The sequence below is a fragment of the Camponotus floridanus genome, unplaced genomic scaffold (genome assembly GCF_003227725.1).
Source record: "Camponotus floridanus strain SB8 unplaced genomic scaffold, Cflo_v7.5 scaffold16, whole genome shotgun sequence".
Lineage (NCBI taxonomy): Eukaryota > Metazoa > Arthropoda > Insecta > Hymenoptera > Formicidae > Camponotus > Camponotus floridanus.
Window position 1 is genome coordinate 3,346,894 of NW_020229281.1, and position 129,105 is coordinate 3,475,998.

The following is a 129,105-nucleotide window of genomic DNA, read 5'->3' on the forward strand; positions in this document are numbered from 1 at the left end:
AACGTTCTCATTAGATTGGAGAGTTAGTTAGCGAACGACTATATATTGCACAGCTTCATATTACACATTAATTGCGCGATATTAACCAATTTCGAGGATTTGTGGAAATTGAAGACAACATATGCGCGCTTTATCGAACACTCGATATAAACAGACGCGGAATATACTTTGCCTCGATTACCAGTATCGATCTATTGACATTACCGTGATAAAGCTATCATAGTACGCGCCGTATCTAATATAAGTATATTAAGAACGGAGATTTTAATAGAAAAATAAAGTAGGATCATAAAGTTAATTATGTAAAGGAAAGATTTTTTTTAATAGTCAATCAAAATCAAAATTTATCGAGTAAAATACATATGTTTATCTATAAATTTTGAAAAAAGTATTTTTTAAAAAAATTAATACACGAAACATCAATATTGATCGAACAATGGATGAGTTTTGACGTTTCTTAATGATTTTTTCGTGCAAGTATCTTCATTATATGCGACTTAATATAATCTTTATGCGAAAAAAATATCAAAACAGTAATGGCATTAAACTCTCTTTGAAGACAAAATTAAATGGTATAATTATATGATTGAAATAAATCACAAGATTGCGAAATGTTCTGTCGAAAAAAATCACTTAATTGCATTGTGTGTTTCAAATTTTTGAAATATTGATATCTTGTGGTGATTTCAATAATTAATGACCCGTCTATAGCAATATACTAATTGAATTATAATTGATTATTATCGCGATGCAACTTAATTATAGATTTCTCTTTGATTTATCATCGCTTGCCTTCAAAGGCGTTGCTGCGATATATACATAAAATTAATACGTATTCATCGCGGATGTATATCGAACGAGGCTATTTTACGTGAATTTTTCAGGAAACGCAATATCCTTCGACGTTTACGAGAAATTCGAAGCGTTCGATCGCGTAATTCGCACGTGCCAATTACGGTGCCGCGATAATCAGAGAGAACCATCGTTGCGATTCGATAAGTTTGGGGCGTATAGAAACTTGCGGACGCGGTAATTCTAACGTGATTAAAAAGGGGAGAGGGGGAGGGGTGATTTGATACTTCGTTACAGTTATATTGGTGTTCAGTTACAGTTTATCGTCACTCTTCCGTATGTTCTCGCTCGCGTGCTACGCGGGGGAGGGGGCCCGGGGGATGGATTCAGTTTTAGCAAAGCCGACTATAATATTACACTCAGCACACAAGCGCTACTATATACTTAAATAGGGTGGCGGCGTTACTTGCGTAGACAATACGGGGAAATAGCACAAATAGCGGTCCTCTGTACGACATACGATATACTTAACATCGTACACACGGTCCTTGTATTTATACGAAACCCTTGTAAGTAAGAGTGTTTAGTATAGGAGGACTGGGGGATGTTAGTTGCTTCTAACGACATATAATCGCGAGGTACACCGCGTTTGATCGGGATCGATAGGGACGACATTAAGATCGATATAAGTGTAACGGCGATGGCGTATATATATATATGTATGTATATAAATATATGTATACATAGTGGTATAATAGTATAGTAAAACTGTCGTATTAATAATAATGTCGTAGCGATCGTGCCATTGATCGTAATAGTACAAATAGTACCAGTCGTACGATAACCGTTCGCATCAGAAGACTAGAATTTTGCTTTCCTCTTCATCTTCCTTAAGATGTTAATAACGCTTGCTCTAAGCCTCATAAACCTCGTTTATGCTACTCACAGAGATTGTCGCTCTCTTTTACAATATCGCTTAAAATATCCTACATTTGATTCGTGAATTATATTAAGTACACGATTTATTTTTTTTTTTATCTCAAAAATGATTTTTGCCCCTTCTTAGTCGAATTGGAATTAAAGACAATTTTTTAAAACAACTCTCGCTTGTGCAAGTTTTCCTCGATTTAATGACAACGTTAGCGAATCCAAGTGTTCTTAGAGAAAAGTCCTATGACAGAAGAAAGAGTAGCACAGCGTCGAATGTTTACAAAGTTATCGCTAAGAACGCGCCCGGAAACCGTGCAACCTCCCACTTTATCCTACACAAAAATCGAGCGAATGCGATAACACGTGAAAATTCCCCCCGCAACATGAGCAAAACGCAGTCAATCGATATAATTAAAAATTACGTACAAACACGCTATAACATATCCGATAAATTGTTAATATCGTACAGTTCGATAAATATAAATAGTCGTAGTGTCTCCTACTAATAGCTATATACGCGCGTATATATTATGCGTCATGTGCGCGTACATCGTTAATCGATATATTCTTTTTTTGGCTCCCTATATAATGCGTAATGTATAATATATAAATATGATAAATGCGCCGCGTCGCGCGCTACACCTTGACAAAATAATGCTCTAAAAAATCTTTCTCCTCTCTCCTGCCCTCCCGTCTTTCTCATTCCCTTCTCTCGTTCTCCATTTAAAGTCTTTTGCCTTTTTCCTTCAACAATTTAAATTCGATCCTGACGAGTAACATCCTTGACGAAGACCCCGTTCGTTTGAGCGAGCGAGACATCCCCTCTATGAATCTGCTTAAAGCCTATTTCCACATGCAGCCTATTTCAACAAATATCGAACAAAGATATTTAATACAGAGAATCAATAAAGCTGTGATAATCGCGACGCGTGAAAATGTATCTCAAGTTCATTCGATATTAATATCGTAGGCCAGATCCAAATCACGCCTAGTCGAGCGAGAAAATCAAAGCGAAAAATCAAGTGACTTGGTTTTTAAAAATACTTGAATTGTACGGAATTGTTGTATGATCAAATTTTATCGTGACATCTTGCGGGAAAATTTGCGCACACGTTATGGCGGAGAGAAATCGGTTGAAATCTGTCAACGATCGTATCATCGTTTGACTTGTAAAATTGTCAAATTCGTGAGGAGCAATAATTCGGATAGAGAGTAGAAATGTCATTCTCGTTTTCCTTTTTCACCCTAAAATAGAAAATGTTTACTCGTTAGATCCGGAGATATCGGTCCGCGAATTTCTTCTCGGATTCGATGGCTCGCTGTGGAAATTGTCACGAATTTACGTAAAAAAGTCGCGTAAGACTGTTTCTAAACGCGGAACGCGAAAGAGAGAGTATCACGAGCAAGCAGAGTCTCGATCTAAATTTAATAATAATTCGATGTAATAATAGTAGGATTATATCGTACATCCCGCGTACTAAAGATTAGTCTATTATTTTTATCAAATGTGCACGAGTCGAGGGAGATTACATCTCGGTATACGAGTGTCGATATTTTGTAGTCTCTTACCACGGTATAATAGTTAGAAACAAGATTGTCCATATATAAATAATTATATAATCACCGTTCGATCTATCAATGTAAAGCGCTTTTACGATCAAAAACATAATCACACGTGTTGTTCGAGGCTATATTCGGTAACAATAAGCACATCCATCCTCGCGTGAACTAGCGAAACTGCGTGTCTCGTTCTATAATCCTTGCGCGCGCGTTTTGCGTTTTCTACAACAATTCAACCATCCTGGTCTCTCTACATTATTACAAGTTAAAAGTATCCTAATTCTAACGAATCTACGTACGATTATATCGAAATGGAATTAGTCGATAAAGTATTGTGCTCCCCGACAACGTAAAAATGATTGTAAACTTTGTTCGTTCAACTTTCAATCAAAACACCTAACAATCAGACTTGTTGATTGAATTCCGTCCCGCATCTTGTCCGATCACGGTTGAAAAGTTGGATCGACACAAATTTTCGAAACGAACATTCGATGCTTTCGCGATCGTAAAAACTTTTAAACCTTTCGAGATCACAGAGAGATATTGTGTAAAAATATATGTGAAAAAATTGCGATTGAATTTCATACAAAATTTTCACGAAAAAATATATATTGCGAGGGCATTTTTTACAAAAAAATAAATTTCAACACATTTCAAAAGATCGATATGTCGCAAATTTTTCATTTTTTTTCTCCATTTAACTCATCATTAAACAACATCGATGTTCAATGAAAGAGGGAATAACTTTATACTTATCAATGAAAGATATGCTAGCGTTAATTTTAAGTAGAAAAGTGCCTCGAAAGGATTAAATCGTGTATAAAAATTCGCACCTGTTTGTGAAAGACTAATTGTTTTGCTCCCACGCGCCCTTTCTACTCATCTCTCGCTTCTGCTTGTTTTTTTTATCCGTCGATCAGTTTGGAAGGAATGTTTATTTTTTCATATTAGGAGTTATATTAATATGCGTGATAGGTATCTTATCAGACGTCGTTCTTCTCTCTCGGCAGTCGCTATATTTTATCTTATGTCAGTTTTCGCCTTGCAAAAATAAAATTTCCAAAGAATAACTCTGAGAGATCAACGATCGTCGGCATTTGTCAGCTGAGCGCGATTAACGATCGTTCACCGATCAAATCAGCGAGGATTCGACACTTGGAGAAGTCGGCGCGCGCTTTTATTCCTTCTTTCCATTTTTTTTTTAATTCAAAGTGTAAAAATTGTAACGGTACTTTCAAAACAAACTTCGATCCGAGAAAGAATCGGGCGTCTCGTCCAAAACCTGTTCGAGTTTCCCTATTCCTCTCTTTCTCTCTCTTTTTTGGTCTCTCTCTCTCTTTTGGTTTGGGGTGAATCGCGGATTCTGAACTGCGAGCTTCGCTTTTCACGCGATCAATGTGGTTCCCTTTTCGCATATTTCTTTTCCTCCGGCGTCGAAATTGAACGGTGTACCGAGAAGAAGTGCGGAAGCGGTGGACGAATCGGCCGATATAACCGGATGCGCGAGTATTAAGAGTACATACGCGCGTTTTAGGATGCTAGAAAAAAGATTCTCGCGGGATAAAAGGTTCCACTGGTGGTTCGCAAAGGTTACGTTTCACCCTTGGCTTTGATGTTCCCTAGAGTAATTGACATGTGAAGATATACTTATAGTTTATGCCTCTCTTCCACTGTAAACGGCCTGACTCGATTCCCTTTATCCTTCTCTCTCTCTCATCCATTACAGTTTTCTCAACGCGCTTCGCGCTCAGCGATGGAAATTCATCTTGGAAAGCAATGTTTACGAATCATTTTATAAAATGACATTTTGCACTTTTTACGTGAGATTTTCAAAATTCCCGATCTCTTAAAATCTCGAAAAACTATTCTTAAAGTGTCTGAGAAATATATGTATATTGCACGTTTCTTTCGAGCTTTTCGTATTGAAAAATACAGATTATTTTCATAAAAGCTGAAGTGAAAGAAAGAGGAAATTGGAAGCAATATTCTTTCTAGACAATACGACTTCCATCGCCGAATGCTGTTTCTCTCGATTCGCCTTGTCGACTGACTCGCGTGCAGAGGAGAGTAGATAGAGCGAAGGTGATTAATTTTAAATAAATTAGAAAAATTCTTTGTTCTCGCTTTAACAAACGCGATTCGAGAGCCCTTCTCTTCTATCAACTCTCCCTTAATTTATCGCGGAAATAAATTCCGCATGGAAGCAGAGACAACAGCGCGATCGCGCGTTAAAGAAACTCGTCAATTTGCGTCTCCGAATGTTTCGTCCTTTCGATCGATACGTACATCGTGTGCGCTGTCTCTTAATTATTGTACTACCAGAATATTCGAGAGAGATGACTCGAGAGTGGAAGCTGATCCAATTAGAGAAAAGTTTATCGACTTTTTTTTTTTTAATATTATCATAGCTAAGAGATCGCGAGATACGAAGAGAAATTCTCATTCATAAATTCGTGTGTTATAGATAAGATATTTTGATTTAAAAAGTATATATATGTATATATCGCGCGATATCGTGTGCTATATCCACCTGATTCTCTGAGAGTACAAGGATTAAGCGCTCGACACGCGCCAAGCGTCGCGGATCTGTTATGCAAATTATTAAGCTGCTATTGTCGCGTTTTATCGCGCTGAGCCTTTTTTTTTTTTTTATTCGCATCCTCTCTTGTTGCTCGCCGGAAGTGTTACGTGCTATCGATTACCGTAATCCGGGAGTGTTGCGAGAGAAAATCAAAGCGCACGCAGCTGTCTCTGGACGAGCCGCTGTAGACATTACGTAGGAATGTTATTCGATAGTAATCGCAGACATTCAACTGTATTGATAACGAGCGATAATCGTAACGTGCTATCGTCTAACCAAAAGTATGCGAGAAACATTTAGCTCTCCCTCTCCTTCTTTCTCCTTCCCTTTTCCTTTTAAATCTCAGCTTACTTTCCCCCCGCGCGTCGTTCGCGTACCTTTATCTCCATCATATTCTCCTCGTCGCTTTGTCGTGTTATCAACGCGAGTGGTATCACCGTGACGTCATCGGTTCGCACACGGCTCTCTAAATAGTTGTTAATTAATAACCTACAAGTATAGTACTGTTCCCAGTTTTTATTTATTCATCGCGCCTCCCTCTTAAACTCACGCACACACAATTTTTTTTTATGTGTTCTTTGTTAATTTCAAAATTTAAAAAAATACATATATACTCTCAACCGGACACGCGCGTCGCGACGGGCGCGGTCTAACTATTTTTTACTTTTTTCTTTATTCTTCTTTTTTTTTGGTTCAACTTGTCAAATAACGCTTATCTCGCTCTCTGCGCTCTCTCTCTCTCTCTCTCCCTGCCTCTCCCTTCCTCTCTTACTCATATTAACTCCCTTAATAAAATCCTACCACAATCTATGTAATAATAATTTATATGCATGTATATTTATAATGTAATGTATTATATATGCATATATTATGTGTCTGTATTATATGCTCGATTAGCGAATATAGATATGAATAGGATTTATGTGGAATATAATGACGTGTACGTTAGATTAGATAATAATTTATCGATGATAATGACAATAATAATAATAGTAATAATAATAATAATAATAGTCATAATAGTAAAACTAATAATATTAGCAATAATATAGTAATATGTATGGTAAAATATAGATGTAATAATAAATAAATAAATATAATAATAATTGCAATAATAAAATCACATCGCGGGGATCAATGATTGACGACTAGAGTTGTACCGCGATGCTTTTTTTTTGCGCAAAGATAATGATAAAAATTGACGATTACAAATAAATGCGATAAATTTGACAAATCACAAAAAAAAAATCAATCGAGACGAAAGACAATAATAAACGGCGTATATATGCTGTAATGATCCGATAATATATAAATAGCACACGATTTCTCGCGCTTTTGGCAACAGAGTCTCTCGATAGCGGGGATAATATTAATCGTAATTGTCGTATGTCAATAATAATTAATGATAATAATGATGTGCGACTGACATCACGACGACGCACAAAATAGCAAGAACCTTATCAAATCCCCTTCCTCTAATAATAATGATAATAATAGGGCAATAATAATAGAGTAATAATATAATAATAATAATAATAATAATAATAATAATATTAATATTAATAGTAATAATAGTGTTAATAATAGTAATTATCCCTGTGCTTCGCGCACGTGCCCTCCCGCGTGTACGTGTGTCATGCGCGTGTCGTATGTATATTTATACGTATGTGTGTACGTGTGTCCTCTTATCGTCTAATAGTGTTAATTATTACATACGCTGAGTGTTTAACTTGTTTTACACGCGATGCGAAGTAGCAAAGATATCGAGAGGCCATGACTAGACATTCAATCGTATAAGTTTCTTGCCATACGACTTATACAATATTAATAACAAGATGGCGGGCGGCACCGGAAAATTTGCCGACGAATAAAACACTCGACTTATAATTATGTATTAATCATACACGTAATGTACACATAGGTTCTCCTCTCCTTCTCTCTCTCTCTCTCTCTCTGTTTCTTTCCACTCTTCCCTCTTTCCCTCTCACCAAAATACACTACTCCCCATCTTACTTTCAGTATTAACTTCCTTAAACAATTAAAGGAAATGCTCGGCGCCCCCTTCTCCCTCCTTCTCTCGCTCGAAAATTAAAAATAGGGTGAACGATTACGATACAGACATCCTGGAATACTGGAGGCTTCTTATCTATACACCACATAGCAAAATCTTATTCTCTTGTTTATGCATGTACATTCTTTCTCTCCTTTCTCCCTCCTTCTCTTTCTTGTTTGTTCGCTAGAGTTAAATCTTAAAAACGCACGAGATCTCTAAGCCTAGAAAAACGTATCTTAAATTACAACACATACCGTATACCACGTGCTGTGGCCAATCAACGGCCTTCAGCGAGACAATTGATTTACAATTCGATCTTGTATTCTCATTCTTTGCTTGTATTCTCATTCGATTGCTCCTTTCTCTTTTTCCGTGTTTCTTCATTCGTAAGAAAAAAGCGACGGTTCATCAGGAAAAGGAAATTGTGTGCTCGTCCACGCTCTTCTTCCGATAATTTCCCCCCTTAATGGAATGTATGTTAATCGCAAACTGGTCCACGCGAAATGTGTTATATAACACCTTTACGATTACGATTAGTTTTCGATTATATCCTTATCGAAAAGATGTTAAAATATGTTGAAATTATCAAATATCTTTTTTTTTTCTTTGGTCAAAAGCGGAGTTTGCTCGATCGATTTTATGTACACCGATATTTTTTTACCGGACATGCAACTCTAGAAATATCATAAAGCTTGATTATGAAAGATTTGATTTGGAATGAAACTGTTGGTTCATGTAATTTTTAATTTTAGAGAAAAAGCGAAAATAATGGCGAATCGGAAAAATCGACGGCGATTCTTCGACAAAGAGGGGAAAAACGCGAAGGAACATGTTCTCTAGTGGAAATCGGCAGGCCGATCGCATCGTTTCGTCTTCAACACACGGACGATTCATTTAAAAACTTTTCCCCGAGGTAAGTAAGAAGCAAGGGCGGTTCAACGATCAACGATAACTGGCCATTCAACATCGAGTAACGTCTTAAGATCTACTTAAATTCTGGGGTGGAACGACGCGACCGGTGCCTGAAATAATTTGCTCGAAATCGATCGGGCTGCGAGAATAAAAAAAACCTTTCATCATCTTTGTACTTTGAATATGCTCTCTTCTTTTCTTCCCTTCGAATCTTCCCCCTCTTCGTATAATACCTGTCATTTTTCACGCACGCATGTTTCGCTTCCGAACCATTTTTCCAAAGACTCTTTTCAGTGACTTTCCTTTATCGAGAAATGTGGGAATCTACATTAATATATGTCTACCATATTTTTTTATCAAAGATAAAGATACTTTCGTCTCGATTCTTGTCGTCCATTCGTCCTTTCCAGAGTTGCATGTTTGAGCAACAAAATCACATCGTGATAGCATCTCGAGCTAAATTTATCGATAATATTAACGATAATATTAATCTTGTATCCCTACAGTTCCTCGATCGATACTAATCTTGGAGAACTCCAAAGTCGTTAATAATTTGTCTCCGTTCATGGACCATCACTCCTTGCCATCCGAACCGTCGATTGGCGCACCTCGCGCGCGGATACGTATACACCACGTTTAATCATGCTAGTGATATATGCGTACGATAATTAATTCGCGTATATCGCTTACTGACTAAGGAAATCGCGATCGCGCGCGTCGCCGATCTCTGCCGAACTCCGGTTAGCGCGCCGATTCGGCTCTACCTCTTCGCTAAATTATATAATCCAATAATGTAACCCGGGAAAAGACGAGAAGAACGCGTGATATCGCAACCGGAGCCGAGCCGACGTCGCGACGCGCCGATCTTTCGCGTTTTCGTTTACAGCGTCGTATAATATCCATCATGTGGTGTCAGAGAGACTGCAGCTCGGCAGCAAGTACAATGTGTATATAACTAGGCATGCAACAATACTTGGAGTGGTATTTTTCACGAGTTAAAAATAGCGATTAACCATTCGATCTCCCTCCCTTTCTCTCCCCCAATATCTTTCTCTCTCTCTCACACTCTCATCGTTTCACTTTCACAGTTGCTCTTTTTGGTTTTACTCATTAAGTAACATTACTTGGGCCCGGGAAGAATGTAATTTTTCTTCTTTTTTTTTTCTCTCTCTCTCTTTCTCGCAAAAGTTACACAGAGTCGCCGCGCGCCGCTAATGTCTTTTGTGTCTCGCATGTATGTGGCGTTGTGTGCGTGGATAAAAAAAAATGTCCCCTCTTTTCTCGAGATGCACGTATACCTTTTGCATGATTAGGCTCGATCTCCTCTCCGACTCTCCTGCTCTCCCATATGAAGGGTATCCTCTGATCCTCGACCGAGACTCGGTAACGAATGCAGCTGCGATTTTATTCCGCCATAAAAGTTGCCAAGAGAGTCGAGCGAGATTTAGAGGATAACATCAAAACTTCGAGTTTTTCTTTTCGATTTTTAAAGTTGTTTCGTCGGCGGCGCTCGGCGCGATCGGCATACAATTAACGCGCGCTGCGAACGTACAAAAATATATATGTGACATTTATAATCCGCTATAGGTTTCTAAAAACTCGTCTCTTTTTTTTCTCTCTCTCGTTATTATTAATTCACCGGCGATCGACGTCGCCGAGCGTCGCTTGTTAGGGAGCCCGCGATCACTCGCGAAGACTTCCGGTTTGGATTTCCGTGGAGCTCGTTTCGTTCCTCTCTTCCGTTTCTCTGTCTTACCGAACGTCCGTCGCGTGAAAAGAAAATTACATCGGGAAAAGTAAGACCAACGTTCACGAAATGACGGAGGCACGCAACTGGTGTTTCAAATATTAGGAGAGAAAAATAAGCAAAATTCAACGAGTCAGGAATAAAAGCAATTCGATTTGGTCATCCATCGGCTTAATCGTATCCGATTGATAAAACGATTATTGTACCTGATATCTTCTTTGAGATTATTTCTATTCATTTATAATTCAATTTATTATTTTGAGTTCTTTTTTGTATTTATTACGTATGCAAACTTCTATCTTTATTAAAGCAAACAATTTTCCAATTCAAATATCAATATAATATTTAATTGAATACTTTCTGCTTTCGTAGAAATTAAATCGGAGAGATACTGGAAATCACTATAAAATACGAACAATTTAACTGTACGTAGTAATAAGTTAATATATTTAACAATTATGTCATCAAATAATTATATAAAAAAATAAAATTTTAATAAAGGCAAAAAGTATAAAAATTTAGTTATTTTCTTATGGCGTTTCTCCTTGCACGGAATGATTTTAAATAGCTACGAGAAACAATTGCGCTACGCAATGAAGATATCGCGTGTGTCGATGGACAACAAACTAGCTACGTTAAAATATCTATAGATTATAATGCATCGTCTATAATCAAACAGAAACATATTGCTATGTAACGTCACACACATTATAGTGGAATGTAACTGATCACCATCGGCGAGAAAGCTTCGTCGGGGAAACATCGTAGGTGGAGATATCGATTATTATCGGATGAGAAGATATCGATGGATCAGATCGGGAAATGTCAGTTGATACGGCATTACATGATGATACGATTCTGAAAAATGGAAAAGTCATCATCCGAGAATTATTGGATTAATGAATAAGTAATCAATTTAAAAAAAAAAAGTCATGCCGTCAGATCGAAAAAAAACATTTAATCTACATGTAAAACTGCAAATTTCTGTAAAGCTGCAAATTTCCATATCAATAATTGGATCACTGTCTCCCGCTTCGACAGTGGACTTTTCTTAAGAGTTGGATTTCTGTGATTCGATGTGCTTCAAAATGGACTTTCCTCAAAAGAGGTGATATTGATTTTCCGCAAGGGGGGGGGGGGGCCGTCGACGTTGTCGGAAACAGCAGGCGTAGAGAAGAGACGTAGAGAATGAAGAAAAAAAAAGTAAGACCAATGCTCGTGCGTAATGTGAACTGAAAATATTATTAAAAAGCATGTACAACAAAAAATAACTAAAAAACAAACAAAAATACGATTTACAATTAAATTAAGAACAATCGAGATGTATCTCCTAAAAATAATAATAATACAATATTATAATAATATTAATAATAATAACATAACAAACCAGTACAAAAAAAAAGGAAAGAAGAGAGGCTGACAGTTTGAGAAAATGACAATATGTCGAAACGGTACTCGTTCTCATCTTCGCGCGCGTCTCTCATCCCTTGATAACGCGAGCGCGCAAATTTATAAAACACACACGTAGGCACGTATAACATATATACATCATACATACATACACACTCACATATATACACGCACGCATGTACGTACATCTCTCGATTCTTATTTAGGTGTAATGCGTAGGAATGGAATTTAATCTCTCTTGTCTTGTGCGCGCGCCTCACGCAGTCGGATTATTATTGAATGCGACAAACTATTGGTAGTGATGGCTAGCTGGCAAGGTGGCGCATCGTTTCTCTCCTCGTTTTATTCGCGTTTTATATAATAACGTAATAACGATACAATAACTGAATTAATAAGAATAATATTATAATAATGTAATCATAATATAATAATAACTAAATATACATTCAGATAATAATAATACAGTAACTAATTAATAATAAGTATAATGATAATGAGACAGTAATGTAACTATGCATCAACACATGCTTATGCGATGTAAATATTAATGGACAGATGTCTTTGTGATGCTCGGTGCAAGCTTTCCTTTTCCCCTCTCGCACCGCGAAATATTATTTTCTCCAATCTCTTACTCAAAAGAAAGATACCCGAATGTCCCGCTTCCATGCCGTCCTCTCTTGGTGTTCCGTCTTTGTCAAGTTATTTAAAAAAAAAAAAAGAAAAACATGAAAAAGAAACGCGGAAACGCGCAATTGACACAGCTTGACGAATCAAAGAATTGAAAAGAGAGCTTGACGGTAGCTTTGCTCGAGACGGCGCGAAAATGGGGCCGATCGAAAAATTAAGACAGAGATATATCGAAACAAATCGTTATGTAAAAAAAAGAAAATCGAGAATAATCAAAATAATTTTCGATGACTCCTGCTCTCTTCGGTTCTGTTCTTTTCTTTTCTTTTTCCCCTTTCTCTGTTTCTATCGTTCTTGTTTGTCCTTAGAGCTTGATCCTCGTGCTAAATCGCGCGAGGACAATCGGAAAATGTCCAGAATTTGCGATCAAGAATAATATAACATCGATTTTTTCAAATGAAACGAACGTAAGAAACTAATCATCAATATCATCTTTATCGTTCGTGATTCAACGGAAGAAAATCGATAAAAATATTCACGGAATGTTCACGGAATTTATCTGGAGGGCAAACAAGAACGAAGATCTGCGACGATCACCTGGTTCGGTAGTCTTTTATTCAATCGCAATTCGCATCGAAATTGAAGAATCTCTTTCTCTATTTCAATACATCTACCTTGGTGTACCTGTATCTGTCAATTATAAATTTGTTAATCGCATGATGCAAAATGTTTATCGTAACTCGCGTCTCTAGATTTCACAATTCGTGCAAACATCATTTTAATGAGATTTATACAAACGTTAATGTAAACGTCGAAGAAGCTTGCACATACATTTGTTCTTCATTATATATATCATCATATGTTCTTTTTTTTTCTTTTTCTTCTTTTTTCTCAAAAAGCTATATTTTTATAAAAACATTGACAATTTATTTTGTTATTTTTATAACAGGTACAAAACACTTGGATCACAATTTATGTCTCTTTGATCGAGCATTATAAATGCTTAGCTGATTGAAAATTTTCGAATCTTCAGATCAAAATCTTTAATCGAAGCCAACAAAAATCTTCAATTTAATCTCACAAATATTTACCTTATTTATTCAAATCTCGACTACCAAATCAAGTAATCACGAAACGGCAATAATCATGGATTATCCCAAGATTTTCGATTACGATCAATCTTCGAAAAATTGAATTCAAAGACGAAGAAGCGTTTGCGCATACTTTAATTATTGTTCCTTTAATCAAATCGGATAGTCAACTGATAAACAAATCATTTATTTAATATTTTTTTATTTTTATTTCTGTTTATTAATTAAAAATCTGTTATTTTAAGTAGAAACAATACCCGAAACTTGATCGAAAGCTAAAATGCTGCACAATCGAGTTATGGGAGATCAATCTTTAAAAAAAGTTTGATTAAATTAATCACTCATTACATAAAAAAAATCTATCGTATCTTCCGATTGATATAACTTTTTCCATGAATGATGATTAAGCGCGTGAGGTCCGAAAGGTTTGGATCGACTTGAGAGGACTTTCCGAAACTTTCGGAATTGCGCCGAATGTTTACGTAAACGACGATAATTCAGTAATCGAAGATCTATAATCCATGAGGCCTCGTAGTCGAGTAATAGGGTTAAAATTAGACTTTATGTGCCAGCTAGCCTTTTTCCCTTCACAGTATCAGGGGAAGGGAGCGTTCAATAACGTATCGATTGAAAGTGTCACATCGAAAGTCGCAACACACAAGCATTATTAATAGTAATAATATAATAATAAAAAAAATACAATAATATTAATAAAAATATAATATAATAATAGAGCAAACGTGTACGTGCGTGGAGTCGCGCGGCGGAGAATTATGGGAATTCCCGCGTGTGTGTATGATTTACTTAATTTTTTGTTTTATCTCTATCCAACAAAATATATTAATACTATAAGTTTCAGAATAAACGATGATACCGACGCGAACCTAAAACGGCTGCGCGGTAGTCGGGTCGGGAAAAGGGAATCGGAGGGTGTCAGTTTTAATCTCATTGGCGTTTTTCTTTTTAATCGAAATCCAAGAACGTAAAGCAGCAACGATAATCAAGCGAAAATCAGAGAAGAACAGACGTGTGTTTCACAATAGCTGTGATAACTTATCGAGAGAGTGAAAAAAAGGAAAGTCTTACACGCTTACTAAAACAACTAATAGCTACTATACGCGCTACTATACTACTAGAGTAATAATAATAATAATGATAATAATAATAAAAAAATAATAATAAAATAAAATCAAATAAAAAAAGAAAAGAAGAGAAAGGAGGAGATTTCGCCCAAGGATGGGGAGTTGGAGAAAGCAAGTGATTCGCCTTTTGCTTTCGTTCGTTGACAAGGATAATTCTATAAACGATAAACATGCGGTGATTGCGTCATTTTTTTTGCTACGAGAGTCGAGAATAAATTTCGACGAACTAACGTCGTCGACTGTACGTAGCGGATACGCTCAAAATGCCATTCCAAAGTGTGCATTCTACTTCTTTTCTTAAAACATCCCTTGTAATAATACTACGCCATTCTAGTTTCTACGAGTACCAACGATTTCTACGTGTCTCTCCGTGAATATTAAACAATCTTTATTCTCCGTCAATTATCTGCGCCGTCGATATCTGAGCGAGTTACTTAGCAAGCAACAGGACCTGTACCTCGTACTTTGCCAAGGTGAATTATTTATGTATCTTTTACACTTATAACAATTTAAACACATAACGTTGCTTTACCGATAAAAGTGAGCGGTTGCTAAATTTATCAACGCGAATTTTAGTGATAAAACTAACTAGAAAAACTGTTCGATCAAATATTTAATATAGATCGGCTCAAACTCGACGTCGCGATAAAGTAACAGAAACGAAGAGATGCACGAAAGAGAGATAAATATAGAAATTAACTAAATAAAAAAAAAACTAATCGATAACAGTAAATTGAATTGGAAAAGTGAACGTGCGCGATGACCGTTTGACGACATCGTCGTTGTCGCTGTCATAATTGAATACGAAATGCACCTCAGGATGAATTTCCGTAGGAATTGTCGACAATCATTATATAAAAAAAGGGGGAAAAAATTCAGATGCGAAAACAATCGTGAAGGGGGAATTCAAATGGCGGGGATACCGTTCGATCTATCGATTCATAAACGTATAAACGTCCTGTTTATTGGGAATCTACCAGTCTCGCGACGATTCAATCATGGTCTCGGATGATCAACAAAGTTTTATTATTAAACACGCATCTGTGCACGATTCAACGATCCTGTCACCCAAATCTACGACGCTATACTGAAATGTTATATTGAAATTTCATCTTCCTAAATAATTTCTCAAACTATTTGGCGCAATCGTATCAATGTCGCATGGATCAATTGGATGTTTTACCTCAGTAAGATCAGCCAATTATCCATTCATATAGCGCGCGAACAATTTGGGAAACCGATTCGTCTAAAGATCGCTGCTCGAGACGTATGTGTATGTTAATAACTCGGAGCCTAAGTCTAAGATCATGCAAGCCGTTCAACAGAGGATCCAGTTTCGTTCGTCTCGTCGTATAACCAGAGAAGCGAAACTATTAAGATCCGCGCAAACGGTTGCAATTGCATCTTACGAACCTTAGTGGATCTCTCGGGAGAATACGATGAAACAATAATAGTATCTCGCGCGACAACAACACGTTCCTCGCGAGCTTTTGCACGGGGACGCTTCGAACCGCGGTGACCGGAAGCGACACACTGGTCGACCACCACGTCGGAGAGAGCAACGAAAACGTGTAAAATGCGTTTCTCGGTGTATGATTATCAGACGAGGTCTCAGAGAGAAGATCGTGGTTAGTGCGGGATAGCGGAAGGGGTAGGAGGGAATGTTGGTAACGGGTGCGAAGGGAGGAGGGAGGAGGACGGGGGCAGAGTGGAAGGCGAGGGGGGGAAGTGACTAGCGGCGGCGAGCTCTACAACTAAACAACAACAACAGTATTTTCAGTATTATAACAACATTAACAAGTAAGTTATCGCGCACGCGCACGCGTATATACGGCGCGTACGCGCGAAGAAAGGAGCGCGCGCGAATTTGTCGGGGCAGCAAGGTTGATTACGTTCTCTCTCTTTCTCTCTCTTGTTGCGGATCCTCGACATTCGACGAGTCGCGAGGGTTAGAGACGCGTAGAGCGTCGCGCGTCGCGCGTCCTCGCCTCCTTTTCGTCGGCGCGAAACGGACCGCCGTTCGCGAAGACGCGGAGGGAGAGTATCAGGGGGAACGCGCGGGCGCTATGCCTTCTCGCATACCGTCGGTCGATGATGTCCGATGATGTCGTACGGCGGAGTCCACAGGAGGAACGCTTCGGGAACTCCATTCTTGCCGCGTGAACGACACTCGCTCGAGGGAGTCGATCCCTCGCGTATACGGAGCGTGTGGTGCGCCCCTTCTCTAATGGTCGGCGGTTCGTGAAACGTCTCGTAGATGGGGGCGGGCGAAGAAGGTGATGGCAACAGTGGTGAATTGAGCGCGCGAGCGTGGGTGGTAGAATGATGGATGTAGAAGAAGACAGGCGAGCGTAGGTGAAAGGAAAGATCGAGATCGCGGTGATCCCGCGCGGCCGTCCAATCATGTGGAACGGCAACGATGATAACGAGGATGATGATGACGATACGATGACAAACATTGACACTGGCGCACGACGATCATCGTCGTCGTCGTGACGCGTCGCTGCTCTACATGCCGATCGGCGGTACCTGCACATAACGGTATATGTACAGGCGATAGTCCTTGCTGGCGAGTACCACCGAGCCGTCGTCCATTAACGCTACATCGAAACACTGCGCGTGCTTGACTTTGCTCTCGAGGGCCGAGACCAGTTGGCCGTCTTGCGTGAAGATGGTCAGATTGAAGTTGTTATGATTGTCCGCTATCAGAATCTCGCCGTGAGTGTTGATGCCCACGCCGATAGGGTAGTTGGTGATGCCTTCGCCGCCAATCTGTCGTAGGTAAGCACCCTCGTAATTGAAAACCTTGACGCAGTGGGCGCGATTGTCGCTGATGAAGATCTCCTGTTTGTCGTTCACTACCACGCCATTCGGGAATTCAAGATGCTTCGAGCAGCCAAACTTTTGCAGGACGTTGCCGGTCTGATCAAAAATGATGACGCGCATTACCTTGCACTCCACTACGACGATACGTCCCTTCGAGTCAACGGTGACGCCGCGTGGATGTTGGAGGATGTTGGCGCCAAATTTGCGCACGAACTGACCGTACTGATTGTAGATTTGTATCTGATGGGTCGGCGAACGTTCCGTGACGATGATGTCGCCGGACGTTTTTACGACGGCGACCCGATTCGGATAGAGCAGTTGGCCGTCGCGTTTACCGCACTCGCCAAATTGAAACTTGAACCTGCCCTCCTTGTCAAAGATCTGGATGCGGTGATTGTTCGTGTCGGCGACAATAATATCGTTTTGCGCGTTCACCGCAACACCCGACGGTTCCGTAAACTGACCCTCCATTACGCCAAATTCGCCGAACTTGCAGTGATAGATCATCTTCTGCCGCTTGATCTGCGACTTGGGCGGGAATATTGCGGTAGCGGACATCAACTTCGATGTCAGGTCGAGGACGGAATCGCCGGGCGCGGTATTCGCTGCCACGGCTACCGCCGATGGCATTGCAAAGTGATCGTTCGTCGTTACGACGGGATAAGCGTCGCTACCGCCGTTGCTCCATTTCTCGTATGGATTGGCGTTCATGCCGTTCAGATTAACATCGCTGATCGTCGTGGAGAACGGGCCCAGACTGTTGGCCGAGCTGAAGCGTTTGGAAATCACGGTGCTGATGGTGTCGATGGAGGAGGGTGACGACGACGAGCCGCAGTTCATGCTGGAGGAGATCAGGCCGTTACTGTAAGTACGATCTAGGAGAAGACCGCCTAAAGAACCCGCTCCGTTTCCTGGTCCGTTGCTGATGTTGCTGCCGCTGCTACCGATGCCGTTGCTCGACAAGGCGGTAGGTCGTGCGATCGGTGGCTGTTTGCCGATCGAGCCGGCGCTGTTCTCGCTGCTACTGTTACTCCGCACGTAACCGAAAGTGTTTCTCACGCCTACTTGTATCGCCTGGTAATTGCTGACGAACTCGAGATCCGCGGTCTGATTAGCTATGTCCGTGTTCGGCGTGTAATTGAGCAGCGTCTGGAGCTTGGACTCGAAGACCTTCTTGACTATGAGGAAATCAGTAATGGTGGTAACCTTGGTGACGCGCTCGACGAAGTCGCAGGCTTGCATAATCTTGTCCGCCATCTCGTTGGCGCGTTGCCCGAGCACGTTGAGAGAGATCTGCTTCGCCGAGAACACCGAGTCGAGCTCCTTCAACAGCTCCTGCTTCCGCTCGTCCAGCATCGATCGATAAAACTGAAACGTATCGTTGATCTCGTTCTGCGCCTTGTGATACTGCACCTGTAATATCGTCGCGCTGTGATCCGCCGCTTTGACAGCCGCACGGGCGTCCGCCGCCTTCGCGCGGCACTCCTGGACGGTCCGCGCCAACGCCTCGATCTGCTGCGCGCCCACGTCCGAGATGTGAGCGCAGTCGTGCAGCGGCGCCGCGTGCTCCGTCAACGTGCACTCCTTGCATATCGGCACGTTGCAGCTTCGGCAGAAATACTTGATTATCTCCTGCTTGTGTCGCGTGCAAAAGTGTACCTTCTCGCTGTTGTTGCCGTTACCGCTGCCGCCGTTGATCACTAAGCTGTTCCCGCCGCCCCCGCCGCCGCTACTGCCGTTGCAGGTGCTCTTGGGCAATTCCGTTGTCGCGGTAATCGTGCCGCCGCCTCCGCCACCTCCACCGCCGCCACCGCCGCCGCTGCCGTTGCCGCCGCCGCCGACGGTCTCCAACTTGGAGTCGGCCAGGTTCAGCACTCGGTGGCCCTCGAAGCAGAGCATAAACTGATGCGCCATCACGCAATTCGGACAGAGAAACTGGTCGCAGTTGTAGCAACGCGCTACAGCGTCGGCCGCAGTGGACTTGCAGCCGGTGCAGCGAGTGCGACCGGTGCCGCCGGTGCTACCCAGCCGGCAGCGTGGGCACGGATCCTCGCCCGACTTCGGCGCGTCCAGGCACAAATCGCAGCTGTCGACGTCGCAGATCGCCGAGTCGCTAGCAGGCGGCGAGCTGCCGCTCACTGTTACCGGGGACAGCGAGACCGGGGACCCGAGGGAATTCGCGCGCGATTCCAGCGAGGGTGTCGGCGAGGCCATCTTCAGTCAACCGGCATCCCTGCAAGCAGAAGGGCGAATTAGTTTACAGCGCTCACACATTCGTGGATTCTGTAGAACGCGCGTTGTTCTTTAGACTTTATCGATTCAACGAAACTGATCTACTGCTGGATTTTTTTAAATGTTATTTGTAAAAGATGTTAGCGATCATTAATATGATCTCGTTTTTTATTCTTCATTAATTGGTGATTAACTTTTTATTGAAAGGTCGTTAATTATTGATGCGGACTTTCAGTTGATATACAAGCCTCTCAAAAACTAAGCCGATTAACTCTATTTTCTGCAAATTTCTTGATTTTAATATCAAAATGATAGATGATTAGAGTATATTAGTAGGTAATAAAATTAAAAAATTCACAAAAAGTAGAGCTGATCGATAAGATGAAGTTTTAATAGCAGGTTAAAAATATTTTTATCTCCCATCGCCCAGGAAGAATATCGCGTCGCGGCAATGATATCTATAATGGTATCCACTATAATATCATAATAATACCATAATAACGTTGTAATAATCTTTAACTATCGCTCGTGGCTGTTTCTCGAATGAGAGTCGCCGAGTCGTTGGCGCGTAATCGTTATTACGGCGTTTCCTATCTCAAAGTTCTCTTTTATCGCGATTCCCACGCGTCTGCTCCCTCCCCCTTTTCTCGCTTTGCAACCCCGATGCGGTAGCAGTTACTCGCGCGGTTCGCGACAAGCAGAGGACTCGTCCCTCTAATTAAATCGCTCGAGCCGGACGGCCATGTTTCACCTGGCAGCGAGAAGAGGAGCGAGATCGGAGTCTAAGGGGGCCGGAGGGGAAAGGGAACGATGCGCGGCGGCCGCGAAGGAAAAGGAAGAACGAGGGAGGACTGGTATAGACCGCGAGTCCAAGGTCACGAATGCGAAGGTTATCGTACTTCTCTCCCACCAAACGCAGAGCGAATTTATCGGGTACCGTGCGACGACGCGCTCGCTTTTCCACGCTCGGCAGAAGCAGGGGGGAGGCGAAGCAGGAGAGGAGGATAAAACACCGAGGAGGAAGAAAAGAGAATGTCGGAGAGAAAAAGTGAGAGAGAGGGAGGAAGAGATGTAAAGCATTTTTCAGCGATCTCGATGTGCGAAATCCATTTAAATGAAAATATCTTGTTTCTCAGAAGCTTCGAGTAGCAAGCTATGCTCGTCACTGACAAAAATAAAACCTAAATAAAGAAAAAAAGAAAGAGAAAGAGAAAGAAGTATGACATTAAAATCATCTTTATTCATTTTTCTTTTGTATTCAAGGTAAGCGGTCAAGAAACCAACCGATACACGTGAGCGAGATGGGGAAACCAAGCGGAGAAAGACAGAGAGGAGAGGATGAAGGCGAGCTAGGAGAACAAAGAGCATCTGCTTCAGGAAATACTTTTCAAAGCGTTACAACACCAGCGCGAGTCCTCTCGCGCGCGCGCCGTCTTCGTGCAAGAATTTCGATTAACTCCCCGAGATAAAAGGTGAACGCTCCTGAGGGAAGCGTCCGTGGAGTCGAGGTCGCCGGAAAGCTGCGTTTAACATACCGAGACCGACAAAGTCACGGGGAGCGTAACGCGTGGCGGCTGCGATAAATTCACCGAAAGCGAATTCATGCCATTATGAAGTGTAAAAATATGCACGTTAAAGTAGTGTTAAAAAGTGTAAAAATATGCGCGTTAAAATAGCGTACATGTAAAATATCTTCATTCTATCTTACGAATAGAATATTTATATTTAGAGAGCATACTTCAAATAAATAATTTAACGATGCATATTTTCATTTCGTTAACTTCCCGTAGAGGAACGTCAGGTCACTCATGTGTAACGCATATTTTAAAAATGTTTCGATGTGCGCGATAATCAAAACAAATATTTCATATATGTACAGAAATATTATTATAAATTTTTTTTTCTTTTTAATTGTGGCACCAATGTGGTTTTTTTTAAACAATTAAATATTTAAGATACAAAGTACACATACAATTAAAATCCATTATCAGATTTCATTCTGCGATATAGTATAAAAGAAGTTTTGCTACGTCAAAATTGATCCAGCAAATTCGTCCATAAAGTCCATGAAAAGGATTAATATATATCCTTTTTGAATCTTTTTAATGAAGTAAATAATTTGAAACATCTAAAAAGAGGGAAGGATTTTTTTATGCGCGATTATGAAAATCGCGAAATATCATTTTATTAATGAAAATGTATAAAAAAATTAATACGAAATATATGATGTGATAAAAAAGACAAATTGCAAGTCATTTAAATATCTATTATTGAAGTTAAATTCATCCATATAAATATCCTATGTGAATAAAACACAATTTAAACAAGTTATATATAAAAAGCCACGACCATACCATTTCCATTTATTCATTCATTTTTATTTATATACTGAATATACTTTTGCTAACTTTATCCATTGCAGATATTCCCATTGTGTTTTTTTTTTCATTTTATCTTAACATCTGTCTGTGCACGTCGCGATTGTCGAAAGATCGTCGAGGAAAGAATAGAGGAATATTTCCAATGACCGCGTGTGGCGCAAGTATGACAAATCAAGCGGCACACGACGGGATATAACGTGTTAATTCTTCCTCTCTCGCGGCGCGAGATGGGGATGAAGCGTTGAATAAAAAATGCGACGTGGTTCGCGCGCGCGGGGAGAGAAACGGGCGCGGAGAAACGTGTCCTTGGCTAGAGGATAATTCCCGTTACCGAGGTACCGTTGCATTTTCGAACGCGGATCGCAAGCCCCGCGGTTGAATGCACCGTGGGAAGGGGTGGCGGACGGCGCGTCTGGTTACCATGGTGACGCTGCATCGACCGCCCCAACCCTTCGAACCGGGGTTGTTCCGACGAGGGTCGAGTCCGTTGCCACTCGCTGGCGCGAGTGGTGGTGGTGGTGGTGATGGTGGTGGAGCGGAGGGGGGTATCAAGGGGGGGGGATTGGCAACCGCCGCCCTTCGGGAACGGTAACCGTTGGTGCATCGCCCTTCCACGCAACCCGGCAGGCAGTGCGTGCTTTTCTACGGGGTGAGCGAAAAGAATCTTTTCGATGGCGAAAGAATATAAAAGCGAAACAAACCCTCGAAAAATCCAAGACATTGCGGGCTTGTAAGCACCGTAATTACGAGCTTAAACGACATTCGAAATGTCACGTGTGATTACGATATCTTTTATAAAAATGCCTAAGATTTGGATAATTCATTTTTGAATAATTTTTTCCCTAAACTGTAACAATTTAAGTATAATGTTTTTCATTTCGCGTGACACATTTTCAACTCGATTCTAACTTTGCAAGCTCGATTTTACAAACTTTTTATAACTTCACTGACATATCCTGAAAAAAGCTCGCGATATTTCGAGAAAAAGATTGCAAATTTGGAAGCGTCCAAAGCGAGTGAAAAATCATATCAATTTTTGATCATTGAGGAATTAAATATGAAGAATGTTTACAACGATCGTATCACACATCGTGTATGTATAAGTCGGGAGCGTACACTACTCCGATCGGTAATTTCAATGTCACTGCCGAATCATTCTTCAGCGAGCCCCCAAACGAAGGGAGCGGTCGCACCATCTGCCCCTCCCTCCTTCACCCCTTGATTAACGTTATTTCACTCGTCGGGCGAGCATCGACCGCGATCGATACGCGGCGCGGTGGTGGCGGGATATAGTCACGTTGCCGGGCCGAGGAACAAGGAACGAGATGAGGAGACGAAGCGGGCGAAAAGGCCATCGGCCTGCGCCGCAGACGGATTGGTAACGGCCGCGGCGCTGGCGGTTATGGGAAAGGTGGGCGAGGGAATGTGCGAGACCGGGATGGACAGGGAGAAATTTATTGGCCAAGGCTCCAAGATGCCTTGTATATTTTCGCAACGACCCGCGATATACGAGAGCAATACGGCTAATTAAAGCGACGAGATTTCGCCAAAGATCAGTGACTTTCGATAAAGATACATTTTGATCCTCCCCGTCTTATTGATGGTAAATTATCATAGAAAAATCAGCCATTATCATTAACTTCCTCGGACTCTTCTCTCGATGAGATTTTACTGTTTATCCAACTATATATATATAAAACTGTTTATCTTTCACTGTTTATCAATGACGGTACACTGATTCCGTTTAGAGAATGAATATATCGTTCCAAATATCCGTGTCCAAATGTTGATGTATCATCGCTCATGTAACGTTTCAGAATATTTGGAAGGGATAAAAAAAAATTCAAACGAGAAAGAAGTGGTTATTAATTATTTCGGATTAAACTGAGTCAAAATAGAAACGACAAACTAATATATCAGATATTTATAAAGTATAATATATAATAAATATATAGAAAAATAAACTATGTACAGTAAAATAAAAACGACGCAATAAAAAAATTAAATTTTATTTTCTGTTTTTTCGAAAGGGAAAGAAATTTTATTCCTAAAAGCAGAGAATATTCTAAGCTAGAAGGAAGGATAAAATGAGACGGAAGCCTACCAGACGCCAGATCGATCGTGTCTGCGTGCTAGCGTCGACAACGGAAACGGAAGTGGTTGTAACGAGATCGTTTAAGTCCCAACGCACACCGAAGGATTTCTAGCGAGTGGAAAATTTTCATTCCAATTGAGGAAAATAAATTCTCGTGGCAATATTGATTTTAATCTTCATCATATGAAGAAACTATCTCTGATTAAATATATATATGTATGCACAGATGTTTAATAAAGTTTAACAGTCCAAGAATTCTTATCCTCATCAATTAATGACAAATTTGAGCGAAATGTAAAATTTTAATCCACTAATTAATGTTTAAAATATTATTAATGTTTGGAAATTTTCTATTTTATATAAGTTTGATCCTTTTTCCCCCTTAATTAACATTATGAAAGTATTTCTTTTTATATAAGTGATTTCTTTTTTATATAGATAATCCTATTAATCAATACATGATACATATATATAGAGAAAAAATACATGGTATTAATAATTTATATAATATTGAGGGAGAGAGAAAGAGGATTATCAATTATTTATTAGTTATTGTATGAATTGTTAGCGGCTTATATAATGATATAAAGTGCATTCGAGTACTTCAAGCAGCATTTCTTTTAACGCTAAATCGAGTGAGTGCTTTTCGCACAAAAGTGGAATCCCTTTTTCTATTCGAGATTTAACCCGCTGATGCATTTTGACCCTCTAAAGTGTGCATCAAGGATTATGCTTCTCGAAAGTGCCGTTCGTTTCGCCGCCGGAGGTTTACGAGCGCGAAGTTATGACGTTACGCGGGCGTTTCGTTCCGCATGCGGAATGCACTAAGAGGTCACTGCACTGCGAACTTGTCTCGTCATTGATAGAAGACCGCGCGAATCAATCGTGGAAAATCAATTTTATACATAAACTGGATATCCTGCGACGAGATTTTGATATTCGCGAAATACTTAAATCTTCAAATAACAAGAGCGCGTTTGTAAACAATGCAATTATGCTACAAGATGGAATGTCGATTTAAACGATAAAATTTTAACGAATAAAATATAACAGCACGTCAGTATTTCGAAGATGAATCGAGTTTAATTCTAAAACAGTCGAAAATATATTTAATTAAATATGTTCATTTTATTTTATAAATTTGTTGATGCACCTTTTTATTATTCAAACAATTTTGCGACGTGAAAAGAATATTTGTACGTATTTCTTCTTAATTATATTTCTCTGTTTCATAATAAACAATTGCAAAAATGTTTTACGTTACGAGAAAGCCATTTACTTTATTGAAATGTTGTCAATAGTTGTACGCATACTAAAGAATCATTTAAATGATGAAACGTACAAACATATGCAATTGCGACTTTTATTACGTATAAAAAATATGTAAATAAAAAGGAGAAATATATTTTTAATTATTTTTCAATTCTTTATCAGCAATAAATATATATTTAGCGGCTTAATCTATCACGAATATGCCTGAAAATAAAATGAAGAAGGAACGAAAGATGCTTGTGATTACCAAACGTGGAGCAAGGAAGTTACTACGATTATTTCCCGCCAGCAGTATCGTTCTTGGAGTTGTTAGTTGGCGAGATCAAGACTCGAGAGAGGCGTACTAGAGGAGACCAGAGAATGGAGTGACGTGTGTATTATCAAAGGCGACGAGAGAAAGAGAGAAAGAGAGAGGAAGAGAGAGAGCAAGAACGGAAGGGAGGATGAGTGGAGGAGAGGTTCAAGCACCATTTGACCGGTCTCTGAATCATCGTTAAGCGACCGTTACACGACGGCTCGTTAAATCGCACGGCTAAATGTGGGTGGGTCGGATAAATCGCACGTCTACAGGGCGCTACATTGGCAGAATTGTTTTCGCGCGCGCAGCGAAACACCAATTGGAATTGGCCGCGATTTCTCTTATCACGATCGTGCCCTTGCCTTTGAAACCTTCAGCTCGACAATACGTAATCGGCTTCAAAAGTTTTCGAACTCAATCTAAGGACGCGTTTCATCTCATTAATTAATAAATAATAAATAACGCATAATTTTTTCATTCTAAGTTATTTAAAATATCTTATCAAGTGCAACAAGATTTTTGTTATAAAGATGTTAAAAAATGTATAACTTACATAAATGTTTTACGTATTTTAAAATAAATTTATGTAACATTTTTTTTTTAAACGTTTAAAAAATTAGGATGCACATGATAGTTTGTAATATTATCTATTAACTCAACTTGTGTGTGTTTAATGAATAGTGATCGTTTGAAAATAAGCAATCGTGCTGTATCGATCATCATAATGTTAGGGTGACGTGTGAACATATGACGTGGGAGAACCGGAAGTCACCAATTTCAGAAACAAGCTCGAAGCACTCTCCTTAAGTAAGATTCCAATTAAGACTATCAAATAATTAACATTACTTCAAAAGTCTCGACCCTCTTTAACGGTTGGCTCTCGTCGTTTTTTGTTTAAATATTTTCCTTAAATATATTTCTATTATATTTTAAGCTCGCAAATAACATTCTAGAAAAATGCAATTTATAGAGATACGCAGAATTTAATTTATAAATTACTTTAACGTCTCTCTCGCAATTTTTGTTCAGCTATTTATAATATAAATAATCAAGAATGTCGCATTTCACGTTGCAGTTCTCTGAAACGTGAAATTGATTAAATACAAAAATATCAATTTAAATTGCATGTATGTGGGCGTGTATGTGTGCTACAGTGTGTTTTAAAATTATTGAACAAAATTATCTCTATTTTATATCAAATGATAAACTCCTCTCTATTAAAGAGAGGTGCTTGCTTTCTGTTCTAATTATGTATATTCGAATAGGGATTAGTTCCAACATCAGTGCACGTAATGAATAGGAACGTTATACTTGTTATGCAGACAACTGGTTCTGTTTGTTAGATAGGTTAATTCTTGCAACGATCGTAATTACAAGCTCGGATGCCCTCCAAAAAAAATGTGCCATTGAGACAGTAATTTGGTAATCATTAACGATTCTTACGGTTAATGCGGAACTATGTATATATCGCAATATCCTCTTGTATAATTAAAGACAAAATGGTTGGTTCGTGACTATGCTCGTTTAACACTAAAGATAGAGAGAATAAAGATGAGAATATATACCCGCTTTATACGACACTTTCTCAAGAAGTGTGTAAATAAGACGATATTTATACAACCTACGATCAATATAAATGTACATTCAAGATAGATTCGAAGAAACTATTACTGCAAAAGATACAATATTCGGAACATGTTATTAAAGAGAAACTAACAACTTTTTATATATTAGACATCTCCGAATAAGAGTGTTGAAAATATTGTTGTAATTACGTGCATGTCATTATCGTTATACAAATTGCAATGTTTTACCTAGATAAGAGAAAATGGGAAATTTATAAAAGGCTGAAGCAATCGCGGTAAGTGAATTCCTTATTTTGAGAGTATTTATAATAAATAGAAATTTTTTGTAAAGAATATAATAAATATATATTATTGCTAAATTTTTTACTAATGCTCAAGTAATGTTCACTAATGTCCAAGAAACGCCAGTAATTCCCAAATCATGCCCAATAAATCTGGCAATACCTCAAATCTGTACACCGCAATGCCCTCAGAGGTTTACCCCTCGGATTGTAAGAATGTGTACACAAATATCAAATTAAAAAAATATAATAAAATAATATATAAATATAATAAATATATAATACATTATTTTTAAAACTTTCCTTGAAAAAAAAAATATATAATAATTACTTATAAATATTGCGCGATATTGATTATTTTGATACTAAGATTTTGTAATAAGCGAGTTTGAAATAGAAATACAAAAACCAGTGGAAAGACACGTATAAAAATGCAACAGACTTGTGTAATGTGACTTGTGTTCACATGTGAATTTATGACGAAGTGGCACTTTAGGTTGTTGTATTTTAAGCAGAAGAACATGAAAAGCTTCACGGGAGGATAGTCATTTTAAATTCATCCGGTGAGGAAGGAGAAACAAGGAAAAACAAGAAACTTTTACAAGAGGTATCGACAAAAAAGCACACACCTGTGGAACGCTAATGATTATGAGAAGCGACAAAGAATGTAGCTCGAAGTCTTAAACGAAGACAGTTTCCCTTCTATCTAGAATAAGTGCAATCTATGGATAGCACGAAGAAAGAGATGCACGATAATTTTAACTTCAAGTTTTCTAAATTTCCAATTTCCAAGAAGACTGAAATAAAAGTTAAGATATGCAAACTATGTAGCAGGCATGACCTGGTTAACTCAAATCAATTTAATTGACATTTCTCTCAGAAAATAAAATTATATTTTAAATTATATTGTCAGCATTATATACTTTTATATTTTTATGCCAAGAAAATATAAAATAAAATATAAAATAAAATTATTATGTAAATGATTTATGCTGCTTGTTCTTTTTATTGCTTTTTATATTATTGTTCAACATTAAAGTGGAAAATGAAATATCCTATGTATAATATAACTATGGCTTAAGATTTTTTAAGACTTAATAAAATTTTAATTATTCTTAATTTAATATATTTTCTTAATGCTATAAAAATGTCCGTGAGACCAAGTTTAAGCTCCATTCTTCATGAAATATGAGAAGGAAAGAGAATACCCGACTCTCTTAATAGCGGCAGAAATAATTACGCCTAACGGAAATCGGGGGCAACATTATAACGTCGCCCGCATGCGTCATCTTCTTGTATTTGTACCATGATTGAGTGCCTTAAGAATCTTATACAATGCGACCCGTAGGACATGAATCGCGGATGCGAGCGCAAAATAAAAAAAGAAAAAGAAAAAAACGATACGCTTTTACGTACGATATGAATAAGCTAATCACAATATATACCTACAATGTATGTGTTCATAAAGATAATTTTAAGATTATAGTTTTTAATTTTGACTTAGAAAACATATTCTTATAAGAGATATGTATATTTCTGTTTCATTGCTTAAAAATTGTAAATTTACGGAAAATTATTATTTTAAATACATATAATTGTTTTATATATTTATTCTCCATAATTATATTATCAATTTTCTAAATAGTGTATATTTTTTTAGATATAAAATAATCAAAATAAAAACAATAAATAATTATAAAATGTATTATTCTAACATAAATAAAATTTATTCTAATTAAGATTTTTTAATTTTTATAATTTTGGCGCATTCAGGATTAAGAAAAATATGCAAAGACAAGATAATAATAACAATAATAATAATAATAATAATAATAATAATAATAATAATAATAATAATGATGATGATAATAATAATAATAATAATAATATAAAGCGCGTTTCTGTAGTTAATATAATCAAATTGCAGAGTATTTCGGATAATTCGCTGGCTCAAACCTCCGGCCAAAGTTAACAATAACAAATTTTATTATTTTTCCGAGGCGCGAAATGCGATTAAGGTTCAGAGCGGTCGTGCGCGTATCACGGTTATTATTATAATTAACATACGGCCGCCGCAATGTTAATTGCTAATTGTAATGCGGTTCGTTGCGCGAACAATTTCTCACGGTGAAGTAATAAAGAGCGACCGTACACTTTGTGCTAACTTAGCCTTTAGGATTACCTGCATTATACTGTAGCCAGTTTCACTCGCTCCTCGTTCTAAGAAGAGCCTAAGGGCGAATTTATGCAAATTATTCGCAAATTACCATAGAGCGGAATAAAGTGGCTAAATTTTGATAACAAAGCCATTGACACGAATTTGTCGATTATTTCCCGATAATGAAACTTTGCAAGCAAATATTCAGATATATCTTTGTTTTCTATTTAAATCTACTTTTGTTTATACTTTGAATCAAGTTTATTTTAATAAGATTTCAGTTTGATTTTTATATCAATTTTATATTTATATTTTATTTATTTCCAGATATAATGCAATAAAAAAACGTAGATAAATGATTGCAAGTTTTAGTGACTGACAACAAGATAAATGAGAAAAGCAAGAAACAATTGAAGAGTAGAAATAAAAACAAGATTGGATATGTCACAAGAATAATTTTAAAATAAAGAATATTTTTCGCACAAAACGTATTCTTTCATCATTAATCACGTTCTATATTTCTTAAAGCTCTTATGATGTATTTTTATTTCAAGTTTTCAAATCGTTTCGTTTTTCTTCCGCTTATTCCAATCTATTAACACTAGCGAATACATTTATTAGCATTTTTTAATTACATTTATCAATCGTTATTATTTCACGAAGAATTCCGGTTTTTTTCCGGTTTCGCGCCTCGAAATATATTTTGCAAAAGCAATGAAGGATTTATGGTTGCGGCAGGTTGTGAGGAAGGAAAATACTATGTCGAAGCTACACCTCTCGGCCTTGTGATTAATCTTTCAACGATAGCCAGCGGCCTCTGAAATTTACTTTCATGTTACGTTATACACCATCGACTACAATGTAGAACGGAACGCAACGGCTACGATAACATAAACACAGGATACAATTTTAATGTGGAAGAAATGTGCCGCGCGAGTGCCAAAGGTTTATTAATTTATGGAAGCTGATTTCGCTTCATTTATTGGAGACGCGACATAAAAAGCCCGGGAGCGATGTTTCAAAGCGCGGAGAAAATCTTCCGCCTGTTACAAGAAAACTTTCTTAATTACCCTGTCCGTGACAGGAGCTCTCGTAGGGTGCTTATTTATGCATTAACGACGTAATTTTTATGCACGTAATGGTACTCGAGTCAAGGATGTCTATCATAAGATGATTCTTGCTAAATATGTATAATGAAGCGTCCATTTTTAACATGACACTATTTTATATAGTTAGATGCAATTAAATCTTTTTAAGTAATCAATTTAAAAATTCTGAAAATTTTAATTGTAGGAAAACTATCTCGCACTGCGAGATATGCGTTTTTTTTAAGTATATATTATAATATTGTCATAATTGAACTCGTTCATTTTATTGTTTAATTTAATGCCCTAAAATAAATTTTACCTCACATTATTTAATTTACACTTTTTTGCGCAGAAAATTGAATTAAGATAAAAATCTCTAGCACTTTGCGCGATCAATCATAAGCAATTCAGGCAATACTAGTAATACACATTAGTGAGCAACACGCCAATGTGCTATTTATGTGATATTCAGCTTTCTAAAGCGTCGTGAAAAGAGCGGAAATTATTTCTGACTCGTTTCACTGCGGTGAGGTTGTTTACAACGACGCACGTTGTGTCAGAGACATCGATCGATATACATATCGGGTACATATAGCCGATATTTATAATGTTAAACGGGAGTCCGGCTCTCTCGCTTATTTGCGGCATAACGCAACGTCCCATATTGTTCGCCGAGACGGTTTTCACAGCGAAAATGACGTTACTGCAACAGACACGTCTTTTACACAGGCGCCTATTAAATGCTATCAATCCGCTGCAGAAATACATGTAATATTGTTAAAATCCCAGCGATGGTAAAATATTTACGCTTTGCATTGCTTTATGTTTCGAATAAACTACGATAAATATGACGTTTGCAAAAAAATTAAATAGTGCGATTACCATTATTTTTTTTTTCTTCAAATAAAGGTTCGCCTTTTTTCGTCATCCATGTGCATATACAATGTCGAAATTTTTGAAATTGCCGAAAGTTAGCATTGTTACAAGGTTTCATCGTTCGAAGTGTTGTAACCTTTGAATCTATTGAAGCTCCAAGCTTCTATAAGGTTTCAAAGTCTCCGCGGTACCAAGTTGCCGTCAATTCGCGTCAAAGTTTCAAGGTCCCAAGATTCCGAGACTTTAACTTTGATGTTATCATGATCTTTAAGATCTAATATATTTTAAGACATCAAACTCGCGCGCAAGGTATTTATAATGCGATAAATGATTCTTGATCTTCTGCGATGTACACAATTTATTCGTCAAAATTATTAAACGCAGCATCAACTATCGCGGACGAAAGGCCAGCCCGAATTCTACCAGGTGGGAATCGATAGAGGCTAAAATTAGCGTGGCGCACTGATTGGCGAGAAAGCCGAACAGCCGGAAACGAGATCAGCGTCCGTTAACGACGCGAGATTCCAACGATCGAAAATTGGATAAGAGCAGTTGCAGTACTTTTATCAAGTTTTGATCGTATGTAAAAAAAATGAGAAAAAAAGTATTTATTAAAAATTGAGGTGTAAGTTTTTTTTTTCTAAAATTCTCTAAAAAATTTCATACATATATATTTCGTTACTCAAAATATGTTAAAAATAATACATTTATATATATATAAAAGACGAGTTGTGTGATATAAGCTGATAAAATGCTTATAAAATTTCAATAAGTGAAGCTATCAAAGCTGCTTTTGATTTAAAACGGTCGATGCTTGCTATATTTTTTTTTTTTTTTATTAAAGCTGCACGCATCTTTTTCCTCTTATCGGAAACGTAATTACGTCGAGGAGAAAATTTCCTCTCGGCCTATCGACCTTTAGAGAACGCAGCCATGTGGTCGGGGGAAATTTTATTTTTTCCTCATATGTCTAGGCCGCGGTAGAAAATAATTAAACAGCGCGACGCAGCGCGACGCGACGCGCCTTTCCATTCCCATTTCTTTCTTCAGCGTCGAAGAGGAAAGCGTCGCGGCGCCCGACGCCCGGCGCCGCACGCGCTGACAGACGGGGACAAGAGAATCGTGCACGCACGCGACCTTCCGCACGATCAATATCGTTGTCCGACTCGAAAGATGGTCGCGACTTTTCGCGGTTCTTCGCCCCCTCGGTCGTTAGCTTTTTTTTTTCATTCGCTATGCGCAGACGTAAATTGCAGAAAAAAGCGCCGGGTTTCGTAATTAAAATCAAGGAAAGGGGTGAAATAAATTTAATTGCGCGTTTAATAAAAACGGAAAAAGGTTAAATAATACGTAAACGTGCGGTAAACTCGCGACGACGAGACGTCTAACGCGTACACGCGATCCTATCGTTTATATTTTCTTTTTTTAAATCCGCGTCAAATGCGTCTCGCGACGATATTCGCGAACGCGAGATTTCGTTCGAGCTTTTCTGCGCGCAACTCGCACTGTGACCTTCCTCTCCGCCGTAGCTCTAAACCCGCCCGTATAGCACTTAGCCGTGTAACGTCCTCTCACACGGGTACACACATCCCTCTTCTCGCTAAAATAAGCCCGTATTTTTAGAATGTCGGCACGTATCGCGTAGGTGCCGCTTTTCCCTGTATACAGCGCCAACCGTCCGGGGATATATTCGTCTCCCTCTACGCGACCTTCGATTTTCTTTATTAACGAACGCCCACAAATCCTTTGATCGCAACAACCCTAATGCGAAAATTTACCCCATACAGCGAGACCCGTGCGCGAATTTTTTTATTCCACCTATTCATCTTCTTAATTCGATAATGACTGATTAAAAATATTATTATGTAATTTTAACTTCTCCTAATTTATATTCAAGTAATAAGAAACGTCGAAAAGGAATTAAGAAAAATATACATAATAATTTTAAAACAACATAAGTCTCATTTTCCAACATGCTATAAATTCCATGGAAATGTAGATATGAATTGATCTATCAATTTTAATGTAAAATACATTTGTGGAAGAAAATCACCAAGATCGTCATAAGAGGAAGCAAACATTCTTCGATACGCCAGAGAGCATTATTTAGGAGGAAAGGAAGGAGCTTGGAATTTTTCGTTTTCAGGGCGTATCAACTCTTCCGTTCGCCTTTTTGCGCTATCGTATAATTTGCATGAGGAGCAGCCGCCGGCCGCGGTATCCTAAGCACGTATTAAGCGACGAGCGCGAGATTAATCCGGAAATACTGCAGGCAGCGCGCAACGATTTACGTATTTATGTGCCCCCGAGAGAGGAGGATCCGGCGGGAGGTACGTACACCTTGCAACTCGCACAACGCGATGAATTATCGCCGGCCTGCAGATCGCGCCGAGGGATCGCGTGAGTCACTCGAGTCGAGTGTAACACGAATCTCGAACAATAAATTATGATACACACGACGGTACATCGCGCGAATCTTAGAGAAATACTACGCGCGATGGATTTCTAGGGAATCGGTCAGTGAATTATTTAGATTTCGGAAATTCCGCGAGAGAGAAAACGACGGCTTGATTCTAACCAGCGCGAGGCCGCAGTCTGTTTAGAGTGGAAGGATCGCGGCTTGCCTCGTCTATGACTTCTTTGATAAATTCAGCGTCGATTTGACTCCCGAGTATGATTCGTTATCGCTCCAAGATTATGGAAATATTTGAACGTATACCGAGCGATCGTAAAATCTTCGATCCGATGCGCATCGAATTGACGACTTTGCTCTACATCAATCGTCATGTACCCGTCTATTCGTAGAACTCGTAACAAGTTCCTCGATAAATTATCCAAGATTCATCGTGCGCGGAATTACAGTACTTCGCCAACGATTCATTACATATTCCTGCAGGTGCCACATCACCGAAGACGCTTGTTAGACATCTAACGGCGTTACCTTCTTAAAGAATAACCTCTCGGATAACCCTTGCGGTGAATAACATTCGATATTAATTGCGAGATTAATTGCCCCTTACTACGATGCGTAGGGATATGACCGCAGGGGGAGAAATAGGATTGGGAATTTACATAGATAGCCTGTCGCGATAAAATCTCCAAGTACAGGAACTCGAAGATATTCTCATCATATATTTGTAATAAGAATATGTAATAAAAGAAAATATGTCTTTCTTTCATTAAATCTACCTTCTATTTTTAATCATTATCGGAAAAATTTTCTTTGATATTAGAAATTATATCACCTTTTTTCTCATTTTTCTACAACCTTAAAACCTAAATTTTCTTTTAAAAATATAAATTTTATTTTATTTCCAACTTTAAGAAAACTTTTTTATTTAATTAAAATTTTAATAAAATTTTTAATTTTATATAACCATTTTTTAATATAAATGCATTTATATTAAAAGGAAAATATATATATAAATATATATATAAATATAAATATATATATGTATTTCCCTTCCCTTCCTCCTATTTTCCTTCTTTTATTCTTTCATAATCCGTTTCTCTCTTTATAATTTCTTTTGAAATCAATTTAAATCTCTAAATTTAATATTATATTTATTAGTAGTTCCCTTAATTTTACTTTATTTTACTTTCTTCTCAAATAATTAAATAACAAAAGTTTAAATACTTTAAGTATAAAACTTTTTCTTCTCTTTATTTTTTCAATCTTATTTTCAATATATTTATTTATTTTTATATGTCATCTTTTTAATCTAATAATTTCTATTTTTTATATTTGAATAAAACATTTGAAAAAGTAATTTTGAATAAAATTTAATTAATGTTTTCATGAATTTTGGAAAATTGAATTTATTTTTCGTTAAAAATACATTCTAAAGACATATCAATGTTCCCTTACCTTTAATCGTTATATATGTAGAATGCTTTTCGTATCAGAAATTAAACTTTATCGATTATATCGAAAATTCTGAAAATAGAATGCTAACTTCGTAGAGAGATGAGTGATCTAGCTTGGTATTATGGAATTCTTCGAACCTCGATCGACATTCGCCGATCAGGCGCCCCTTTTATAAAGAAAATATGCAAAAACTCTCGCCTCGGTATGCGGAACAATGCGTCATTGTGCACCGACGCAAATTGCGCGAGTTTACTCATATTAGAAGCGGAATGCGCGTCAGCGTAAAACGATAAAAGTTGACAGCAGTAATTAGTTTTTATTTACGGACGCACGCTTTGTAATCCTGTGACGACAATGGACAACTAAACAAACGCGACTATTCTCATATCAACTGCGATAATCGTTTCGACACGTCATCTCCTTTTCCTCTTCCGCCTTCTTTCTCAGTCTCTCTCTCTCTTTTTCTAGAATATATTTTTCTTTCCCCCTTATTAAAACATTTCTCACGATTGCAGTCTATTTCCAGCGTAAAGTAAAATAAGATATTGACTTGCAAGAGATATTATTGGAATAACTGTCTTCAATATAAGAGATGTCTCGCGATATAAACATTATTATAAAACAGAAATGTTTATAGAACAGAAGTGTTTATAGACCTTTCCTAGCTTGCTCTGCGAAATTGTATTCTTTGAGATTATGATGCAAAGTCGTAAAGAGCGAGCTCTCACTGACAAGTAGCGTAAAAGCCTATACGTTACCCTGAAGATATAATGCTCGTAATCTCGTGGCGCGGGTACTTGCAAAATTTACGACTTCTTCACGGTACTCTGCCGGAACGCCACAATACTCACCTGAAAGAAAAAAGAAAATTTCGTTTAGTATAAGTGTATGCGCATGCCAAAGCATGGATGACAAACATCCAATTAATCTTCTGTAATATAAATCAATCTTCCATATCTATATAATATAAAATAATCACAGCAGCATTATTTATTACAATATTTATTATACAAAGACTATGTATTTTGTGCTTTTACTAATGTCATTATCTTGAGAAAATAGAATAATAAATATGATGTCATTAATTTATTATTCTTTTTCTCTCTTGTTTATTATATATATTAAAACAAAGTTTAATATCAAGCAATATATGCTTCGAGAGAGAATAGATATAAAATATTTATATTGGTGATACAAAAAAATTCTCTACTATATTTAAAATATGTATAATTAGATAATTAGGAAAATATTGCTTGACTTAAGGATAAAAGCCAACAAGTCATCTGCAGCAGTTTTCTATCGGAAAAAGATTATATTTTCTAACTAGTGCATGCCAAAAATACACAATATTTATTTCAGAGTACTGCAAAGACAAAAGATGAAAGGTGTTCAATAATCGATATTCATGACATGTTCGATATTACAACGGCTATATCAATGACGTCTGAAAAAAATGGATTTGCGTCCGAAATTTTCCCATTTTAAATATGTTATTTTTTGACTAGCAAAATGAGAAATGAATCGGTAGCATTGAAGATTTTTCTGCAAAAAATTAGTTCTCGCTTGGGAGAGGTCATAACAAATGAAATCTGATGCAAAACCGTAAATTAATTCGCTCACAAAAGGGAGAAAGGTTATCATATATATCATATATATGATATATATGATCGAAAAAATTAACAATTCCCTCGTAATGTGTATCTCTTTAACGTTAAAAATAGTATGAAAAAATTAGGAAAAAAAAATTTCCTAATTATAAAAGAAAACAGTATTCTTAATTAATTAATAAGCAATAGTTAAATATGTACTTTGCATGTGTTTTGTTGAATATTGAGGAATAAATTTGAAAAGAAAAACAAAGTATAATGGTATGTGTGAAAAGTCAAGCTGATAATTATCTCAAAGTTTTAATCAAAATGAGGATTGGAGTAAAGCGCAGAGTTGTAATAAAGTCGTAAAACTGATAAAAATGTAATATAAGATTACATTCTGTAAATAAAATGTAATGTAGGGTAAAAAGTAAAATAATTAGACATAATAATATATGTATAAGATATTACATATAATTACTATAATTATGTATATTATATAATTATATTACATTAAAACATAATCAAATTTATCGATTACTCCGCGCAATATTATATCCAAGAGAATGTAATTAAAAAATGTTATTTTAAATATTTTAAAACGATCGCACGGGCAATCGCGATCTTTACATCGTGATTAATTTCATCGGTGATAATGAAACGTCTAATCTAAACACATGCACGTGGAGCGAAGGAAGAAAGGGGAGACAAAGGCGGGAGGGAAAAACCGAATGTTTTGCATCGCGCAATACCATTGTCCGATCTCAACAGATAGCCGGAAACACGCAACGAAGCGAAACTTCCGGCGAAACCGACACCCGTGCGGCATACGCGGTCGCGCAAACAAAACCGCACGAGAACTCACCGCGGTCGATACGCGTTCGCGACGCGGATATTAAGCGGCGAAGTCGCACGACGCAGAAATACGACACGGTCGTGTAAAATTGCCCCTCCCCTCTCCTCTCTACCCCCTTTCTTCTCATCTCATTGATGTTATAACGTGCATTTTTTATGCAAACAATCGGCGAGTACGAGACAATTTATCGGGAGCCTTAATGCACGAGAGCGTGTCCCTCTTGTTATGTCCGTTCTTTTGACAGCTTTTAGTAATAATTCTGTATTTTTTGCCGCGCGACCTGTATTTTTTTCTCCCATTCCCGTCAATATCGATGAAGATGTAAAAACAGCGCAAACTTTTCGCGACGTGTAAATAAGATAAACGCACGCAACAGAATAAACTTATGAATACATTTGCATCGTTAAATTTCTTCGCTTGTTTCGTTCTTTGACGCGCCTAAGAGCGCTTATTATCTTTTTCCGAACGTGAAGTGGGACGTTCGACGATTCTGCGTCTGTCGTAATAACGATGGAAAGTGTAACGACGGAGTCGGAACTTTGGAAGGGCGCGGAAACGAGGGGACGCGTTGCGTAAGTTAATCGCCGTCAATTTAGCCAACGCACCTGGCGTGAGAGAGGGACGTTGCAGCCGCGGTAAAACAACGAATCGCGCATCGCAATCATTCGATGGGGAATTCAGTAACGACGGTCTGGAAGTGAGCCAAGGACGCGCCACCGTGAAATCCGCAGGTGTGCAAACGACGAGAATAGAAACGAAATTGTCGAAATCTTGCTAAAAATATTTGAATAAAAATCAACGCGACGGAATATAAATAAATGGATTAAAATAATTGATTTACATGCAATTCAATTACTTATTTAAAAATCGGAGAAAAATAACAATTATTAAATTTAAATTTTTCATTTAATTATTTAATTAAATTTGTCTTTCTTAAAAATGTATTTATGCTATTTCAAGCTGTACATGCGTGAATGTTTCTTGATATAAAATTAAAAAGTTATGAAAACTTAAGATGTAATACGGATATATACGGTTGAATTTCTCGCGAAATTAATCGCTGATATAAATCAGATAAGTCTCTTAATCGCGTGATGACTCAGCAAGTGGTTGTTTCTTCTCGAGAGATTCGCGCTTATCTTAATTCGGCGTAGGTCGTAAACGTGAAATTTATGGACACGTACTTCCTCATTGAAACGACGACTTGACAAGCCTGGGAACGCTGATTACGCAAATATCATGCTACATATTTCGCTGACAGTCTGTTCATTTCAAAATTTACATCATCCACGCAATATCCTCGAAAAGCATTTCTCCTCCCTCCTCCCTTCCCAAAATTAATATTTCCATGTTACGAGAGTTCATAATTAACGCGACTACATCGAACATATCATAGCCCTCTCTTTTTCCTCCGCCTCCTCGATTCAATTAGAGCCTCGCATCAACGTGTAATACGCGGATTACGCCTTCGGACGAAAAATAGATCGCGTTCAATACTGCAACACTCGCGACAGCAGCCGTGCATTAAGCATGAACGAGCGATATTAACGGACGATCAGCCATTGTTATTACGAGCTAATTAAAAGTTGTATCGATCAGGCAGGATCTGATTTTCTCGTTTCGCATCGTCGACCCGACGCCGTATGGATATTCCACGGGTCATTGCAAATTGTTTGGCAAACCTAGCGCAGTGTGTCTGCGTGAATGTGCGCGCGTGCGTGTGCGCCCATTGGTTTTACACCGTTCAAAAATCGAGCGACAAAATGCCGCGACCTAATCGATCGCGTTAGCGAGTGTTACACGCGAGTTAATGCGCAAATAAAATTGTGTTCGCTGAATAATACACGGCGAACGCGAGCGGGGGAGGGGGGGGTTTGCTTTTTGCCGCGCGATGACTAAAGCGCACCGTCGACCTTCGCGTGATCATTTTCGCCATTTCGTTATTAATGCGGCGAGTGTATCATCATGGTTCGATTTAATAAACCCGCCCGGATCCATCGAGTGCTCCTGTTTGCGCGATTCGATAGTAATACCGCGATAACTGTACGTGTCAATATTTTCTCGTGTCGAGAGACACACTCAACGTTCGCTTCAATATTCGCGAATTACGCGGTAAAAAATGCATCTGTACGTAAAATATCATTTTCCGCAAACATCAGAATCATCTCCGATCGATCTGATCGGATACAATCGAGTAGCAATTGAGAAGAACTACCTACACTTGGTCGATTTAATAAAATAGACTTTGCTCTAAGAATGTTATATACTCGGAAAACGTGCATATATATATTTAATTACAACTTTTGATTAATGATTGACTCGATAAGCGTCATATTCGCAGCTGTATAAATTGTGATTCAGGCAAAGTGGATAAAAAGACACGTCTATGATGGAATTATATGTATAATATCCAGCACATTAGAGATATCGAACGAGATGTCACACGTCCTCGATCGTGTTCTTTGAGAGGCGGTCTCAATTCGCACTGCGTCCCGCTCGCGCGAAAATTCTCACGAAGCCAGTGACCTCTTGACCTACCTCAACGACGGTGAGCGCCCTTTCACCCTCTTTCTCTCTATCTCCATTCTCTTTGCCTCCCTCCCGCCCCTTCTTTCCGTCATCGGTTTCGCGGTGCTCTTATCGCGCCGGAGACTTTTCTTCGATAGGACAGCTGCCGAACGATAACCACCACACCAAGGAATATTGTTCGTGCACGAGAAACGCGTGTGTATGCTTCGTATATTGGTGTAAATCGACAGTCTCTGATTTCCCGCGCGTGCGATACCACGCGTTATTCAGATGGCCCGGTACGGCTCAATTCGAAATCGTGTCACCGCTTGAATAAGTCGAGATAAAAGGGCAGAGAGGCAAAGAGAGGAGACAATCGCAATCTTTATGAATGGAACATTACGGAGATGGAATAATGTAAAAATGCGACGAAAAAGAATACCGTGTAACTTTCAATACAGAACGGAATCGTGCTCCCAATTAGATAAAGGAGATATATTCGATAATAAAGCTCGCTGAAAGATTGAACTTTCCAGTGCCATTTGATATCAGCTTTTTTCATGCAGAGAGCAATTCAAAATTATCGCATTTTTTCCCATTTTTGCTAGTCCGATGGAGAGAATGGATTTTTATCCAGAAAAGATATATCAACATAATTATCTCTCATTCTCGAGTGGAACTTTTTACAGACTTTTCCTGCATTAGCAAGAAAGAAATTTACAATTGATATCGGTGAAGCGGAAGTGGCTTCGAAAGTACCGTTACTTTTTTTTCTCAGGATCTGAAGAGAAAAAAAAGAAAGATATGGGGACAATAACTGGCAGGTGTTGCTGTCACTTTCGAGCAAAGCGATTCTTTATCGACACAAATGTGTATACGACTACAAATTTAAAATCATTGAAAGAGTCGACCATGTGTCACGATCTTTATTTTCCGGTTGGTTCTCACGATCTCCACAGGCAATGAATTCACATTCAATCGATCGAACTGGATGTAAACTGAATGTAAACTTGGCAAAGAAAATAAATATACGTACGAGAAATTTAGTAACTCGATTTAAAAATAATTTAAAACTTTGCACAAATATGGACGAGCTGATTTCAGCTGGTAACTTTTATTCGTACAATGTTTCAAATCAATTTAAAATCGACAAATAAAAGATAATCGAACATGTTATTAATAAGAATTTCACTCGCAGAAAATTAGGTAATATGAAAATCACGCCAAAATAAAAAATACCGAATAAACTTGTATATTTATTTTTAACCTCATGTTTAACTCGCATTAATCAATTTAATGCGGGTATGTTTCCGGTGAGATTAAAAATATCGAAAGTTAACTCGCGCTGAGAAAAAAAGATCTGAAAGTTTAGTATTAAATATTATTAAGTATTAAGAAAGGCATATTATATAAATTTAAATAAGAAAACAAAAAATCTGAAAGTTTAGTATTAAATATTAAGTATTAAGGAAGGCATATTATATAAATTTAAATAAGAAAACAAAATATATGACTAGAGAATTTTAACCACAACTATATGTATAGTATATATAAGACCTGTGTCTTATCGCATAAAATATCGGATTGAAATCATATTAGTTGTAAAGTCACAGAAGCGGTTCAGGCATACGATATAATTTTATGTCGCTCTCCCATTTTGTCCAAATTTCTTTCGGCATTTTCTCCGTGATAACTAGACTATTTGGGATTATCGGACCGAGAGTTAGGTGCTCCAAGCAGACGTTTACGAGCGACCGGATATACATATTCGCATGTATATACATAACGATGTGAAGTGGCCTAACTCTGACTATATTCGAGCACGAATATATCCTGACGGATGCTCGAGCGAGCGTTTACGCGTTGCCGCGCAAACCCCATCAGGGAGATTACGGGCTGCGAGCATCAGCGTCGGTCGAGATTCGATTAAGGACGGCAGCTCGAGCAGCGTAAACCAGGGGCAAACTGTAGAGATTGGATCGTCGAGTGGTTACCGAGGATTTGGCAGGGCGAGTTCATCGAAATCCGCGTCGAACTGCACCGCGAATTGATTGAGTCTTATTACTTCAAGGTCGAAAGGATCGACAAGGTATCTAGATATATAGAGGAGGCTCGATAGCCTCTATATATCTAGATACCTTGTCTTGGCGTTGTCGCCGAGTATGCTTGTAATCGTAGGATTGGCGTGTTCACTTTAACGTAATTAACCGATACACGTAACAGTTCCACTTTCAATCTTCAACGTTGAATTCTTGGATAATCAAGCGTTAAATTAAATTCCTATTAAAATGTAATTTTCATAGCGCTATGGTTGAATTTTTAAGCATATTGTTTTGTCGATTGATAGTAAAATAATTAATTGTAGAAATAATTAGTGACACATGTATAAAAGTAATTACAAAATAGAAATGTGAGGAAAATATTTTTTTATTTAAAGTAATTCTCTGAGCGTTTCATAATGTCCTTTTCAGGCTAACATAAAGTACATTTAACGTTAAATGTACCATGCACATATTGTTCCTCAGAACACGTAAACGTAAAACTTTAATCGTAATCGCGTTCGCGGAAGTTGAAATTGCAATTGTACAAAGTTGGAGGAGTTGCCGATGACGCGACCGCCGCGTGTGCTTTCAATCGCGCGATGCTTTTGAATGGCAAGACGGAGACGGAGAGAAGAAAGAGCCGCCCATTCGAGGAAGGCATTTGATGGTCGTCGCTTTTGGTTAACCGGAAACGCGAGAACATCCTCCGAATGTTAAAACGAGAGATATCCACTTGTCTACGACCTTCCGCATTAATGAGTCGGCACACATTCGCGGCTCCACGACACGAAATCTCTCGTCGAGGCGCTCGTTCGGCGATTTAAATTCCGATCTCATGACGCTCGTGTCATAAGGATACATCCCGACGTCTCGTGAGACTCGTAATTTTTTTGCAAGAAATCTTTTTCTCGAGATAGATTTCTTCCTAAGAAATCCACCGACATTTTATAATATCGTTGGGACTATTAATCTCGTGCTAACTTGAATCATAAATTTCTTAAATCCTCGTAACTTGTAGCCTGACTGAAAATATAATCAACCGTCATAATTAAATTTTTGCAATAAAAAAATCGTGTACAGATATATTATTCTGTCATTATTACTCGATTCTTGACGCATTTGATTCCATCGATCTTGGATTTAAAGCAAAAAATATAATACAAGCGTGTATTAATTAATTACACTAATTTATATCTACGTTAATACATTTATCGCGACAAAATTAAACTTTATTAATTTCTATAATATTACTTTATTCACACCGTTTAATTTTCCAATATGATTATTGTTAAAGAATAAAAATGTAATGCTCTAGAGTAACGTTGCGTGTGGAACAATAGGCGCGTTTCTCTCCAACGTGCGTGGCCCAAATGATAAAAGCCTAACCAAGGACTTGGGAAATGTGGAGGCCATTTCCGGCGATAAATTCGCGTCCGACTGCGCGCGTAGAATTGCGCGTGTCGGTTTATTACTTTTAACGATTGTCGTTTGTTACGACGAAAAAGAAACTCACTAAGGGATAAATCTCGGACGTATCGAGCGCGCTTATCTGCCGAGGTGGTACTAGATAAAGAATAACGATGGGAATTAAATCGACACTTCTGTCGATATATCGGCCATCTGGCGTCGCGTCGCGTCGCGTAACGTCGGATGAACGCGATTCGCCGTTTTCTATTTGGAATCGAGAGAGAGAGAGACGAGATGTGTTATTATATTTCTATCCACACATGTCACTTGAACATATTTTAACCCTCCTAATAGCGCAATTTCTTTTTTACCAGGCTATTCTCCGCCAAGAAAATCACAGAGCAATATGAAGAAGAAAAAAATAAATAGAAAAATAAATAAAAGAAAAACATTTCTAAATGGACTGTATCTCGACAGAATTTTACAACTTGATATATAATTATTCAGAGATATTTAACGGTGGGAATTAAAAAATTTCCACATAATTGGAATTTTAATCAATTTTTAATTAAAAAATGTAATTAATAATTTATAAAGAATCAGATTTGCGTGTGGGGAGAATATGTAATCGATTGAGAAAGAAAGAAAAAGAGTGAAAGGCGCTTGGAGCACCCTGTATATTGCACGTTGTATAGTAAGAGGTTGACCCGTTCACTGTTAGTATTACGCGATGACGTGTTCGCCGACTTTTCGCGTGTGTGTTAGTAAAACGAGAATTCCACATGTAATTGTCTGTAACCTCCAGTTACAGCCGCGGGTTAGCTTAAATTTTCGTTCGCAGTGAATCGAGTGTTTCTGACACTTGGTGGACATTTTTCGAATCGCATTTTCTTTTTGTATTTTCCACGCAGCAATTTTTCACGCATGAAACAGGCCGATGTCAATTCTTACTCGCGCCATAATCACTCTCGCGTTATTGAAACGCGTTGCGTTACGCGATAATCGATACAAAAGATAGCAGTGATAAAATATGTACCGCGTATTTGGTAAATACTTGTAGCGAGAGAGTAATCGTTTACACAGTAAACATCGGCGATTGCAGTCCGAGAGCGGGCTTTGCATCTCTGTCGCGTGTTTAATTCCATGAATAAATTCTACTGATTACGAGACACTGTTTTATCTTAAACGACTGCGTTGAAATTACTGCACTTGCGAAAGAAAACAAAATTATTCCACACAAGGACGAAATAAAAAATTAAATGTCATCCTTTTTTAAATAAACGTTTCTCGTCAAAAAAGTTTCATTTTCTACATTTATATGAAACATGTAATGTACATCTCCATCATGTAATTTCTACAAAGAAAATATTAACGTTATACCTTGATCGGGCAGAGCATCCAAATGGATTCGCGTTTGCTTTGAGAATTAACTCTTATTTTAATAAAATTGATGAGTTTCAATGTTACATTAAACATTATAATCTCTCAATAATAATAATTGTATTATGCTTTGCACTGTTTATTTATGTAAATTAAATAAAATCATAGCAGAATTTGTACATAATAATTATGATATTACAACACTGAATAATATTTATTGGAATTTATAGGAATTAATTAACGTTTAATATTTAACGAAATTGCAATAATTGTTTAAAATAAATTAAACTAAAAAATATACTAAAATTTTATATTTATAGTAAAAATATATAAAATATATATAATATATATAAAATTTAATAAATATTATTTATCATATCAACAATTATCTCTCTCTATAATAATTATATTTCAATGTAAAGCGTAAAATTAGGATTTCTCGATGTTTATATTTATATGAAACAAATATTAAGTCGAAAAAGCACAGTATATATATAAACAACGACAAATATTGCGAGAGAGGACTGAGCTCTTATGACTGTGAAAATTTTAAAATAATATTCGCATCGCAAATTGCAATAATTTCAAATTGCTCGACGCTGCTGTTTTCCACCTCAAAAGCCGGCGGTAGCGATTTATCGTAGACAACGACGCAAACATCAACGAGAAAAAATCACATAAATAAATTCTTCGGTCGTAATTCATATATAACGTTACAGCAAAAAAAAGAGGAAAATGAAGACCAATTCGAGTAGAATGCGGCGAAAGTGCGAGACCGAAATCTATCTATTTTTTATATCCATATTCAGTTTGCATATTTTTTGTTTTCCTTTTTGTTGCTTCTTGAAGCATCGAATTTTATTCACCTTCATAAAAAAAATAATAAAAATCATAAATTCAGATCATGTGCATTATAGTTAAAATACAAAACTGCATAATCATAAATTTTCAATAAAATACACGATGGAATGTTAGAGTTGAAATTTCACGATAAAAAGTGCGAAAGGGCAGATACTGTAAGAGAAAGAGAAAGCGTGTCAAGGCCGCATATTGAAGCGTGAAGGTCTAGCAAAAGTATTCTGACGAACGATCTATCGATCCGAGACAGCCGCGACCGATCAGCTGTCATAAATCTGTCGTCTACCGGAATCTAAAGTGGAATATTTCGCAAAATTTTCTCACAAGACAATCAGTTTCCGTATATACATTCTTAACGAGGGAAAGAAAAATATCAACCCAGAGAAATAAAGAAGCAAAGTTTTAATGTACAAAGCAAAATGGAGCGAGGATACAGCGCTGCGAGCACTTTAATCTCCGTTTCCTTGGCTCTCGAGTCCTTTCAGAAACGTTCTACATTAAGATGTTAACACAAAGCACATTCTCCTCTTTCTCAACACAGTAAGAATCAGATACGCATTCTCTTGGCATGCGTTTACCTGAACAAAGAAAACGGCTGCGAAGAGAAACAAGATATTTTATTCTTTTAATAATACTTGACGTTTCTCGAATGCTGACACATAGTAAAAGAAGAGAAAATGTTTTCTTATACAACTTCAAATGTGCGATGAAATGTTATGATTTAAACTGCTTGTAGTTTTACAAATATTGATTTAAAAAAGGAATAATACAATTTCTGCATAAAATATCGTTCATTTCATCAGTATTGCAGTATTGCTAAATCTCTCTTTGCAAAAGTAACCTTAATTAAAGTCTGATTAAGATATTATTAATTTCATAATAATGTTGCTCTTCATATTTGAACTCTCGACTTCCTGAGTTAAGAAAATTGCAAAAAATATTTATAATAAATTTAAAAAAATGCAATTTATTTTTTAAAAATTATTTAAAATAACAAAATTTACAAAATAATCAACAAGAGCAATTCAATGTATATAATACAACTAAAAATTTATTGTAATTTAATATTTTCAATCTGAAAAAAATTATTTATTATAGAAATCTTAATCAGCTAATATTTAAAATTACCACCTAAATTCACTCAGCATTGATAGCACTATATTACTGCAAAAAAAAATCACATTTTTATAGCAGGAAGACTAACTGTAGTATCGATCTCTCTGAGTTTCTTATTTTAGATGTCGAGATACCATTTTTCTTCCACACCCGTAAAGTCCGACGACTGGCGGGGAATTTAAATTGCTCCAGACGCTAACTGTTAAAAATGATGGGCCGTGTGCCTCGGCTGTGGTGTGATAGTCCTTCGCTCGGAATAGTCGGCTCTATCCGGTTCTCCCGCGGTACATCCGTGGGATGCGCGAATCTTACACGCGCGAGCGCCTTTTATCCGCCGCGGCCTCGCCAGCCGATTGAAAAGGACCGGTTCGCGATTAATCGCTCGACTTAACTGCGACTCGACGCGACGCGTTTTTAACCCAGTTCTAGTGCGATGTGTAACACTACAATATATCGTCTTTCTTGAAACTCTCTTGTCGCTCGAAATTTCCAAAAGCAATATTTTGATTCGTATTTAAAGATGATATAATATCGATGTGTTGGAAATTGTAATTACGGTGCCTCGATTCTTCGTGTATATTTCTATATCGAAACATGAGAAAATTATTATCTCTATTTTTGTACTATTTTATAAAGTCCGATTTTACGGTTGTCTGGTTCTGTAAAGACGATATGATATTGATTGATTGAGTGATATATATAATATTTCAATATAAGTATGATATGGAGATTTGAAAATTGTCGCACACACGTAACAAATACAATTAAAATTTAGTGTACAGTAAAAATACAATTATTACACAGCTCTGGAAGAAAGGTCTGCTATATAAACTCGGCCACGGAAATTCAAGAGAAGGGAAGATGGAGGAGGCTGCGGTGCTTTTTATACTTTCACTTTTGATGTTTGCCGCTAGCACGGGAATTGTCTAACCTCGAAGTTACGCGAGGAGGAAATGAAAGTTAACATGCGCGGGCGTCATGTAATTGTACGTGGAAACTTTGGAATAAATATACTTTGAAGTGTAATGTATATGCGTCTTTATATGGACCATTTATTATACACAAAGTACATTTAAAGACGAAAAGCTACTCTTGTAAACTTTTTTTAAAATAATTTTGTAAATATTTATCGAGAAAAATGTTTATTATTCTTTTCTTATTATAAAAGAAGAAAAGAGTTATTTTATCGTTATTACAAAATGAAATTCTCGAGGATACAGTAATCCTAATGCTAAATATCTCGAGAGAGAAATATCCTATTGTTATCGTCCTCAAACGTACTAAAGTATTAGATATTGTTCTTAACTTTATGCTCACCCGAGAATTTGCGCTATCAGGAATAATACTTAGGCGGAAGAATTCTCAAGCGTACATCCATTCAAAGTCATTCTTATTTCTATATAACTTCCAACTTTTATCCTCTCATCCTCAAGTCTATATTCATTGGAGAGTCTTCTCTCTGTCGTCGAGGATTACTCTCAAGAGTTTGTGAAAATGTCAAACGTATGACAACTCAACGCATAACATTAACCACATTTACATATTGTGCGATACTAGTGCATCAATGTATACTTTTATCGACCGTAATTTTATTTTCTTGCAAGAACCACATTGTACTTGTACATTTATACGAAGTGAAGAAATACATCTATTTATGGCGTATGAAATTATAGCATATAAAAATAATTATTTAAAAAATAAAGAATTATTTAAAAAATAAAGAATTATTTAAAAAATAAAGAATGTTCAATATAAGAAGGCTAACATAAAAGTTTCCATCATTGTTCTTGCGTGCAAATCAAACCCTTTGATTCAACTTATTACTAACCCGGATATCTCATGACAGATAGCGTTGCAAATGTGTCGTACATTAATAATGTTCCTTTCGATCTTATCATTCTACACATTCCTAATAAATCATTCATCTGCGATATCATATGTGCCGCGAATAAGTCTGTGAAACGTTAATTGTGTCATGCTCAATGTGTGTCACAATTAGACTTTGAAAGCACAAGTAGATATAAATAATATACATTATAAATATATATTATAATATATATTTATTATATTTTGACATCAGAGATTTAATTAAAATATCTTCTAAAGTTTCTTTAATATATTACATATTTTTATTAATATTATATTTCTATTTCAATTAATTTCACACTATGCTAATTAATGTTGCTCATTATTAGTCTAAATAAAATTAAACGAAGATTCCTCCGTTTTTGTGGTAATGCAAGCTTCGAGAGGAAAACGTTCCGAGAAATTCGCGCAAAATCTTACTCTCGCGACGAAAGTATGTTTCTCGATTTTATTAACTCTTTACAACGGCTAAAGCGATTCGTGCCGCTAAGGGTTAAAGACCGTCATGCAAACGCGAGCCGTGCGTGATATCGATCTCGCGTTGGACGAATCGGCTGTGCACACGTCACGTGGCCGATGTGGAACACGCGTGGAACACAGAGAGCGTGCCCTCGGCGGCTCTAAACGCGAGACCCCTTTTCACGCCAACGCGCACGCGATATTACGAACGCTCTCGGACGAGTTGAGGGACGATCATCAGCCAGGCCGATCAACGAACTGCTAGTTCCTCGGGCGCAATCGACATTCAACATTTATGGCGCAATTGAGCTGCGTAATGCATCGTGGAATTTATACGTGATGACGTCAGCCTCGGAGCAATTTTTCCAAACCCTTTCAGATCATTCGAAGAGATTTGCAAAATTTGTTTTCCCCATCACGAATCGAGGAAAATTATTTGTTGAAATTTGAGATAATTTAATGAGACTCTGCAAGAATTTCTTTAATAAGACGTGTAACGATTCTTTTGTTGAGACCAACTTGAAAAACCATTTATCTTCATCTTGTTGCATAATACTACCGCGCACGAGGGAGAAAGTGAAAGAAAGAATCGAGTAGAGTAGTGTTATTACATTATTTTCATATTTTCTCTCTGTAAAGTGTCTCACTGCTTGTTGTTAACGCGAGTTATTTAGATTTAACGTTCCTTGTAAATATCCGCGTATCTACACGAGTCGAGATATTTATAGCGCGCATTTTATCTCTTTATAGCGCGTTCTAGTCTTTTTTCATTCTTTCGAGAGTTTATATAATTAATCGCGAGTTATAATTAATCGCAAGTGATAAATAAAAAAAAGAGAGCATTAGCATTTCGATGGGCGGATACACGATGTATAACGCAGCTTAACGACTTCCTCTCGAATCCCAGTTACAACCGGCGCGACGAGTTGTGAGGTAACAGCACGCACGGGAAGACATACCCTTTCACTTTGGCATTTCACTCTCGCGAGATCGAGAGGCTGTCGAGATGACACGAGGCGACGATAACGGGCGAAAGTGCAAAAAAAAAAAGGCAAAAAAAGAAATGACCGTAGAAAATTAGCCAAAGGTATACACGATTACGTTAAAAATGATGCAAAAAAAGTCACATTCATTATAAAACTTTCTCTATTTTGATCAATCTTTCTCTATTGTTGTTTTCTTATATAAAGAGTTATGTAAGTATAATTTATATTTCATAATGCGTCACGTAAACACATTATAATTTAATCAAGATATGAAAATCAATTTTCATTCGAGGCGGTTTCGCTTAATTATTCCGTAGAAAATTATTTCTCTTTGTGCGAACCAAACGAGCGAGCTTATGAAAGCAAATGAATAAAATTAATTAAATTAAATTAATCAAAGGTATTATATTTATAATTATGCACGTATATGCGTGCGAATTGCGTATTCCTCGTAGATTTAACATTATAGCGCGTGCAGCATCTTTCTTGTCGATTTGCAAGGGGACTTCAAAAAATATTGATTTAAAAATATTCATCTGTTGCAACAAATACATAAGTGTAATATTCGCGTCAAATCGCGCTCGTACATCGTGACGCGGAGAGAGAAATAAGACTGTCTTACGAAACGACGACTATTAGAAAGGCAGCTTGAAGTATCGAAATGCAGAGAACACGAGACGCGGATAAGCCGCGCGATTTTCATAACGATCATGACGTCATTTGCCTAAATCCGGGATCTCGCTCTCCAAGCAAAATATCATTCGCGTATTAATTAGAGAAGTCTCTGGGCAGATTTGCATATTTATTGTCAGTGAATAGCCAATTCTCAACAATTAATAAATTATAAATGATTTTTATGTCACTTTTGTTATTTTATATATATACAGGATGTCCCAGTTATTTTCCGTCATCTTTCAAAGACAGATTCCTGGAATCATTTGAAGACGATTTTTTCTCAGCGAAAATATCAATAAAGGCCATCATTTTTTGCATGTTCCCGATTTTTGTCATCATATATCTTTGCAATTAAGTCTTAAATTAAAACTTAACTAAAGTAAACTCTATTTAAAATTAATCGAAGAATGTGGTTTTGTTAATATTTTATTTCTACAAAGCTTAGGTTACGAAAAATCTCTTATTTCCAATCACTTATAATTCGAAAATTATTAGTGCCTCGACATTTTCGTTGAGGAAAAATCGTCTTCAGATGATTCTAGGAATCTGTCTTTGAAAGATGACGGAAGATAACTGGAACACCCTGTATATATATATATATATATATATATATATATATATATATATATATATATACTTGAAAGATAATCTTATATATAAGATATAATTGTAAGAGAGATTAATATTATCTTTCAAGTTGTTAATGTTGATTGTGAGCGATGATTCGGGACAGACGATTGATGACAACGATATTCACGAGAAGTAGTATTGCTTGGAATGGGAAGGATTAATCATCGTTAGAAGGATAGTGATACAGTTATACTTGACAAACTTGTTGAAGCGAATGTAATCATCGTGTGAATCCCTATCTATATATTTGTACAGATCGTATCTAACTGTCATATATATCATATTGAGTTATAACGTACACAAAGAAAAGCGATTTAGTTAAAAACCAACATTGTTGTCTCATTCGCTCTAAAATTATTAGTATATAAAATAAATCAGCTTCTAATGTTCTCGACGCATAGTCGATAATGACGTGCAATAAATGAATACCAAGAAGTTTACGCTCCACAGTTATGCAATATAACGATAAAAAAGCTGAAACTAACAATGATTAAAATGTGTTTATGTGTTATATATACTAGGTAGTCGTTATTTATCACGTATATTCTTTCGAGAATCATCGTTATTAGTATAATGGAATCTTTTAATTAATACACTAGACTATTAAATTACTATATAAATAGACTAGAAAGAGTGTGTGTGTGTGTGTGTTGATAAAATTTAGAAGCGAGCCAATCTTAAAAGTAATTATCTTTTTTTTTCATTTCTTCGTGAACGAATTGATAGTACTGAAGTATTGAAATAAATCAATTGAGATAAGTGACAAGTAATTTCCCGTTTTTGCCGGAGGCTATGCGAATTCAATAAATTATGAATTTTGTGATTACTCGAATTCCAGAGAGATAATATCGCGCATTATCGAATATCCGGTGCAATTCTCACGAATATTTCCCACTTTTATTTGCATTTCGATTTTTCAAGCAGCTAACGACATTGCTCGATAAGTACATAATACAATTGCATATCTCATTTTTTATGCATTTGCCGCTGAAAATAATAGATAATAATAATAACGAATTTATAATCGCTGTATACCCAATCTTTTCACCTGTAAAATTTGTTCAATATCACATCCGGAAATTCTCTACGAATAATGCACATTTATCTTATCGAACCGGAATTGAGTGCTAAAGCAGAGCAGTTTCGAGTTATTGCGTCAAATATGAATATAAATAGCATATACGACAAAACATAATTAGATAGATCGGTTTAATGCTAAATGTGATAAGAATACTGCTAATTGACTAGTTAATTATTTAATAATCGGAAACTTGTGAGATACTTATAATTGTCGCCAGATAACAAACTACGAACATACTATATATAGTTTTATTTCAAGAAAAATGAGCTTTTCAAAATATATAATTTTTCTATAAAATCACACGACTTGTTTCTTTCAAATAAAAATTTGTGCAACAATGTATTTTAATAATTTGTGGAATAATGTTATTAATAGTTATTCTATAAAAAAAATTGCATAAAAAGCAAAGTTTTTATTCTTATCGCAAAATCTGAATGTATTAAGAAGTTAAGCGATTTCAAAAACACTTTTCATACAATAAACGATGTACAGTAGATTTATGCCATTATGCGTTCCGCTTCCAAGATTAGTTTCCTACTTTATAATTATGTATGTAACGTGCGATAAACACATCGTCTGTTCTTGCATATGCGAGAGATATACTTTCGTCGATAGAACTCGTGGGTGCGTGAGCAGTTTACTTTCGCTGCTTAAGGCACGTTCATACAACACGTTTCTAAATAAGGTACGCCGCCGCTTGAAATACGGCATCGCGCAAGGTATAATCTTCTTAATTAGATGTATCATGGTTTCATTTTGCGAAACACGCCGCAAACTTTTCGATTTTACACGATGGAACATTGTTGTAATACAGTAAATCAAAGGAACTCGACCGAGGATTTTATACGCTTCTGTAAAGCTAGATTTTTCACGTTGCAAAAGGATTTAAAATAAAAAATATACGACGAAAAATGGTTTTATGAAAAAGAATTATTATATTAATTTTTCTTCGTAAAATCTAAATTTAGATATAAAGTTAGCATTCGTTTGGCAATATATTTCGACGATATTGATGAGAGCAGACAATTATCGAACAATTAAAATTTAACTTTATTTCAACGAAAAGTGTTAATTAATATCAAGGAAAAAAGAGGTATTGCCAAACCAACACCAGACGGCATATATACATTGTGGCTGATTTAAACAGCTGTCCCCGCGAGATAAAGCCAATCGATGAGCAATTAGGTGACTCGGGTTTGTGCCAAATGAAAAACTAATTATCACAACTATTCACTTTCGAACCGATCATTACAAATGTAAACTGATGATCAATGTGCGAAACACCGAGGAGACATAAACAAGCTACGGATTTGTATATTTGCCACGTTTTACCTTCGATATTTGATAGATTAATTGAAAACATTCCTACACGCGAGCGCGATGTATTATTTAGGCTAATATAATTTATGCGACACGCGACGCTACGAAAATATAACCTTATATTTAAACAATTTCGATTTCAATGCCGCAAATGATATAATCCCTGATCGTTAAGTCATCGACCACATAATTTGCATGTAAGAAGCGTTATGTCCATAGAGTACGGTAAGCAGAACCTTAAGTAATCTTCTCTGAGTTTGTTTTCATTGCTTTCGCAACCTCTTCTTTATTCAATCGTTCTTGTTTATTCTTTGTTACGGAATTTTGGAACGTCAGCTCGCGCAATCCGAGTAAATTTTCAGATATCTTCCTTTCGCGCCTCTTTCTCGAACCTAACCGAGTTTTTATGGAAAAAAAAAAATGCGACCCGATTCTACATTTTCCGCTACGGCGACGTTTCCATAGGGGTCACGTGGAATTTCCTCATTCGACGTGCTTCGCTGAAACTTTAATGTAACGGAAAACGATTACGCGCGGTTTCGCTCGTACACCGGCGATGACGCATTAATCGCAATGACACTTTAATACCGAGGAGGACGTGGATATTTATGCGTCGGCTTTATCGCGGTGCAAATATTAACGCCTGCGTGAACCCGCTGCGACCTAAACACGGTCGCGTTCGAGAGTCAGGTTCAGAAAAAGAGGCCTCCCGCAGGAGAGAGAAATAAATAAAAAGCTCGAGGACCTTCGTTGAATTTGATCGTTCAAAATACTAGACTCGAAATTAAGTAATTGTACTAACACTCATCGTTTCTCGTTCTTATCGGCCTTGATTACAATTTTATAAAGTAAAATATATAGACAAATTATATATATAAATGCAAATATAAAAACAAACTATTGTGCAATTTAAAATTCATGCAATTTCGCTCGATTTTATTGTCTTATATAATTTAAATGTAGTCTACTACATAGCTTTAAGCCACATTTAACAAATATATATAACAGTATGAAACATAACAGTTGAAACGTCTGTAGAGAAAATGATAAAGTTATCATTTGAACCTAACAGAAGAGATAATTTTCACATTCTCTAAGAAAATATTTCAAACACAAAAATATTTATTATATTATCCTCATGTTTCTCCTTTGTATCAAGCAATTTTGTTTTTGTTAAAAATAGTAAAAACTTTAAATATGAAGGTTAAATGTATACGATCTATCTTGTCTATAATTTAAATCAAACTACTAATATTACATCGTAGGATACTATTGATATTTATTGGACGTGTGAATCTAAAAAGTCACACAAAGAAACAAATAACTTCTATTATAATAACTTCTATATAAATAACTTCTATATAAATAACTTCTATATAAATAACTTCTATTAAATAACTTCTATTATGCTTAAAAGTTAAAAGAGAAATAATGATTTTGAATCACTCTCTATAACGTTTTATAGAAAGTGATGTCATGATTGGTAGAAATGAAATGCCTGTGTTTGATGACGACGAAATATTTCTAGATAAGAACAAGCATGAATCGTTTGAATCATCTTGTTAGCATGCAAAGAATTCTGTTAGCAATAAGTTTAAAAAATCATCATCAAAATATCATTAACTATCGTTTATTTTCGTTTACATAGACCATTAGTTTCTATTTTGTCGTACATATGGAAAATCGTTAATCCAAACGTTCAGAGAAAATAAAATTTTACGATAAAAACTTTCTATTTTATGCGTCACAAGTTTTACACAATAGCACGAAATTGTGTTTTATAGCACGTTAATCGGCATAGTATAATAGCGTAAATAAATTGTTGTATGTTTTAGGGATTTTATTTTTGGATATTTGGCTAGATTGTCAATTTTTCTCCATGCGAGCGCTGCAGGGAATTCACGTAAATTCTTTGTGTACTCGACAAAAAGTGTCAATGATAATAAAACTCGATTCATAATTGAAAATTGGATTTTCAACTATTTTAAGTTAAAAAGAATATTAATTATTGTAACAAACAATAAATTTATCGTATTACTAATATTGTCAAAATAATGTACATTTGCAATTTTATTAAATTTTTGTACCTTAATATATTGTATAAATTGTATTATCAATAAACGCGATAGCCCCGCATTTCCTATGTAAAATAAAATAGCTTTTGCACTTTATAACTTACTAAAATTTTCGAACTTTCAATATTTCCAATATCGGATTTTCTTGTGAAAACTAGAACATTACAAACTAAAATATTTATTTGAAAAGTACATTTTTAGATGTAATTAGTTTTAATTAAAGGTGGGTCAAAAACTCCGAATTAAAATAATGTAATTTTAATTGTCAAAATAAATCATCAATGTGCGTTACGATCGTATTCGTCTCCTGTTTTTCGATATTGAAGTTTCCTCGCGTTATCTCTAAACCGGAAACCAGCAGAAAATGAAAATGAAAACACAGCATATCACGCAACTTTTAAACGGCGGATAGATTTGATTTCCGATGCCGACGTGCGAGACAGAATTTTAATTACTCGCTTATCCTACAGAAAATTGATGTTCCTCCACATATCTCCGTCTCTTTTTCTTTTTTTTTCTTTCCGGCGTTCTGTGCATTGTGTCCTCCCTTTTTCCACCAACATCGATGGAAATCAATGTTTCCTCCTTCTCCTATTTTTCGTCGTTCTCCTATTTTTCCACGTTTTATTATTTTGCCTTGTCAACAGCCGACTAGGAGAATTTTGAAAAAATTTTTTACAATATATACATACATCTGCCTCTATTTTTACAGCGGAAAAAAAAACAAAAAAAAATGTAGTTTATTTCTATGAGAATTCTCAAAAATATATTTCAAATATCTTTTTACATTTTATTTCCTTTCCACACACATACACGTATACGCTTGACGGATTACGTAAAGGAAAATGGCTTCGCTGCTTTCTTCGGCAGCATCTTGCGTAATATCTTTTCACCGTCATTGACAGATGACAGAACAAACTGCCGGAAAGAGCAATTTCAAAACATTGTGTAGCATGACCTGTGCTTTTGAATAATTAATTGCTGTCAACGAAGAGACGATGCACGGAAGACATAACTTTCGAACGGCTGTCTAATTAACCTTTCTATAGTGCTCTCTGTGAACGCGTCCGCCGACAAACGCGGTTAACTTCGTCGTGACGCAATGCGGCGATTCGCAAAGACCCCAAACCCTCATCGTATATTTAGGGTTAAATGTAACCGTCCTATTCCGGAGTTAATTCCATTAGTCCAAAAAGCGTACGACAACCTTAATATTTATATTATACCGAATGATATGTCTCTATCAACCAAATATTCTCTATATTATTTTTTTATAATATTCTTTATATTATATCTTGCTAATAAAACATTCAAAAAATAATTGAAGATAATTATAAAATAATTTCGAACGTGTGACGATGTTGTTATCGATATTAACTCTATTTTAATCCATTTGAATCCTAGCGCGAAATGTTCATCGAAACGACTTTCGAGCATCTGTTGCCGGGGGTCGCTCACGAGGGAAACAATTTCCCGAATCGCTGATTTACGATCGCGAATACCGGCGACGTTACGTTCGTCGAGGAAACGACGATCTCACGCCACCGATCGCGTAAACGTTCCTGTTTACTACCGAAAGAACAATAAATCGGAGCACGATATACAAACGTCACCGAAAACCTTGCTCGTCGAACACTAAACACGAACAACGTTATTCTGAAGCTTCGTGGAATGCCTTTCAGGGCCACGCTCCGCATGGAAAAACGTGATTACGGTCCTAAGGGACGAAGGGAGAAGAGAAGGATTCGAGCGTGTCATTGTTCCCGGGAATTCTCTAACGATCAAAAGCGACGCCGCCGTGGAATTTCGTCATTGAAAAGTCGCCCGGAGTGAGAAAGCGAGATTCAATCAAACACGCCGAGATGTTAATGCGTGGGAGGAAATAGAACTTGACGCGATGCGAGATTGATTTAAGCGAATGCTGGTGTAGATGACACACACACAGCGTGACGTATAATTGTAATTCTATCATTTCAATACGGAGATTGTGTTTATAAAATTGCGCAAGTCGTATATCTCTACGGATTGTTTCGATATCAATTATCTCGCCGACTATGCCTCTCGAATAAAATTTTCATTAAACTGTCCAGATTTTAAGTTGGAAATAGTAGAAATTTTTCTCATATATATATATATACGATAAATCGCGAGGACAATAATTGTAGAGAGAGTGCAATCTTTCATAATTAACATCGAAATATATATTAAATGTTTCGACCACGTCTTCAGGAAAAAACACAAAGCCATGAAAATGTGACCGAAATATTCAATATAAATATTTTATCATCAATAATATTTTGCGTTACCTCTGTCTGTTATCGATCTACAGTTTTTTTTCGACTGAGAAAATTAAAAAAAATTTAATCATACAGTTTAGCCCTCCCTTTGCGATCCCAAAACATTCCTCGCAACCATTTTTTTTTTCTTTATTATGTACGAAGAAAGAAATTTATCGTCGAGAAAAGGACGACTAAGAGGATTTGTAAAGAAAGCTATCGACCGTTTCCGGTCAACAATGGGACGCACCGTGGAGTGCACATTCTGAAACGCATTCCGGGAATGTTCTCTCCCCCGAAACCGGAAGTCGTTCCCAGCGCACGTCTGGAGGGGGGAAGAGGGCAGGGAAAGAAGAGAGAGAGCCCGCGGTTTTATCGCGACTGGAAGAAAAAAAAAAAAGACTCACCGTAAATACGAGGATAATCCGTGTGCTGCCGAATAAGGTATTGCGCTTCCGGAGTCCTCTCTTTCAGACGTCGTACACTCTGTGGCACATGTCACACATGAAAACCAACGACGTCGTTAAACAGACGGCGGAGAGAATCCGAAGGAAGGCCGGTTATCTTTTCACTTTCGGTCTCTTTTCGCCTCCTCCTCCTCGCCTTCCCTCTCTTCCTTTAGCACACAACGAGATTCCTTCAATTCTTCTCGCGCGCACTTGGTTCGACCGTCGTTGCCGTTAAGGTTAGGTCGCCGGTTCGTTACGCAGGTAGGCAAGCAGGTACAGACACATATACCTCCAGAAAATTCGGGTTCCAGCTCTCCTTCTCCCTCTTTCACTCACAAATCACGTTCTTTGATACGGAGAATGTCCGACAGGTACGTTACCGCTTCTTCCTTTCTTCCTCTCTATTAATCTTGGCTCGTCGCACTGGGAGAAAAATCGTCCGGATAGAAAAGTATAAAAAAAAAGCAAAACACAATGCACAATTCGACGAACTCGAAGAGACGCGTCGCAAGTCCCTCTCACACACTCTCTCTCTCTCTCTCTCTGCCACAAAACTCGTGGGGAGGGCGCGTCTTCTCTCTTTCTTTCAAAATATACCGGTGTGCGACTCGCGTTGTTTCGGAGCGAAGAGTCTCGGTCCCGACGATCCTGATCCTAGCGATCGTGCTTCCAGCGCTTTGCGAATATCAACAATATTGTCGTGCGCGATCGTAAAGCGTTGCTCCCTCGCCGTCTTCCCGTCTCTCTCTCGCGCAGATCCTGCCGCCGTCCTTTGTTCCTCACGCCTCGGCCGCTGCTACGTGACTGACCGCTTCGTGTGCGCTCGAGGCGCACGAACCGCACCGAAGACACCCGAGGAAGGATCCCGACGGTTCGTCGATCGGAAACGACCCTCGACGCGGCGAGCCGAGGGAGAAGAATCTTCCTTTGTTCAGGCGAGACCGAGCGGCACGACGACGACGACTTGTAACATAGTTCACTCTTCTCCTCTCCCTGTTTCTCTCTCTCTCTTCCTCCCTCTTTCCCTCGTATTATTTTAATCCTTCTTTTTCGCTCCCTTCGCGCGTATGCACTCTCGAGCACTCCTTTCTCTCTCTCTCTCTCTCTCTCTCTCTCACTCTCTCACTCTCCTTTCATTCGTTCGTTCGTTCGTTCTTTCTCTCTCCCCTCTCGCTTCGCGTCGGCGATGCGAGCGATCGCGCGGTCTGTTGGTAACTGAGATCAGACTCGGGAGACCGAAACGCGGCGTCGAGACGCTACGCGAGTGGTGGGGGTAGCTCTCGAGCGTCCACCACCCCACCAACCATTATCGTTAGCCGACGCCGACGCCGACGCCGATGCCGATGCCGCCACCACCGCCATCGCCGGCGGTGTTCCCCCTCCCTCTCCCGGTCGCCCTCCCGGACGGCGCGCAACACCCTCTCGTCGCGCGGCATCAACCCGACGCGACGCGACGCGGCGCCCGTTGGCGTCATAACGGGTGGCCGGATCGAAAGAAGTTTGTGTCTAAAGGGACGATCGATCGGGCACGGGACGACTACGCGAGACGGCTCCGGACGATAACCTTGATCTTCATCTGCGAATTTCGGGTAACGGCCTATCGGAAACTGACGATGGAATAAAATTGCGTGTACCGACCTCGACGAAAGAATTAGAAGAATGTATGCATATTTTTGTTCGATTGTCGTGGAAAATTATTACGTGTATGTGACGTGTAAATGTGGGAGGGAGATTCTCGGTAAGAGAATAATTTTTGATTGTCTCTTGACATAGAGGGGCTGGCTAATAAGTGGGGTAGAATCAACATTTACATTTTATCGAGGGATATGTATTACGAGTGCATTTTGCGCGAAGTTTCGCGATAAATAATGCAAAACTGACGCCGCACAGTTGGACAATCGAACATAAAACTGTAACCAACCAATTACAAGCGAACACAGGTTTCACATCCGTCCCACAACCTATGATACACTATAGTTTGCGACGAATCAATAAAACCCCCTATCTATTACGATAATAAAACGTGATGCGTATCATACTATTCCACAGAGCTATTAAATTTCCTCCCTTTGAGTTGAGTCGATCATTCCACGCAATCAAATTCATACAATATCTTATTTTTCAAATAGAAACCTTTAGTCTCTCTAGCTATTCAATTATTTCTTTATAGACTTTTTTTACAAAATATTATTCAAAAATTTATTACAATATTGATTAACTTGTTAATGGCTGAAAACTGAAATAATCTTACATAATCGTAATTATTTTTTTATCTTACGCCTAATTTTTGAAGATATGAATTTTTCCACTCGTATTCTAAGCACATTCGTATAGTACGGAAATTTTTAATCATTATCCTAAATAGTATCGCGGTCATTGAATTTATATCAAGTAAAAATTAAATTATACATTAAAATATTCATAACGCCCAAGTTTTCTCGTAATAAGACCGATGCTTCATTCATATCGCGCATATGTATATTTATTTTTCAGCACATATGTATAGAATAAAAAACGAAAAAAGCATGGGAAACCTGAGGGTATGGACGCCAGGTGAGGATGAGAGATAATGAGGAAAAGTATGCCGGTCATTGCGAGAGAGGGAATGTTTTACATCCGTGGGAAAATTTTCTGCATGCCGCGGTTTTTCCGTCTGTGTGGAGATCGCGGTTTTGCTTGCCTTTCATTGGACATAATATCCGTAACGACGTTTATGTGCTTGTATGTAATACGTCTATACACACATCGCATGTAATTCAACCTACCTTACGTATATCTCGAGGCTATATATCTTTTGCGTCACTTTTCTTATCGTGCTAATCGTAAAAATGTCATTATTTGCGGGAGAAAAAAATATAATAAATATATAATAAAAAAGTACAATTAAAAGGTAATGAAGTTTAAGTACCATTATGTGAAATCGGGAAATACGTAAAATACTACAGAGTCATCTTGTGTCACATCAAGAATGAGCTGAGAGAAATATTTTGCAATAATTTCTTACATAAATATTACCATGTGTAGAAAGTTTTTGCTAGAAATTACATGCATTCTCTCTCGTAGAAAAGTATTGCGATGTTAAAACTTGTCCTGCGCAATGTATCCACATTTACTCGAAAAAAAAAAAAAAAACTACCCTACCGTAATATATCACAATATGCGAAATCCATTACGTCACACGCAGCAAATTTTTATTAGAAATAAAAAGTTTTTCGCACGATTTTTTTTCAACTCTCGTACATTTATACGACTTTTAGCATTATGTCACGTAGTAAGAAAATATCAAAGGTAGGTAGATTACCATGCAGAAGGGAGAATATTTCACGATGTTGACATCCATGAGAAAACAACCCTGCGGAAGTCGGGAAGGAAGAAGGGGGAGGAGAGATAAATAGTCGAGCTTCTTTTTTCTACTGATTTGACACATGGCTTATCTCGTAGCAATTGCGAAAAGTATCATATGAAATGAGACAAATCAATTATACGGTGATGAAAATCCGTATAACACAGTCCTAAACAAATCGGCAGCGAAAATATCCGGTAAAAGTCAGACGGCAAAAAGGCAAGGACGAATGACATCTTTTTATTCGACAGAGGCATTAAAAGATTCGTGCGGTTTTTGTATAGATACGTTTATTAGACATTAATCTAATAAGACGCGTATATTATTTAATTTATTCACTTTATACATTACTTTATTATTTTATTGAGATTTATAGAAAATATACGTTAAAAAAAGAAAAAAAAAATTTTAACCTTGAAAAATAAGATATAAGCGTTTTAAGCATTTGATTATTTTGGGTTTATTTCGGTTATTATGTTACAAGAAACTTTTCGCTTTCGAAAGTCCTATGTGCCTTAAAAAATCCAAATTTGCGTGACAGGTAGACAAGCTGTCATTAACTTTCGTCACGCGCTCGACTTTCCAATCATTCCCCCAACTAATGTCAGGAATCTTGAAGACAGATGAAAACATTCTAACCGTTAAACACGTTTGCGAGTGCAGACGCAGACCTTTTCATTTCGTTGCGAGCATTGCACGTGTAATTACGAGTCTCTTTCATTGGCATGCATGGAAGACGGTATTAACTGTGTCATAGAGATGCGACCGTAGTTATTACTCAAGACTCAATGTTCTCGACAACCGTATCACGATGACATACCTTTTCGCGTTGCACGTGCTTGGAACATGTGTACATATCGTTATAATATTTAAACAAATTATTTTTCGGACAATTGTTCTCGGAAATGTTAATATATTTTACAATACACATAATATGTTTTACAATTGTATCACACAATATCACACAGTTCCTTCATGCATTATTTTAAATAATATAAATTATAAAAAAATAAGAAAAAAATTTAAGAAAAATGAATGTAAAATGGATATGTCTAACTATAATCTTTGAAGGTCAATCCAATCAAAATAAATAAAAGAAGACGAAGGAACAGACAAAGACCACTTAAGCATTTTTTGAGCAAATCAATCTTCCTTCTGTTTTCTTGTACCTGTTACCTGTTCGTTTATTCATTTAAAGAAAAAGATACAATGAATAACAGAAGCTTTCGAAAGAAAACTTTAAAAATCCCTAAAGAAAATTTTCTAAAGACTTTTCTATGAATCTATGGATTCGTGAAAGTAAAAAGAATTGTCTGGAATTTTTGATGTTTTAGTTATTCGGAAAGAATTTTTTTTTTAACTGACAAGATATTTGTGTGTTTAGGATCCTCTGCAAAAGCCGATCACTCTCTAAAAGATAATTCACGCACGTAAAGTCTACTTCTCAGTCTCTACTTTGTGGAAGTTCGAACTTTCCTCGTAAATTGGCGGATATTTTGAAAGTCGCCACATAAATTCTATCGATATCGCAATTGCATTCGGCGACGAATCTCAATATTCGCTAGTATCCGTATTAAGAACGTCGGTGAATTTAGTGGAGTTCTTATTCCGTGTACTTTCTCCGAACGAAAAGAGATTTCTACTTTATGATTTTTTTTCTTTCATAAACCTGTTAACTAAAATTTGGAATTTTACAATTTATTCACAATTTTTATCAATAAGTTTTAAAATCCCGCATAAATCTGACTGTGTTAAGAAGGCTAGAATAAAATTAGAATGGATAATTTCAAATTTTATAATAATAAATTTTATATAAAAATGAACGATGTTTTAAATGTGACTATTTATTTTTTAATATCTTTTCTACAAATTAGATAAATTCTAAATAAACAGGTTTGATGATAAAAGAAAAACTAAAAATATATCTTATTGTTAGAAATATATATATGAAATATATATAAGAAATTTTTGTCAAAAATTAATTATACATCAATTAAAATTTTTCGTTCTTCAAGAGAGAGAGAAGGAAGAGAAATGTTATTTCTGATTAAAGATGTTTTTTTCTAAGAAGATATTCGACTATATGATGTCCTAGGATAAACATGATTATAGTTGTAAAAAAAGGAAAAATGTCAAAAAAAATTATCCACGATTTCCCGAGCGTTAAATTATGATACGCATAATGACTTTTTGCCACCATTGGAAGAATGGCTTACGGCCCTGAGTCCCGGTCGTGCAGCGAGGGGCACCTGCTCCGGATCCAAGAGACGTTACACGCAACGGACATACCCTACGTATTTTCTCTGGTCGGTTACATTCCGTTTCGTTCCGGGCAAACGGGTATAAAGGGCAGCGGTTCTCAATCGACCGTCAAATTATCGAAGAAAATTCCGTAAAAAGTAACGGGAAATAAACTGTGAAAAATCACGGATAGATATTATTTTTCAAATATGAAAATTGTCTATCAATTTTGCGTCACATGTATCTATTAGCTTCTTCTGAAAGAGCATACTTTTCTCATCATTGCTCAAAGTGTCAGTTTCGATGACTAATTTATCTCTTTTTTTTTTATTTTGTACTTTTATTTCTTTCTAGCGAAAACGAGGAATGGATTTATTTTTTACGAATGAAAATTGTCGTGAAATGTTGATTAATTTGTTTTATGCAAGATGACTTGGCGACATATTTTTGAAATCGATGGCAGACTTTATCTAGGCTCACTCAATATTTTCGCTATCGTACTGTAATCAGCATGTGCTACGAACCGATACGAATGTCAGGAAACAGCTGACTTTTCGGGAAAGCAGCTGCTTTCTAGATATATTTACTCGTTCGCGCGAGTCCCTTGAAACCTTTCCCTTTAGAAGCTCTCTTTTCTACATTTTACGATCGTGCTACAACCAGTTATTAGCGTGCCAGAAATTATATACTTTGACGCGTGTGACATTAGAAAGTCACGTGTTCGCTTGGGAACTTTTATTTCGGAAAATAAATGATGAATGGAACAGAGGCTCTCGAAAACGTCAAAAGTCCACCGTATCGCGTTCGTCTCAAAAAAACTGATCTCGCTTTTGAAGAATTGGCCTTGTAAAATGAAAGGCAGACTCGGCGTTTCGCATCTTTCTCCTTTCGTCTCGTCTTTCCGTTCGCGGATCCATCGGGAACTGGCGCGAGCCACGCCGGAAAACAGCTGACTTGTACTTTTTCGTTCGAAGAGCAGCTGGTCGGCCAGTCTGTCTCTGCATGGGCCAAGAGCCGTCTGCGTTCCTTATACTGGGTGTGCCTCGTATCGATCCACAAGCAAGCACGCTGGTTTATTTTAGTGTAATTGTACGCGCAAAATAATCAAAAATTTCCTCCGTTTTTCGTAAGAAAAAAAAAAAAGAAAAAAAGAAGGTAATACCTGCAGTAAGTTGCAATATATAAGAAAATCTTGCCTCTTGATATACGTAAAGCAATATTGCGTTTGCAATTGGGTTGAATGTTACTTCATATCTTCTCGTATTTCTGTATTAAGAGATATAAAAGAAATTTTCTCAGATATCTTAATATCACGATTGTGCTGTAAAGGAGCCAATTTTATCTCCAATAAATATACAGTCTTAATAGCTTGTGTATTAAAAAATATGTTAATATAAAATATTAATTAACGTCAAGTATATTGCAATGAAATTACGGCAATCAAAAGTTAATTTATTGCTCAACCCGATTTATATAATGTGTTTAGCCAAGCCTCAATATTATCTTTATAAGCGTATAAAAATCGTACATGTGTGCGACGGGAATAAAAAACTTTTAATGCGTTTAGAGATGCGCGCAACAAGTAACGAAAATTACAAGAATTTTCCACTTTCGATCGTTATTTCCGCATGATGTCTCTAACCATGGGTTATTTTCCTGTTTAACTGCAAAAGAAGAAGGCGGAATTTACCGTCGGTCCATTACCTCCTACGGTATTATGGATAATGGAAAGTAGACGACAGACGGCGGTAAAGATCATAAAAAACTTGTACGTGTTTGTTGCCACCGTATATATTATATATATATATATATATATATATATATATATATAATCTTTCCAATGGCGAGAAGCCTGCCTTCGGTGACTATCGCCTTTATCAATGGCAGGCGAGTAACGTGAGGTGCATCGTGGCCCCGACACGATAACCGACTCATCGCAAAACATTCTGTGCCCCGCTACTAAATAACGCGCGATCGCAGGCTTATCATTGATTAATGAAAGTAAAATTGCGAGTTGAAATTTTCGAAGCAGCGAACAGAGATAAAAAAATCATTCAGCGAATCGTTAATCTCTCGAAATATATAGAGTATGACAATTCTTCCCGAAATAGCCGATTACTGTTAATAAATAATTTTACTCATCCATAATTAACACACACACACACACAGATACAGCGATACATTTTCATTTTAACATAAAATTTCCCGCACGTTAGGCTCGTTATAAACAGCTCGATGATCAAAGAGATCGGAGAGAGTCGATGCGACGAGTCGAGTTCACGTTGTTTGATCCAATCGCGCAATTAAAATGAGACTCGAGAATTCCAAGAATATGCTCAAGCAAGAAAATGAGAGCGATTAATCTGACCCGCGTTTCGTCCCCTCGAATGTCTCATCGTGCCGACGCCTGCCGTTAAGAAGAACCACGAGATTTATTTACGCATAAGTTCCTGAATGAATGGAGCAGAATGAACGTATCGAAGAAATAGGACGCTGACGAATAGGCTGAAAATTACGCGACTGAATGGTTGGAAAATTCTACATATTTTACAATATATCGCCCGAAAATAGTCGTTTAAATTAATTATCTTAATTTATGTATACCAAAATGTGATAAATTAATTCAAGTGAAATTCAACAAGAGCACTTTCACTTTTTATAATTATATTAGAATTACATCTTTAAATATGTAAATAAGTAAATTTATATCAAGTATACATTGTTTTAAATTTCTAATTTTTTATAATTTATAAAATGTTAATATTTATGTTAATATTAATATTTATATCAAGTAAATCAATATCGAGAACACTACAATACTGTTCATTAAATATTTATGAAAGTATAATCTACAAATTTTTCTCGAAAGATTTATCACGAACATGTGGTGCAGTAGTTTAAAATAAATTTCGTTCAGAGAGATACATTTTTTTTTATAATTATGTTCAAATTACTTCTTAAATATATAAATAAATAAATAAATGTATGCGTATATTTATAAGTATAAATATTTTATATAAAATTTTTGTATCAATTTATATCAAGTATATTAACATCAAAAAAGTTATCGTCCAGTAAAAAATATTTATGTAAGTTTGACCTGCAAATTTTTCTCAAAGGATTTATCCTGTAGCGCAGTAGTTTAAAATAAATATTGTCAAATAAATCAACGCGATAATAACGAACGATATAAACGAATAAAATGCCATTTTGAAGAGTTATTAATTTATGCTCGATTTTCGCAGAGTCTAATTCCATTCCGGTCATGAGCTACAACCTTTTGCCGAGCTTTTAATTTCAATTCCGATAAAAACATGAATGTTTTCGGTAGGCGTTTCACATCGGTCTTCCATCTTCGTTCGACGAGCTTTTCTCAAATTTAAATGTAAACGGCAAATTTTAATCGTCCTGACAACTCGATCGAAAGCTTTCCAATTTGCAACTGCGCGGAAAGTGAGACGACGATGCAACCCACAAAAAGAAAGTATCGATTATCATTTCTTCGAATTGATTTAACAGAGTATTTTTTAATCATTTAAATATATAATTTCAAACTTATTTATACCACGGTTAAATACAACTTATACAAATAATATAAATTATTGCGACATATATCGAAATCTGCGATATTGATTTATGACCTTAATGCAGTTAAGTCGGAAAAATCACGTAAATTAAAGATTTTATCCTTCGTGAAATATTTATATTCAATTAGTTTTTCGAAAATTTATTACTCAAGTACGATATAATTAGCAAATTTTTGAAATATTAACAAAGCATGTATTGATGATGTGCATGAGGGCTTAATGAATAAAACAAATTGATTTCAATAATTCGTACGGCAAACCGGTTAACGCGGAAATTGATTTCAATAAATTGAATGGCAAACCGGTTAACGAAAATTTGATTTCAGATTCATTTGTACGTTTAATTTCGAAGGTTATAACGCCAAGACAAATAGAGATTTCAAATTAAACTGTCTGCTAAAAAAGTTCGTGTAAGGAATTCGTATTTATTTAGAAATGCCGACGACAGAATCGCGCTAATAATATACGATTATCTGACGAAAATTTTGGAAACATATTTTATATATCTTATACGATCGCAAAATTGACTCGTTAAATTCTCAATTAAATGCGGTTTCTCGATATGATTGCCAATAAAAAGAGATATACACTTTGTATTCTCCATCAACTTAACGGTGCTAAGATCAAAAGATAATTTATGTAATTTGATTATACAAATAAGTGTACATAAAAAAACTTAATATTTTTTTATAAATAATATGTATATCTTGATTTATACAATTAACGTATTCAGAAAATAGAGAAATTTTTGTATATAACTATATAAAACATAAAATAGAATTTAAAAAATTTTTTAAAGACACGAAGTGCTTTAATATATTTAATATAAATCTAATAATCAAGATTTTTTATGTACAATATATATACATAATAAAGACATATGTTCAAATAATAATTATGTAAGACACAGAGCAACATTAATATTTATTAGTAAAAGGGAAATATTGTGGCAATTGTTTTATTCGTTCACTTAACGATTCATTAGCGCTGTGATTGTTAAATATTTGCGCATAATACAAAGAAAAGAAGAAAAGCAAACAGCTGTGCTCGATTCGAGAGTAATCCTCCCTCAAGGTTATGGCGAAAAGAATTCCACGGAAGAAAAAGAAGTAAAAGGGAAATCAAGACGTATCGTGCGACGGTGAGAGCGAAAGCGGCCGTGCTGCTTTGACGATTTTTCTCGACGCGGAAACGTACCAAGGTTACGTGGACGCTTTGTTGCGTCTCACGCCTCAGGGCCACCGATTTCTCGCGCAATCCGTTACATCGAATCGCAAACCACGAAACGGCCGCCTTTACATAATAATATGTACGACCGACGAAAATCTGATGGGCGTAAATCCGCCATCATTTATCATTCTCGTCGTTATCTTTTTTTTTTTTTTTCGAGAAACTTATTTAAATGATAATATTTGTGACTGTTTCCGCTCCTTTAACTTGTTTAAGGCAAACTTTGAAAGGAGAGACTCACAAATTATCTTAAATTAGATAAAATTAAACGACCGTCCTTTTGTCACGCATATATAAATAATAAATAAAGATAAAAATGGAGAATAAATTCAGGATAAAATTGTGCTGAGAAGATAATTTCTCGAAAGAAAAGTCAAAGATACATAGAATAAAAGTTTTTGATGTAGTGCCGTTTTTCTTTTTCGAGAAAAAAAGTTTCACGTTGAAAGTAGTATCCGCTATTTTTTTTATGTATCGGAATTTATATGTGTCTATCGACTATCAAAATAGTCTTACAAATCCAACTTTAGAATCTGTCTACATGATAATACGCATCTATCATACTGATTTCATTTCGTCAGTTCACTGACCTTTCAAAATAACAAGATACAGTAATCGCGAATGTATTGAAACTTTTTTTTTAGACCAATAGTTCGTCCAGTAATTCTAAAAAAATGTGATTTGAAGAAAATTATCGCGAAACCTTTAATACATCACATATAAATAAATATATAAATATACATAAATATAAATAAACATGTGAATATATAAAAATATATAAAAAAATATAAATAAACATATAAGTAAATATATAATATTAATAAATATATAAATAAATATTCGAAAAACTAATGCAACCGACAAAATTTGGGGTATTGTTTACTTTTTTCTTCACAAAGAATCACGGCTTTGTAATTACTGGACACAGTATATATGAGGAGATTTATCGTAGGCGTGACAGGAAACCTTTTCCCCGGTATCTTTAGTTATAATTCCCAGGGCTTTTCGTCCTTCCCTCGCGTACATCTCGGCCCGTAATCTCCTCGCGAACGGTAGCAGCCGATTTTACGCCGAACCTCCTGCTAAGATCGTAAAAGCGCGCGTCGGAGACGGAGTCCGAGCGTAACCGAGACAATTTTTTTTTCTTCATATACACACTACTTGCGTGACACGTATGTACGCACGAGTGTATTACACATACGCACGCCAAGCGACGACGACGATGCCGTCTACAGGAGGGAGAGACGTTTATCGCCCACGATCCGTCACCTCTGCCGCACATGCTGAAGAAATTAAAATTTTTTTGTCCGGTTTCCCCGAACGAGCCGTTTATCGTCGTTTCGGAATCGTCGTTCCCAAGACAGAAAAGAGACGGAAAAAATCGTGAACATCGAGAGACAGCTCAGTCGCGTCATTATAACATATATCTCCATCTATCCATGGGATTTGCGACCGATGGAAAAGGTTTCGCTTTTCTATAGATTTCTATAAATTTCATATAGATTTACTCACCAGCGCGGCTCTCGCTGGCGACCTTTAGCACCGCTGCTACCGATTTCCGGGCTCTTTGATCGGACAGGAACTGCGACACTATGCACCTATAAATAGAAAAAAATATAAATAATATGAATCTTTAAAATCAATATAAAATCAATATCAAGTATATGTAAATATTGCATTCCTTTGATATATATCGAATATCGATATATATGTATAATTTTTATACACATTGACATGTGCATGAAAAATCCAATCGCAAAATTTTGTAAGATTACTAAAATCCAATCGGAAAATTTTGTAAGATTAAGGTCCATTCTTCAATGAGTCATTAGTCGTTAGTCGTAAGCAAATTGACCAATCGCAGTCGATTATTTTCAGTTTGCTTACTAACTAACGACTAATGACTCATTGCAGAATGGCCCTAAGGGATATACGGTTTCAAAGATTCGAGAAAACGATTCATATGAATCTAAAAATCGGATGGAAAAAACGAGGTCTAAATATTTTCACCGTGCCAAATATTTTCCCCCGTCTGTATATTCGACAAAATAAACTGCGCGCACAAAAAAAAGGCTCTCGCGATCCCGAAAAACCGCGCGTGACATGTAAATAACACAGACGCGACATTGAACGCGTCATCGTCGAGAAAAACACGCGATGTAAAAAAATCCCTACGCGCCCGATACGTCGTCACAGCCTAACAACGAAATTTCTCTCTCTCTCGAGATTACATTTCCGCGAACCGGAAGCTTTTCCGCATCGTGTCGAATGCTCACCTCGTGCTCGAAGCTCGACGTCCGCTCTCGTTCGTCGTTAACCTCGCCTCTTGTGAAGGTTAGGTTTTCGCCGGCTCACTCGAGACAGCCGGCACGTGCCGGATGTCCAGCTATTCCGTCAAACGTCGAACGTTCGCGCGAATGATGCGTCTCGCGATGTCGCCGATCGTGCGCGAATCCGCGCAAACACGAGCACCCGCGTCTCCCGGACGCGATAAATTCACGTACGCGACAAATTTGACTTTTCGAACAACCGACCGTGCTCTCTCTCCTACCGGCGCGCGTTCCGTACACACCCGACGCCGCTCGCGCGCGTCTTTCCGTCCGCGCTTCGGCCGCGCTCGGCCAACTTCGGCGGCGCTCGGCTCGAGCGCCGCCGGCGGCGACGCGTGACGTCACGATGTTGCGTAGGCGGCCTCGTAGTCTCGACGCAGTTGATTTATTCGAACGGAAGAACGCCTTTTGTCTCGTCGTTTAGGTAAGCCAAAATATGAAAATTCTTCGTGTCAATAAACCTATCTTAATTTGGATACCTCAGACGTCATATGTTGTTCGCAGCTCGAGGAAAGGAGAGTGATAAATTACGGAATTTTGCGACTCGTAACAACTCTGACGACGCTAATGGACGCGTCCATAAAGAGTGAATTTCGTATATTCCCTTGCACAATAATATTCCTCGATCTTCGAAGATTCGCTATTCTTCGAAGAATAGCGAAAGATAATACTCCGGATGTGAGCTTGTGATCTGTGTAAAATTCGGAGTTTGCGATTCTTGATTTCCGAATTCACGACTGGGCATTATGCATCTCGTTCGAGCGTACTTTGAATCGTTTTGTTCGTGAGATTTGCGCGCGCAAATCTTTCTCATTCGAACCGCTTCTTCGAGGCTACATAGATTCCCGCTATTTCGCATCTGGAGTCCCCTAAATTCCTGAGATAATAATCGTTTTTAATATCTCGTGAACGACAGCATTCTTGTGGATCTCTTCAAGATTTTTCTATCCATTCTTCTATCCTTTATTTGTATCTAAATGTGAGTACTAAACCAAATTAATTGATAGTTATTAATTTCATATATTTAGAATATTATTTGCGTAGGTTAGGGATCAGGCTAGTGTTAATAAGATCGAAAAAGCTAAATTTATGATTATAATTTTATGATTGAATTTTGTTTAACCATAATCTCGTCTAGGATATTTTTATTTTTTACAGATTTCTAATTTATAAAAAAAACATTGTTATATAATTTATTGAGACCGAAATATTGAGATTCAATATGTATTAAAGTGAAATCCATTGCAAATTCTTAAAAAAAAATGTTTTTGTTTCTCGTATTTAGATAATTATTTTTATTAAGTTTAAATTCTAGAAAAATAGAAAAAATTCTTAATTAACTCAGTAATAAACTTTCGAGTACAGATAAAATTACAATATAAAATAATTTTTAAAGATTTTTACACAATAAATATTTATTATATATTACTATGTATATATAAATTATGTATATTAATATACATATATGTGCATAAAACGTAACAGCGATAAATATAAAATTTTTTTAAATTTCTTTTATTTATGCTCGTTGGGGAAAATAAAAAATTTCGCGAGCGAATACCCAGAAATGTTTATGAAAGTCAATACGCTATTTAGATTGACATTTAATTCATTGTTGTGACATTTACTTTCAGGAATTTACAAGGAAGTTGCGCTGCCGTACCGCTGGTCGAATTAAAATCTCTAGATTTCTTTCACGGCTTGAATATTATGTATCTGCAGGCATACCAAGTAAGTGTATAAAAAATAGTATTATAGTATTATAAAAATAATTTTTAAAAATTTTCGCACAATAAATAGTTATTACTATTATATATTACGACTATGTATATATAAATTACATATATGTGCGTAAAACGTGTAGCGTTTTTTTATTTATGTGATTTTGTTGGTGAAAATAAAAAATTTTGCGAGCGAATTTTAGAAATGTTTAGAATTTTAGAAAGTCAATACTCTATTTCGGTTGACATTTAATTCATTGTTGCGACATTTACTTCCAGGAATTTACAACGAAGTTGCGCTGCCGCATCGCTGGTCGAATGAATCGTTGGACTTCTTTCACGGCTTGAATATTATGCATCTACAGGCATACCAAGTAAGTGCATTAACAATAGATTATAATCTATTGCGTGCCGAAAAATATTTTGCTCTCCCTTTCGGTTCGCGTACGTGCTTGTGTACATGGATCTGGAATTCCTTTTACGCGCCGCAAATCGGCGTAGATCGATGGAAATGCACACCAGAATCATACAACACAGTAATCTAATGCATTATATATTCTGGTATTTCATAAATCCCGCAAAACACGTGCAGAACGTTTACAATCGTGAAATATTACTATACTGACTTATGTTCTTTGTCTTTTATTATGTTATATTTTGAATTTTTCAAATTTTTATTAAATTATTGAAAATTTGTTGTTAAAATTGTTGTCAAGATTAAAAAATTTTGGATGTCATATAATTTAAAATAAATAATAAATTTTTCTTGTATTATGAAAAGCTAATCTGTTTAAAATCTATTTAAAAAATAGAAGATAAAATAAAAAATTCAATAAGATGATAGTTTAAAGTTGTGGGATAAGTTGTGGGATAAGTTTCAAGTTGCACAAGCAGATTGAAAATATATTCTTCTTTTTCTGACAAACTTTCAGAAAAATTAGAATATATATTCTAAGAATACTCTTACACACGAGTGCGTTCTGTGCGATGGTTTTATTGTAAAAGCTTGGTGGTCGCGTTGGGAATTTAACATGACCTGACCTGTTTTGAGTAAAGGGGCTCAGCTTTACGTTAATTTTTTATAGCGCACTCTCACTGATGCGTACTCTTTTTTTTGCAAAACTTATTTAAAGCATTTTACGTTTCTCTTTTTTCTTTTTATTTCGCGTTTAATCCCGACAAAAACAAAGAGTCAATACTACTAACAACCCTTCACTTAATTAACTCTGCTTAGCGATTCCCTTCTAGATAACGAGATAAAATTCATTCAAGCATATTTGAACCAAGAATATGTAATCGTGTAGGGATTATGCGAAAGTATATCAATTATTTTATTATTTAATTATCTAAAAAATATACTTTTTAATTAAGTACTATATTAAAAATTAAAAGTTATATTTTCATATTATAAAAATTTGCACAATAAATTTACAGAAATAAAGATAAATAAAATTGTATTAACGTGCATAAAAAATTGTAAACAATCGAGTACGGACTTTTCAATGGAAAATGTGAATAATTAAATAATTAAAATTTTCGTAGTTTTTTTCTTGTATTATATTATTAGATTTATTTTTGATCAATGATAATATATAATTATAACAATATCCAGACGTTGCAAAGAAAGGATATCGTGCAACTTTAAAAAGAAGCTTTTTGCCTCATAACAAGTTACAATTGGCGCAAGGTTGCGAGATAGTAAAAAATATGAGAGTGCGTGGTCACATTTGCGTTGCAATAACATAACAATATCCGATAAAAATAATCACATGCAAATATTGCGCATTTGCGAAAGGAGTTGCAATAATAATACGAAAGAAAGCTTAAAATGCATTTTCTTCCGCTCTCCCTGTTGTTACACATAAGAAACGAGTCCCCGTTTGGTGACGAGAGTGAGAGTAATCCTGCAACTTTCGTTTATTCCCGCCTCGGCCTCGTGATGTCATAAATATAACCGTGTATCGTAATCCGAATTGGCATTCTCGCGGTGAAAGGTACGGCACGATGAGGTAAAGAAGTCAGTACTGGGAACGGAAATATGCGGAAATTATTTTTTGAGAAAATTCATTTAATTGTGAAATTTTGCTTTTATTTCATAATTTCTTTTTTTCAAAAAAGCCAAAAATATCCCATGTTACGTTTAAATATGTAAAACTTTTTTTTATAGTGAAGTAGCAATTTCTTTTGTAGCGAAGTAGTAATTATGAGAGAGAAAGGAAACGAAATATTCAATTTTAAACTAAGAATTATATAATGTTCGACAGATTGCAAAAGTTCGTCCTCTAACGGAAATAACGATTTCTCTCGTCCTACTTTAATAAGTTTATATTTCATTTAATTACAGCGGATTTAACTTCTTCCACGTTATTCGTTTTAACACTGATCGATCGATTGCGTGAGTAACGCGAGTGCTCTGTCGGTTTCCGAGAAGATTAAAATTTAATTTACAAATCGTTGTCGTAAAAATAGCGCAAACGAACTGATCTTCGGAGATAGACGAGGATTATGTCGGTCAATCTAATCTTGCTTTAAATACTTCCCATTCAGAATCAATTGTTGCCAATTTTCCAAGAAAATATATATCATGATCCTTGATAGATAAATATAGTTGAATATAATCTGATATCGTATTCAAAATTAAGTGGTTTAATTAAGAAAAAGGAGGATAATTGCACGATGAGATAATCGATTTAAATAATATAACATTTAATAGCATATAGCATACAAAAGTTTAAAATAAGAATGTGTGTGAGCGTCAATTATGACATTATTCTCGAACTTTGATTGAAGGGAGAAAAGATTTGCTTCTGCGAACCATTATGATGCTGTTACGCTAATGAATAACGGAGTTGAGTATACGCGCGTAATTAATGGTGCGCGTGTCGTCGTGCGATTTGCACAGCTAATAGTTTCCCGTAAAACCGGTATCCGATCGAAGTCCTCTCCTCCTCTGGCTCTTTTTCCGCGCGCGGATATTTTAGCACGCTGTGCATCAGGTTGCATCCTGTCGACGCGCAATTTCTGTACGCGACTCGGTTCCGGTTTAACGATCCCCCTCAAGCCGGAAACGGCGACTACGTAAGATACCGGATGTCGGTTTCGTACGTAAAATTCTTAGTGCCGGAAATCTCTGTGCGGGTGAAACGAGCGAAACGTAGCTTTGATCGACCGATCCGATCGTGAAAGCAATCGCGAGCGTGCCGACGAATATTATTATCGCGTAACGAATCGTTCGGATATTCCGGTTAGTCGCTGAGAATTCTTCCTCTAAGGCACGAGAGAGAGAATTATCTCTGTTCTATCTCGCAAGTGATTTCCGACAAGCAACCGGTGGTTGCGCCAACGAGGTCACGCCGCGACACCTCGCCCGTTTTCAACCCTTTGAGACACTGATGAAAGGTGCGAGATGAGGAGAGAATCGCAATGAAGTCGGCGCAATTTTTCATCCGGAACATTTATACATAATAGAGTGGATATTAATAAATTGTTCGCGCTGTTTTTCTTTGATCCGCGAAAATTAACGAGATATTTGTTTTTCAGTGGCAGCTTGACAAATTGCGAGGGCGAAAGTGTAGGTAGATAAGTAGGTAGATAAAATTAAACGCTAATATAATATATCCTATAGATGTAATATATCCGCATGACATAAATGATGAGAAATGAAAGAAATGTAACTTTATATACAAAGTAATATCTACAAAGTAATTATTATTCATTTTTATTTATTAAAGTGCAGGGATTTTCAGCGATTAAATAATTGCAATAGTTCGAATTTCGTGATTAAATGTTTGAGATTTGAAAAAAATAAAATTTATTTGTTTGTTTCGGTAAAGTGGCAAAATAAAATAAATTGACAATATATTGCTCGATATTTTTTGATGATTCTAATTTGAAAGTTCAAATCTGAAATTGTTTACATATTTCGATTCTGAAAATATATTTTAAATTTAAATTTTAGACAAAATCGTGCAAAGTTGGATGACCTGAGAAAAAAAATATATGTTTATTTTACTTGTAACAAATAAATCTTATATATATTTTCACTTCATATTTTCTTGGTATTTGAAAATTATCAACAATCGAGAATCTTCGAACATTACAATTAAATAGTTCGACTGTTCGTTGTGTTATAAAATATTCAAATTTGAAATTCTCGAATGTTTTAAAATTTTGCGATCCATTTGTGTTCGAGCCTCAGCATACAACGTTATAGTTAAGTAATAACTAAGATATTTGCGTCGATGTCTAAGTGGAAAATTTATTCGTGCAATAAGGTAATTTGTATGTCGTGAGGATGAATTCTCCTTAAAAGGCCGCGCGTCTAGATCGGAGAACGACATATTTATATTGGCATGGATATCTAGGCCAAGTAAAACTGGTTATGGAAAAGCCTTGTCTGACGTTGCTGCTTTTCTTTCGGAAGATGACCAAACTGGTTTTGACCTCGGCGAAGACGGCCTTCTATGCAGCTACGTTTGCGTTTGAACGTTAAGATCGCGGCTCATTCTTCGTTTCGTAAACGCGAATGCGAGTTACGTTTCCATCGTCGAAAAAACGAGAAAATATTGAAATAATATACGAAAAAAAACAAACAGTGAAAATAAGGCTTTATGAATAAGCAAAAAAAAGCATTTATGAATTGGTTCGGTATCAGGATCAAAATATTAATCGTCGTTTTCATGAAAATTTATAACAAAGCGGTTGTGTTTTTACTGAAACAATAACTTTATAGTTACATACTATGAATATTGCTGCAAATTATCTTTCATTGCACTTTATATAATGATATTATAAATTAAATTCGTTGCAATTAAAGAGTTACGCTAATAGTCTTGAAACAGCTTGAATAATGAATGATAATAAATATTAATCTGTACAATAAATATTACAGTGGATATGAAATATTCAAAAATGAGTTTTAGTAATTGTTTTTAAAGTGAACAGATTTTATCGTGTGAAAAATTGTATATCTTTTCAATTTTTTCCGCAGAAAAATAACGAAACAATAATTAATCGTTTATCTTAACAATTATATGAAAAAAAATTAATTCAATTTATGATGAAAAATTGTATTAGTAATCGCGCATATGAAAACAACTTATATTTTATATTTACTTATATTTTTACACATAAAATAAAATAAATAAAGCGTAAATAAAGCGATACATTACATATATATATATATAAAATATATGATAATATATTATATATTTATATATAAAATTGCAATTCAATTGAATTCAATAATTTTCGGAGTTAATAAAACAAATGGTTAGTACTGGGCTGATACAAAAGTACTATCTTTATTCTTCCGAAATGTGAATGGCCTCGAATCCGTGTTTTCGATTGAATTTAGCCAAGGACACGTGTACTGGAAGACGAATCCTGGCTGGGATCCGAGTTTGGACTCCCGGCAAGATTGAGCGACTCGCGTTGTGATATATGACGCACTGCCGTATAAGGCGTATAATAATACGAAGTTAGATCGTAATGCTTGTGCCAATCCTCTCTCTCTCTCTCTCGCTCCTTCTTCCTCTCTTGTTCTCTCTCTTTCTTTTTCTTTCTCTCTATCTATCCTCTCCCTCGTCAGGGCCATGCCAAGCGGAGCGGAGCGGAGGATCTTGTGAAGACGAAGACTGTAAGACCGCATGGTCCCTCTTCGTGGAAGTCACGCAGAGACGCGGGAGAGCCAACGAGCCGTCCTTTTTTCTTCCTCTTCCTTCCCCGCCTTTCCCTCCTTCACCTTCCATTGCCATACGTCGACCTCCTCTTATCCCACACTGAGCGTTTGCGCTTCCACTTATCCTTTTCGTCCTTTCCGCTGGAACGGAGGAGGCGGTTGGGCCGTCCCGGTCTGCGTCCCTTTCGGATCATGCGGTCGCCTTTCCTTTTCTCTTTCAATGTCCTTCTCGTCCTCTCCATTTTGCCCTTTTTGCTTTTCTTCTCTCCTTCCTGTAGCCGCGACTCTTTCTACAAGGTTGCTTCTTCCGCTTTTAATTACGAGTCTGCTACATCTTGTCCATGTCGTCGTTCGTGTCGAGTTTCTACCTTTTCTTGTATACTTTATTTCATCTTATCTCGCGATCGCTCGATAAGTTTTAAATTGGATAAGCACTTCGTTTTGCTATGAATTGCCCAGTGTATTTTTAAACTTCTTCTTTGGACTTTTAATTTATTTTTTTTTTTCAAGTTCTATCTTTTTCACGTGTATATCTACTGTACTCTTTTTTGAATTTCTTTTGTCAGTCTACAATTCCATTCATAAAATTTTCTCTTTATTTTCACTCGTTACAATTCTCGACTTCACGTAGAATTCTCGCGGAATTCCTTATATCAGCCATTTTATACCCTTCATTTCCCTTTCATCTCACGCTGCACCTCTCGCTGTACCTCCCCAGCTTCTCGTTTCGCCTTCTCTCATCGTTTCCATCCGTTTTCTTTCCTGGTCGGGGCACAACCATTATATCCCTGGCGATACGTCTCGCTGCCCGTAGCGGCCGTGCAACGTTGCATTCCGTCGACTGCATTCCGTTCCAGACTGCCTCGGACGAATGCATCTTTTGATAGCTGCGATTCGACGAAGGAACTTCCCCAGTCTCAGAAAATCTACCCCCTCGGCGTTACTCGTCGGTAATATTTTATAATCGCGGTTCCTAACCGATCGCACGTATCGATGTGCGTTAATAATTTTAGATTCTTCACCGCATGCTATCGGACTGTCACAATCGACGTGCAACTTGCTCGTAAATTTGTCCGGAGGGGAACACATGTTCGTAGACAGCCTATTTTTGTAACCAGGGACCTTCGATCCCCTCTGAAAAAGTGAAATCACGAGTCTGCCTCAGAGACAGACCGATCTCAACAAAGGAAGCTATTACTTAGGTTTTCCGTAATCACGACTTTCCACGATTGAACGAGGGAACTCGTAGTCACTCAGTCACGATCGTGAGATCATGTTCCCCTCTCTTTGCGATCATAAAAAATAGTAATCTTATGAATTTTGTCGTCTATGATGATGAAAAATGACTTGTAGCGAAACGTCATTTTTCAAAGACGAAAACGTCGAAAAAAAAATTCCACACTTTTATTTTACTGTCTTTCACCAATACGTCTTAAAAATATTTAAATGCTTAATATATTAATTTCGATAATCTTGTATAATTCTCTTCAATTTATATTTCATAGTAATAATCTGCAAGTAAGAATATTTCGAAATAAAAATTAAGATTAAAGATATTAAAAAGAAAAAGATATAATTATTTTTTTCTCGCCGTTCTAAATTATAAAATATATCTGTTTCATCTCGTTACGGCATTACTCAAAGTGATTTTTACATCTCGTATCGTGAATGGTGCGAGTGAGCGAGGAGAAGAAGAGGGAAGAAAGAGGGTGCTCTTGGGGCGCTCAGATCGCGATTCGGGGCCTTCAGGCCCCAAGCCCCGAAGCGGACAATAGACAGACCGTTAGACGCGGTGCAGGGCAAGGTACACCGGACTGAATCTCGGCCTGGGAATTGTTGAACGAAGGGCACCTCGAGGGACCTCGACCCGAGCCGAGGGTCCCGCCGGGGCTCGGAGAAACTGGTTTACCTGCCACCTCCTTCGTCGTCCTCTCTTTTCTCCGGACGTGGCGGTTCCGTGGCGATGAAACAGCGAAGAATGCAAAGACGCAGCAACAGCAGCACGCCTCTCTTTCCAGAAGAGACAATTATCAGCTAGATATCTCTTCGTGTTAGTTTTCCACCGACTATCGAAATTCCACGAACGCAACGAGAATGATAATCGGAGAGAATTTAGATCAAAAAAAGACGGAGCTGTATACTTTTTGATTGTTATATCTGGATTGTATGCACATTGATATGAACATCTTACAATTGTGATATTTTAAAGTTTTTCTCGAAAAAATTTAGTTATCTCTGGAAATGGTTTTTCAAATATGTTGATAAGCTCCAAACATGGTTCGATATGTAGACGGTACATGCGTATAATATATTCCGTTTCGCTCTTGCGCTCTTCGTAGAATCTAGAATTTTTGTATGGAATTTTCACGGAAGCTACATAGTAACTGAGAACGCGTATTTAAATTGCAGCTTAAGATAGGAAGATTGTAGTATGGATTTCTTTCGATGCGATGGCTTGGCTGTAATCCTAAATGGGAATACGTACAGACGAAAGTACGTAAATATGATGTTATCTAAAGACGTTTGTGCGCCAGAATTCTTGATATCAGATCCAACATCGTATATTTTATCGCTTAATTCCTAATTTCAGATAATCTTAAATATCTGCAAGCGGTTTTGAAATAGTTTTTCAAAGAATTTTGAAATAGTTTTTCATAGAATCATTTAGAATAGACGATAAATATGTCGTTCCGGAAATTAGGTTTTTAGCAGTAGATTTTCTTCTCAGAATATTTCGATAAATATGATAAAGAGGAGATAAAAAGTACGATGGAATTATTTATTTAACAATATTTTAAGTTTTAAAACGATATCTTTTTATCAATGTTTATACATATAATTTGTACTCTTGTTTATATTTATATTTATATAAATTTTTTTTATTAAATAATATACAAGAAAAAAACTAGTTTTAAATATCAATATATTTTCATAAAAATTTTCAGGAAAATTTTTATGTATCAAAAGCTTGAAATTTGGGGCGTTCTTGGTAATAGATTACTATAGGCTTATTCAGCATATGTGGGGGAGTACTTTCTATATCATATTCATAATAGATTGCATCAGCGAACTCTTTTTCACAAATTTGATAAGATTTATCAGCGATAGGATATCAGCTATAAGCCGTATTCAATGATGCGTCTACGCACACAAATTTGTTTTTTATTTCATTGCGCTTTTTTCGACGAAATCAGGCTGTAAGTTTTGAATATCAAATTTTCTCGTAAAATATGAGCGCAGCATTGTATCGCAATATGCTATCGATTTTTGTTATCGATACAATTATGAGTATGAGATATAATTTTTTCAAGTTTTCTAATTAAATGTCTTCTCTGCTATCTCTCTTAAAAATCATTATTTATACATATAATTTAATGTAAATTGTAATTATTATAAAAAAGAAAGGAGATATAGTAATTAATTCTTATATATTATTAATATTAATATATTTCTTAGTTAATGTAATAAATAAGATATATATTATATTTAAATCATAATTTCCAAGATAATATATAAAGTATGTATAAATAATAATTATTATTACAATTTTGTTAATATCTATTCAATTCATAAATTTTATGTGTAATTAAGTTTAGGTAATACACAAATTACACATGTAAATATAATTATAGGTCGGTTCAATTAATCCGAATCGATCCGATTCCAAATCTATACTACTCCAGATAGAGAATGTCGTGCATTGCTAATGAGAATTAGTCCAGTAATCCAGTAATTAAAATTGAAAACGAGCCATTACATCTTCTATTATATTTATTAATATTGTAAATATGAATAATGAATTTTCATATCTGATAGATTCTACGAATTTGTAACGAGACTAAAGGCAATGTTAATTTAATCGCTACTTATACATTCAGATTATTAAATCTCGCCAAAGAATTGAGAGATTTAATCATTTGACGGAATCGGAAACAGGAATTGGAAACTTTGTTTTTCGAGGAATAAAGAGATTTCGCGAGCAAGATTTTTTCTTCTTTCGAAGACAATTTTTTATCGTTTCGGATTATCTTATCCAAGATAGAAGATAGATGTCTGTCGTTCATCTACGCGTAAAAATTCTTCAACGGATCTCGAAATTGAACCTTATTATATCCGCGATTATAAAACGGCCTATCCACATGACTTGCACGTAGTTAATTATACGGGTGCGGTTCATTGCTCGCGAACAAGATCTTCACGCATCGTTCAATTACGCTATCGTAATCTATAGGAGATAGGATTAATTGCAGCGTGATGAAAGTGCGAAAATTCAATATTTGAAGAATATCGCTAATCGTCGATGTAATTATACTTAATTTACTTTTTACATAGCGAGATTGACATACGCATTGCTATTCGTGACCGAAAGAAATTAATTTTTTATCGTACATTTTACAGAATAAAGTTAGGCTATTTAAAATATTCTTTAAAACATATTTAAAATGTATTTAAATTAAAAAAAAATATTTATTATTATAAATATTAAATATCATGTTATGCATAATACTTTAAAATTCTTTAACTCCCATATTCTTCTAACGTTTAGAGAAATTTTACGCAAAATTTTCGTTACTAACATATCTGTTGATTATAATTTCAACAAAGAATCCGCGGTTGAAAGGCCATGAGATGGAGTTCACGGGAGACTTTGCAAGTGCGTAAATGCATGCATGGTCGAGTATGTATAAAGAGAATGAATTAAAGTCAGTAATATATGCGGTCCTGGAATTTCCGCAATGCGGCGCTCACGTTGTTTAGGCTTGCGTGTACATCACCGCGCGTGATACATACACACGTGTTATAGTCGCCACACGCCACGCACGTAACACCTATCTACGCGCGGCGAAACGTGCGTGTTTTGAAAGGTACGCGAATCCAAAGCATATCTATTTCCGTGACTAGAGTAACCTACCGAGGCGATTCAGTGACGATTTATCCGCCATTTATCCGGCAAATCTTGCGAATAACATGTTCATAAATAATGCTAAAATTCGCAAAAATCTTTGGTAAGATTTGTTTCTTTAATTAGACAATGTGCAGAAATGAACAACAGGTGAAGTGGATAAATTTTTCCTGAAATCCACTTATAAAATGATTATTATATCGAGTTTTTAATGATACAACGAGATAAAAATAAGCTTCATTACTTGGTGTATACTTATGCAACAAGCGGGCTTAAACACAGTCCGATTTAATGACAGATCTGTGACGCCTACCGGATAAGATCGCCGATGTAATACCAAGCATAACGAGCGTGAGCTTTAAGGGGTCATTGACGGTGGGACAAAGGCCGTAATCGCGTGAAATTTTGGCACGGTATCCGGTCGAGTGTTACGAGCCACATAGACGCTTGCCAGGATTCTACAAGTGGTTGACCCTGGCCGCGAGGCGACGCGACGCGACGCGACACGCCGGCGTCGATACGTGCGCGCGAGCGCAATGTCAGAAGTATATTGACCATTCTATGAACGCTCATCAAACACATTCTCCGTGAGATATTTCATATTTTATTTATATCCTCGTATATATTTTCGACGCGCATAAATGCTTTATTATTATCGCGATTAGACGGTTGGACAATTGAATTGATCGATGCTCGTACGCGATGGTCCGACCTTGTTGGATCGATCACTCTCGAGGAACATGAAACGGAACATTCCCCTTCCCGGAAACGTGTGGTTGATCGGTTTAGATCGGAATCCCAATAGGTTTCGGATGGACCACGGCATTCCACTGGGCTGCTATCACGTCACTTCGGATGTGCGTCCGGAGTGCTCGGCGATGAATTTCGTGTCATGGACGCGATGGGTGTAGCCGCAGAATGGATCAACCGGCTGCGCGCGCTTTTGTACTTATGGAGCGAACGAAAAAAAGTGAAAAAAGAAAAAAATTTATACGTTCCCGTCTATACGTATGCTTGGATGTGTCCGTCTGGCGGATTCGTCACGTTCGTAAATCGTAGTGAATTTTTGACGGCGTCGATGATGTACGACCTCGAAGAACATACACGAGATTTGTCGGGCCTATTTCTGTAGCGAAGTAGTATAAATCGTAATTCCGTTCACGTATTCGATATCGTCCGTATATTGTTCCCAGTACGTTTTTCAGCTCGTTTTTTTTCTACGGATTTGCAACCTTCGCTTTCTAACTTGCGATATGTAAAACGAACGATGCGTCGATCCATCATGTGGATAACGATGCAAAATACACAATACATACGATGTTCTAAATATGTCTATTTTGAAACTTTTACTCTAGAGTTTTATTTTCGAAACAGCTTCTGCATCGTATTGACTTTAATGATTAATTCGGAATGCGCTTTTCCCTTGGCATTTGTCATCGTGCATTAAATTAACTGCGATATAGCAAGTTTATTATAAAAAATTAAATTTCTCATATAAAAATTCGTTTCGAGAGAATGTCCAATGTAAATCAGAAGTTAAGTCTTTCAATATGATTAAATTATGATCTCCGGAACTCGTGGTAAACTTATGCAAGAATGAAGAGGCTATTATCGTAAATAATTTCCTTTAATTAGCTCCGAGTGTGAATTGAAAATGCACGATGCACTTCAGGCGAGATGAACAGTGAACGCAATTTTCGAGTCGATGATAAATGATCACTCGCGAATTGACGCCGACTCACGAGTCTGTTCGACGTGCACGTTGCTATTGTTGCAAAAAAGTTTAACATGGAAAGAATAAGCACTAGTAATGACATCATCTTCAGAGACACACGTGCATCGCCCACCTGTGCTTTACCGATGATGTGTTTACGACGCGAACGAGATTCACGCGCTCGCACTCTGCGTCTCAGTCTTGCGCTGAGGCGAATTTACACATCATTCCAGATAAGATATCCGACATTTGCGTGTAACCGCGAATAGCGAGAAAAAACGAAGTGCGAGTGACACATTTCCCGACCGATAACTCGTGACACATTTTACGACGCAAAATTCACAAAATGTTAATAAATTAAAAGAAAACTTGTACGTCATCATATTAATATCAAAAATAAAGAATGTCAAATATTCCACATTCAACGACAATTAAAATAAATATGTTTTCTCTAACTGATTAAGTAAACCTGATCGAAAAAATCGGATTGAAGCCCATTTTGAAAGTGAGCTCTTTCATTTAGGACAATCATCAAGAATAAATTGTGTAAATTCGCACATAATCCGAGCAATTGCGTATTTATTATCGCTTATTTATCACTGGCACTGGTATTTGTATCTGGATGGATGCGAAACGCATACATTGTGTACATAGTGTTTACAGTATGCACCTTGTTGGTGCAATATTTGCACGGTATGGCTATACATAAGCTGTAGCACGTTAATAAAATAAGAAAACAGCATCCGCGTTAGTCTCGAAATATGTTTGTTGACACAATAGAGATGCTAAAGATAAATAATTTTTCACAAATCAATCTTCTCTCTTACTCGATTATTATATTATGCCAGATTCTGTATATACAACATTATGCTCGTATATCACGATATGTTTATTATTTCACTTATCTTTATGCAATAACAATATCTGATATTTTATTTTCCTTATGTTCAACAATAATAAATTATAATGCATACTGTATAACATATATAAAAGTTTTATATTTATATTTAATGTATTATATGATTGAGTGCAGCGAGCTTCGAGGTACGGCAAACAAAAACTATATAGCGTATATATAAATAATTTTATTTTCATGTTAAATTAACTTATACATATTTTAACAGATTTAATACATTTATGTTTATTTATATGATACACTATATTTCCTGTTTTTTGAATGAAAAGCGAGAGATTTTATCTAATATAATTGAGAGCATTAACGTGGAAAATTTATTAAATTATTTGCATTTTTAATCGCGTAATGTTTTATTCTTTGCTTGATTTTGATTTCAGTGTTACAATGGAAATAATTGGTCGATAATGCGACGTAGACGCGGCGCATGTAATTGGATATTAAATTGGTAACGTCACTGTCTTTCTGCGGAGCGATTCTCTTTCGCCCTCGAGGGACCGAAAGTTGGATACGGTTTCCCGGACAACATAATGCAATTTTGTCCGCAGCTTTCTCACAAATACACATCGCAAATACATCCGGGATACTGCGCATCGCGACGCGACAACAGCGGTTTTGTACTCGCACGGTGAGTTCGATGCAAATAGACTGGTGAGTAAATTGAATCATTACATTTAGACAAAAGGTCTATAGATGCCTGTACATAATTAATTTTAGCGGATATTGTTACGTAATAACAATCATCTTTTTTAAACGAAACAATCATTCTATCAATCATCCGCATTCTTCTAATCTCAGAGATACTCCAACGTAATGGGTATAAATGGAGTAAGATTTATAAATTGTTGCTGCGATGGGGATTTTTATATAAATGATTTTGTCGGGTTATCGCGTTTATCTGTATCATAAATAATAGTTTTCGCGCGGACAGATTCGATAAACATCATTAACGTTTATACGAAACAACGTTCTCAACAAAAGAAGGTTCTATGTTCCACGTGGCCTGAGAGAAGCTTTTCTCGTAGCTTTCTCGTGGAAGGCTCTTTGAAAAATCGTCTTGCTATTTTCTCCCTTTGACCTCGCCGCGAGTTCCCATGTCTTTCATTCTCACAAGTTTGCTTTCCGTTTCGCAGTTGCTTTTCTTTAATTGTGTTTCTCATTTCACAATAACATATAGGTTTCTGAAAGAGCTCCATATTGATGTGTACTGCTCTTTTATTTTGTTAAAACTACGATATCTCATATATTTTCTACCGAAATCTTTTGAACAGACCAAATTTGTTTCGCACATTTTCTGCTTTAAAATATTTCTAAAACTGATATAAAGAGATAAATAAAGCTGATATATGTATTTGTTTTTTGCTTGATATAAAGAGGGAAAAATAAAAAGTGATCTAAAAAAGTGACTATCTAACTTAGATTGAAAATAGTTGAATGTTAGTGTGTATTAGATCATAGTGTACACTTAACGATAATGTTAAGAAGTATGAATTCCCAAGGGTAAAAATTTGCGCATCTAGAGAGAGAGTCAGTCTATTTGCTATTTTCTTTCCCTTCGCAGTTCGTTTACGCGCAGCCATCAATCGTCAGGCAATGTACCCAATAAGTAAGGTCTCGAATACGATTTGCTTTTACAAGCTTCTTCGATTACCCGCGAAGATTAAATGCCATAGTTCGCGAGAGTAATCACAGTGGAGTGCAAGAATACTGCGCCTCGCTGAGTTTCATCCTTGGAAACTTACCATTTTTAGAAACTTTAGCCGTGAGCGATGCAAGTTTTTCTTAGATGAAAAACATGAAATTTCAATGTTTTAATTCTTTACTTCACTTTATATCAATTCATATAATAGATATTTAGTACAGTAATATAAATTGTTATTGAAACCTTTTTTTTCCTCTTTACGATAATTAATTGTGTCATCCGAACAGAAATATCAAAATTTTAGCTCGCGAAATTTTAGATAGATAGGATTTAAGGACATCGTTACACCTTTCGTGGCAAAATGAAGGAAATCTCGGGTGCGACCTTTATGGAATTAATTAATCAAAGCTTCGCGTTAAATGTCGCTGTCCTTTACAGGACGACGACAGTTTGTTCGGTCGGTGCTCCGCAAAGTTAATTGGCTTCTATCGTGACGTAAGTAGTCATTTCCGTTATCATTAAATCGCAAATTTATCATGGTCACTGTATCATGTTATCCACCTCGCAAGTGGACCGCTGTTTTATTGTCGCGCCAGAAACCTCCACCATGTCAGTCCGAGATTTTGATGAAACCCCTATGAGAGAGTAATTCGATTTTAGATGGTCACGAAATTAGGGGAACTTTTTGAACACCTTCTTAAATAGACAGGAATATATAGTTACTACATTTTTAGACATCTCTTTAAATATATAAAATTGTGTGGCTACCGCACCGCAATATATTTAATTCTCAACTCGTAAAATATAATTAGTTTTAGTTTAATAATAAATTAATCATAAAATTTATACTTTCTGAATATATATTTACGAAAGAATCTAAAAATAAAGATTAAATATTTATATATATTTAAGAAAAATAAATATTAATATTATACAAATTAAATATTCTCTTGAATATTAAAATCATAATAAAAAGTATATTTTTTAGCCATTCAATAATAATAAGACAAGTCTTTGTACGTTGACTTAAATTACTTAATTAGGAGATTGGTGTATTTGCAATTAAAATTATTTTCTTATGTTTTAAAAAAGAAATAAATAATTTTAAGCTATATAAAATAATTTTTAGATATATTATATATACATGTTTGAATGCCTAAACATATGTTAAACATATAAAAAGTCACATAAAAATCTTTGGAACGTTTTCTTAAAATGATATTTTTAAATACTTTTATATATTTTTCTCGAAAACTGCTAATTTAATTATTGTTTTAATTTGTTCAAAAATATATTATGGTTCTGTTCAATTAAAAAAAATTGTAATTTAATAAAAACTTAGACATAATTAAAGCTGCTAAAAAATTGATTTTATTGAAATTATAATTAAAATTTAGAAGTATCTTATTCAGAAAAAAGCTGAATGGATTCATAAATTATAATTTATCTTAATGAATTTTTATAATTTAATCTTTGCGTATATGAGGCAAACATGCTCAAAAATTATTATTAATTCTTTCATATATTTCGCTCGTAAAATATAATGACAAATTCAATAATTTCATCTCAATAGTGCTGTTCTCGACATTACGATTGGCGAGTTTCTACTGTTACATTGACGCTGCGTAATGTATACACATCAACGATGGCGAGGCGGTTAGTTAAGTTTGCCAAGCATTAATCATGCACTCGGTTAGAAAGCTCCTTTGCGTAGATTTAACCTCCGAGCTTTCTCTCATGCTTCTCCGAGTTTTCGCTCTCGCTGATCTTTCGCAAGAAACGAGCAACGGAAAGAAAATGACGAACTGGATGAAATGAATTGCTCTCCATTTATCCATTGTTGGGTATCTTATGGCGCGCTAACAGATTCTTTCTTTAAGTTGAAACTCGCTGAAAAAAAGAATTTACGCGGAAGCGAACTTTAAATTACAACAACGTGAACCCAGGGCATATAAAAGCAAGTTTTTCCTTCCTGCGTTTCTGGCCGCTTTCGAGTATACACTCACTCGAGGCACTTGGCTGAACACTCGGTTGGATACTTGAGGTTCTAAAGAGAGCGAATGGTTTAAACTTCGGCTACTCGTATACAAGTAGTCTACCGCTCCACCAACGGTAGTCTACCACACCAACGGTTGTAATCGAGTGTATTAAGTTCGTCGTATTTCAACTATAAGGTGGATCGAAAAAGTCGCAAACGATTCGATTAAACGAGAATCTTTTATGACAAGTTCACGGAATCAATCATCATTACTTCATAAGTATTCATAAGTATTCGAGTTTTATTTTTCGGTCAATAGAAATAATATACAAATAATATATAATTTGAATAATTATGCTAATGAAATAATATAGAGTATATTGTTTATGACATTATTTATAATTTAAATTTGTATTTTTCGAATATTGCTTAAACCTTTTTTATAAACCATTATCTTTTTCTAATAAGATATAAACGAGATATCTCTAGAAAAAAATTAATTTGATTAAAACATAAAATAGCGCATCTTCAAGATTACTATAGAGAAATTCTTTTTATAATTTTGTCGTTTATTTTCGACGAAGCTCTTGCAAATACGATTCGTTTCACAGAAAAAAAAACGCAATAATTATTTGCGTATTCGCGCAATGTCTTATATCCTTTTTCCTCAGGTCGATAACCGCACTATCGATTTAAATTGAGCCGTCGAACGATCGAGTTAATGGAGAACGGAGATTGGGCCAAAATGGGCATATCGGTACGACACGGAAGAAGCGTAATTGAACGCAACCAAAGTGGCTTACTTGCAAGACGATCTATAAATACATGAGCGGCCACTGGTTCTCTGCTTCTCTCTTTCTCTCATGTTTAAGCTTTGCTTTATTAATTCAAGTTTCTTCATGCTTTTGCGCCTCGCGTTTCGTGCCGCTTCACCGTGACCAACTATCGCAATTCCAGAGATCCGTAGTCAATTGTAAGTGAACTTTGTGTCATGCGAATCGAATCATTTAATTCAAAAAAATGTAGAAATATTAATTTAATATAAATGTCTGGAAGATTTAAATCATCGTGTTTGAAAAAAATCTAAGTTGGATAAATAAGATTTGTGTTTTCTATTATAATTAAATCCTACTTATTATTTGTAAAAATACCGAATGACCAAAAGAAAACGCAATGAATATATATTTATAAAATTAGAAATTTATTTGTAATACGTATAGTAAATTGATAATTTTGATTGCAATCCATGTGTTCTTTAAATAACAACATTTCTTCGAATAATTATTTAATAATAAGAAAACATTTTGTCGATGATTTTCTACGAGTTAGCATAATTTTAACACGTTTTCCATGTGTTCTATCATCGAGATAGAATGTTGGCTCATAAATGAAATAACATACTGTCAGTGCACTAAATTTCCCCGAATGTACCCATGTTATCCGAATGACAGAGACGAATAAGCGTCTGGCAAAATTATGTGAAAAGCATCTACAGCGATTCTAGCAAAAATTGTCTGAGAAGGTAAAGAGCAAAGACATTACCGCTGAACGAATTTTTTCTCGTCTCTCCATCTTCATGTCTTGAGAGATTTTCAAACTTTTTTTGGTAAATCTTCTTCAAGCATTAAACGGTAAACTTGATTAGAAAATCGCTTCAAATTACTGTTAATGATATTTTTGTGATTGTTCGATTTAAAATTAAATACGTTAAAAATAACAAACATAATCTTTTAAAAATAAAAAAAAATTTGTTTGAAGCTTGTATGGCTACCACGATATTTCAAGATGTCTCTTAGGTGCAGAAACCGATATAGGTGTGCGGCCGATATATGGTCGCCTAAGCGATAACCTAGATTCGTCGACGCATAAAATAGAATGCGATCGAAAGTTGAAAGAGGAGAAGATACATACAGGAGAGAAGCAAAGAAGAGGCGGGAGAGGAGGAGGAGATCTCACCTTCCGTGGAACGCATCGACACCTATTACACGTACGTAGATATCGACGAGGTGTCGCGTTTCGTCGAGATAGCACTTTTACGTCGTCGTCGGCACCTTATCACGTATCTTTCTCAACAAAAGAGATGCTTCCCGAATAAACCATAACGTATAACAGTCAAGCTTTTAGTCTGCTCTTATAAAACAAAAGGTAGCCACGCCAAAGCATTGGATCTGTCAAATCGCAAAAGTCAATGATCTCGAAAATTGATGATTATCGTCAAGATATATCTGGCCTTTTTGTTCTGAGAATTCGAAGAAGAAGCTCTGTCGGGTTCTCAGAGACGGATTTACGGAAAATACTTATCGTGAGAGATTCTCGTAAAAGAGTGAAAGTATGTGGATCTTGAAGAGGATCTCTTCGTAGAAACCATACAATCGGTCTAACAATAAGTGTATATACACCATCATTGATGGTAAAAATATCTATTAATATCTCAATCAATTTATACAAGCAGTATGTTTGCTAAGCTCGATAATTTTGAAACACAAGCGGAGATAAATTGGATTTACGACGATATTACAAAGTATATTTCTAAGCGGAATGAAAACAAAGTTTGCGTCGCATTCTGCTCAAGATCAATATGTGCAACTTAACGCGCTTTCGAAATCGTCGATTCAATTCTAATTAAATATCTCGTCATCTCCGATCGCGATAAGCTCGCTTGTTGAAACAATTTCAGCCGTGAGGTCGACAGCGGATTAGCGACTCATCGAGAGCGCAATTACGGAGCGAGCGGTCTCCTTTCTCGGGGGATTCTCTCGAGTTTGCGGTGCGAGCGGGCGAGAAACACACGGCGAAATCTTATTACGCCGTTCCGTAATCGGGAGGCTAGGAGCGTAACCTCGAGGAGAAAAGACGAGGAATTGCGCCGCCGACGACCGCGGTCATATGATTCATCCGACTTTCATGAGAAAATGCAATTTTTACCTGCGGCGCTACTTCTTATAGCGCTACGTTAGTCTTGGCCACCTTTCTTGTCCCGGTAGACGAGACTGAGACAAAGGCAACCGGCTCGCTCCCGGGCATATTAGCAAATTAAATTGCGTATTGAAATTAGTTTCACAGGTATTTAACATATTCGTGGGAAGTAAATATGTAATGCGCGAGCATCATACTTCAAAATGGAAAATTCGTTCTTGGATTAATTTCACGTGAACTTTAAAAGACAGTGATGATTTTCGTTAGGAAAAAAATCGACTGCGAATTTATCAAAAATATCTGCATTTCGATGAAAAACGCGCGATATCCTGCGCGCGTAAAACATTTCTCTCGGAATTCATCCTCGGAAAAATTTATGACTATAAATCGTAAATCAAGATTCTTTCGACGCGACAATTCCGAAACGCTTTTATTGCTTTTACAAAGGTGTTCAAAGTGAATAATACGATGGAGATATTACGAGATATAAATTCTGGCAAGGGACGCGATAAACTCGATATTAACAAATCGAGAAGATGTATATTTAATAATCGCGTTGAGATGCGTTTTAAAATTTTATTATCTCGTCAAATTTTTTTCATTTAAAATAATGATATTACATTCTTAATTTAACAATTTTATAATACGTGTATGCATTATGTAAAACTATTCTTAGATCGCGGAATACGATATGCTGCAAAATTTACTCCTTACAATCTTCCGTTTCTTCCTTTGCGCGGCTATATATTAACAAGCTATCCGACTCGAGTTAAAGACTTCTTTACGAGAGGATCGTTACGGCCGCGAGAATATCTGACGGTAAAAAGGCAGGTCTGGCTGTGTACTTTCGTGGGAAAAGCGCAACCGTCTCCTTGCAACCGCGTCATCCATATCGAGATCGGTACAGCACGATTACACGAAGACAAAGCGAGCTTTGTCTTTGAATCAAAAGCGTCTTGTCGGCGTTCTCGTTTTAATAAATACGCGTCTTCCCTCTTTCTATTAGCATTTTTCAGGAAACGTTCATCGATGTGCTCGCTCTGAGAAAGTTTTGATTAATCACCGTGACGCTCGCGGGCATTTTGAATTAATCGGTATTATTGCGTCATTAATTATTATTTTCGTGTGCATTTCGATCACGCGATACTACGATAGAATTTCTGTTCGTAATTCGTTAATTAATTTAAAAGAAACATTTTAATTTTATACGCTTTTACTTTTATTATACAATTTCAGTTTTATACAATTTTATATGCGGATTGAAAAATATCCGAGTTAAGTTCCGTCCTCTCTCTCTCTCTCTTTTTTTATCAGCTGTAAAGATATTTACATGCACTGCGATATAAATATCAACTTTTTAAAGTAGAATATCGAAAGTTGTCTCACCCCGCTATGTTTTTCGCGGGATGATAAAAAAAATTAACATAACAAGATAGTTTTTCGACGCGATTTCCGTAAAGTATTTCTGTTCGAGACTGGAGTACATAAATGAGCCTGTTATTTTAACAATCGAAACTTCCAGTTCCACGAGGAAAATCAACAAAGCGTTCGTCAAAGTACGAATCGCGTATTTTCAGAGCACTCGACGGTAGAGATAAGCGGGCGGGATAATGCAGTCGGCGCACGAGCGTTTTATCTGTCGAAAGTGTGCGATGGAAATCTGCGCTTTGTGTAACGCTTGGCGATCATGGTTACAGAACCAGCGTTCTGCGCTCTCGCACAAACAGAACTTCATAGTCTTCGTAAGGCTGACTTTCTCCTCCGTTGTACATTACGCAACCACTTACTCGGCATCTTTGGGTCCCGTGCGCAGAGAGAACACAAGCAGGAAAGCAGCATTGAGATTGATGGCCAGTTTCATCGTCCTCACAAAAACGACACATGAGATATATCGTTTAATTTATTTTTTATTTTCTTTAAATCGTGAGTTTAAAATGAAAATTTCATATTAAATTATTTCTTTCTATTTATTAAAACTGAGATAAAAAATAAACATGTGGTATTGAATCCATAATTCTCACGAATTTTCGGAGTAGCTCCGAAAATTCTCACTCGCTAGTGGATTTAAAAATTTATATGTCCTTTGTATCTTTATACATTTATATTTTTAATGAAAAAATTGATGTCAATTTTTTGTAAGTACCCATTATTTCTCGTGGTTAATCATTTTATCATTAATTACAAATTGCATACCCTTCTTCATGCTCGAAAAAAATCGTAACAGATAGCAACGATTTGTGAAGCTGTCTTAGCTATTATATGATGAAATATCTTCTTTTCTTAAAGTAGGATTTTTCTTCGTACATTTTTAGCTCTTTAGCCATACGTTGATTGGTGTGCTTCTATTCGCGACTTCGTAACTCCGGTTTGTCGACAGCGCGAGCGCGATTTAATTAATTCAGGGAAATTACGACGGGCAGTCGTTCACTTGGTTAAACGTGACTTTCCAACGTGTCGTATGCAGAAGCGAATCCACCGTACTTCCGCTTCTCGCACGGGGCAAGCTCAAGCTTGTAAACACACCGCAGACCGAAATAGGGTTCTCATATTAATAGCTCGGCCGAAGTGCATCTGGTTACACGACGAGATACCCGCAAAGATGAGGGGTCAGGCAGAGAAGTATATCGGAGATAGATGGCTGGATACGTGGGTAAGAAAACGATACGGAGGAATGTAATATTTACTAAAAGTTTCGAATGAATCAGCTTCCAAAAATTTTTCTTCCCTTTTGAAAGAGAGATCGGAACTTTTTATATTAAATTATTTACTTCGAAAACCGATCTTTTATAATATTTCGTGATCTTTTAACGATTTTCTTATATATTTGGACGCTTATAAAGGAATCTAATTTTTATGAGTTGATGTTAAGATTTAATTAATTATATGTACAATAATAACATATTATATATAAATATATATGTGATGCATGTTGCAACAATTTATGTAATTTAAACTTAAGTAAATTAGAGAGAAATAAATTTATAAATTTGAGTATTTATATTTATATTTATATTACATATAAACTTTTTTTTAGAAATTTTCGCTAGAAAGAAATTAACTTGAAACTGATTAAGAAATCTGATGTTCTAAAGGTTTTGATATAATTGGAAACTTTAATACACATATAATATACATTGTAATATATTGCTACATTTTAAAATATCAATATTTTAAAAAATACCGATTAATTATTCTTTCGCAAAGATACAGTCGGTGAAAATTGACAAAAATTTTATCAGATATAAAAATAAATTTAAAATTATCAAAAATATACAACAATATAACATATAAATCTTGAACAAATATAAATACCTTGGATCAGCCATGCGACGACGCGTTTCCGTCACATTCGCCACGTGACACAAGACTGTAAATCACCGTGACTGGATCGGAAATCTCTTTCGCTCGTCAAAGTATCGCTTCAGATCTCCGATAACGCTTATCGCTACAAAGTGGAAAACACTCGTTAACAATAATAGAACAATAACACTAAACTGACCGATATATACCGAGCTCCCTCGCACTTCCGGTTTCTATCGAACGAAGCGCGCGCGATTACGCGAGGATATCGCGGATGTGGCGCGCTCGTGCAACTTCGCTCTTCGGAGTCGGGGTCTCAGTCACCGGGACTTGGGTCGACGAGGATACCGCGACGACGACGACGACGCCGACGACGTTGACGGCGCTGACGCCAGTCGACGAAGCAGTCGACGAGGCGATGGATACGAGGCGGGGATGCAGAACCCCGTAGGGAGGGGGGTAGCAATGGCGGTGCAGAGGTGAGGGTGAGATAAAGTGAGGCGAACCTGGGCGCAGGTTCGTACGTCCTCGCGATATTTACCGCTCGTACGAACCGGGATTTCGCTTCGGGGATTTCTTCGATCCATTCTGCGTGAAATCATTATTAAACAAGCGCGGCTGGTCGAATTCATTTTTGATTACCGCGAATCCCGCAGCTTTCTTAATCCGTACCCGTCTCAATTTCCCAAGGGACATTGTCGCGATTGTTGAGAATGACAGAAATTTTTATACTTGTTCACGATTTACACGGTTTTTTTTCTTCAAATATGATTGTCTTCGTGGAAATCGGTGAAATTTATCATAAGATTCATTATATTGAGAAATTAAAACTGAAGATGTATTTGTCCTGTTTACAGCTGAAACTAATATTTTTTAATTGTAAAAGGTACTATAACTCCTGAAAGATACTAGAGGTAGGTTGAGTTTAAAATTTTTCGAAGGTAAAACGTGAGCGCGTAAAATAACCAATAATTCTCGATTTGTAACGTTTCGGAACATTTTTGTCTCGAGTGAAAAATGAACTGTTCCTTCGCTTACGCACTATGGAGTCTCGAAGCTTAGAAAATATCAGGCTTGCCATTTATTTCACTCGCTTTGCTTCGAGTCACTCGTTTTGAAAGCACTATACAACAATAGCCTAGTCGGAATCAGCTGGTTGCACTTCCGAGAAAGAATTTCTGCCGACACTGGTTCGCGCCGATTCATTTTCCTGACGCTAATTCTGTTTGAATGTAAATAATTGTTCTTCCCCGACGGGTTAGTAAATAGAGTATGTGGAGTTCCTTAATATAAATGGCTTTCTTAATTTATTGTCTATCGTATATATACACACAATATTTATGGGCAGCGAAAATAATTTTAATTAATAACCAGCACGCGACAGTATTCTTGGCGTGTTGCCGGAAAAATTACAGAATTTTATTGCACTGCAAAATGAGAAATAGTTGCGTTAAATCGCCAAGAAATGAGAGATAGATGCACTACTAAATTGCCAAGTAACTTTTTTGCGAAATGAAAATTTTTCAAATTCGTTTCATTGTATGTTATCTGCATGAATTACTGCAATTTTCATTTATTCGGTCATTTAAGTTTTTTCAATTTATGCGTAAAAATGACTTATTATCTTACTGATAAGAAGAAAACAAAATCAATTTTAGTACATGCATTTTAATTTACTATTTTAAGAATAGCGTATTTCAAATGCAATAATCAATTTGTCGCAAAAAATTGCGATATCGCGTGATGCGCATATAACATGTATAACATCTATTATATGCAAGTAAGATGTGGAAAAAGAAACTTTGTTAATAATTTAATCTTTTATAGACTTTTTCAGATTCCTAAGAATCATTTTAATGATTGTTTTCGAAAATTGTTTTAACACAATTAATTGAAGAATTCACTCGAAACAATCACGAAGATAGCGACACGATATTAAATCAATGAAATGGATAGGACCTCGTTATTTTTTTAAAAATAATTTCTCGTTCCCAACATATAACATCACACGTAACATTATGTTCTATTGCTTTCTCTCTCTCTCTTTCTCTCTTTCTCTCTCTCTCTCTCTCTCTCTCTCTCTCTCTCTCTATCTATCTATCTATCTATCTATCTATCTCTCTATTTCGCATTTATTATAATGTTTATTTAAAGCGCACATGGAGTACCCTTAAGTTCCATCTACTTCGTGAATTATGAACTGAGTTTTAATCGAACTCGCAGCCAAACTCGCCAAAGTTCGATACTAATGCATACAAATGCTGCATTTGGTCTTGTAATTTGATTACAGACAGCGCTTCCTCTATATTCGATTATATGCTCCGCTTATTGACTTTTGTATTATCGCGCTTGACGCGTCTATGTGTTAGACGCGTGTTAATACGAATCATTGTGGATTTAAAGCGAAAATTAACGCACTATTATTCTCCCTGTTTATTCCACAGTGATTGTTTTTTTTTTGGAAAATTACAAACTAGTTTACATTTCCATATTCGATTTACATTTCGCAATCATTCATTGAGAAATTACAGAGGATTATAAATTACCCAGCAATATGATGACGGCTAAACATGTCTTAATAATATTTTAATGACATATAATACGTCATTAATTCAAAGCATTTTATTAATATTAATTCAAATCATATTTAGTATTAATTTTTAAGTAATATTAATTTTGATCGCAATGAAAATGTCAAATTTTCGGTTTCTCGAATATGTTTGCTGGGTAAATTATCTCCAGTAAAAGTAAACGTTAAAATTATTTAGTAATTTATAGGCAGACTCTTCATTGTTTACATAGATATAATGAATATATATAATTTTATGTAGAAATATCTTCTCTTTTTTCTTTTTGCTTTATTGTTAGTAGCGTATCGAATTTTATTGATTTCCATAGATCTTCACCAGTTTATGCAAACAAGTTACAAACCACCGGTATTTCGTCATTAAAATATCAATTTTTCACCCTCGATCTAATAAAACTATTATATATATCCATTGTATAATATAATGTTGTGAAATAAGGCAGATATACAGATTTTTCTGATAACAAGATTCTGTCTCTCTCACATCTCGTCGCTTGTAAATGATGATCCTTAAATGAGACTATCGGCCTTTATCGAGTACATGACATTCGTACGAGTGTATCTGAGCGCTTTGTTCTCCGACAATTTAGCTCCATGCAGTCTGGTCTTTCTAGAGCGCTTGCGCCCCTCTGGTCTCGCGGATGGCGGCGATGGTGGGGCTGGTTTTCGGAGGGTGGATAGCGAATATTGACGTGTCGCAGGCGAGCCAGGGGTTAGCAGGTGGCAGGAGCTTTAGCGAGGCCAAGGGCTCCTGGGGGCAAACGAGGGGTGGAAACAAACTCGAGAGGATGCAGCGTTTACTATCGCGTTGTAGGGGTGGATCCCTCTTTCATGAGACGGCAGTTGTCGAGAAATATCTTGGATCGATCTTGTTTTGCGCATTACACTAATTTCTAATTCGCGATTTGTTCAGAAAAAGAAAGAGGTAAATTATATCAACTTTCTCACAACTTTATCAGCTTTGCTTGCAGCTCTTTCTTTTTTTAATTACATTATAAATGTTTCATTATATTATACGTGTAAAATATATACATTTGAGATAAAATATATACATTGATATTGTATCAATCAACATAATGAATTGTTAATTTCTATATAAAAAATTTGAAATGTTTTTTTATACTGGAATACGTTGCTGTTGCATTATAATTTTTCTTCTTAGGAGAGTTATTTCTTTGTCGAATATGATCGTTGCGTAGCGAATTTCTGTTTGTAATCGATATGTTTATTGTTTGCGAATCAAGTTTCGCTTGCAAAAACTCGTGCAGCATGTATTTATCGGTGAATTTAAATTAATGAATAGAAACTGTTCGTCAAAATATCCCTCAAAATTATAATAGAAGAAAAACAAACGTAAATGAATTATTTAAAATTTTAAATAAAATTTACGTTACACTTGAAAGAATTCATGATATTACTGACGTGAATCATTTTTTAGATATCACTAATTGAGTGAAGAAAACTTTTTTTATTTGTGCAACGAAACTATATTATGTGAAATATCAAATTACAAATAGCACATGAATCGTTTGAAAATATCTCGTTAGCAAACAGTCTATATTGAATTTCCAATTACGAACGTTTGTTTTGCATGCACGATACATGTTTGCTTATATCGTTGCATTTAATTATATTATTTTGCCGATTCTTACAAGAATATACAAATGAATTAGACTTATATGCTATGACAGATGCTATCATAATATCAATTTACGAGATAGCATATCGCTATCATTATAATTTCATTATAATTTTATTATAATTTATAATTTCAGAAATAATATTGCTTTTCAGAGATTTTATCTGTGAATAATATATATACAATATTTTATAGTGTTCACTATGCGTGAATGTATTTTGATACTCCAGAGTAATTATATATATATATATATATATATATATATATATATATATATAAATTTCATATAGTAGATATTTCTTGAATATCTTATAATTACTACAATTATCTTATTTTAAGAATTATCATGAAAATTGAAAACTTTCCAAGTTTACAATTCCTATTCCAAGCTTCCATGCATTCTTTTTGATAGACACCTCAACATTTATACGCATTTCAATCCGTCACGATGTTTCATGTTTTTACGCCGCTTTTGTTCAGAATATCTCCCGGATCGTTAGTAATCATCTTGTGCGCAGAAATCTGCTTTTTCTAAAAAAAAATGTTTCTATGATAAAAAAAGATGTGTTTTCTTAGGACTAACTTGTACTGACTATGGCGATCCTTGTACATGAAAGTGATCTTTTAGGTGGTTAGCATGAACCCAACGCTCATGTTTCCCCGAAAATTCTCATAACAAGCTGTCATTTGCAGGCCTCTGTGTAGAGAGAACATAGAAGGAAATGTGCAATACGCGTACAATTCCACAGAGCCGAACAGCCGTGACAAATGCAACTCCCCTCTCGAGTCCTTGAAGCACCCTAATCGTGCCCGCTTCTGTGTCGATTCTCTCGATTGCTATATTCCCGCCATTCGTTGTCGCAGATCGATCATTTTCTTGTCGGATAATTGATTCTTGTGTAGCAAAGTTCGTAAAATACAGTAGTTAGTTATGGAATATTGCTATTAATAATATCACATAAGTGTTACGATATCAAAATGCTAGAATATTTGACGATGATGCAATTTTTACAATATAGACAAAGTAAAGTAATTTAGTGATATTTCTTATTCTTTACAGATTTAAGGAATTAGGATATTTTATTTTATATATTATTAAAAAAATAAAAATATTATATATTATCGAATAAAAATAAATTTCATATATATGTATATAATACATGTGTATATGTATATACACACATATATAAAACAATAAATGTATTATTCTTGTTTATGAAAAATTAAGTTTAGCTTGTACAATTTTTCTGTCTACTGTCTACTATTTTCACAGTCTACTGTGGAAATAAAAAATTTTTTTTAAATAAAATTTTTTAAAATAAAAAGATCATTTGATGAACAAAAATAATAAATAAGATTTATAAATATATAGTTATGTTTCTTTTTTAAATAAATATTACAAATTTTAAAATGACCATTTTTTATAAGAATATTTTGCAATTATTAAATTAAAACTACAGAATACACATAATATCATATACATTTACAATATGCAATTTATACATACGTAAATAATATCAAAAGACATATAGAAAATATATTTGAAATTATATCTAAATAACACGAGAGGTACAGCGTGGAAACGCACAAGTTGTTGCCGAAGTTAGTTCTGGAATCTTACTAACAGGCCAACCGTTTCAGCGAAGAGGAACTGTTGTACATCGTACGCTCTCTTGTAGCAACTTCGTGAAACTTAGTAGAAATTTGGATTGGTTAGAGAACCATTGAGATATTATTATTAAATTTATTATAACAGTAAGGAATGTCTTATTTTAATCTATTCGATATCGTAGCTAAATGTCTGATGGAAAATGTAAGAAAGATCTCGTTTTCCTGAAAAATTACGGCATTATAAAAAACTGACTTTAAATTCCGATAGTTTTTTGTGATGCCTTGTACTTGTATTAGTAAAGTTCGTTGCTCTCTCACTCGTTTTCCTGACCTACGATATACTACGATCCCTTATGCTACGACCTGTAATTAACGTCGATCTTGCGGGGGCAATTCCGCCTATCATTTGTGTAGTAAAGCAATTAATTGAAGGAGCGAAGAAAGTAAGGACTTTTTTATCTAACGATATTCTATCCTTAAACTGTTAATGTATTAGATAGCATGACGCATAGGGAGGAAAGATCTGTTCTTCAAATTCTTCAAAATCATGATAAAAAAATAATTCAAAGAAACGTACACAGATTTCAATACTTTAATTTGCCAGGCTCTTTTTGTCCTGTTATTCGATGAATCTTGTCTCGGATTTTTCTTCCTTTTCTGCATCGGCTTTTCCATCGTACCCATATCTCGTTTATCTCGCGGAAAAAGAGAAGACGAATGTCTAATGGATTTAGCTCCCTACGGAGACCGATGGAGTTGGTTTGAAAGGAAAGGTAGATTCTCTTTAGTGCTCGCATCGCTCGTGCCTGGTAAGATTCGATGTGTGAAAGGGGAGTATAAGGAAAATCGTGGGAAATGCATCACGTCTGGAAGTTATTCGCGCGACATGATGATAGAACGTTCTACAGAATTTGGTAACAGCTATTCTTTCCGACTTGTTGCTCACATGATACGTGAAATCGAGAATTCTGATATGTACAAATTAGAGGTGTGTAAGAATAATAATTTCTTATAAATTGATGGTTATTTGTAAAATTAAAATCTCTTGCTCACACATATACATATATGTATGCGTGCAATATTTTTTTCTTGAGATATATGTTAGATTATAAATATCATATGTGTTCTTTATAAATAAATTTGACGTTGAAAAATATATCTGCAGTCTTGTTTAATAAAAAAAAACGCATCTATCTCTATCTATATTTCTAAAGAGAAATGCACACAAAATTCTATAAGGAAAATAGCAAAGAGAAATCCTCTTTCATATATAATAATTTTTATTTTTTGAATATATTTGATTGGTTGATTTAGTTAGATTAGAATAATTTTTATACGATTTCTTCTTCCATCTCTTTCTCTCTTTGAAAATTTATTCATTTGAAATCTGCTTTGACGTATTTATACCATCATGTATTTTACAACTGTGCTTACATACTTATGCAGAGGATTTCGTAAAGAGGAAATGTGCTTCGAAAATATAGAATATCATGAAAATGTAGAATTTATCGCGCATTTTCGCTTTAAAATATAGCGCAATTTCAATATTGCACGATGGCGGATTGCTATGTGCAAATACTAGATATTTAAATTGGTACGTATGCACTAATGATATACTAAAAGCCCGAAGAAGTTTCGTTGACATCCATTAACGTCACATATATTACAAAATGTATGAAATTGTTTAATTTATATACGTGAAACTATATTATTTCGTATATTATTTCGAAAAGTTTTACTAATTTGTTAAAAGTACCAAAAAAATTGATAAACGACGTCCCTTCAAAGTTTGTAAAATGAAATTTCGCTCCGAGATTACTTCTGAAGCGCGGATCATGTTTAATCCTTCGGATGATATAATACAACGTTATTAAAAGATACAACGCATTAAAAAAGTTGTCTTTGGAAGAATCTTAATCCAGAAGTAATAAGAATGTTGTCGGAGCCGGTCGGAATGAAACATCGAATTTGCCGTCTTTCTTTGGCTCTTTGGTGAAACCGGCGGCGCGTCTCGGCGATTTATCACAGACAGAAATGCAATTTTCTGCAATGAGTTCACCATGCAGTAAGTGATCCAAGCTGTCGAGAGAATTCGTAATGTCGTACTGTTCATGGCAGTAATGGAATCCTTTAACTCTTTATTAAGAATTATGCATGCGTTTTCTTGCATAAACGTTCGAGCTGCTTTCTCTACATAGAAAATTAATTTTATATTAAAATTTTAATACATTATGTAACACAGATTATATGAATTTATACAGTGTTCATAAAACAGATTGTCAAACTTTGGGAATATATTGAGGAAATAGAATAATTTAAAAAAGCTCCTTTAATCTCTTTTTAATCAATCATTTTATGTCTGAAAATTATTGATTAAAAAGATATAAGAGAAATATAAGTTATAAGAGAATTATATATTATGATTTTACGTTAAAAAAAAGATTTGTGAAAAAAAGTGCTAAAACATTTTCTTTAGACAGAAAGAGAGAGAGTGCTAAAAATATTTTGTTTTATTACATTTTACTCTGGAAATAACATTTATATATTTTATTAAAAAAGATGTCTCTTTACTTTTTAATATTTTTAATAAAAACGCCCACACGAACTGTTAATAATGTAAAATTAATAAATTACGAAAATACGATAGAGAGAGAGATAAAATTAAAACGTATCGCAGATAATGTGGAATGACAAAATATAAAGGTCTTTTTTGATCAAAGAATTGTATAAAAAAATTGCTTGAATTAATAGGTAATATAGGTAGAATACTTTCGGTTTCGAAAGTAAATTAAAGAAAATCTATAAAAAAAGGAGATACAAGCTAAACCATGTACAAAGTCTTTGTACGCTTGTGGCAAAATGTATGATTTTTTGCATGGATATTTTAATAACCGAATTTTGCTTGTCAGTCAGAATTAGGAACACATGAATGCATACTTACAAAAGCACCGTCTATTAAATATATCAAAGAACAGATAATTTCTAGAACGTACTATAGCATTTTTAGATGCGTTTCGATCAAAGTATAATCTTTTTTTGCAACGCTTTTTATTCAACGATTTTATTCATAAGATATTTTTGCCAACATTATAAACAGATAAAATATTATCGTATAAATATTATATCGATAAAATACTATCGGAAAAGACATTCATATTAAGCAGTATTTCAAGATGTGTCTATTTGGTTATTTATTTTATTTTATACATATTTACAGGAACGACTATGCAAATAATCCTTTCTCGTAAATTATATAATACGGGAGGATAAATTCACATTCACAGCTTGTTGGCAATTGGAATACCGGTACTATAGTAGAGTCGGGTTTAAAGTGTTAAGTTACTCGTGAAGAAAATGTTAGTTGCTCCCCTGAATCGTTCTAACCCCCGGGGCTAAATTGGTGCGGTTCGGTTTCGAAATAGCGGCTCGAAATTGTGGCGGTTACGAGTGTCGAACGTACTGCAGTAATTGTATGTGCACACCGCGCGTAATTGCATGTTATTGTGTGTCGCGCGACTGAAATCGAAGAGGAGAAACAGAGAGAGGGGGAGGGGGAGGGAGAGACTTTTAGAGAAAGAGAGAGAGAGAGACTTTTACGGAAGAATGGAACTACAAGCTTGATTTTTCCGGCTTTCGATGAAAGTTAGATTCGGATGTCTTCTGTATCCCGATGCAACGCATCGATCGTATTCTATCCGCGTCTCTCGCACACGCGGAATAAAATCGAGTTATCCCAGTTCGGTTGAAATGGGAACACGCCGACGCGTGATTCTCAATTAATCCGATGAAATTTCATTTTGTTCTCATCGGCGCGACGATCCCCGTAAAAACGCGTGCGCGACATCGTTATTTCTTATTTGCGACGAGGACGGGTTCGATGACAATGAACGGGCATGATAGAATAAAACGCGCCTCGTTGGGAACGATATTCGGAATCCAGGGCGACTAATCGCGGATTTACGAGAAGGAGAAATCTTCGTTTGCGAATAACCAGGCTTTAAAATCATGAGATTTTATTTTTTTCCAGCTGCATTTATAACGTTCGATTTATTCTATACATACAATTTATGTATTTTTTTGATAGTTAGAGATCTCTTTTTCCTGTTGTGCAATTTTCTTTATTATATATATAGCATGAAATAACGAGGACTCATATTAATTCACGAGGAATGGTCTATTTAATTTTCATTTTGCATCAAAGGACATATAATATGATTAGGTATTGGGTTTAATATTTTATCATTAATTAGCTTCATTTTACCGAAACCGTGTTTCATTCCAAAATAGAATACCTGTTAGTCGCATGGTAATAGAATACAGATAATCATTTATTCTCTTAATGCTCGAAAAACATCGTCGTGCTTAAACGAGAAAGCACAGTATTTCGAATTAGTGTAGAAACAGTGGAAAGGGGAGCGGGGGAGAAAACAATATGGCAGAAAAGGAAAATAAGCAACGCTCGAGGCGGGGTCCAAGTCGAGAAATAATTACGTAAAATATTGCTCTAGTTTTGTGCCAGGCCGCGTATTCTTAGCATGAGAACGCGTCTGTTATAAAGTTGAATTAGCTGTTCAGAATAAACTGGCCTTCAACAGAATACATTAATTATCAATGAATAATATAAAATCTTATTTTGTTTCGTTTTTAAAACTGGCTATCTTATAACAATTTCATTGATCGAGTTAATTAATATTAGATGTTATTTGTTAACACAATATTTTTATATATAATAACTATATATTTTCTTTATACATAATAACTTTATATCGTAATGTATAATGATTCTTGTATAATAATATAAGATTAATGATTATTCAGATTAATTTTACCTTAGGAAAACCTTTTCGCATATCTTTTGATTGATTCTAATGTATTCATTTTTGCATACTTTGCTCGATCGATCCGAGGAACCGACAGAAAATTTATCGTCGACGGAAATACGGTATCTTCCTTCCTCTCTTCCTTCGGCCTCTCTTCCTGTATCTTCCCGCGTGGTTCGCTATTTTCGCTCAAACTCGTCAAATATTTCGCGAGGGTGTCTTTTCATTCGCCACGAGAAATTCTCGCCCCTGCCGCTACAAGCCATTCGATTCAATTTGGTTCGAGTCGACTCGATTCGAAGGGTAGTCTGATTAAATTCCTTCCGGGATAAGAGCGCGGAAAGAGGGAGGAATACGAGCGACAAACCCTCGAAATCACTGGAGCGAGGCAACAGCCGGCTTTTCTCGGGCCTTCTTCTTTCGAATTTTGGCATCGGCTTTTCGATCACCATCGATGTAGTAGCGATGTCATTTTGTGATGTCTAATCGTAATTTTTCCGTGCGATTCCCGCGTATTGATCCTCATAAGCGAGCATGTCAATCGAGTTGAAAATCAATTCGAAATTTATTTTAAAAATTCATTTTTGATTTCATATCGTTAAATAAATCACTTCTCATTTCTTGTACGAAGTTTATAAAAAGAAATCTTATCTTGTGGATGACTCAAAGGGTATGACTATTTAAAAAGAATTTTATAGGTAATAAAATATTATAATCAGTATCTTTCACAGGAAGATCTTAATAAAATTAAGATTTTCGGAATATTGAATTATGAATTATATTTTGAGTAATATTGAGAAACTCTTGGTCGCAAAATCGAGAGCAATAGAAAGGAACGATTCTCATTCAATTGCTTTCTTCCCCTATAATTAGTCCATGAGTCAATTGTAAGTTTACGAATATATATATGCCTAGGCCATTGAGAGGATCGATCGGGAGCGTTTTGTTCCGCATAGAGGCGATTATCGGACATTGGATGTTGGTTACAGTATGTCGCAACGTTCGCTCCGTTTTCGAGCGATCGGCTGAGTATGCGATGCCGCAATACAGGGCGCTACTGTATGTGTTCCGGGTGAGACAATGACTCACGGTTACGCCGTTAATTGAGGCGATTCTCTAACATTGTGTATCGGCACTGATTACCGTCGGAGACGATCGCGCAGGGAGAATGCTACGTGGGGAACGGACGTCGGTCGACAATACGGTCGATCTTCCTCTCCCTCGCAATTCCCGCGGGAACGAGCGAGATTACCCCCGGGAAAACAAAGGACTATTACTGTGGACTATTATTCGTGGTTAAGAAATCATGTAACCTTGCTGTTCGAATAAAGCGAACCGATCTCTCATTGCAAATGCCAACGTATTTTAAGCCATCCTGCTTTGAAATAGGTCGTTTCTCTCATAAAAAAGGTTAAAGTTGAAGCGAAAAAGTGTCCTCATAACGCATGATTTATTATAAATATATCCTGTAAATTTTTTAAATATGTTCGGTCAACTCCTTTAATTTGGAATGCAATTTTCTCTTTCCCGCTCGATATTAAAATAATTAAATTATTAATTTAACCTTTTTTTATGATACTGAGACTTGTCAGTGGAACGGTGTCATATCGATAAAACAATGAAATGGTAAAAATATTCAGTTGACTTTCTTTCCAATCGAGGTTTAGGATTCGAATGAGAATTTATTCTTTGAATAATTTTACTTTGTTTAATCTGTTTTAATTCACATAATTTAGAATAATCATGGGATACGAAGAAGGTGGCATTTGTGAGAAACGAAATCGAGATTTTTTCTCTCCACAAGCGCTCTTTATCCGATAAGGTTAAAGACTGATTGTGAGAGACATTTTCTACCTACATCTGCATTTCCTCGGCAGCTTACTTATGCCGCTTAAGCCCCCGGGATCCGCCGCGAGTGCGGCTTAAAGCTGCGGCCGGAACTTCAAGGCTTGCCAGCGGCGCGGTAATGTCCGGTTTCTTTCATTGGCTCGTACGTGCATACCGCACTGCGACATCCTGACGTAGCTGGTAGAATCGCAGTAGCGGGACACGAAACATGATGCAAAAGACCGTCCACATGAAAATCTCTGTATGCGTCTCTGTTTATGAATATTTCAGCGGTCCTTTCGAGTCACAGACGGCACTGCTTTTGTAAAAGTGTTAATTTCCGCAAAGAAATGCAAAGGAAAAAGTAAATAAAATCACAAGAGCATTGTTTATTCATAATTTTTTATATAAAAATTATACTAAAATAATAAACTATAAACGTTAAAATTTATGAAAAGTTTAATATAATAATAAAATCTTTTATGATACATTAATATAAATGAAACTTTTAATTAGAAATGTCATTCTCCTCTTGTCTAAATATCATTTAATATCAAATGCTTTGTACAAGCGACATTTGTACAATTTAAATTTGAAACGGAAATGACATTAGCAATTATCTTGCTATATATAATTTTGTCATTTTAACAAAGACAAAAAAAATAATTACGTTAGATGTCTTAACATTAAACTTTACGTGAAGATTAATACTGTTGATATTACAATTTTAGAGAAGTTGAATTTAGAAAAGTTTTATACAATTTACTTAAATGTCATAAACATATGATCTGTACATTATTAAGTGGTAAACTAACTGGTATAACTATATTTTTTGGTTTTAAAAAATTAAAGCAAGAATGAGATATGATATCTTAAAGACAATACGTACTTCATCCGATACAATGTACATAAGAATTTCTGATTATGACACATCGTAATAAATAATATTCAAGCGCATAATATCGATTAAACTTGAAGCTGCATGTATATTCTTTGTTTTTCTTTGAAGGATAAAGTTTTAAAGTAGGTTCGAAACTTGGACGGTTTATATATATGTATAATTTGAAACAAAATTTCATTTATAATTTTATATATCGTGTAATAAAATCATATACAAATATTAATCAAAATAATAGTAATAAAATCAACAAAATACATGTAGGTTAAAATATATGTCGTACATAATATAAATAAAACTTTGTTTTGAATTTTATTATTAATTATACAAATTATAGATTGTCCAAAACGAATTTTTATTTTCGAATTATAATATGAACGCTCAGTTCAATAAAGAAATATTGCAACTTAATATTTTTTTTATCACACAAGTATATTATTGTTTTAAGTCATACACAGAAATATTTTACAATATAAATTACATGAAAAAGTTCTTTCACGTTTTCTTTTATAATATTTATTATAAAACTGGAATATAAAGACAATACAATATTTATTAGTATAAAAATTGTAAATTATATATTTGTTTATGCATCAAAATATTTGAATAATTACAATACTTTTTTCTAAAATATACATGTAATAATATTGTGATTCCTCTTATAAGTTAATATATTTCGCGATTACAAAAATTATATTATAATTTTTGCTGTAATATATTTTTTAATATTTTCTTTGAACATAGGAAATCTTTTCTACAATTTAAAAATTTTTAAGAAAGAAATATAAAAAGAAAAAAGAAATATAATTATGAATTTTAATAAATTTTGTAAATACTTTTCTCTTTCGTTTGATAAATTTTATAAAATAATTCCATGATTTTTTGTAATCTTTTTTTTCCTATTATACTTTTTTATTTTACATATTATTAATATATAATATAAAAGATTATAGATAGGAAAAATAAGTTTCAGTTAAATGAAAGTAATAGAAAAAAGTGAATTCATTGATTGTCATCAGGTGCGTTTTGCGATGTATACTGCATGCATTAATCGAGACATGAATTAATGACAAGTAACCATATGCAATGCAGATCAGAACTGTTCGCTTGTCAATATAACGAACGATTTGATTTCAATGTGTCAAGCGAATTCAAAGACAAATATCACGCCACAATGAGAGAGTTATAAATCATCTAATCTCTATTATCGACCTCTATTTTGTGCGCATTAATCCTACAATTGTGCGCACTATTTCTAACTACAATGTGTCATGTGTGTATCCCAATTTTATTTTTCTTTTTATAAGTAGATGCATGATATATTTCACTTGCGATATTAGTTTTTGAATTCTTTGGAACTTTTGCGCACATTTCCCAGAGATAATATCTTGTACATCTTTCTTCTTGCCCAAAGATCTTTGAAAACAATACATATATCTATTATGAACTTTTCACAGCTGTTATACGAAACGAAAATCGATACTTGCCTCCGCGTTCTAGTGGAAATCACAAACACTGATTTATTCACGCTAGTGTTTTAAATTCATTTTGTTAAGCAAAGTTCATAGAATTTATCATGTTATCGCTTTAATTTATGAAAGTTAAAAGCAAAATAAATTCGTACATTCTTTAAATTATATATTTAATACACAATAGTCTATAATTCATATTGATTCCTACAATTTTATAAGAGATAAACATATTTAGACTCAGATATTTCTCATTGAAACGCGAATTATGTTGAAAGCACACGCGAAACAGGGTCCAATCGATACGCAACGCGAGGCATTCCGGCCGAAATGAGTTTTTCAAGAGGAAAAGAAAAGCGACCGACCGACAGCGATGGGATCGTGAGTGGAATACGCGATTCTGCAAACCGCGAGAGTGTTTGCTCCTTTTTCATCGAGGTCATGATATTTTTCATCGACGAAAAGCGAAGGGTCCCTTATGGAATCCTAAGGGAGTATCTCGAAAAATTCAATCATATCTTTACCTTCATAGAGAAGTCTAAGCCATCCAACCGAAATAGCAAATTTTTGTGACACTTTGTGCATGTGGTTGGAATGCGCAACTTTACGTGTCATATGATTTTGCTGACGTAATTTATTCTCATAATTCTCTCCTCAATTTCGAATTCTATATTTTCAGTAAATATTCTTTACTAACGCGTGAAAATATTTTTATTAAAAGAAATTGACTTGCGAAATTGTGCAAAAAACTTTACATTATAATTTAAAATTTTATCTTGTTAAATAAGTTAGAATAGAAACATTGAAATAATTATGCTTTTATTTTCATTAAAAGTTTAAATCGAAATTAGAGAATCCTATTGTGGAATGAAATACATAATTTCGTCTAGCAAATTAATGAAACATTATAATAAAACTTTTATTCGAACTATTCTCGTATTAGAGGATTAAGAATAGACTGAAATGCGAATAGCTTGTAAGCTTCTACCCAGAATATATCCTAAATGATTCGAGTATCGACTATTCCCTGTCGAGAAAAGCACCAACCACGATACGAGTCGTTCATCCCCTTTTCTTGAGCCCTTAGGGAACGGGATCTCATCCACGGGGCAAATAAAGGTCGTCTACCCTCTCTGTTCAGTATCCAGCCGGAAGTTGCTCGCTCACGTCCGACTTTCCTACGAACGGAAAAGGGAAAGTCTGCCGGGAGCTAACTCGCTATCTCGCCTTCCTCTTGGGAGCCCTTTCTCTGGGCATACAAAGAGAAAGGGAGGGCACAGGAGAAATGACCTTCGCTGCGCGTTGACCCGATACTCAAGCTCATCTATCTAACGAAGTTTGAGCACTATCCGCGCTTTTTTATCATCAAAAGAATCTAGAGTCCCTTGATATTCTGATCTAAATTGATAAATTTGATTAAAAAAAAACATTGTTTTAATTTTTTCGCAATAAACTTGATATAACAAATATTTATGATAAACACATTTCTTACACATTTTGTAATAATCAAAACATAAATAATTATAATTAGTAAAAAATATGTTTTCATATTTTTACAAAGTTTTACAAATAATGGAAATTAGTTATTATTAATTTATAACTAATTTATTAATAACAGCAATAACACTGATTTTAAAGATTAATATTCTATAACTTGTTTATATATATTTTTATCTTATATAAAATTATAGAATATTTTAACAGTTTTTAGATATAATATATTTTTTTAATATAATTTCCAAAACTATTTATAACTCGGAACTGGGGATGAACGACTAACTCTTGCTTCTATACTTTTATCATTTAATCATACATATGACATGATTATATATGATACTAATGTCGCGATATTGTTTCTGGGAAATAAATAATGATATAATAAATCAATTAAATATAACGTAGATTTATATTTTTTTCGAGAAAACAATTGATTAAAATTTTTAGAGGAAATAAGACAGCGTTATATACTAAAATTCTTTATATATATAATAAATACAAATTTTTTGAATATTTATAATAAATAAACCGAATTTTCATTTATTATTTCATTATTTTTCGATATTATCGCAACGTTAATATCATGTATATGATTAAATACTATGTATGTGATTAAATACTATAGAATTAAGAGTTTGTATATTCTGACACAGATATAGATGGTAGCTCTGAAAATTATTTATGGAGAAATATGCATAATTTTCGGCCGTGAACTACATATTGTAATGTATGACAATCGTGAACCTTAGTTAGTTGTCGTGGGACATATTTAAACATTGTCATTATATGCCAGTATACCACTGTGTATCCGTATTACATAAAATATGAGCAGTTCTTTCCGTCACACATTTAACATCGCGTTTCGCGTACATTATCGGTCGCGGTCAGCAGTGACGCGGACGCAATTACACCGGCTTGGCGGTTCGTCCAATTGTGCGAATAATTTATCGCGAGCCAGGTAACGCGCGCCCATCAATCCGTCCGTCGAATTCAATAATTATTTCGACCGCATTACAATTCGGCGTAATCTCGGTACAGTCCTTTTATTAATCGACCGTCGGTTTCACGTGCCAACGTGGAGAGACGCAAGGGGGAGAAAGTTATCATCCTGTAGATAGTCATCGATTTTCTCGTCGTGTCGCTGCCCTTTAAGGTACATTTTCGAACCTGCTTCTCGCAAACACGAGAACGAGATTGTTCATAATGAATATTAAATTTCGTCTCCTTAATTCCTTCTCTCTTTGTAAAGGAAATAGCTACTGACAGAAATTGCTCATTACACGGGTCGCATATAATGTCAAGCTTCGGTTGACTTCGACACAAATTTATGTCTCTTAAATATTTGTTGTATTTTTTTTCATTATTTTATTAGTGTACGGTGCAAAATTACATAACTTATCGATAATAATTAATTCTGTCGTTTATTGATATGGCGTGTAATCATCTTTGTGATTTTTATTAATTGTCACGACGTTGACATTATCAAACTTTTTGAAATTTTAAATTTCCTCGTTAACACGCGTTAATCCATGGTCGTCAATTTTTTAACATGTTAAAAATAAGAGACTTTTGACGTTTAATAACGATGCATTTTAACGAATATTTTGCAGCTGGTTTCCCATCGTGCATCGATGATAATCTATCCAATTTATTACATCTTTACGCAAAATTTATACAGAAAATTTGCATGTAAGCGCAAAAAAATGCACATGCAGATATATCAACGTACGGATAATCGATGTGCTTCGATCGTAGCTATATACATCGTGAATCGATATAGTTTCATTCCCCTTCAGATAGTGAATACTCGAACTGTACCTAAACTTTGCATATGCACATGTAAGCACGCGCAACCGGAAGGATGAGTGCTCTTGAATTATGCCGAAACATTCGTGAGCTAAACTCTTACCTTACCACCTTTAGTATACATATTACAAAATACATATGTCTTCATTTCCTTCATTTTCGCTCGACATGACGAAGACATGATCATTTATTATCAATGAAACGGTTTTTGTTTATTTAATATATATATATATATACGCACGCACACGCACACAAAGACATATGTGTGTATGTGTTTGTGTGTGTGTGTGTGTGTGTGTGTGTATATATATATATATATATATAAATATATATATACATATATGTTTATGTGCATATATGGTTATCTCGAGCTAAAATTTGTCCGGGAAATGAAATATTTAAAAAAAAACGCCTCATATTATAATTATAATTATTCTAAAATAACAAATGTTATAAGAATAGGTGGCGCCGAATAATAATTATAATTATTCTGTTTTTATGATACATGAGAGTCCTTTAGAATTGGAATGATACATGAGATTCCTTTAGAATTGGAATGTGCGCACAAAAATTAATTATCAGAATTAAATTATATTTTATTTTTTTTAGATTATCTTTAATTTATATAATTACTTTGTTTAACGCGTAAATTCTCCGACATGTGAAACAATAGGTTTTTTAATGAATTATATTTTAATTTAATTGATTTGATGAAGAAAAATAGTTTACGTGAAGATAAACTGCGGGCATTTTAAGGGTCGATAAAAGTAATATTTATGAATATCATAATGAAGAATATTAATTTCTCGATAAATGTGAAATAAACTGCAGAATTTATAATTTATGATAATATCACCGCGATAAAATTTACTGCCCTTATAATGTGATAAAAGTGACATAGTAACTCGGAAATTGTTCGTCGTAAGAGAAGATTATTAAAATAAATTGAGTGAATAAACCTTCGATAACGAAAGACAGTCGTCGAATTGGACATTTACTGCGATCTATTTCCAAAGAAATTTCTCGGTACATCCGCGGCTGGGACGAAGAGCACCTTTGTCTTCGGAAAAACGGCTTCAGGTTTTACATAGCGTAACAGAACCAATCCGTTCCCGTCGGGGCGAGCGGTAAGGAGCGCGGCGGGAGGAAGGAAGAACTTAATAACATCCACGGGGACACCGCCGCACCATTATCTTTAAGAGCATATTTCCTCTAAAGTGGCGCGCGAGCTCGTGCACAATGGTGCAATACCAAAAGGAAGCTGGCAAGGGGAGCGGGCGGGAGTCCCTCCGTCTCCGGTAATCATCCCCAAAGGATAAAGTGACCGCGCGCTTTATCGTCCCTTTTCCGCGTGTGCCGCTTCACTCCGGAAGCTTCTACACCATGAGATAACTTCAATATTATATACGACGCGAAATTCACGTAATGTTTTTTTTCCGATATACAGAGTGTTCTAGATCTTTATCGGATGTTTCCTTAACCAGAGTTCTTTTGCTCGATTTGGAGGCAAATTTTCCTGAACAAAAATGTCAGAGGATCTTATGATTTATTGCTTGTTTTATCTAAAAAATGAAACTCGCTTGTAGTTTTAACGTTATCTCGTTGTCAGAAGTTGTACGTATTAGTTAAATAGTCTTCTTTTTATTAGAATGACGATTTTCGTCAGTAATGTTATATATTTTCCATTCTTATAAAAGCAATTCTTAAGACTTTTTATCTTAACTATCAATCTATCTTAAACTCTTTTCTCGATACATAAACATCACCACATGTTACATGTGAAGACTGTTGTATGAAAAAGATATTCTATATATTTTTTTTAGATTATTATATCCCTACCGAGAGATAAAAATGGTCAATTACAGTCAATTCACAATTAATTTCGAAGTCTTTTAACTGAAGTTTAAATTTATTGATAACGTACTTCAAATTTTACTCAACTATATTTTATAGTTTATAATGCAAAGATGTATATTGTTTTATATATTTTATAAAAGTGTAACATATTTAAATTATTGCATTTTTTAAAAAAATGTCAAGTTCAATGCAATTATTTTAAAAACATTTGAAAAATTAAAATGAATTAAAATGAAATGAGCTCAACAGCAAATTTTAGAGATGTGATATGTCAAAGTATTCCGATATCCTTTGCTTCCCATTGAGAGTGATTAATATCAGTAATAGATATCTCTGTTAATGTATTTAATTTGCAGGCAATAAAGTACTTTAAGGTAGATACTCTTATACAAAGATAGAGAGCAGTATTATCCGTTTATGTGCTCATATAGATGATTCTATTAACATAATTGAAAAATACAGTGTATAAAGATTTACGTAGCGTATGTATTATATGCATTATTCTCTTTCTCTCTCTCGCTCTTTCTCTCTGTATCTTTTTCCGTTCCTTTCTATCATTTGATATATACACGAACACATGCACAAGAGATGGCTGCCAGTAGCGACTGCGACAGCTGCGGCGCAATGCACCGCCTGCGTTGGACGGTGCAATTTATTGTTGAAATGACAGAGAACTGGCTTGTGTCGCCTTTTAGATAGAAATGACAATAATTAGCGCGGTAATTTTGCGAAAACTGTAACGTTTTTGAAAGAGCGATAGTAATAATAAAAAAAACAATAAAAATTTAAAGTTGCGTGATCGGATCGTTCTTAACAATCCGAATAATACGAAAAATTTGAGAAAAGAGACAGCAATTATTACTAACAGTATAATCAGATTTTTTTATTTTTTTATATTATTTTCTTATCACGCGTGACATTGTTTAATTTTATTTTGATATTTTGTGTCTCACTAGCCAATTGTTCCTATTTGAATAAACTTTTCTTTGTGCTTGCAAAACGATGCGTCATTTCAAACGGAATTTAAAATGGCTTTATCTGAACGTTAAGTAGAAAGAAAGAGATTCTCCTTCTACTTGTCGATTCTATTACGATAGATTTATTCGTTCGCGATCGGGGAAATCCGCGAAAAGCTGTGAAAGACGATTGAGCGTCAAGATGCATTCATGAGATTCGCCCGAATATGTATAGGGATCACGTGAAATCCGTATCGTTCCGAAGCGACGACGAAGACGACGACGACGAGGATAATAATTGCTTTACGTCAGATAGATAACGGCAGCATGTCGTTTCATTGTCAAAGCGACAGCGCTTGTTTACCATCATCGTCTGATAGTAAATGACGGTAATTGTCGACGACGTCGTTAGTAAAATAGTCGGACGGTGTTCTAAGCAATACTGAGAAGGAGAAGGAAGAATAGATAGACACATTAGCGAAAATAGGAGATCCACATCGATAAGAAACAGATTTGTGTACATGATTTTAATGAAGTAATTAACAATTTGCTGTTAAAATAATCATATTTTTCTAATAATTAATTGTGAGAAGGCCGTTTTTCTCCGACTTGATAAGAGATGATTGGTTTTGTAAAAGAAATTTTATTTGCATAGAGAGAAATAATTAATGTGATGTGATGAAATTAATTTTTTAATTGTATAAAAATTAATTTCATAAAATTAATTTCAAAAATTAATTTTATTTATTTAAAAATTAATTTGATTTATTTTATAAGCTTATGATGTTACATCATAGTATTGGAGGAAAAGAGTTAATTTTTATTGTATAAGGAAATTTTATGTTTATTCTGTCAGATAAAATCATGAAAATTTTCGGTAATTTAAATATTTATTATTTCACTCGCAATTATCCGCAGTGAAGAGAGTTTTCATAAATTTATATTGACTTTATTTTCTTTATTAATTTCACGTTTCATATATACGCGACTCCGTGCAATTTAAATTTAAGCAGGATATGCTGGGGAATGGCAGGTTAAGCGATCGATGAAACTAGGGTAGTTCATATTAGCTATATATGTATATGTATATTCGCCATAGCTCGAAGAAGCTATACAAATTATTTCATCCCCTTTCATTTTATCATACATTAATGCTCTTTCGTTTCCGGTTTCTTGATAAAACCATTTGTTATATGTATTTTACGAGGTTAATAAAATCATAGTTTGCCTAAGTAAGTATTTAATAGTTATAAGTATATGGAAGCGAAATTCATGAACGTTTGTAGGGAATCTTTATTCCTTTTTCTTATGAAAAATGTGCATAAATATTAAATGACATTTTAACAGAAATTTTGGATAAAATTTAATAACATTAAGAAATTTGAAGGAAGACTTAATAATATTATATTCAAAATATATTCATTGACTTCTAGGCGATTATTGACTAAAGGACGCTTTTAGAAAACTATAACAATTTATATGTATGAGAAGAGAAAACTTTCAATCAGTAATTAATAAATTTTCAAAATCAATAATTGCATTCTTCCTTGCTTTTTCATTAATGAATATCATATTGATATCATGAGACGATTCATGCAAAGTAAGATTCAAAAATAATCGGATTGTCGCCCCTTTTACCCTATCGTCAATACGGAGATTGCTCTTTCCCTAAGCTATTGTCTCTACCAGCTCGTAGATCTATAGTTACGTCGCGTCAGGCGAAGCTCTCGGAGACGCAAAGCTCTACCCACTTGTTGCTAGCTACTTTTACGACCGATTAAAGTCTCTAGGCCTCCGTTTGTACGCGTGTGAGTGACGAGAGGTATGTCTGTACCACGTGCAACATTCGCGTTTCCCACGAACACGCGCCGCCGTGATACAATTTCCAGGCGTTTAATTATAGCGTCTCCGTCAAATCGATTCGACCGAGCGATTTCCACCCATTATTCTTGGTCAATGTGTGTCCATAGCAGATTAAAGACCATGGTAAATTAAAGACACGTTCCGACGTGTCCTACAATCCGTTCTATTTCTTTTATAATCCAGTCACAGTTCACAATATTACCTCCCTCCTTGTAATTTTCATTCTAAATACATCGAAGAGAAGCAGAAGCTGAAATTTATCTCAGCTGTTGAGGATATTTTATTTTAATTTATATATATATTGTGATTTTTATACGATATTAATTCTAACCTATCACTGTGAATAAAATTTTACGCTAACACATTTTATGACATTTCATTTTTATAAAATTAATAAATATACTTGCATCTCTTTCTCATTTTTTTATTGCTATTTTATGTTTGATAAGTGAATTATGTTTACGATCGTGTCGGATTTATCAGTATAAAAAATATCTCGTCGACTTTTTTCGATTCTCCAATTACGTGGAAATCTTGGTGCGGAAAAGCCCAAATATCGTTTTAATGCGGGAGATGTAATAGCCATTATCCTTCCCTTTTCTTGGCGCAGAATCCTGACGATCCTTTCTAGAATTATCAGGGATTGTTCCTCTCTGTGTAACTGGGACAAATAAGCTTCTCACGTTTCATGTCGGTAATAATAGCAATAAATTGGAATCGACGAAATAGCACGTTTCGCACATCCTTTCACTTTCCTCCTTGTCAATTCCACTTAGATCGTGATATGAAAGTATCTTGATATTACGTCATACCACACAATCACTGTATGTAATTAAATTATATAGATTGATTTGTCAAATCTTATAATATAACGACAACATATATAATATATCCAGATAATTAAAATAAGAAATAAAATATATGAAAAAATATAAACTGAATAAGACAAATTTTATCGCGTTTTTATAAACATGGATTAAAAAGAAATATTTCAAAAGTTACAATAAATGTCTGCTAGATAATATAGACATTCAAAGAGATGATCTCCCCTAATTGTTTCATGCAGAATAATTTTGCTCGCGATATTATGGTTTCGTGAGCACGCTCGTCTTCTGGGAAATTACCGCCTATAATATCTCCCCGATATAATAATGAACTTGTCATTCTGGAAAGCGCGAGATTGTCGCGCGTGCTGCGAAAACGTGATCATTATCCGATGATCGATGAACAGGGCATTATTTCTCGCACGCGCAGAACGCAACGAATTGGTGCGAATTTCGGAGCACAGTAGATCGAGAATACAACGAAAGTCGTGAAGGGGGAAGAAACCAGGTACTATCGTAAAATTCTCCTATAGCGACGCTACGGGTGTAACGACGTTTCCCCATGTTTATGGGCTACCGTAAACGCGGAACGACTTTGCCGGAAAATTTTATGGGTTCCGCGGTTCTTCCCAGCGGTTCGTCTCTCCCAGCATTTTCCCTCGCACCGACTTGGCTGATGTACGAGGTACGACGCGTTCAATGGATTTATTGGTTTCTACAATGGCGTCGTTCTTTCCACAAGAAAAAAAGAGAAAACTTTCTGGAAACAGAACACGAGAGAAGGGAAATATAATCGTGCGTAATATTGTGCAAGTTCCGCTTGAAAGCTTGTAGTAGATGAGATTTTAATAAAGAGAAAATCGCCGAATTCAATAGGATATATAACGATATGAAGGGAGAAATTTTGCTAATCAGATTAATCCTGATGAAAGATTTTTATGCGACGGAGGGAACAACGAAATCTGTGACACGTTTTAAAGCCAACTTTGATGAAAACGTGCGCATTTAAAGCAATCACTATGAAGATCACTAATGAAGTCTTCATCTTTTCGATAATTTTGATAATATTTTAGGAACTTGTTCTCCATCAGCTTTATTGTATGATAATATAATGGAAAAATGTAATTAACTTTTTTTTCCATTTATTATTATTAGTTCAAACTTTATATATATAACTTTATAATAATGTGTTTCTCCACAAAATATTATATCTAAAATTCGATGCAATAATTTCCCTTCCTCCAGGAAACTCTTCAATTATGCAACCGCTAGGAGTATAATCAATACTATCCTAATAGGTTCCATTTGCTACCTATCTGTTGGCTTCGTATGTTATACATGTATTAATTAACTAGAAGATTAGTTTTATTTAATCTTGCATTTTCGAGAAATAAATATATTTTATATTCGTATTCGCACATACAATACATGAAATTTAACAGAGCGAGAATTGCCATGAGACTTTTCTGGAAGATAACATTTGTAGATTTGCGAAGAAAGAGAAGCAATGGTATATTCCTGGACAATTTTATGGCTACTACAATATAAAACTGCAACAGCTCATCATGTTTATGAGAGCATGGATAAAAAAAAACATATTTTTCGAACGCGAGAACGTAATATTTTCTTTATCGCGATATGGAACCTCGTGCTTTCGAAAATACAAGAAACAAGATATCAGTGATGTTTTCCCAGAGATGAAATGCGGAGAGTTTATAGTCTTATCGACGAATATCGCCGTAAAACACGCGATTCACTTGATATCGAGAAATATTTCTTTTTTTGTTGCATTTTCTTCTCGACAGCAACGATCTTTCCGAAAATCGAATTTGTTTATTGTATAATTGAAAACGCGTGGATTTGACAACCCGGTTTAATAGTTTACGCAGTTTTCTTAAAGCTGTGCGAAATTATTTACTCATTTAATGAACGATTAATTAAGCGTGATCAGCCGCTGGCGACTGTAATTAGTAACGGAGCGTGTATTTACTGTTTACCGATTTATGCGTGTCTTCAAAGCGTAGTTTTGCGAAAGAGAAATTCAAGCAACAAGTAGAGTTTCGTCGCTGCGAAAGCAGTCGCTTCGTCAATAATATAAGGACATGAGACGTGTCAACTTATATCGCTGGCAGAGCGCGAAACTCAATCGCGTCATCCTTTGCATTTCGATGCGTTGACTTCGCGATAAATTTTCCGTGCAGCTTTTTCCTAATACACGTTATTTACTACTTGGCTTGCTGTTAAGGCGACTTCTTTACGCGAAAAGAGAGGAAAGAACTCGACACGAGACGAGAGAACGCAGTCCTCGACACGAGGCGAGATTCTCCTGGCCCTGTTAATTTGCATCTCGCGCGGCGACAGATGTCCGCGCAACCTGAATTATCTCTCTATGCAAGTCGTTATAACCCCCTCCTTTTTGCATCTCCCTTTCGCTCCCTTGATTCTGCTCGGAGATTACTCTCCTTTTTTATTCAAATTCCATCTCGTGGAATAATAAAGCGCGAGACCCTTATAGCGCGAAAGAGAATCACATCGGACCCTCGATATTTCGAGCGTTGAGGGGTGATTCAAAATTGATGCAGCGGGAAGTCAGTGGTGATTTCGATAATTGACAATAGGGGCAAATGCAGAAGAGAGAGAGAGAAAAAGAGAGAAAATTGTACCATCGACTATTGTCGATTGTAATTCACTGGTTATTTCGTAAATTCAATTGATTCGTAGAAATAAATCTCTCGAGTTATAAGCATTAACTTGTAATTATTTAATTAAAAATTAATACGCAATATTTTGTAGTCCCAATTTAAATGTGACAAATGAGCAAGGATGTTAATAAGCACGCAATATCCTGTCATGTTGGCGGACAGGATTAATCGGATTACAGGACATCCCGTGAGATATGATCCAATCGCTGCATCATGCATCATCGAGTGACGTAATTAAGCCACATATAGCGTCTGAGAAATATATATATATATATAAACTCGTAAAATTGTCCTCATATTTCACGTACGTGTAACAATATTCGCACTGATAATACATTATAAAATATATAATTATCTGCGAATAATTTTATATAATAATTTAGGGCAATAAATTTTATAAACTAAGAGAGACAAAAATCAAGGCTTAATCTTGAAATGAAAAATCTTGTTTTAAATAATATATTGGCGGAAAAATACTCATTATACATTATTGATTGTATACCTCTCTTGACTCATTATTTAATATGCATCATTCATATTATGGCAATTATTTGCGGTTTAGGCCGGTGATTTAAAGACCGGGAAATATTCGTTATTTCCGCCGAGTTCGAACGACGAGTTCGCCATTGCAACATCTAGTTATGGCGAGGAATTCCAACAGCGTCGCGCTGCGCCGCGTCATACGGTGCAACTGCATGCGCCTACTCGCGTTCTGTACGTTCTCAGAGCTTGGAAGGAATCTGGTCTCGAGTCGGACGAGTGCAATGAGAGGTCGCCGAGGTCAAGGCAGCGAGGGCGTTCACCAGAATTATATTCTCCCCTTTTCTTCCTCCTTCTCTTTTACTGCCTCCGCCTCTACTACGTAAGTCCTCGGGCAAAGTGCCTTGGCGCGCGTGTACAGCCTGTTTCAGAGTCAATAAAATCTGCTCTTCCGACTGATGGACGGCCTCTGAAAGAGGTGCGTCATCCTGCAACTGCACTTTTGCTGCGATAAGGGATGTTCAGTTACGATAGAGATCTTTTAAAACATGACTTTTCGTCTTTTGTTTCCGGAACGACTTTATATCTTGTAGCTGTGTTTTATCTGCTTATTTTCATCTTTGTCTCTGAATTAATCGCTAATCGAAATACTAGTCTTATGTTAGTTGACAGCATATTCAAATATTGAGCGTGTGGTTTGTATCATTTTCTCGCGATTTTATCCTTTACATTCTAAACGGAGTATGAGATACCAAACTAAGTACACATAGATTTACAGTCGTATCGATACTATCGCGATGTTTCAGTCCGCTATGTTAGACTCGCGTAGTTAAAAAGTTATTTTCTTCGATCGCGACTCCCTTGAACGCCACCGTGTCGTGATTACGTCCCCGTAAAGTTAGCGAACTGGGTTTGCATCGCCGGCAAACTGCAGGGAACCGTCGTAACTCGGTACCATCGCGTGCATTAAACTTATTGTTTATCGACTCATTACCACCGCGGCGCGCGCGGCTTCTACATTAATCGACTTATCCTTTATAACTTTTGATTAGCTTCGCAATTGTGCAAGGTTCTCGTTGCGGAGACTTGAGCGCGTATCCCGCACCGCGCGATAAATTAAAGCGCCATTGAAGCTTTTGCTCGAAAAGTGATGCGTCCGCAGCAAATGGCCTCGCGCCATCGTTTCGCCAACAGCGTTTCGCGCGACACGAATATTTTGATAATATATTTTGGCGCGAATGTAGATAACATTCGCGATATGTGAGCGCGCGCTCCTTCTAATCGGCCGGATTGCGCGCATCGATTTAATTATCTAACCGTCCTTGGTCACGCTTTAATTATATACGCGCTTTAATTATAATCAAGCGATATGCGGCAGCGCGCGGGATCCGGAAATTAATATCCTCCGGATGCATTATGCGAGTACCTCTGTATTTGCGCAGCGCAATTTGCGCAAGGTGATACGCATAGATTAACTAATTAAATTGATACAGTTCCGAAATTTCTATGCATGTTGCAGAGACGCGATACAAGCTTTGTAAATATTATTTTTGCATGTAATTAATTAATATTTCGGTGCTTTGTTAATTTTCTCAACGTTATAATTTCAACATTGTTCCTTTTCTCTCTCTCTCTCTATCTCTATCTTTTCTTCCCTTTCGCCGAGGATAATTTAACTTTGTGATTGTAAGATGTTGCTATTGTTATCACAAACACATGATTTGTTATCATACGAGCCTTCGTAATTTCGTGATATAAATGTTTAACTAGACGTTTAATCCGTAATGATGCATTCGTGGAAAAGGTGCAAAATAAGTTAAACGGTCTCCCGTGGAGATAACTATCCTGTTAGAAACGAACGAAGATCCATTTTCGTAGGATGCGTTGGCCTCGCGAACCGGTTTTCTCCGTAGAACGTCTCGGGATATTTCCTGGAAGGAAATTGCAGGATTCTAATTCGCAAGCTGCAGACCGTTTCTACCGGGTTATCGCGATGCAACTTTTCTCCGATCAATAGTACGAGAGAGGTACTTTCATAGTAATAATTGCCTTTCCAATCCTATTAACGCGCTTCCAATTTTTTTTATCGTATAATACGTTCTATATAAATCTTTTCTATAACGAGCAATCTTCTTTATCACATTTTAACTAATAATGTGACAGCGACAGGATTTTTTTTATCCAATTATCTTTAAGCCTTCGTATTTACTGTGCTTGCAATATGTGAAAATATTTCATAAGATTTTACATAAGCCCATACGCATCATGATATTTTTCAATTTTTAAGTAAATGTCGAGATATTTTTTCACTAAATTTTTAAAACTTATTTCCATTCTATTTCCGCATACAATTATTATTGTGCAATCTTACTTTAGTGATACATGTATATCTCTTAATGTAATGTAAGGGAATAAGTAATCTCCTTGTGGAGTTTTAGGACATGAAGCATCGATAAATTATAAAAAATTATAGCAATTATAGTAAAATGGCACAAATTTTTAATGGATTATTTGTTTGATGCATATTTTATACTTCGCACAGAATGATTTAACAGACACATAAATTCTCAGTAAATTCTATGCTTTAATTATAACGTTTATATAATGTATTTTTGTTATTGCACTGTATTTTTTGTCATTCAAAGACATCAATTTGAAATGAATGAATTAAAATGAATATTTTTTGTAATGCAGACAATCTTATTGTTAGTTATGGAATAAAATCATTCAGTCGCACGAATGAAGTGGAGAGCTACGCGAGGAGTACAATTTCAAATCTTTATATCCAATATAAAAAAAGGAGGAAATGTCGATAGCATCTGGCTAAAAGGACGCGTTCCAATAACGGATCGTACCTCTTCTTTTCACGGTAAAAAAAAATCTTCGAGAAAAATTCTCTTCTTCGATGCGAACTCTGCAATAGTTAAAAGTCGACCATGCCGTGATATCTCCGTGAAAATTTTCCGCTAAAAAAGTCCACGATGTAAATCCTCGGTCAAAAGTAAATATCGATAAAGGAAGATTGTGAAAAAAAAAAACAGAATTTCACGACACAATAGAGGAAGCGAAATAGCAGATTTTCGATAGAAAAAAAATTACACGTTCAAGTCAGGATGCTAATCCTGAAAGATTGAAAATCCTTTACTCATGTGAAAAATTCCATTTAAAGAAAAATGCGATATAGGATGTGTTGAAAACCGTTCGCTCTCTCTCGATCACAAATTCCTGGGAAAATATGGAATTGATTTTCAGAATTTTTCTTTAGTGCAAATTTAATTTAGCGACGCCTTTCTGCACGACTTTTTCGCTTCCGACAAATTCTTTAATCCTTTTAAGGGCGACTGTTCGTTCCATAGTCGATGTTACGATTAAATACAAGTAGAGATTGTACAACACAATGCAAGGCGAAAGGAGTGAACGTTACATAAAGGAAGCGCGGTGTGCGTTGGCGAAGTATCCACTTATAAAAAAAGGGAGTAGGAAAAAGAAACGAGCGCGATCTAAAATGAAAGTGTTGGCAGCACTTTTTTTACAATCTTCTATTTCGTAAAAGCAGAAGTTTGTAATGTTATAGAAATTTTGAAAGACTGAACATGTTCAATATATATGTGTGCGTGTTTGTATCAAATTCTTTTTTAACTTTTTTTAATTAAATGATATATTCTAACAGAATTGATATTATTTTCGGAAAAAAGCATTAGTTGAAGTGATTTCTAAAGTTTCTTATAGATGACATGCATATTTAATTTAAGATGTTCTTGGAACGAAAATTTAAATTTCGTTTTTTACACTTTTTTTAATAATTACATATTTTATAATGCATAATTATATATTTATATTAGTTCGCAATTGTTCGCAATAAATTATATATTTATATTAGTTCGCAATTGTTTTGTACAATTAAATTCTTTATTTAAATAGATATTTCATATTATTGTTTTAAACAAAATCTTTTTAAAGAGATATTTTATATATATTATATAATATACAATAATGTGTAAAATAAATTACTACCGTGAAAGTGCGAAACGAGCAATTAATTTCGCGAGTAATAACTAATAGATAAATTGTGTGACTTACATCATAGTTAGTCCCTCATTGTTTGACGCTTTTCTGAGTATTCTTTTTTTCTCATGTTTATCCTTTATTGTTCCTTCATTTTACGCAATACTCATTTAAAAACATCATTAACTATAGCTTTACACTAATTAGCAGAATATGATGATCGTATGGTACTTGGCACGGCACTTTCGATGACAATTTTATGCGATGTGTATATTTTATTTATTATATTATTTATTATATTGGTAAAAAAAGAGAAAAGCAAAAACTACTTTACATGAAATTATGATTTATTTGGGATTCAAAAATTACATGACCAAATATGCTAGTTAGTGTGACAGTGTTATTTTTATTATTGAACAAATGATATTATTTGAAGCCTTAATTATTATCTTTAATTACTATCTTACGTTAAAATAAAAATGCATCCAGAAATATGTTTTCGCTTGTTGACAATTCGTCGCGATGGATCTTAATCAATCATGTAAAATACACGTTTTAAGAAATTATATAAATTTATATTATACGATTGAGACTATATGTATATGTGTTTGTGTATGTGTGTGTGTGTGTGTGTGTGTGTAATTAATTATAACTTGCTAATAATACATAATGAAATTCAACTCGAAATCAATTTGCATTATACATCATTTTATTAATGACTAAAAAATTTGAAATTGATATATATACATATATATGCCAATAAAGTTTGGTATTACGTTGAATAATATTTCGATACGAATGTAAAAATCATAGCCAGTGATGCCAGATTCCTTTCGATAGCATGCGGTAGCATGGAGGAGGGGGGGTAATAGAAGGAGAAAAGAGCGAGAGAGAATCATGTCTCCTTCTATTACCCCCTCCATGCTACCACATGCTACCGAAATCTGGCATCACTCACCTTAGCGCGCTATTGTTGAGATTTCAGTGTCCTTGTTGTTAATCGTACGTCATTCGTACAGGAACAGCTGCCGTGTATCGTCGTATTATTCTTCGAGAAACGCGATCGTTCCGTTCGTTACATTAATTAACAATCAACGATTTGTAAATGTATTGGAAAGCTATTTCGCTAATTTACTCATTCGAAATAAGAATCGAAGCGATAATAAAGTATTGTTTCGTTTCCCGAATAATAATTATTTCTTTGTTCGGATAAATCTCGTATCGTATTTTTTCCCCAATATAACTTTTGAATGAACAAAAACGAAATAAATAATACTATATAAATTGATACTTGTGATTAACTATATGACTGTACTTGCTAATATATCGTATTGAAATTCGAATCCGGAATCGATATTGTTGTTTTATTAATGATCGAAAAATTTGA

General features: G+C 35.6%; 1 protein-coding gene and 1 long non-coding RNA gene across 6 annotated transcripts; one reads left to right on the forward strand and one right to left on the reverse strand.

Annotated features, from left to right (window-relative positions):
• Positions 1-11,111: 11,111 nt before the first annotated feature.
• On the reverse strand, positions 11,112-97,061 carry LOC105255932 (brain tumor protein). 5 transcript variants are annotated; one of them, XM_025407050.1, is made up of 4 exons: positions 72,057-72,337; positions 71,293-71,378; positions 36,565-36,657; positions 11,112-19,904 (listed from the first exon to the last, which is right to left on the reverse strand). In XM_025407050.1, the coding sequence occupies exon 4, from the start codon at positions 19,883-19,885 to the stop codon at positions 17,354-17,356; it is 2,532 nt and encodes an 843-aa protein (XP_025262835.1). In that variant the 5' UTR covers positions 19,886-19,904; positions 36,565-36,657; positions 71,293-71,378; positions 72,057-72,337; the 3' UTR covers positions 11,112-17,353. The 5 variants fall into 5 exon arrangements, with proteins under 5 accessions (XP_025262835.1, XP_025262836.1, XP_025262834.1 ...); XM_025407051.1 differs by lacking the exons at positions 36,565-36,657; positions 72,057-72,337 and adding an exon at positions 96,890-97,061; XM_025407049.1 differs by lacking the exon at positions 36,565-36,657.
• On the forward strand, positions 72,463-91,673 carry LOC105255933. The gene is made up of 5 exons (XR_889565.3): positions 72,463-72,534; positions 73,745-73,841; positions 74,111-74,205; positions 87,422-87,669; positions 91,333-91,673. It is a non-coding gene; the product is annotated as an uncharacterized LOC105255933 (long non-coding RNA).
• Positions 97,062-129,105: the final 32,044 nt, after the last annotated feature.

Bases quoted from the DNA above. Each gene is read 5' to 3' on its own strand.
- LOC105255932 (XM_025407051.1), bottom strand. From the start codon at position 19,885: ATGGCCTCGCCGACACCCTCGCTGGAATCGCGCGCGAATTCCCTCGGG.